General features: G+C 55.8%; 2 protein-coding genes and 2 long non-coding RNA genes across 4 annotated transcripts in view; 2 read left to right on the plus strand and 2 right to left on the minus strand.

The window, feature by feature from the left end:
- The first annotated feature begins 11,156 nt into the window (after nt 1-11,156).
- FAM20C (FAM20C golgi associated secretory pathway kinase) lies at nt 11,157-60,576 on the plus strand. The gene is made up of 10 exons (XM_077907438.1): nt 11,157-12,279; nt 14,128-14,306; nt 23,930-24,008; nt 48,668-48,760; nt 49,715-49,830; nt 56,757-56,937; nt 57,510-57,619; nt 57,772-57,853; nt 58,876-58,935; nt 59,577-60,576. Exons 1-10 carry the CDS (start codon nt 11,681-11,683, stop codon nt 59,824-59,826), a joined length of 1,749 nt encoding a protein of 582 aa, XP_077763564.1. The 5' UTR covers nt 11,157-11,680; the 3' UTR covers nt 59,827-60,576.
- Nucleotides 60,577-74,509: 13,933 nt separating this feature from the next.
- On the plus strand, nt 74,510-76,492 carry FOXL3 (forkhead box L3). Its single transcript, XM_077904941.1, has 3 exons — nt 74,510-74,829; nt 75,218-75,386; nt 75,686-76,492. Exons 1-3 carry the CDS (start codon nt 74,723-74,725, stop codon nt 76,079-76,081), a joined length of 672 nt encoding a protein of 223 aa, XP_077761067.1. The 5' UTR covers nt 74,510-74,722; the 3' UTR covers nt 76,082-76,492.
- Nucleotides 76,493-98,601: 22,109 nt separating this feature from the next.
- On the minus strand, nt 98,602-103,128 carry LOC144319410 (uncharacterized). The gene is made up of 3 exons (XR_013385222.1): nt 102,451-103,128; nt 98,879-100,102; nt 98,602-98,791 (listed from the first exon to the last, which is right to left on the minus strand). It is a non-coding gene; the product is annotated as an uncharacterized LOC144319410 (long non-coding RNA).
- A 31,392-nt stretch (nt 103,129-134,520) lies between these two features.
- LOC144319411 (uncharacterized) overlaps nt 134,521-140,877 on the minus strand; it is a 7,363-nt gene continuing 1,006 nt past the window's right edge. Inside the window, exons 1-3 of the long non-coding RNA XR_013385223.1 lie at nt 138,323-140,877; nt 137,868-138,114; nt 134,521-135,490 (exon numbers count right to left, since the gene is read on the minus strand). The exon at nt 138,323-140,877 is cut by the window's right edge and continues 1,006 nt beyond it. This is a non-coding gene — a long non-coding RNA (uncharacterized LOC144319411). The remainder of the gene's footprint in view (nt 135,491-137,867; nt 138,115-138,322) is intronic.

A 140,877-nucleotide genomic window follows, 5' to 3' on the forward strand; every position in this document is an offset into this window, starting at 1 on the left:
CTGTGCCAGGGCTGTGCCCAGATATAGGGGCACCAACAGCTGCCTTTGCTGCTGTGACTTGACTGGCAGGAAAACAGAGTGGGAAATGAACCTCAGTCAGTGTGGTCCAGGGACCTCGTCAAGGCCAGGCCTGCAGGCTGTGCCCGCTGTACCCGCGCAGGTGCCCAAGGCCACAGGGCATCGCCACGGCCCTATTACCATAAGCAATAATGCAGAGGTGTGATAAAAGCCATCTGTCATTCATAAAAAGGCGACGTCGCCTTTTTGCAAAGCCATAAGCCATCTTGGGGCTCAGCCAAGAAATGGCCCATAAAATCCTGAGTAACGGCCTCAAAGCATACTTTTCAATATAAAGAATATTCTAGGCAGCTGTTTCTAGAACTTATCTGTGTGCAGTATTTTATACCCAAAAAGGATTACCGGCTCAGTGTCTGATGTACCCCTTCAGCAACCCCCTCATAGGCAGCAGTAAAGTGTCTAGAACGTGTTTGATGGTCCTGTGAGCACAGGATCCTGCCCCCTGGGTGACAAGTGGCAGTGCTGTGCTCATGGGCCATGCCCTCTGCCATCAGATGCATCGGCACGCAGGGGCCTGGGGGGACACCCACTGTCTTCAGGATCTCCAAAGTTACCAGGGAGGAAGAGCTCAGCCTGTCCTGAATCTGTTTCTACGGTAACGCAAGACCAGCTGGTTTTGTCTCTGTTGGATGAGGGCAGGCATCCTCTCTGGCCAGGGCTGTAGGGGACCCCTCTGACCACCTGCCCCGGGCAGAACCTGAGGTGTGCAAAGGACAGGGAGCCTCAGGGGAAGAGGCCCCCAGGAACTGCTTGGGGCAGACCTGGGGCTTGCACCCAATAAACAGAGGAGACTTGGAATTTTCGTGATTTGGCTGAGGAGGTTGTCAGCACTGGCTATAGGGGTGGGTCAATGCACTTCTTCACATGCTGCCCCCTACCCCTGGAGAATTGACACCCCCATACCAGGAGGAGTAGCAGCATGGGATTTGTGCTCTAAACCTGGAAATTTGAGGGCTCTGTATAAGAAGTTTTGATGTAATTTAGCCTCTCATTTGAATCTTGCATTTGCCTCCAAATATCAGAACTTATTTGTCTAATATCTATATTTTCATCTCTGCTCAGCAAAGCTGTAGATTCCATTACACATAAAATAATGTTTGATGAATGCCTTTTAATATCACAAGATGCCTCTTCCTAAAATTATTCCCCTCTACCTAGGAAGAGACAGAATGATGTCAATGGAAACTTGGAGATAGAAATGTCTTGCAAGTTTTACTGCTCTGGCTTTCTTCATTCAGGCTAGCAAGCTTTGCTGGGCCTCAGAGTGACGTCCCCAAATGTTGAGACGAGAGGGACTGTCTGGCTGGTAACAGGTTCAATTACTCTGTCCCCTTCCTCCCCCTGACCCTTCCCTCATCAGGGGCCTCAGCCCCAGATGAATCGGGTACTCCCAAGGCAGCACCCCAAGGCCTTGCAGTCTGGATCTGGAGGCATCTGCATTGTAATGTCTGTGTTTACAAGGAAGCGTGCATTTTGCTGCCGGCTGCGAACCACATCTGGGCCAATCCAGCCAACAGCGTCTAGCCAGCCCTGCACCCACAAAAGCTGCACAAGGGCTTCTGGGAGACCAAGCGCTGAGGATGCCCCTAGCTGTCTGCACACTCTGCCCAGGTGCCAGTTACCACCTTCTTCCTTGACCAGGTCCTGCTTCCAGGCCTGCTTGCATGGCCCTGCAGAGGAACCTCCCAAGCTCTCCCAGCAGCAGGGATCTCATACTACCAGCTTCTACAACTCTCTACCCTGTTTTCCATGAGGCCCGAGCCTCTGCTTCCTTGGGGAGGCCTGTGCATGCTTATTAAATGGTGAGTGGCTCCTGCGTAATGGCACTCAGCTGAAAGGCCTTCATTTGGAAAGGAAAGGCAGAAGCAGTCCCCTGTGTCTATTGAGCATTTTCTGTGCTATGCACAGGGCTTAGAGCTCTGGCTCCCCATTAAGACAGGCTGACCCTGCCCTCCCGCATCCTTCCCACAGCCCTGGGAGGACGAAGGGTACCCCAACCACTATTGCTCAGGGCAGAAGCCAGGCTCAGGAATCCGAGCATTGTCACACACTCATGGATGGGATGAGACCACAGCTGGATAGTAACCTGGCTAACAAGACCCAGGGCCCTGCTCCCAGTGACCCACCAAGGCAAAGCAGAGTTGCTCCAAGTGTACGGACTGACTCACGTGGGATAGGAGAACTCTGAGCACCAGTGATGGCATGTAAAAGGCACTAGGCACTTCCAAGGCAGCTTGCCACATACACATCCCTTTCAGAGCAGAGAAACTGAGGCCCCAGAAATGTATCCATATGCTCATCATCACTTTGCCAGTGAGAGATGGACCCGGCTGAACCCAGGTCTGCAGGGCTCCCTGCCCCACCTGGCCCCAGGTGGCCCCAGCCAGCTGTGTCCACAGCCTCCCTCCAACCACCTAGTCCTGCCCCAATGCATACACAGCTATAGGAGACAGTGTGTGACTCTGCAGGCCTTGCTTCCTCATAAAAAGCAGTAACAGGAACTCTGCTTTGTAAGGGTGATTCGCTATGTGGCTGCTCTTGGTGGCTGTTGGCTGGTCCCACCTCCAGGTCCTCTGTCCTTCCAGGGCTTGCATCTGGGGTCCCATCCGGACAGGTGACAGGGCCTGGGCGGGGGGAGCTGCCTCCTTGTTTTCAGAGGCCAGTGTCTGCAGGATAAGGAGTCCTCTTCCACACCTGAGGCCGACTCAGCTATGTGCCCAGGCAAGACCTGGCTCCCTGACAGCAGGAAGAGGCCTGAGGCCCCCTGACTCCTTCCCATTATGCCCTGGGTGCCCAGTCCTGCTGAGGGCTCAGGAAGCAGAGGCTCTGGTCATTTTTTGAAATATTTCAGATTATTGTAATTTGCTGATTTCAAAGTTCAGGGATTGTAAGCAGCTTCTTGGTATGAGTTCCAGGGTGACAAGGTTATGTGGAGCCTTCCGGCAGGGCCTGTCTGGCTTATTCCTCTATCCCTTGAATCCCTAGCAGAGGGCCTGGCACACAGTAGGTGCTCAGCAAACAATGGCAGACTTGAACAGATCTGGGTGATCTGTACTCCCCCTCATCCTCGCCAGACTGAGTGCCCCAGACGCTGGGTGGGTGGTGTGACAAGACACAATGAATATAAGGCAAGTAGGGTCCCAGCCTCCAGAAGAAAGCACCTGTCACTGCAGGAAATAACACTCATCAAGACGGTCCCAAGAAGGTGAAGCTCAAACCGGGGCCTCAGGAGATGAATGAGAGAAGGCAGTGCAAGGTGACCTTAGAAGCAGGGGTCACTTTGGCCAGAGCAGACATCAGCCTGGTCCCAGCCCTATTGAGCCACCAGGGTCTTTCCAACAGACTCAGCCCAGATCTTCAAGCACGTGCTCCTTCTTTCCTGTCTCCAGGGGCTGACAACGTGGACTCTAGGATTCTCCACGGGATCACACATTACCCATAAGCGTCCTACTGGTCACTAAGTGTGGCTCCCATGACCAAAGGGTGACACACCATGAGAATCTTCCAGGACTCAAATGTGTGCTCTTCCACGGAGCTACGGAAAGAGCCCTGGGCCGCAGCCGATGGATAAACTTGGGTCCTAGCTGGGAGGCGCAGCGTTTGCCATATGATTAGGGATTACAGCTGCTTTTTGCTTCATTGACACCAGTTGAGTCGGCTGAGGGCAGTTTGGTTAACTGTCAGTGAGCACATTTTCATATTTGTAACCTGTACCAACCTGATAACTGGTTAAGAACTACATATTGAGTATCTGGACTGTGAGTCACCCTACCCCCGCAATCAAGACTGGTGTGTGCTCCCTGCCTTCTGCCCCATGAATCTCTACATTCGCTCTATTTTCCATCAGGGAAAGTGTGATTATTTTATAAATTCAAGGGCATTGTTTTATCATGTAAGATTATGACTGCAAACCCACTCTCCTCCATGACACAGGTAGAGACACAGGGTATGGCCATGGCCTCTCAAGAATGCCTCGCTGTGTTGAGTTACTTCCTTCTGCAGGCAGTGGTGGGAAGCTTGGGTCTGGCCCTACCTGGCTCAGAGCAGGACACACAGTGAATTTTTTCATCATGCTCCTTCTGAGGTGGATGGAAATAAAGTGATGTGACTAAGTATGTGGCATGGAAATGGAAAGTCAGACCTCACATAAATGATGTCAGGTGGCAACTGGGTATGCAGAACATGGAAGCAGGGTGAGGGGTAACAAGTGAAGGCGTGACGATCTAAAACAAATGAGGGAGCAAGCCCACAGACTTCTGGGCAAAGAGTCCTTCAACAGCTCGTGCAAAGGCCCTGGGGTAGGTACCTGCTTGCCTAGGAAATAGTGGAGAGAGAAATACAGGACAAGTCAGAGAGGTAGGGTGGAGGCAGATCCAGGATGGCCTTGCAGGCCATGGGCAGTGCTTTGGATGGAGAGTAACTGAAGGGCTTTGGGCAGAAAACCAACATGTTTCATTTGTCTTAATAGGATCACTCTGATGCCATCTGCAGTATACAGCAGGGGGTGGGGAGGGCAGGGCAAGGACAGAAGCCAGGAGACCAGGGAAGAGGCTATCCCATCAGTCCAGGCAATCAACGCCAGCTTCAATCAGCCCTGGAGGTAGTAAGAACATGTTTTGAAAACTGCATTAACAGGCTTTATGTCCAAGATGATTCCAAGATATCTTGGCCCAGGCAAATATTTGACCAGGAGGAGTATTGTGGCAGCAGGGGGACTTTGGTCGTGGACATACTGGGTTTGAGATTTTCATCGGTCATCCCAGCGGAGAAAGCCACTAGGGCATGAGTTCTGCAGGGGCAGATGTGGGGCTGCCAGTGCACTGATATTTAGTGGGACTGGAGGAGACACTGGGGTGCATGGAGACAGGGGTCCTGGGCCTGAACTCACATCTCCAAGTGCAGGATCCAGCCATAGGACTGCCCAGTGAGGGCGGCAGACATGCGGTGGGAGGTTGGAGGGGATTGGGATCTGCTCAGTGGTCTGGATCTCAGGGCCAGAGTCGGGGAGATGGGGAGAAAGAGCCGTGGAAGCCCAAGCCCATGGGGGCACGGCCACACATGTGTTTCAGAAGCTCCTCCTAGTTGAGTGGAGGGTTTATAACAAACCTCTGGTGAGTGGATGGAGCAGCAGGTCTGAGAGAGGCAATTTCCGACCCTTCCTGGTTTGCCAAGCTGTTTTAACACTGATAAGTATGGAATTTTACAAAGTGGATTTTCAGCACCTATGAAACAATCACAGGATTTTTCTCCTTCATCTGTGAAGTGAACGAAGCGCTCACTGCTTAGAGATGGGATGGCCTTATCTGGGGTGTCTGAAGTGGCCGGTGACTTCCCATCCTTCTTATCCACTTTGGAGCAGTTTCCATAACATATTAAGTATCTGTTCGTTAAGTGTCTGGTAAAGGTCAGGCAACACAGGCCTGACTTTTAAATAAATAAATAAATAAATATTTGACCATTTTCAACTTCTCCCACAATGATGAGTCTAGCCCCATTTTCTAGGCCTTCCTTTGAAACTTTTTTAAAAAACACGCCTTTTTTTTGTACCTTCAAGCTGGTGCAGGTGGCACCATCTCTTTAGGGACTCTGCAGCCAGTCCCACTCCCGGCCCTGTGCCTCTCTCGGGGGCAGGGGGTGCCCACGTGTGTTCCCTCTGCCCCTTTCCGAGGCCTTACCTCTTACCACCTACCCCCACCTCTTCCATCTCTGAGCGGCCTCCAGCACTGCTCACTTGCTAATGGCTGTGCTTTTGGCTTGCTCTGCATTAATTCATCCCTTCTTTATTTGGGATTTTTAAAGATTGCTCTTCTAGTTTCTTGGAACAAAAAAGCTCAGTTCATGTACGTTTGGTCGTTAGCATGTTGGAGTGAGTGTGGTCATCACCCCAACCTCCCTCTGAGCACCCTTCAGTGGCTGCCTGCGGGTTCAATGGGTGCTGCTCTTACTTGCTTTCATTTTAAAATGAAAAGTGTGCAAATTCTCTTCTGGCTTCCTTCATAAGCCCCAAATTATATATGAGTGTTGTTATTTGTGGTATTTATTTCCAGGTAGAAATATTTTTAAAGGTGAGCTCTTGTTTTTAATAAACTGTGCTGTGTTGAGTGAGCAGACTGCAGATCATGTATGCATATGCTTCTGCATGAATGTATCATATGTACGTACACTCAGTGAACAGACTGCAGATTATCTGCCTTTGCAATTTCTTGACATTTTCCTTATGGTCCACAGATGGTCAGTTTTTATGGCTATTCCATGTATGATATATATAAATCGTGTATTTGAGCAATTCAAGACATACAAAATAAAGTCAAGCTTTTTTATTGTTTTCTTTGTTCATTTTTGGCTTTTTGAACTGTTGCTTTAAATTAGGACAAAGAAACCCTATTTTCCAAAGACCCCCGAGGCTGCGGATGAATGGGCCAGAGGCTCCTCCTGGTCCACTGAATGCTTCCCCACTCCCCCTGCTCCAAGCTGCCTCAGGAGACCCTCAAACCCAGACTGGAGGGACACTGGTCTCAGCTCGCCTTCTCCTGGGGAGGGGGCCATCTCTCCTGGTGGTGGCACATCCCTGTGTAAGCTCTGCTGGCCCATTATCCCATCACCCCTGCCTGACAAGTCCAGTTCCACATTCCCTGATTCCACCAGACAAAAATTAAAACCACACATCCCATGATGTCTGAACACAGGTGCCCAGTGAAGCCCATGTCCTGCTCCTCCTCCCTGCTGCCTGCCCGCCCCCAGCTCCCAGAATAGCCTGTGGCCAAGGCTGGCCTGTGGTAAACAGCCCCAGAAGCTTCCTCAGTGGGTCCTGAATGAGTAATCCCTAGGAAAACATCGAAGGGTATGAGAGGTGTAGGTGCCAGGACCTAGTGGGTGGGTCCCTCTGGGCCTCCCTCTTGCACCCTCCTGGAATGTTCTCTAGTCATTTGGGCAGGAAAACCTGTCATCCTCCCCTGATGGGCCTGGAGCTTCTAGGACAGTCTTTCTCCAGCAGCTCTGTCTCTTCACCTCATTGCACACCCCCCTCCCGCCCTTCGTCCTTGTGGTGGGGGCTCCATGTCACGGTGACCGCCGTACTGACCCGCCCTCCATCCACACCGCCCTCCATCCCTCACACAACCGTCACCATTATGCCTGTCCTACACTGCCGCTCTTCTTGGACCTCACCTCAGTCACCCACAGGAGCCCTGTATCCATGGTGGTTCTCAGCCAGGCCAGCTGTGGCTTCCCACAGCCAGGGGGATGTTCAGGGTGCGAGGCTCACCTCCTCTGTGCTTTAACCAGGACTGAGGACTGACTGGCCGCTGGGGGAATCTGGGCAGACTTCTCGGCTGCCCTAAGCACATTAGAGCAAGCGGCATCTCCTCGTGTTGCCTGTCCCCAGGGATCCAGCCACAAAACCCAAAGACCCAAAGTCCACAGTCCTGGGCCTGTGCCCAGGCCACGTGCTCCCTCTCTGCCTGGAAAACACCTCCCTCCACCAGCCACCGGGGAACTCCATCTGTCCTCTGGCCCAGACCCTGTCATCCCCACTGCTGCAGCCCATCGCTTTCTCCTTGCCCCTGGGAGGCCTCCTGGGCAGATGTCATTGGATGGCACCCTGGGGACTGTACTCTCACTGAGGCATCCTCAGAAACCCAGAGCCCAAGAGTCCAGGCCCTCTAGCTGGTCTAAATGGGAGGTTGGTCCTGCCTTGCCCCCAGCCATCGTCCCATTTCTACACTCCCTCCCGCACAAAGTTCTTCAAAAGTCACGTCTGCCCTATGGTCCCCACCACCCTCTGCTTCACTCAGGACTCCTGCCTGCCTCACCTGGCCCCACCAGGGCCCTGTGGGTAAGACCACCAGCAGGCCGACATGGCTTGGGGTGCTCCTTGTCTGCTTACCAGATGGGTCACCTCCCTCCTGGCCTCAGGGGCAGAGGTCCCAGGGCCCAAGTCTCGGCCCTGCCACCCATTCTTTCCTGATCCTTTGGGCACGACCTATGGCTCTGTGTACACCGGCAACTCACAGTCCAAAATCAGACTCCTCAACCCTAGCACCCAAACCTGGTCTTCCAGGGCCCATCCTGGGGCACTCCCCTTCCTTACCCATGGCAGATTCTTTATTCTACTTTCAAATGTCTGAGCCCAGGACATGGGGAGCCCACCCCACCCGGGTCTGACCTGCCACCTCCCACCTTTACGGCTGTGCTGCTGTTGCCATGTGGGCACAGCCCCAAGCCAGCCTTTCCTGCCCTGAGGCTACCACGTCTGTCTCTATCTTCTGGTGGCTGCTGGCCTCCTGTGGGTTGCCCTAGCCTGCTGTCTCCATCACTCAATTCCAACCTTGAGGAAACTGCCAGACATCATCCCATCCTAGGACCGTGTCACCTTCAGCCCCCCACCCAGACCCCATTCCCACAGACCTCCAAGTTGCTTATTCTTTCATGTGCACATTTCTGACCAAATGTCACTTTCTCAGGGGTTTTCCTTCACCTCAGCCAGAATGTCCAATTCACTCTCTCGGCTGTACCAATTTGATTTTCGACATAATTCTTGTTACCACCTGACTTATTTTACATCGGCTCATTGGAGCTCCAGCCTCCAGAACTGTTCCCTGGTCTCTGACAAGGCCTCATGTCAGTCCCCTGGGGCCCTTCCCAGAGCAGCCCAGCCTGGCCCCCAGGCCTTTGTCCAGAGACCATAAGGCAGAAGCCTGAGGAGCTTCAGGCACTATGTGCATGTGTGCATGTGTGTCTGTGTGCATCTGTCTGTGTATATGTGTGTGTGAATGTGCCTCTCTGTGTGTGTCTGTGTTTGTTTTTTGTGATTTCCACAGATAAATGGATTGAACCAAATCAAATTACTCCTCAGAGCAAAGTATAAAGACACTAGGCATAAAAATTCAGCCAAGGGTTTTCATGGTCCGTCCCCTATAGCATGTGCTCCGTTTTCAAAGGCCATTTCATGTGTGCACCTTAGCTTGCTAACACCTGACCCCAAGTTGGATGGTGGCTTGTGGTCTGCTCTGAGCACCTGCTCTGCACCAGGACAGAGTTGTGAACAAGGCATCATGGAAGGCTCCTACTTAGTGGGGCATGTGCCTTTTAGGGGAGACAGGCCATAAACAAAAACAGAAGATGTTGCCTTCCAATAGTGGTGGGTGTTGTTAGGAAAATAGAATGGTGGGACATTGAGGGAAGGGGGTGAGGATACTTTGAAACCATGTGGTCAGGGAGATAATGCTTCTTCAAGGTGATAGTTGAAATGAACCAAGGACTATGCAAGGGAGCCATCCAGTGGTGAACAGAAGTCCAACTAAGCTCCCCAAAGAATTTAGCAGGGGAGGGGCATGAAAATAAGCTCCCCTCTACATGATGTCTACGGTTCATGGGGTCAGGCCACCCCACAGCCACCCTGAGGACATGGACCAGGGGACCGCTGAAGCAGCCAGAGGCTACAGAATCCCAAGGCCAAGGAAGACGTGTGGAGCTCAGGGTCCTGCTCCCTTCGTGAAAGGGAGCCTCCATCTCAGCGTGGACGCCATCTCCTCGGCCTCTCTGGGTAACCTTGCCCAAAGTGACCTCTTTGGCACACAAATGGCGCCGTCAGTGTGGGAAGGAGGGGGAGCTCCATCTCCAGATCAGATCCACGCTCACACTCTGCCCGTCCAACTTCCATTTCCAGCTCCAGAAGGGCTGAGTGACCTTTTCACTTACTTCACTGACCAGCTGGGCGGGGACTCCTCTTCTTCACCACAAGCAGCTAGTGGGTGCCTACTGCATGTTGGGCCCTGGGCCAGACGCAGAAGTGCTGTGAATGCAGGTAAGGGGAAACTGAAGTCCAGAGAGGGCAGGGAGATGCCCAGGCAGCACCGCAAGTGCACGAGACAGTGGGGGCTCCCCGCCAGGCTCCCCACCAGAGACTGCTTCTCCACAGAGAGGCTGAAAATTCACAGTGCCTTGAGGGCATGGGGCAGACAGCCTGTTTGCTTGGCTGCGGATGTGTTTGGACTGCCTTCCCCGGCCAGGGTCACTTACCCTTCTCACCAGGACTTTAGACATTCACATGAATATTCCCCACTGGGGGCCCAGAAGAGGCCACGTAGAAGTGGCCCGCCCCTGGGTATGGGTGGGTGATTCTGCGCGTAGGAAGCAAACGGCGCACACACACCAGCCAGGGAGGTGCGGCCTCTGCAAACGCCAGGTATCTCTCAGTGCCAGGCGAATCCTTGCACGGGGGCGCCCGCGCCACCAGAGTTAAGGCGCAGGCGTGTCCCCTTGGGGTGGGGTGAGGCCCGGCCGGGCGCAGGGGCAGCTCCGGCATCCCCTCCGGATTTGCTATTGGGCCGAATACCGAGCTCCTCGCGTTTCTTTCGCGGCGGCGCCGGGGCTCCCCCTCCTCCCCGGCCGGCAGCGGGGCGCGCGGGGGCCTCCCGGGGCGGGGGCGGGGGGCACCAGGTCGCCGCCCGGCGGGGAGCTCATCCGGCGGCGCAGACGCCCCGCGGCTCCGGGGAGGGACTTGGCCGGGGCTCTGGCCCTCGGCTCATCTGGGGAGGAGCCGCGCGGCTGCAGCTGGCGGCCGCCGGCCCCGGCAGGCGAGGTCCCGCGAGCGGCGGCCCGGCCCGGGGGCACCCCCGCCCCGCGCCCCCCAGCGCCCGCGCCCGCTCCCCTCCCGCAGGAGCCGGCCCGCTGCGCCCGCGCCCCCCGGCCTTCGTCTCTCGGGTCTCTCCGTCTTCGCTCGGCAGCCGCGGGAAGGAGGCGCCCTCTCCTTCGCGGGCCCGGAGCTGCAGAGGCGGCGCGGGGCGCGGCCGAGGGGAGGAGAAAGAGGGAGCGGAGTCGGCTCGGGTCTGGCCGTGACTCGCGGGGCGGCGTCTCCGCCAATCTGCGGGCGCTGACGCGGGGGGCGGCTCCGCGGCTCTCGGATATCTGCCGGCCCGGGCGCGGGGCGCCGAGAGGCTCCGCCGGGCGGGCGCTGCGCTCGGGGGACGGCCGCTGCACCTGCCTGGGGACTCCCCGGCCGCCCCGCGCGCCCCCCGCCCTGTGCCCGCCCCCGCCCGGTCCCCGCCGTCCTGCGCCCGGCTCCCCCCCCAGGTCCCCGCCTCCGGGCCGCCGCGGGAGGGAGACCAGCCCTGCCCGGAGGAGCCGCCCCCTCTCGGCCGGGCCGGCCCACGGAGCGGCGGAGGGGACTGCGCGGAGCCATCTCACCGCCACCCCCAGGCCGCCGCGCCCTGGCCTAGATGGGCCGCAGCGTCGGGCCCCCGCGCGCCGGATGAGCGCAGAGACCCCAAGCCGGCCGCTGCGTGCGTGCGGCCTCGCCGGGCTGCGCACCCAGCTCCGCGGACGAGGGCCGCTGGGCCCGGCCGCCGAGGGCGCGGCCGCTCCGGGGAGGCGAGGGGGAACGGCCCCCGAGATGGCCCGGCGAGCGGGCTCTTCGGCGGGGGGCGCCCCACACGTGGTGCGCGCCGGGGGACAGCCCTGGAGCTGGTAGCCGGCCGCCGCCAGATGGACCTTGACCTGTGCCTCGGCAGTGCGTTCGTGCCAAGCCAAGACTAGCCGGGGCCGGGCGGAGCGCGCCCCGGGAGGGCTCCCGGAGTCCCAGGCGGCGCTCGCCCGCGCGGCCATGAAGATGATCCTGGTGCGCAGGTTCCGCGTGCTCATCCTGATGGTGTTCCTGGTGGCCTGCGCGCTGCACATCGTGCTGGACTTGCTGCCCAAGCTGGAGCGGCGCGCCGTGCGGCCCTCGGGGGAGCCCGGGTGCTCGTGCGCGCAGCCCGCGGTGGAGGCGGCTGCGCCGGGCTGGGCCAAGGCGCGGGGACGCCCGGGGGAGCCCGCTTCCGCGGCGGGCGACGGGGGCTGGCCCAACAAACACACGCTGCGTATCCTGCAGGACTTTAGCTCCGACCCTTCCTCCAACCTCACGTCCCACTCGCTGGAGAAACTGCCGGCCGCGGCCGACCCGGCCGAAGGCGCCTTGCAGGGGCAGGATCCCGGCCGGCCCCGGCCCCGCGATCCCGCGCACCGGCCACTGCTCCGAGACCCCGGGCCGCGCCGGTCGGTGCCGCCCCCTGGCCCGAGCGGGGACAGCTCTCTCCTGGCGAAGCTGTTCGAACACCCGCTCTACCAGGTGTCCGTTCCACCGCTCACCGAGGACGACGTCCTCTTCAATGTGAACAGTGACATCAGGTTCAACCCCAAGGCGGCCGCTGAGAATCCTGACTGGTGAGTGAGGCCGGAGGCCGCTCAGGGTGGGTGCCTGCAGGCCCGGAACCCTCAAGCAGCCATCAGCCTGTGCTCCCCTTTCCCGCAGATGCCCTTGCACATCCAGGCATTGTTTAAAGAGGCGTAGGGGCTCAGGAACCCCCAGGGGGCATGGACCCCTGTGGCAGAGTCCCCACCCTGGCAAGGAGAGCTCTGTGGGGCGGGGCAGCATGGTGCCTCCTACTCAGGGCAGTGCCTTTGTCTCTGGAGTGACTGCCTCCTTGAGAAGGGCCTCTGGGTGGTTTGGGAGCTGCTCCCTGTGGAGTCAAGGGAGGGTCAGTGCTGACTCTATAGCAGAGCAGTTGCTGGCCTGCAAAGTCCTGGTCACTGGCTCTAGAAACTAAGTCAGGCAATGCATGCCCAAGCTGGCAAGAGACAGAGACTGCCCCTTACCTTTCCCTGGGGAGCTGCTGGCTGCTAAGATTTTAGATTCTCGGCGACATTTCTCTAGTGGACACGTCAGGAAAGTCTGCAAAAGCCTAATGAGCCTTGTAAGCCAGCCGCTGAGAACAAAATTAGCAGAGGGGCGTGCTGGCCCCAATGAGGCATAACAAAAGGGCTCTCCCAGCCGGGGTGCAGACAGCAGCTGCCCTTGGAACGGTGCCAGCTGCGTTGGGTGACAGCTTCATAAAAGGTGAGAAGCATCCTCAGGAGCATCGCTTTAAACTGTCCTGGTTTAAACAGGATCCCCCACCCCCACCCCACGCCCTCCTCGGCCACACAGATCAGAATAAACGGATGCTACAGCCCAGAGTAGTGAAATATTAACTAGCAGCAAGGCCAGAATAAATACCTACCTGCAAAAGGTTACCCAAGGAACTCAGGGGGAAGGCCAGCTTTCCAAAACATCTTATGAAAATCCTTTCTACACTGAAATTTGACCAGGCCCAGGTTTTTCTGTCTAAATACACCAAGGTGCTTGGTGGCCTCTGAGCTTTGTCTGCTGGCCAGGTTCAAGGAAATGCTTAGAAACTTGAGAATCAGAGCAGTGACCTAGGCCTGGGGCTCTTCCTAGGAGAGACAGCCCAGGGCTGGGGGTCAGTGATGTGGCCTCTGGAGGACAGGACCCGGGGCCAGAAGGGCCTCATCCGTAGGTGAATTAGAGTTAAGACAGGTTCCACTTTCCCTCCAGCCCAGCCGCAAATAGGCTCTGTCCTCCCCCAGACTGGCCCCTCAACTCCAGAGATGTGAGGAGGGGCCACGTGGGCGGCAGGTCCTCACTTTGGGCCTCAGCTGGAGTGAGTGCCTGACTCTTTCCTCTCTCCCCACCCAAGACTGCTCTCGTTAAAATCAAATTTAGCTTCTTGCATCATTTCTACGCTTGGTTGTTGGAACCAAAACAGAGCGTCCAGGGAAGGTTTCTGACAGGCGGGGCGTGTCTGTGATGTGCACACAGCTCGTGGTCAAAGATGGCTTGCTTGTCTGCCCCCAGGAAGAAGTGACAGCCTCCCCTACCCCAAGCTGACATAACACTTGTTGGGCTGTTTTCGTGACCCCAGGACAGACGCGGTAGGGCCTGGCACTGATGTTCTGGGCTCAGTCTTGATTTAGTTATAGCTGTCTGGGCGTCTCCCGAGGGTAAGTAAGAATTACAGTTTAGATATGTTATTAGTTAGTAGAACAACAGCCGCGGAAAAAGTACAGGGTGTCCGCAGGGTCCTGTCTGAGCAGAGGCATCTTTGAATAAATCTGCATTTGTTTAGATCCAAAGTTAAAACCTTGGCATTGGCACCAACTCCCTCTTATTCATCCAGATTTTACCACCCTGTTCTTTCCCTGCTGATTCCGGGTCACCTTCATTTTCTGTAGGCCACGTGAAGGCACTGAAAATGAAGAATTCTTGCCCACGGGGGAGGCGGCAGTGGACTCCTACCCCAACTGGCTTAAGTTCCACATCGGCATTAACCGGTACGAGCTCTACTCCAGACACAACCCTGCGATCGAAGCCCTGCTGCGCGACCTGAGTGCTCAGAAGATAACCAGTGTCGGTAGGTGCCCTCACTGTGCTTCTCAATGGGGTAGGGTCTGCTGGGTGGGGGCTGGCTTTCCTGTGGAGGAGAACTGGGAAACCATGGCTCCTTGCTGGAACATTACCTCCTGGAGTGATTTATGAGGGCAGCCTTCTAGAGGGACAAGCTTGCGAGGCCTGTAAAGGAGGGGAGGGATACCTCTGAGCAAGGCCAGTGAGGGAGGCAGAGGTGCTGTCGCGTTCTGCAGGGGCGAGGAAGGAGCAGGCACCCCTGCTGACTGGGGCGCCTCCCTCGGCACAGCAGGAAGACAGCGGGCAGAGCTCAGAGACCCGCTCTGCCCTGCTCCTGCCCCTGCCGTTTCCATGCACAGGGAGTGACCAGGGCTCAGCTCTGCTAGGGTGGAGGCCCATGCGCTTAGTAATTCAGAGGCAATATCACCGAGTACTTTGGGATCTGCTGAATTGGACAAAAAAAGGCATCCAATTACTGATTTCAGGGAAATGTGTCAGCAGCAGTTTCTGAGCACGGAGGTTTGGGGCCATTGTTCTCAGGCCTGTAGGCGATCATTTGTGAAGATCCTCATTAGTCACCGTGGCTTCCAAGAGGCAGTGAGGGATGGGCTGAGGCCCTGGGGTGGAGGGAACAGTCTGGGGGCTTTGCAGGAAGCTGGGCTGAGTTCACACCGCAGGAAGGGGTGGAGGGAGGCCAGTCGGGGTTAAGGCGAGTGTAGGCCCCCACCCTGTGCTGTGGAGCAGACAGTCCGAGACACTGTCTTCTTGGCATTCCCCTAAGCAACGCTGATGCCCTGGGGCTCGGTCCAGCTGCTGACACAGGGGAGTGCAGCTGACAAGTGGGTTTTCCAGAGCTCTTTAAGGACTGTGTTTGGCTCGCTCTGCCCAGTACTGAGGTGTCTGCTGGGCATCTACTTGCTGTGTAGCCTCTCTCTAGCCTGTGATTGCTCACCCTTGGGAAGGGGAGCGAACAGGAAGAAGCTGGTGTTTCCTCTCTTAACTGGCTGCACCTCCCAGACCCCCATCCTGCCTCGGCTTTCCCCGTGAGAAGCTCAGCCTCCCTCCTGCCATGCGTACAACACAGACCATCCCGTGGACAGCCACGGCCAGGGTGCCCCTTTCACTCCTGATAATAGACGAGGCCAGTATCCAGGGCGTTGACTCACTGGTTCATCCACTCAGAAGATTTTCTTGACCATCTCCTGGATGTCAGGCCACTTTCTGGGTAGCGGGTTGAGGATGAACGAACCTCAGCAGGATTGATGCTGCTGACCCAAGACGTCCGGGGGCAAGCAGGACATGAACACACAATGAGGAGGCATGAATGCTTTGAGCACCATTCACATAAAATCTAGGTGACCTCCATCTAGAAGGAGGGCATGGAGCATGTTCCATAAGAAAAGATGTCTGACCCAGGGCTTAAATGAAGTACAGGCACTTGTCGTAGACAGGGATCTGGAGGGCTGGGGCTTCTGGGAAAATGAGAACATATTAAAATTAGAAATGTTTTTAGGGAAGTACAATGTTAAAGGAACCTGCGCTGCTGCTGTCTGTGGCACCTCTCTTTGCCTCAGTCTCCCCATCTGTCAAATGGGCTTGTGGCTACTCAGGTACATTGCATTTGTTCTAATAAGATGATGCATATGACCAAGCTTGTAAATATGAACTAGTTTTTTTTTTTTTTTTTTTTTTGCACTGCGTGCTTGGAGGGTCACCACTCTCAAGTGCAGGGTCTGGGGTGGAGGAAGGGCTTTTGGGATTCAAGGGCTGGCCAAGCTCGCCATATCCCTCAGGGAACAAACAGCCTGCAGCTCTCCCTGGACACCCACTGTGCAGAGGACAGGGCCCAGCAGCTCAGGGAGCAGCTAGAGTGAGAAGACAGACCTCTGGGGCTCACAGGCATGTTGCCCACCCTCAGTGTCCTCCTCTCTCTGTCTCCCCAGGGGCCTGTCTTTGAGGCGCCCCCTACCCACAGTAGTCTGACTGCCCTGGGCAGTGGTGCCTAGGCTGCCTGACCACAGTGGACTGAGCCTGTGCCTGGGGATCCCATCCTGGCGGGATGCTTGGTGGTGTGACTGGGAATGTGTCCTTGCCCATTGTCTCTGGTGGGCTGTCTGTGTTTCTGCCACTCACGCCTGGACTGCCCTGGCCAAGCTGGTCCTGCCCAGTCACCATGTAGGACCTAATTGGTACTGGAAGGTTGACTGATTCATCTGTGTGTGGTGTGAGTCTGGGCAAGTGGATTAACCTCTATGCTCTGGGTTCTCACATGGAACATAAAGATGGTGTAACCTAGTACCTATCATCTCTGGCTTGCAAATCTGAAATCCAAACATAACTTGTTCAGCAAAATCTGACTCAACCTGAACTTATATGGGAGCAAAACCTAAATTGACAAAGCTATTTATAAATCCTTATTTTTCTCACTTGGAGCGAATATTCACATGTTCCTCTGAGGAAATAGGAGTGTGTTTAATTACGGAGTTCTGCCCAGACCCATTTGGGCCGTTACATAATATGTGGGATGTACACATTACCTGCGCCTTTTGTCATCTGAAATTTTTGAAATCTTTGAAATCTATGAGTACTTCTGTCCTCAGAGATTTTGATGACGGGCGTGGACCCGTGAAACCTGTATCATGGGGTTGTTGAGAGACCTCAGCGAGTGAATAAGAGAAAGAGGTCAAAACAGAGCCTAAGCTGTGTCCCTGCCAGTAGGTGTATGTGTGGCACGAGGGTTTCGGGGGCAGGCCAGAGCCTCCTTGACCAGAGCAACCTGTGCCGGACAAGCCAATGGGAGGCCTCAGCCAACACTGGGCCCCACTGTCCCTGCTGGTCTGGTGTCATTGGTCAGAGGCGGACCCTTTGGAAACTGCCTTCCCAGAGAGGTCACAGTGGGTGGCTGCAGTGGGTCCCAGGTGAGTTCATGCTTGTGAAAAAGCCCTGGTCTACAGGGAGCAGCAGGAGAGGGGCTGGCCCTGGGCCAGGCTGCAGGCATCCCTTGGAGATGCACACTCTCTGGGCAGAGTCTGCCCTACATCCAGTTGGATATTTTGACCAAGAACCCAACCTTCTGCTTGAGATAGCAGCCCCTGGCTGGGCCCTTGGCTTAGCAGAGCCAGCTGGGCAGGTTTGGAAATGGAGGCCCTAGCTAGGAGCTATCTGCATGGCTGTGACCCAGAGCAGGATGCAGCCTTTGAAGGCCTGGTGGTGGGGAGCCCAGGGCTGCCTCAGGGTCAGGGTTCAGCAACGCCACCCTCCTGAGCGTGAAATGGGAGAGAGACATTGAAGCCACACTGAGCCACAATGGTGGTGTAGAGAAGAGCCTAAGTTTAAAGAACTGGAGATCCAACCCACTTCTAACACCCCTTCTGCAAGCAGAGAAACAGGCCCTGGGTTGGGGGTGGCTTGCGAATCTCTGCTCCCAGCTCAGAGCTCTGTCCCCTAGCCATCCAGCCATAGTAGTCCCTTTAACCTCCAAGGTGTGCATCCCGCTGTTAGGCGTGAGCCCAGAAACGTTGTTGGAAGGGGGAAAAGTTGCCGCAAGATTCCCAGAGCTTCCTGTCGGAAGGGTTCCATTAACTCTCCCCGTTCAGAACCACTTGATCCACTTCATGAAGCACGTGTGGCCTTCGGTACAGCTGCTGTGGCCGACAGAGATTTATTTATAGCCGGGCTCCTGGCTGCTTGGTAACGGCCATTCACTGCCTTTAAAGAGGCTCGGGACGTTATCTACCTCTATTCAGCTTGAAATCAGGCATGCGGCGCCTTCAGCTCGGGCCGCCGATAATTAAATTGCTATCGTGCACAATTATGGATGCAAAGAATAAATGACACAATTAACTGCTCTGTACTTGGAATCGCTTAAAAAGGAAAAGAAGTCACATAACACGGAGAGGATCCAGGCAGCCTCTGGCTGAAAGACACCCCCGTAGCTCCGTCCAGGTTGGACACAGCTGTGGTCGGTGCGTGAACAAAGGAGAACCGCTCCACGGGACCAAAGTCCCGGGCACTCAATGATCTAGCTAGGATCCAGGACTAATTGGCCGGCTAGCTTCCAGGAATAAAGACTGTCATTGGGGTAGCCCAGGGTGGGCAGCTGCCTGAGGGCCCCCCCGGGGTGGGGGCACCCTGTGTAATTGGTCAGAGGCAGACTCCTTGGGAAGGCAGTTCCAGACCCAGAGACGGCACAGTGGGTGGCTGCAGTGGGTCCCTGTCTCCAGGTGCTGGCTCTCCAATAACCAAAAATGCTCAATTCACTGGAGGCATTTAGGGTCATCCGGGAGGAAGGACGTAGCCCACCCCAGACCATCCGGAAGGACAATCTGGTGCCAGCAGTGCACCAGAGAAGGTGGCAAATAGCTGAGCCCTTCCTCAGCTCTCCTTCCCACTGTCTAGTCCAAGATCAAGAACAAAAATCCACACGAGTGCCTGGGCACCTGCTTTTTCCATCTTGAGCAGGCCACTGGGGGTTCCAGAATCCAACAGGCATGTATTCCGATTGCGTTCGTTCTCATTCCAGGGAGGGTGCTGGTCTCCACCTAGGGCAGCGCTCTACTTTCGAAGTAAATTTAATTATCATAACACAAGTGAGCTGTCTTAAAGAGCTTGGCTACACCGCTGTCTAAGCTGGGGGTGGTGACAGCTCAAACACCCTAGGGGTGCCTGTGAGGGACTAAAGTTTAGTAGAGGTCTGCTAAGCAAGTAGGCAGGAGAACCCCGGCCTCAGAGCCTCTTCCGGTCCCTCACTTGGAGCAGCCCCCTCAGTGCCAGCCCTGGGTGTCCACCAATGACGGACAAGTGAACACACACCACGCTGCTCTCTGAGGGCCCTCATCCTGGATACCCGCAGGCAGGATAAGGGGCTCTGTGTGGCAAGGGATCTAGAGCACTGGTTAGATCCCTGTCCCACCAAGGGTGAGGCATGTGGGATGGGTGGAGAAGAACAGGTGACCTCAGTGCTCCTGGCATCACAGTCCTCAAATCTGAGCCATCCTTGGCCAGGAGCTTCTTTCCTCTCACACTTAAAAATAAGGCAGTGGTTGTGAAAATATTTGGAGTGCTTGCCTGACCATGATCCCTGAAGACAAACATTGATCCCACTTCCAAGACGAGGTGACAGAGGCCAAGGATAGTGACGTCAGAGGGCCCCACTGGTGGCTTGGCAGCGCCTTACCCGTGGGCGTGTTTGTGTGGCCCACGAGTGTCTTAAGAATAGAATTCATTATTTAAAAATCAGGAGGTGGCTAATGAAAATATGACTTGGGGGTTCTTGTTAGAAATAGGGAGCCTGGCAGCATTGACCCTGGTTTCCATGGGGAAACAAATTGATGAGTGGGGGCTGCAGCCAGTGAGTCAGGACCCAGGTCACTTGTCCCTGCAATCACCAAGGTGTGTGACGCAGGAATAGCTGACAGCAGAGCCCAGAGCCCTGCATCTCCCACTACTCACACCTCCTTGGTGTGGCAGTGTTTGGGTTCCCGGCCAGGATGGCACCCCCTTTCCCTTCCCTGCTCTCTCCTCCTCAGGCTGCTCTTCTTGCTTGGTTTACTTGATGCTTCCTTGGAGGATCCTAAGAAATGCAGTTCCCGTTCTAGTTCTTCAGAGGGGAGCTGTGTCTTGGGGAAAGACAGCAAAACCACACAGTGTCCGAGTGTCTTAGTGGTCATGAGATTTATAGCATCCATGAACATTAGAACAAAGTATAGTGTGTCCTGTTAGTTTATATGAATATGTATAATTACTGCGTGTCATTAATCATCACTAATCAGTGCTAATTAATGTATGTTAATGCATAGCTGGGGCATATGGCTCTCGAGGGTTAGCAGGAAGGACAGAGCTGACATCCATGGTCTGAATGGTGGGACGTGCCTGTAGGAGCCGGCTGAGGAGGTGAGAGCCTATATAAGAGGCTCAAAGGAGCCAGGCAACTAGGTAGGTGGCCACCGTGTATTAGTGATTTGGTGACAGTGAGGCCTAGATTTGGGTGGGACCATGGAGATGGAGAGAAGGTGACAAATGGGGCTTCTTTGGGGTGAGTGTCTTCTGGGGACATGGCCACTGGGTGTGTGCCAGTACAGCCCCAGTCTTAACCTGGCCCCGAGTCCATGGTGGGCTCACTGCACCCAGGTGTCCTCAGGGCTGAGGTTGGCCAGGTGTTGACAGGCGTCTGTCCCCCGAGAAACCCGGAAACCTGACCAGGTGAGGGCATGTCCACCACCTCTCACGTGGGGTCCTTGCTGCCCACATGGGCTCCTCTCTGAAGTTTGCCTCTGCTCCACAGCGCCTCCCTACCCTGCACGGCGGACAAGATTCCTCAAGCCTGTGTTCAGGAAGAAACCCCAAACTCACAGCCTCCTTCTGGAGGCCTAGTTAGTGTCCTGGCTTTGCCACCTGGGCCCTCAGATTGGGCTCATTCAGTAGCAGCAGAGCAAAGCCACTCGCTCCATCTGCCTGTCACCCACCCCAGATGAACACTTGGCCTTTGCCGTGACTCGAGGAGTTGGAGTTTGCATGTGGGTTTTTGCAGGGAGACCATCCCCCATTTCCAAGCAGAATTCCAAGTGTCTTCTAGTTTTGGACTCCAGCTTGGCAGAGTGAACGGCGGACCCAGGTGGGAAGGCACACGTCCTTAGACAAGAGGAAGGCAGTGTCCAGGGCAGTTAGCAAAATCCTGGCCTTTCCAGAGTCCTTAGTCACCCGGAGCCTCTAAGGCCCATTAATCTCTAGTTCCGTGCTTGCTCCGCGGAGAGGAGCTGGCAGTGCAGTGGAAAACACGGGGCAACAGTGCATTGAGATTCGCTTCCAGAACAAGAATGACTAAACCGACCAGATTTGCATAATAATTTATTATTCAAGAAAACCAGGATTACAGGCCCTGGAACGAGCTGATGTGCTGTCCCCGATTGGCCCGGGAAGGAATAATTAAATCCGGTGACCCCAGTTATTACATGGAAATGGGGACATCGAATGGGGCTTAATCGGGCCACTAATTTTCTTAATGATCACTTCTGTTTTCATCTTATTAAAAATGTAATAAATGTTCATTGTAGAAATTTAGAAAGCATAGATAAGGGAAAAAAGGAAATTAAAATCATCTGTGGTTCTACTCTTGGGGGTAACCACTGGGCTGTAGCTTCGTATCTGCATCCAGATTTTCCCACCCGCTTACGTACACACCTTCCAAAGAAGGCAGCTCACGGAGCGTAAATGCTTCATAAGCTGCTTTGCTGTGTCATTAGAAATTCTTTGGTACTGTTAAGAGGGCTACAGAGTATTCCCTCACATGAGATTACCCTGCATTGTACTTCTGCCCCCAGGGTTGGGCAGAAAAAGCCTAAAAAGGCTATTTCTAGTGTTTTGGAGTGAAGTGGAATTTATCGCTGGCTTTGTGTTCCTGAAGAGGGTACAGGCTGGAAGGGCATCACCGACAGACCTAAGTCTCACACTGGTTTGGGGGAGCTATGCCTTCAGCTCCACCTCCTGGACCCCAAGACAAGGGCGTGTCCGACTGCAGCCAGGCTGTCCCTGCCACAGCCACAGACTCTCCAGAGGAAGGAATGGCCAAGTGGCTGGGTTGGGTACCCAGGGAGTAGGTCAGAGGCCATGAGAGCCCTTCAAAACACTCAGGGAACTTAGACCTCCTGGTCATTCTTCGCACTCATGGGGCAGTTTGCCATCTTGAATGTGCCATGTGCCCTGTGCCATTCCGGATGCTTCACAAGCATTACCCACTTAATTATGACAGCAGTCTTGCGAGGTAGATGTGATTGTCATCCCCGTGCTGCATGTGGTCAACCTGAGGCATTGTCAGATCAAATAATACATTGCTCTCATTTGTCTTGACCTTCACCATAGCGCCATAAAGAAGGCTGGGCAGGCATCTGCTGAGCTCCATCCAATACAAGGGGGAAACCAAGATTAGGGAGAGTGAAGACTCCCTCTCAGGCGCCTGGACATAGGAAGCTGGGCAGAGACTCCAGCCTCAAGGCTCCTCCATACCAAAGCCCCCCATTATGGCACCCTCTGAGTATGGTGCCCCTCCAGTATGGTGCCTCTCCAGTATGGTGCTCCTCCAATACGGCACCCCTCCAATATGGTGCCCTATAGTATGGTGCTTCTCCAATGACATTCCTCCAATATGGTGCCCTCCAGTATGACACCCTCCAGTATGGTGCCCCTCCAATATGGCACCCCTCAGTCATCTCTACTCATCTGGCCTTGATCTTCACCTCCATGCACATTCCTCCCCATTCATCTACTGCTCCAACTGGAATCCAAGGGTTATCCTAGGTTCCTTTCTCCCCTCCACACCCCACACCTACTCCACTAAATGGTTCCTTGGAGCCTCAGATATTTCTTAAATTTTTCCATTATCCCCATCTCTGTCATCCAAACCACCATTGTCTGCTATGGCTGCCTTGGCCTCCTTCCCCTGGCTTCTACTTTACACCCTTGTAGCCAGCCCTCTACACTGTGGGGGACAGCATTTACCTGGTTCCTGGCTATTCTGCAGCCTAGCACCAACCACTCACCCCATGTTGGAAGGACCCCTCTGAGAGCTGCTGCATACCCAGGCCCCCAACCCACTTCCCTCCTACCCACTGGGATGGGGGGGGCCCCACGCGCTTCCTCGAAGGCTATAAATGTGCCTAGTTCTCTCCTTCTTCAAGGCCTGTGCATTCCTTCTGCCTTCCGTAGTGTGTTCAGGCCAACCTCTACTCCTCCCTCAGAGCAGCTTAGGTGTCACCTCCTCAGAGAGGCCTTCCTAAGGGTTCCCCAGGGCCTTTTGTCCTCTTGTACCAAAGCCTGAAGTCATCTTGCTGTCATGCCATACCAGACACAGACTCTGGTGGGGATACTTTGCCTCTTCCTTGGTCATACCTGTGACAGTAGCACAGCTCGTGCCTGGTGTGGATGCAAGAGGCCCTCCGTGTGGCCTCCTTCACATGGTCTGGGGCTCTTGCCATGCAGAAGGTGGGGTGGGTAAGTGAGCTCAGCTTCTAAGGTGGCCAGAGACCAAACCCAGCCTCTCACCCCCACATCTTGTGGAAACCCCTGAATATTTTCCTTCCTTCAACTCCATCAGCATATAGGAGATCCAGAGTCTGGGGAAGAGCAGGTATTTTCAAAAAATCTTTAAGCTTCTGAGCTGGTGTGGCAGTTGGGAAGCCATAATGATGCTTTTGGAGACTTCTACCCCCATAGTGTCCATGTGGAGCCCCTGAAGCCCTCTGTGATGAGTCAGGTGCTTCTGGCCAAGGGGTCTCCAGGGTCTCCTCAGACTAACCCTGCTCAGACTTGCAATCGAACCCCAGAAACTTATACTGGGCAAGCAGTAATGTGGGGAGGGGTTGGGGGGGGGCGTATAAGTAGGTCATCCAGGTGTCTGGGGAGGGAGACATTGCTGGGATGTACATATACTTGGCCATCCTTTCTAGAAGCCAGTCCCTTTGTGTCTGGGTCAGACTGTCTGAGAGATCCTGCCTCCAGCACCAGCACCTAAATATCAGGTGGGAGTGTGTATCAGCATCAGTGGCCGTTGGAGCAGAGTGGGAGCTGGCCTCACTTGCCCATAGGAGGAGTCTTGGGTAGCAAGTGACTCCATATCTCTTTCCCTCTCCCTTGCAGCCATGAAGTCGGGGGGCACGCAGCTCAAGCTCATCATGACGTTCCAGAATTATGGGCAAGCGCTGTTCAAACCCATGAAGTAAGTGCTGGGGGCTGGTTGGGACTGGGATGCCAGGGGCAGAGACAGGTCTGTACCAGCATGTGCAGCACCAAGTTTCTGGTGGAAAATGCAGTGTTTCCTCCCAGAGGTGTTTTGAGGTGAACTTTGGGTGACTGCTCTGGGCTTTCTCTGCATCAAGGCAAGAAGTTAACGCAGGTGTCCTGCATCCTCACCTCCTCCTCTCCCAGGCCTCCCCAGTCCTCCCCATCCCCACCTTCACCCACTGGCAGATCATTCCTACCCCAGTGAGCATCATAAATGTTTTAAACAAGGAGCCTGAATATGGACACCAAAGAATGCTCCTAGAGGAGGCGGCTTTCGCCTCTCCTGCATGCCTCAGGGATCAGCAGACTGTTTTTCTATAAAGGGCCAGCTGATAGGTATTTTAAGTTTTGTAGGCTATATGGTCTGTGTCTCCATGCCTCAGCTCTGTTATCCTAGCCCAAAGCAGCCAAATGATACGTAAATGAACAGGCATAGCTGTCTGTCAGTAAAGCTTTATTTATAAAACTAGCGGTGGGCTGGATCGAAACCCCCCACCACTGTAGTTTCCTGTTCCATAAAATAGAAACCGTGCTACCAAAATAAATATTAAGGCACTTGTTGGCACATGAAAATTTATGGGAGTGGTAGAAAGGGGTATTTGAAAGCCAGGCCACCGCAAGAAAATTCATGAGGAGCATCCGTGTTTTTGGTGTCCGCTCCGAGGATGCTGGGGCATAGGTATCCCGTGTGGTCCAAGGTCGCTGTGCCATCTCCTGTTAGCCCCACCAAGGCCATTTGTGAACTGACAAGAGAGAGTTCGTTGCACTTAAAGTGTGGGTTGTACCTCCCAGTGCCCACGAGGACCATGCTGGTGGTGGGAGCTCATGGCAAGCTGCCGGGGCTGGGCTCCACCAGAAGGGGCAGTTGCCTGTGCTCGCCAGATCTTGGCCATCTGTCCCGATATCCAGTTTTCAGGATAAGCTAGAAATACAGATATCTTTCTCTGCTAATTTTCAAATTTCAAAAAGGTTGGTAACTAATTAAGAAACATTCCAAATACCTTAGAGACCCAACAAAATACAGCTACTAGTTGGTAACTTGTTACCAAAGGGGTGATTTGGGGCTGCTGGGATAAGGTGCAAATGCCCCACACTAAGGCGTAGTGAAGCTACCCGTGATGCTGTCAGGGGTCTGTGAGTACAGGCCCCTCCTTTCTGGGTCTGTGCAGAAAGGGAATTTTACAGAGCCTTCAGGAGAATCAGTATAGAAAAAGGAGCTGCAGTGGGCTTGGCTGTCTTGGGAAGGTGGCTGGATGCAGGAATGTGGACAATCAGCATGGCTCATATAGCCCCCCCCCCTCCAGAAGGATGACTGGGGCAGGGTCCACACAGCTGGAGGGTATGTAGCCTGGGCAGGGTGTGGGTTCCTCCTGGAACATTCTGGAAGGAATGAGGCCTGGGCAAGCCTGGGCTCCTTGTGGAACATTCTGGAAGGAATTGAGAACTAAGCAGGCATGGGCTCTTCATGGAACATTCTGGAAGGAATGAGGCCTGGGCAGGCCTGGGCTCCTTGTGGAACATTCTGGAAAGAATTGAGGACTAGGCAGGCATGGGCTCCTCATGGAACGTTCTGGAAGAAATGAGGCCTGGGCAGGCATGGGCTCCTCATGGAACATCCTAGGCTCCTTGGGCTTCTTCATGATTTCAGCCCCTCTGTTGAGGAAAATAGTTGAAAGGGTGTGGCCTCTCACAGGGGAGCTGAGGCAGAAGGACTACTTCCGGGTCCCTGATGCCACGAGGATGCTCTTCCCGCCCCTCCGTGGGATTACCTGTGTGAGCACCTGTGGTCGGGATGCCCAGTGTAGGCTCTAACAACAGCAGGAATGGTAACGTTGCCTGAGTGGCTGCCGTGTGCGTCCCTTGGGCCTGGCCCTGTGCCAAGGGTTGCAGGTCTGTTGTTCCGTCAGCCCGCCTCTGGGAGTTACAGGAAGTATTATTACTCCTGCTGCTGTTCTGCCACATAAAGAGGAGGAAGCCGGAGCTTGGAGAAATGGCGTAGATTGCCCTAGGTGGAGCCCAAAGCCCAGGCTACCCGGCCTCCCCGTCTGCCCTCATCTCCCTGACCACCACCACTCCGGCCTCCCCCTCTGCCCAGCTCCCCCTTCCCCCACCGCCCCCTTTTCCCTGGTCTCCCTGACCCCCTCCCCCCTCCCCTCCACCTGCCTTCCCCCCACCACTGCCCCAGCCTCCCCTCCCCTCCCCCTCCTCCCATCTCCCTGACCTCCTCCCCCACCCTCCACCTGCCTCCCCCCCCTCCCCTCCCCCTCCCCTTGGTCTCCCTGACTCCCCCTCTCACCTGCCTTCCCCACCCCACTGCCCCAGTCTCCCTTCCCCCTCCCCCTCCCCCTCCTCCCATCTCCCTGACTTCCTCCCCACCCTCCACCTGCCTCCCCCCTCCTCACCTCCCCCTCCCCTTGGTCTCCCTGACTCCCCCCCCTCCACCTGCCTTCCCCACCCCACTGCCCCAGCCTCCCCTCCCCTCCCCCTCCCCCTCCTCCCATCTCCCTGACCTCCTCCCCCACCCTCCACCTGCCTCCCCCTTCCTCACCTCCCCCTCCCCTTGGTCTCCCTGACTCCCCCCCTCCACCTGCCTTCCCCCCACCACTGCCCCAGCCTCCCCTCCCCTCCCCTCCCCCTCCTCCCATCTCCCTGACCTCCTCCCCTACCCTCCACCTGCCTCCCCCCCTTCACCTCCCCCTCCCCTTGGTCTCCCTGACTCCCCCCCTCCACCTGCCTTCCCCACCCCACTGCCCCAGTCTCCCTTCCCCCTCCCCCTCCTCCCATCTCCCTGACTTCCTCCCCCACCCTCTACCTGCCTCCCCCCTCCTCACCTCCTCCTCCCCTTGGTCTCCCTGACTACCCCCCCCACCTGCCTTCCCCACCCCACTGCCCCAGCCTTCCTCTCTGTCTCCTTACCCCCAGCTGCGGCAGCCATGGTGGGCAGCACCCAAGGTCACGGGAGGAGCTGAGTGTAGAGATCTGGCAGGTAGGACAGCCAGGCTCCTGGGTCCCTGGGAAGCCTACGTGGCTCACCTTTGCCCCTTCTCTCCTAAACTGTCAGTCCCCAGCCCATTTAGAGCAGGAAGGATGCCTGGTCCTGCCTCTCCAGCATCGAAGGCCGAGGCCACTCGTGGACAGTCTGGGGCAGGGCTTGTGCCAGTGCTCGGCAAAGACCAGTGTGACCTGTGGGCTGAATGGGGATGTTGAGGCCAAGTGGTAGCCATGGAAACAGGGTTGAGAGTCTCTAGGCAGTTGGGGAAACTGAGGCCAAGAAGGGCAAACACATGCTCATGGTTGCCAGCTGGACTGCTGGAGGCAGAGCCACGGTGGGTGTTCTGAGGTCAGCTCGTTCCTGGGCAGCCGACGCCCCCCTCCGCCACCCGCCCCGGGCAGAGTGGACACACGTTGAGTCTCTGATGTCCCTCTCGCCTGGTTCTCTTGCTATTTCTGCTGGCTTGGACCCAAGCGCTTCCTCGCACCCAGACCCTCCTCGCTGACCATGTCCTGAGTCTGGCATTGATCGTGGTCCTGTTGCCAGCACCCTGCTCTCCCCTGAGGAACCCCGGGACCCAGGCCCACGACCTGAGGAGGCTGCACACGCCATTCCCGTCCCCAGTGCTGCGGTCTGAACATGGAAACAGCTGTGGTTTATGACCATAGCATTACAAAATTAAAATCCATGATTAATAGTTCTTTTTAAGAAAAACTTTCTTCTATGAGCTCCTAATGGCTTTATGTTATCAGTAGCATATTATGAAGTACTTTTCCTGTTTCTGGACATTCTTGCTTTAGGATTAAGTAAGTAAGCTTTCCGACAGCTTCATCAAGACGTAATTCACCTCTCACACAGTTCGCCCACTTACAGCCTGCGACTCAGTAGCTTTTACTCTATTCACAGAAGGGCATGTCCACCACCACCATCCACGGTAGAACCTTTTGGTGACTCCAGAAGGAACCCTGTGTTGCCATCCCTCCCCGACTCCCCCTGGACCACCACCCATCCATCTTCTGTGTCTGTGGAGTCACGTTCTGGAATTTCATATACATACACTAGGATATGTGTTCTTTGTGACCAGCTTCTTTCACTGCGCATCGCGCGCTCCAGGCTCATCCACGCACGGCGGGCGGCGGTGCCCTACTCCTGTCTGCGGCCAAATGGTACTGCATATGCTGTGGATGGGCCATGTTTTATTTGTATTTCCACCAGTTAATGGGCATTTGGATTATTTCCACTTTGGGGCTGTTACAGATAACACTGCCGTGAACCTTCATGTCCATGTGTTTGCGTGAACCTGTGTTTTCATTTCTTTTGGGTCTAAGCCTAGGACTGGAGTTTCTGGATCTGATAATAACTGAACGTAACTGAGGGGCTGCCAGAGTGTTTCCCACGGGGCACACCGCTTACATTGCACGGCGACCTTGTGCCCTGGCCAGCACCTCTTACTTACTACCTGTCTGATTCTGGCCCCCCTGCTGGTGTGAAGTGGTGTCTCCTTGTGTTTTGTTTTGTTTAAAGACTTATTTATTTATTCATGATAGATGTAGAGAGAGAAAGAGAGAGGCAGAGACACAGGAGGAGGGAGAAGCAGGCTCCATGCCGGGTGCCCGACGTGGGACTCGATCCCGGGACTCCAGGATCGGGCCCTGGGCCAAAGGCAGGCGCAAACCGCTGAGCCACCCAGGGATCCTCTCCTTGTGGTTTTGACCCACGTTTTTCTAATGACTTGTGATGTTAAGTATCTTTTCATGTCCTTGTTGGCCATTTGTGTATCTTCTTTGGGGAAATGCCTCTTCAGATCTGCTATTTTTTGGTTGGCTTGTTTGGTTAGTAGTTGTAAGAGTTCTTTATTTTGCACATGAAGCCCTCATCACATATGTGGGGTCCTTCAAAGCACGAGCTTTTTATTTTGAGGGTCCACTGTGCCTATTTTGGCGTGGTAGTGCCTGTGCTTTTAGTGTAGCATGTAAGTGTTCTGTGAACTAGGTATGCCGTGATGCAGGTGAGGAGAGTGACAGCAGTTTGCAAGTGCTGGCTTGTCCACAGAGCCAGCAGGCCTGGTGGTGGTGTGGCCACAGGCACCACGTTTCTCAAAGGCAACTGTGAGGAGCTGGTGGTTTAGCAATGTGAGGTGGAGACAGTTGGACAGGCCAGAGAGTATGGGCACTTTGCAACAATTCCAAGTTGTTTCTTGAAGAACGGCCATACAGGTAGGTGCATGATGCCAACTGTGAGCACCTCCTGGCAGAAACATGCACAGCCATCCCACAATTGCCCACAGAGCCCTGGGGCCTGGCCTCGTGCCTCGGACCCACACCGTGCAGACCCCACTCTCCTGCTGCTCAGGTGGGATGGAGAGCAGTGTGTGTCTGCTCCTACCATGGCCCCGGGGGTGGGGGCTGAACTCAGAGTTGGTGCTGTGTACGTGTGTACAGAGCAAATGAGGGGGTGGGCGGACAGTGGCAGACATGAGCATGTGGGCAGCCACCCTCACCTCCAGGTGTGACGGGGGGCTGGTGAGTGCATGTTAGGCAGCTGGATAGCTTCTCAGAAGGGACCTCCAGCTGAGGCCTGAGGTTGAGGTCCTAGCACTCCAGACCTGGGGACCCGAGAGCTGGAAGAGGGTGAATGCTGGACTCCCTTCAGGGAGCACCAGTCAGCAAGAAGGTCCATGCCTACTGCTGGCAGAGGGGTGCAAGTGGTGAGTGGGGGAGGGCTTTGTTGGGTGTCAGACGAGGCGGTGGTGTAGACTCAGGGCTAGGGTGAGTGAAGGGTTCTGCCCGGGGGCAGGAGCACCCAGCAGAGAGGTGCATGTGGTGGCCTGGAGCCTTGCAGAGCAAACGTGCCTGCATCAAGTGTCATCTGCTGCTCCCTTGCCTGTGATGTTACAGATGCCCCTTGTCTGCTCTGTCCCTCGGTTTCCTTACATGGCCCCAGGTTGGATTCCATGAGGCTGAGGGTCCCTCCATGTCTTGGGAGGAAAAGGACTTGATGCCCAGCATGGGCTGAGTGCTGGGTTTGGTGGGAGATCCAGGGAGTCACCTACAGTTTCCTCCATAGCGTTAACTCGAGCTCTACAATGATTTCTGGGCACTCTGGGGTTTTGGGTTCTGACTATCCCAGGGAAGGTGACTATTTGATGCTACTGCAGGCAGGCCAGAAAAGGAGTGCAGACACGCTTCTCCTAGGGTCAGCCAGTGCCCGGGAGGCCAGTGTGAGGGTCCCATCATAACCAGCACTACTGGGCTGTCCCTCAGCATCGGAGGCCCTCAGTGAAGTGCACACCAGAGGCTAGAACGCCTCCTGTGCCTATATGCGGTTTGGGATCAAAGTGTCTTCAGAGGCCGTGAGGAAGGGGAAATATCATGACCCATTGGTAGCTTCTCAGGGAAAACTAACTTCAGCAACAGGAATGACATTACTGGGGTTATGATTGCTGGTGCTCTGAGGGCTAGCCTTGCTTGCAAAAAAATAAAAAATAAAGAGAGAGAGAGAGAAACAAGAAAAACCCTGCAAGTCAGGCTCAGTGAAGTCTGGGATGGGTCATTTTGAGGCTGGGTTAATGACTGTCATCCAAGGCTTGGGGAAACCTAAAACCTCGGGAGGAAGGTAGGAAGCTCCCCACGGGAAGCTCACTGTACCTGGCCTGAAGGTGGACAAGGTTGAGGTCTTGGGTGTGGCGCAAGGGTATCACAGATCCCCTGAAGAACCCCATCATGGAGGAACAGACCAAAGTTTAGGGTGGCAGGGGGACATGCCTGAGGGCACCCAGGTCACCCAAGGCCACACAGTCAGGAGGTGAGGCTGGAATAGGCTATGCAGATAACTGACCCCAGCGCAGCTGGGGTGCTACTCAGATCTCAAGGCAGGCGCACCCCAGCCCAGGACCACAACCGTCCCTGATACTGTTAAAATGTAGGTTAACTTCCTAATTCCTCATTGATGATACTTGAATTCTACACTTACATATGCACCCCTGTTTGAGTGTCTGGGGCCAGAAGTATGAACCCAAGGTGTCCGGGCCACGCTCCCTCTCTGGGCTCCAGGGGAGGGTCCTTCCTGCCTTGTCCAGCTCCTGGCTGCGTGGCCTCCTCCATGCGTGCACATCCATGCTCCCCTCCTCCATGAGGACCCCACCCTGCTCCAGCGTGACCTCAACGTAACCATCACCACCTTAGAGTCCCTGCTTCCAAGTAAGGCCACGTTCGTGGGTACCAGGGCTCAGACTTGGACGTACCTTTTGGGGGACAATTCAACCTGTTAGCACCCCCGGGTAAGACACGGCCTGCGTGTTCACCAAAACCTCTTCTCAGCATCAGGGTTGACAAAGGTACTAAAGACTCTTCATCTCTGCTGTTCATCTGTTCACCCTCCAACCCCCCAACCTCCTTCTCTGTGTGTTGAGAGATTAGATTAGGTCAAGAGTAAATATCCTAAGCATTGCTACAATCCAATTCCTGCATGCAGACAGCTTGCCCTGGTCCTTTTTTGTGTGGAACATGCCAGATGCCTTATGCTGAGTGCTGTGCTTGCAAGATGCCGCTACCTGCAGCACATCTGCTCCCCTTACCAAACTGGGTTCCGTTGTATGAGTACATCCCCCATGTTGATGGATGTGCAGCTTGCTTCCAGTTTGGGAATATTATTAATAACGCTACTATGACCACTCTTGTACTTTTGGAGGACCCTGTTTTTGGGAGGTGCAATATGCTCAGAGTGAAGTGCTTGGTCTCAGGGCGGGGTGGTAGTGGGCTATGGTAGGTCCTGCCAAAGTTGTCCAAAGGCTGTATGGTAGTCTGTGCTCCAGCAGCCTAGCATGAGGGTTCCAGGATGGAGCCTTGTGCCTGGGCTGGATGCTGAGGTCTCTGCTGGCCGTGGGGCTGCAGGGGGTCCTCACAGGCCCATGAGAGGTTGTCCACACAGCCTGGAGAGGTCACAGGCAGCAAATGTGCTGATCCCCAGGTCAGGCCTGGGTCCCCACTGCCCTTGCCTAGGTGGGTGGGAGGCTCCCTGCTGTCCTGCTCTAGGCTCCTGCGTCTGAGAGAACTACTGGATGGTGTTGGGGCCCCCCGTACCCACGTATCTTGGTGCAGTGTGGACATGTGTTGGTGGCGATTGTCCCCATGGGGAGAGTGTGCCCCTGCTTCCCCCACCATGTACTTCTCTTCCTCCTCCTCTTTAATGTCTTGACATGGCTGTAGAAGGAACGTGTGTCCCAGGCAGCCATGCTGAGTTTTGACCCTCACACTCAAGAAGGCCATTTCCTCATCTTTGCATGTCCATCAGGGTTTTCCATCTCTGCTCTGGCCTGCATCGGAGCAGGTGACAGGGGATGTTACGTGGCTCGCATCAAGTCGTCTGACCTTTTCAACCACAGAGGTAGGCTTTATTTTTATTGCCAACTCTCCTTTAAGGAGGAGGAAACTGAAGATCCAGAGGGTTTAAATATCAACAGGGAGTGACTAGGTGGCCAGGGCACAAGTCCAGCACCTTGGACACTAGGTCCTGGCCCTTTGAGTGGCAATAGGCTGCTGAGGCAGGGCCGTCTTGGGAGTTGGAGCCTGCCTTGCTGGGACCGGGGTGCCCACAGGGAGGCACTCACTAGGCTATCCTCCCAGCCTGCAGATTTCCGGAACCACCACACATGGTGAAGAGGCCTCAGTACTCTGATTCGTCTCCTGTCTGCTATTTTGCTGTGTTGACGGTGTGCAGGGCAGGGCCTCCAGCCCTGCATGTCCGATCTGCCTTGATTTACCTCTTCTCTGTGGCTGGGGATGCAGCTCGGCCATGTGTTCTGTGCATGCTGCAGACCCTGCAAACTGGCCATCTGCTTTTCTTTCCTCTTACAAAGAACAGAAACGTGTGTGTGGATGTGTTTGTGTCCCAGAGAAGCCATCTGCCAACAGCTGTTTGGGGCTGAGGAATTCCTAGCAGCCAAGACGCATACACAGAGGCAGCTGTAGAAAATGTGCAGGCCGAGACGGTATCTTAAAATGCTCTGACCAAGTGTGGTCCACCAGGCAGAGTGCATGCCGGCAGGAGAGCAGGGCCCCTCCTCATGACCCAGGCCCTGCTCTGGGCTGCAGCCATGTGCCTCCCCAATGAACTGAGGGCCCAAGTGAACCTGGGCCAGCCCATTCCCTTGTGGGATAAGCAGGTTCAGCTGGGAGACTCTTAAACTTAGCATCGACTTTCCCAGGGGCCCTGGGGCCACTCAAGGGGCCACACATTGGAGACCACTTACCTACCATCCGCCCCCCCCCCCCCCATTGACGTTTGGGCTTCCCGCATGACCCGTAGCCCACCAGGGCCCATCTTCCTGTGCTTGTGCTTCCTCTGGGTTGCTGATGCAGGGGCCTACCCCTTGCTGAGGCCCATCCTCTGTGTAATGTGAGGCCTCAGGGGACTCCAAGTTCTGAGAAGAGCAGGGTCTACCCTGGGGCCATCAGGGGGTAGAAATTGTCCCTGTTGCAGCTCTGACACAGACTGGTGGCTGGGAGGTGCCAATTTCCCCCTGCCTCCCCTGGGCTTGCGTGGGCAGAGAGGCTGTGGTGGGCTCTCCATGGTCCCCACGATGCCTGCCCCGTTGGCAGGTTTAACCACAACCTGGGGTTCCAGCTTCTTTGTAAAAGCATGAAACCGTGCACACTGTCTCCCCTTACCACGTTCATGGGGACAAGGACTCAGAGAGGCCCCGTGAAAGCTTGTGTTTGCCCGGTCATCCTGGAGGAAGACACATACAGCCATGGGCTTTAATTCCGTTTTTACCGTGATAGTATTGGGCTGTGGCATGATGTGAGTTTCAGGGGGTTCGACATGTTGATCTGATACATTCACATGGCAACATAGGTCAGCAGGCCTGACCACCCCCTGCAGTGGGAGCAGTTAAGACCTAATTTCTTCCCAAGCCTGAGGGTTAGGATGCAGGTTGGCTGCATCCTACCTACCCAGGACCCACCTATCTATTGGCTGCAAGTTTATGCCTTAAACAGCATCTCTCCAATTTTTATTTTTATTTATTTTTAAAAATTTTTTTAAAGATTTTATTTATTTATTCATGAGAGACACACACAGAGAGGCAGAGACACAGGCAGAGGGCAAAGCAGGCTCCATGCAGGGAGCCTGACATGGGACTTGATCCTAGGACTCTAGGATCAGGCCTTGGGCTGAAGGCGCCGCTAAACCACCCAGGCTGCCCCATCTCTCCAATTTTTAGCATCATTCCACGTTCCTGTTAGTTGAGCCACATAGCTCATGTCCAGACACATAGCTGCAGAGACATAGATGCCACTGTGGTCAGGCTCCTAAACCTCCCTGGGCCTAAGTATACTCTTCTGTGAACTGGGGTCATGTACCAGGGGCACCACGGGACATGCTGGGACACATCATTAAGGCAGCCCAAGTCAGACCCGTAGGCCACAGGAGGATTCAGTACAGACAGTGTAGCTGGGCCCTTTGGTGGTCTTGACCCCGCTGGCCTGGCCTCACTACCTCTGCCAGCTGTTTGCCCAAGGGAGGGCCCCAGCTCAGCCCTGCACACTGGCCTGCCCACTGCCTTCAGTTTGTCCAGTTGGTCCCCATCGAGCCCTGGGAGTGGCCTTTAACACTATTATGTGACCTGTGTAATGTCCCCAGTAAGCACAAGGCCCAGGGACCTCAGAGGAGCCTCAGCCTCCAAACTCCATACCTGGTCTCTCAGGGTGACAGGGGTCTGAGAACACTTCCTATCGGTGGGCATCATGCAGCTGCTGCTCTGACCCCTCCTGGCTCTCCAAGCACAACCCATGTTCAATAGCCAAGGCTCAGCCCAGGCATGGGGCTGGCCACTCCTTCCTCCCAGGGTCCACTGTAAGTCAGTGCTTACTGACTGGCAGGGGTAGGAAAGGTGGGGGTGAGGTCGCTGACAGGAGTCAGCATGGGACCCGGCCCAGCCCGCATCTTACAGATGTGCAAGCCCAGATTGGAACCAGGGGTGACCTCAGAATCACTGAAGGAACAGCATGGCCAGGCTGTGAAGGGAAGAGTCCCCAGTGCTCCCACCCACAGCAACTGGAGAGACAGGCACACAGCACAGCACATGTCCTAGCAGAAAGCCCTTCATCAAGCAGGAGATGCAAACAGTGAACCCACCTGGCAGGGGCAAGGCTGACCCTCCCCAAGCCACAGGTTTCCTCCATGAACACTGCGGTCCTGAGGCCCAGAAGTACACCAGGAGGGCTCTGTGGGTAGTGAGACCCCAGAGGCCTGAGGGTCGACACAGTTGAGGCCGTGTAAACAGCAGATGAGACTCTGACAAGAGGTGATCCTGAGAATGATTCACTGATCCTGTAAGAACCTTCGGTCTTGTCCTGTCCTGTGTTCACTGTGCTGGACTCAGGGCTAAAACAGCTCCTGGAGGGGAAAGCTCAGGCTGGTGTGTGGCACAGACCCAGGCAAGACCACACGACAAGGTCAGACAAGGTGGGAGGGCAGGAAAGAAGGGTTCTTGGCTGCCAGACCACCATGAAGATGACCTTTGGGCCAAGTCTTGTATATATAGGTATATAGGACTTCTTCCTGGAGGCAGGAAGGGTGCTAGGCACATGCCCTACATACTAAGGCTCAGAAAATAAAAAGATTTTGAGGTTCGGTGAGTGAGCAGTTAGGAGTTTCAAGGATTTGTCATTCTGCTGCGAAATAATCCACGTTTTGTCTGCACTGGTACACTGACCCAGGCCCCAAAGGCAAACTGATTGCCCAATAGCCAGTCCCCGGGTGTGGGGCCAGCAGAGGCCTGGCCCGACCAGAGGTGAACAAGGACCCGTTTGTGTCCCTGCTCTGCTCGGGCCAATCTCCAAGCTCACTTCCCACCCTCGTTCTGACTGGCTTCCAGGAGCTCCAGCATCCTCCCTTGTGGGGAGTCGGGCCAGCACCCTTGGTCAGACTTGACCCACTCAACAAGCTGAGCAGCGATGCGGGCCGTGCTGCGGTCCATGTGTTTCTGAGGAAGCTCTTAGGCTAGTGTGGGCAACGGGCAGGAGGCACTGGTGCGGTGTGAACCCAGGGCCGGCCAGGTCCAGGGGGCTGATGGTGAGGAGGCACTGCTGGACATGTCCAAAGCAGTGAGTGGGCTGACACCATCAGCCTCCCACCAGGGCCCTGAATCCTGGAAATCTTTGAGAAGTGGCCTGATTGCCCCCATGCAGGGAGCAGAGGGCCACCGGGGAGTGGCTCCAAACCCCAGTGACCTGAGCACCAGATGGAGGCCAGTCAGATTTCTTCTGACGCTCCACCCTCTGGGAGGCTCTAAAACCCTGGGGCCTGGCCCTAAGCAGGGGTCTCTCCAGCTGGCTGCAGGGGTGAGTGGAGGGGGCTCCAGGGTGGCCATCCAAGGGATGGTGAGTAGCCCAGTGCAAGAGTGTGCATGTGTGCATACGCACATGCAGGTAGGCACACAGGAAGTCAAGACCAGCACTCGTCTCCCCAGCCAAGGTTCAGAGGTTGTGGGACCGGCTCCTCTCTGGCCTGAAGCTGGTTGTTGGCTTAGGGCCACACATGGGCTATGTCTTCTCTTGGAACAGCAACCAGGCTCCCACCCAGACGGGCAGTTTGATGCTGAGAGCTCAGCCAGCAAGCGTCTTGTTGTCAGGGGGTGCCCACTGAACACTCGATCCTTCCAAGTACCTCCCTGCACACACGCAGTTACAGTAACAGGGATCGGGGGTCTAACTGTTATCTGTGCTCTCTTAGACCAGGAGCAACATGGGCAGGTCTTGTGTTACTTTTCCTCAACTCTATGTCTGTAGCACAAGCCACATGGTAGGTGCAAAATAAAATGAGTGTGTGAATGAATGAACGGAAGGACAAAGAACCTGATGGGGTTTAATGTGCATAGCCCACCAGTGAGGGGTGCATGGGGCTCCCCTGGTATCTGGATCACCGGATGGGCCACACATGGTCCCCGCTGGAAGGAGTAGGACCCTACCAGGCTGTCCTGGCCATGGGGGAGTGCATGCACACACAGCAATCAGAGTTGCGGGGACCTGATGCTCTGGATCTGGGGCAGGTGGAGGTCCCTGATATGGGGTATGGACAGGCCCCTCAAGTGACCTGTGGGCAGGCTCCAGGCACAGGTGGGAGCCCTTCTGTTGCGGTGCCAGGTCCCGCTAGGGCCTTTGGCCTGTGTCTCTGGAGCACTCAGCCTGCAAACCTCCCAAGTCTCTGGGAGTGATGAGCAGATGCCACATTTCCTATGGTCATTTACTTGATAGTCCCTCAGCTGCAGGGCACTTGGGTTGTCTCCAGCTTTGTGGGTTATTTTTAGAGTCAGGAAAAAAATGGACCTTCCTAATTGAAAAACAAGTAAGTTACAACCCAAAACAGGCTTTTGGGAGACTCTCCTGGGCCTCCCCAGCCATTGCTGGATAGCACTTGCTAGTGCCACCCTCAGAAGACAACTGTTCACCCTGAGTTCTGCTGCCCCAAGAATAAGTTGGATTTCATCAGCCTGAGAAGAGACAGCAAGAGAAGAAGCCATGGGGACAGAGTGGGGGCTCTCTTGACCTGCAGGGGGCTGTGACCAGGAGCCATATGGAGAGTCCCACCAACCCCGGCTTAGCTCCCCTGGGGTCCCCTGCAAGCATTTTCCCTGGGATCCTAGTGTCCCCATGCATGACTGAGGAGGACACAGTGACCTGCTCTGCCCCTGGCCCACTGAGCCCACCAGGAAGACCGGCATGGCACTGCCCACTCAGAGAATGTGGCACAGGGATCCCTGGGTGGCGCAGCGGTTTGGCGCCTGCCTTTGGCCCAGGGCGCGATCCTGGAGACCCGGGATCGAATCCCACGTCGGGCTCCCGGTGCATGGAGCCTGCTTCTCCCTCTGCCTGTGTCTCTGCCTCTCTCTCTCTCTCTCTGTGACTATCATAAATAAATAAATAAAATATTAAAAAAAAAAAAGAGAGAGAATGTAGCACATCCCTTACAAGAGGGCCTCGAGCTCTTGGGAGCTGGCTCAGATGTCTCAGCACTGTGTTCACAGAGGGGACCCAGAGTCTCAGCACGGAGATCGCTGCCCACGGCCACAGAAGGGCAGAGCTGCTGGACACCAGTGCTGTGGCCCCAAGGGATTGTTGCTCCGTGGCTCTGTGTGTGGCCCTGTGTGGCCCAGCACGGGTGCTCATGCTGGCTCGCCCTTCCATGGTCCCAACACGGCCAGGCCTCCCTAGCTGCTGAGGTCACTGCAGCTTCCCCAAGCGCCCTGCTGCTGTACCGTTAGCCAAGACTGCATTAACTCAGGCTGCCCGCAGAAGCTAACCATCCTCTCCTGCGCTTACTTGGCAGCTGGGAATTCCTTTGCTTAGCAAAATAAAAAGGAAAGGAAATTACAATTCTAAAGCAGTTGCAGAAACCTGGCGGAAGATGAATAAATGGTAAAAACATCATAAAACCTTCAGAGAGCGTGGTTCTGAACCTGCACCTGCTTTGCCCCTGTGGTGCAGATGGAGAAGTGGAAATCCGTGTGGGGAACTCCAGGCAGGACCCATCACCCCACCTCTCAGCCAGGCTCCTGGCTCGCTGCGGCACATGTTTCCTTGGGGGCGTCTGGCAAAGATCCCTTTTGTTTAAAGGGAAGTCATTTCTTCCAAAAATGTTCTCCCAAACAGCAATATCAAGGGTGTCTTTTTGTATTTTTCTGTGGTTATCATGGTCTCTGGGGTGCCTGCCAGTGTGTGGGCCGTCATTCTAATTGTCTTGAAAGAGAGGGAGGATTAAAAGGCGGGTAAGAAAATACGATTTTCATTTTCCTTGTGCTGGGGAAGCAAGTGGAAGCCAGGGACTTCTCTCAAGTCCAGCTGTCTCTTACGCCCCAGAAGGAAATATTGCAGACTTTAGGTCTCCTAAAACAAGCTTGGAGAATGAACTGGAATGTCCCCATCCTCTGGATGAGTTTGTTTTTCTGTTTTTCAGAGCAGTCACTTTGGTGCTGAATATCCACGGTTTAGTGGATCGGGAGTCAGTAGCATCTTGTCTTATTCCCTATAAAAAAAAAAGTGTTGAACCGCAAGGCCTTGCACACCTGTGTTTTCGGGGCTGCTGCTGAAGGTGTATCCATGTCCATGCTAATTTCATTTGTTAAGTCATCCCCGTGAACGCTGAATGAGCTGGCAGGAGGGTATTTAAAACACAGCGGATCTTCAACTTTCGAATGAGTTGTTTTCCTCCTTGACTTGAAATCAAATGGCTTTCTTTACAGTTCCAAATCTTTGAATCATTTTTTTAAAGATTTTATTTATTTATTCATGAAAGACAGAGAGAGAGACAGAGAGAAAGAGAGAGAGAGAGAGAGGCAGAGAGAGAAGCAGGCTCCATGCAGGGAGCCCGACGTGGGGCTTGATCCCGGGTCTCCAGGATCAGGATCTGGGCTGAAGGCGACACTAAACCACTGAGCCACCTGGGCTGCCCACGAATCACTTTAAAAAAATTTTTTTTTATTTGTTAGAGAAAGAGTGGGGGGGAGGGGCAGAGGGAGAAGAAGAGAGAATCCCAAGCGGACTCCTCACTGAGCATGGACCCAACCTGGGGCTTGATTCTACTCCCTGAGATCACAACCCGGGCTGAAATCAAGAGTCGGATGCTCAACTGACTTGAGCAGCCAGCCCCCCACCTTGAATCACTTCTACATTGGTTTTTACTGAGTTGGCCATAAGATGGTTAATTTTTTCACCCAAGCAGGTGTGACTTTCTCCTATGTAGCCTACCTTGAAGAGACCTGTGGGGAGGTCTGGAGGCTCCTTGTGGTCACTTGAATAGTGGCAAGTTACCTACGGTGCTGAAGCCCAGGCAGCCAAGGCTCATAGTATAGCTGATTGGGAGCATGTGCACGTGTGTGCCCAAGTAACATGATGGCAGGAGGAGGACCCATCCACCAGCTATGGTCATGATGAGGCCCATGACCATCAGAGAAATTTTGACAAAAATAGAAGCCAAGTTGGTAGGAAGCCCCACCCCTGGGCACTGCCTTGCCTTGGCGACTCCCATCCCATGGCTTCTGGAGAGAAGGGCTCAGCAGCTAAGCTCAGAAACCTCTCCAGCCTGTGTGATGCCAAGGGTTTCTGTCAAGGGCCGGCTCCTTGAGGGCTAAGGTCCCCTGTGCAGGTCAGGGAGGCCCCAAGAGTCTGTGGCACTTTGGTGGTGGCCACTGGGGCCAGCGTCATGGCTCAGCATGGCAACAACAGGCCAGCTCTGCACCCTTGGACTGGAGGTCACCTCCCCTGTCCTGCACAGCTGAGGTGCCAGTACCATGGAAGGCCCTGAGAGGGTGGCAGGGACAGTGTGCACAGTGGCTGCACGCTACTGGCTCTCAGTGGTTTCCAGAGCTGGTGTGAGCCACAGAAATGAATGTGTCCCACAGGGAAGCAGCAGGCACTGGCCACCACTTGCCAGAACCAAGGCCTTCCTATAGGTGCCGACCTCCTGGGCACACACCATGTCCTCCACCAAGACCAGCTTGCGCCCGCTGGACAGCGCCGCAACTCAGGCCGCATCAGCTGATGGCATGGTCAGGGCCTGGGTGGCCGCCTTGACAGGTTAAAGTCCCGTGAACGTACAGGTCCCTCCCTAGGCCACCTCATCCTGAACTGGAATCTCGACCAACTGTCTCATGTACAGACAGGACCAGAGCCAGGTTCTGAGCAGCACAAGGGCACAGCCCGGCCTGCAGCCCTGCTCGCTCTCCACCTTGGGTGCCCCCCCGCTCCCCCCCGCCAGGCCCCACAGAGGTCAGTCCGCCCGCCTGTCTTCACGCCTGGATTAGCAGTTCTCGTTGTAACCTTCACACCTCCAGATTCTTGTGGAACAGACATGCTTTCCAGGGCTGAGGGTGCGTGAGTGCGTCTTCTGCTCGGCACTCATTATGCAGGGTCTTCCCACCCCATAACGAGTCTGTACCTCGCCCATTCCTCCAGGGTTTTCTGTGGCCGTCAAGTTTATCTGGCATGCACGTGCCGCAGGCGTGGAGAATAGGGAGAGGTCTGGGGGGCATGGATTGGGGTGGTAGCCTGTCCTTTCTGCAGCCACGGAGTCTCCAGAATAACACAGGTCTGATCCAGAGAGTCTAGGTAGATGAACAGGTGCCAGAGGTTTTGAATAGGACAGGCACGTTTTACCAAATAAACAGATTGTCCCACACCTGCATGGGACCAGAATTGGCAGGAAATACTCAGTGGGCCGTAAGGCTAAAAGGTCACGCTGAAGGAGCTGCCAGGAGCGGCCCTTCTCTCCCCTTCTAGAACATGTGCCAGCTGAAAACCTGATATTAAACAGCTTAATATATCTCTTTAATGACAAGGTGGTTGTTTTCTGCTGTGTGAGTGATGGGAAAATTATCCAGGATAGAAAGGCTAATTTTTGCTTCTCTGCCTTCATTTGGTGAGTCAGGGATGTGCTATGTGTTTAGGAGGAAAGGGAAAGCATTTGCCTTATCTGGTGTTTTCCCTGCCTGAGGCTAGCCAGGCCCCCAGCGAATCAGACCCCGGTCCCAGGTGCCGGGACGTGAGGGGATCGCCCTGAATTCAGCCTTGTGTGTCCTTGTAGGAGGGAAGCAGGGGAACCAGGGACGGTGATGGGACTGCCCTGAGGAAGCTACTCACACAATGGTCAGGAGACCAGCTGATTTGCTCCACCGTAGTAGCTGGCCAACACCTGCCTCGGCCTTTCATTAGCAAAGATGGTCAGGGGCCCGAGCATTCCGGGGACAGCGGGAACAGTGGTTAAGTGCAAAGGGCCTGGGGCTCCAACACAGAGACCCCATCAAGTTCAGCCTATTTGAGGCACAATAGGCAGATGGTGAGAAGTGGGATTTGGACCATAGCGGTGGGGGTGGGGGTGGTGCACATCGTGATAATGGGGTCCATTGGAGTGCAGTGGGTGCTCTTAGGGTGAGTGGGAGTGGCAAGAGCAGCATTGCTCATGGTCATCAGGTAGGAGACACTGATGGGTGGTGCTTAGGGACATGCCCTGGATGGGATCCTCTTAGGTGGAGGGTTCCAGAGGGGGCCATCCAGGCAGCTACACTGCACGTCCCCAGCTAGTAAGGGTGTTGGAGAGCACTGGCTCTGTTAGTTCCTACAATAGAGTGAGCAGGGAGCCCGGCACACGGGAGTCCTGGCAGCCTGCTGTGTGCCCCAGCGTGGACACGCGCGTTTCCAGCTGAGTGGAGGTGCAGTGATATCTGCAAACTTGCTTCCCGGCGGTTTCTCTGGGGCCCCTCAAGTGTTCTCTTTCTCTGCTTCTGCCCTGCGGGTTTGGCTAGGAGTGCTTTTCCCCTGATACACAAGAGGTGCATGTGTGGCCCACCTCTCTCTGGGCCTCAGTGTTCCATCTGCACTCAGGGACCTCGGGGGCCCTCAGCTCTGACGAGAAAACAGTTGTGGAACAGCTGTCTGTGCCCCGAGCAGTCCCACAGCTATCCCTGCTCCAGAGCCTGACCTCAGAGTTTGCAGTTGGCTCTGTTCTGGCTCTTGTGTCCCATCCGATCGGCCTCAGCCCCCATGCCTGCCATATGGAACCCACTGACCGGACAGGCATTTGGCTCCCTCACATGGGACTGCATACCTCTGTCCCCCTCTGTAAGGCCATCTGCAAACTGAGCCCTTTCTTTTTTTTTTTTTTTTTTTTTTAAGGAGGGGATTTGTGGCTCTAAAGACTCTTTCTTTGGATTTTTAGTTGCCTTTTGGATTTTATCTCTAGTGCGCACATGTTTTTTTTTTTTAATTTTTTTTATTTATTTATGATAGTCACAGAGAGAGAAAGAGAGAGAGGCAGAGACACAGGCAGAGGGAGAAGCAGGCTCCATGCACCGGGAGCCCGATGTGGGATTCGATCCCGGGTCTCCAGGATCGCGCCCTGGGCCAAAGGCAGGCGCCAAACCGCTGCACTACCCAGGGATCCCAAACTGAGCCCTTTCTAACCGGCGGTGTCCTGGCTGTGGATGGGGACACTTCACAGGCTGTCATGAAGGTGCGGGGAGTGGATCCACATACACAGCTTAGCTCATAGTAAGAGCTGGATACTGCTGGATTTTCTTCCCCCACAGGCTTTAGTAAAAAGCTGCCAATTTCCTCTATTTTTAACCAAGCACAAGTTTTCTGTTTTCCCACAACTTAAAGAACATTGAGATGTGAATAGCGACAGTAGGGACTGGGCGGGGAGGAAGGGAGTGGTCCCACTGCGCTGAGGGCCAGCGGGATGGAGAAATCACAGTTGTTGGGAGCCAGGGCCTTTCTGGGGACTCGGGGACCGTTCCTGCAGCCAGCCCTCTAAGCCGGCACATGGCCTCCCCAAGTCCCCAATGAAGCCTGGCACCTGACCCAGTCCTAGTCCCCAGAGGTGGTTCTGATCCGGCAGGAAAGGCAGACGTGCAGGGCCAGCGGGAGCCATGTGTGACCTTGGTGCTCCCTGGAGAAAGAACCCAGGACCTGCTATTTCTGGCTGTGTGATTCTGCACAGGCTTTTCCCCCTTCCTGACCTTGGATTTCCTTGTCATTAAAATGGGAACAAGGACCAGAGCCCTGAGGGACTCACGTGGTCTGTACTAGATCCTGCCTCTCTGGCTTCTTCAGAGGCACCTTCTCTCAAAATGTTCTGCATCAGTTCTTAAAAGTCTAATAAACGTAGCAGTGATGGCATGACCCAATCTGAGGAAAGAGACCGGATTTCACAACTGTGCCAAGGTTGCTAAATCGCCGTGTCCTCCCCGGTGCTTTCCTGTGCCAAAGGTTCTGTGCCAGTGGCCTGTGCTACTGTGGCCAATTACCAGAAGCTGAGTGGCTTGAGGCAACACGAACGTGTTCTCCTACAGTTTTGGAGGTCTGCAGACTGTGCTACTTCTGAAGGCTCTGGAAGGCCATGTGTTTGCTTGCAGAGAAAGGCAGGAAGCCTCTAGAAGCTGGAAGGTCAGGAAACAGATTCTCTCCCAGTGCCTCTCTCTAAAGCCACCACTGTGGCCTCTTGCGCAGTTAGATCTCCCTCTGCCTCCTTATATGGACTCTTGGGATGACGTTACACCCCAGATGATACAGGATAATCTTCCCATCTCAAGATGCCTAACTTAATCACATCAGCAGGGTTCCTTTTGCCCTTTAAGGAAATTCAGACCATAGATTTCCTAAGAGAGTTCAACATAGTAGTCATTCTCACTTTAGTATAAAAATGCATGATCAGCTCTTACTGTGCTTCCTCCTGAGCTAAGGGAAGTCTCCTCTAAAGGGAGGGAGTTTGGGTGTGGTTGGCTCTGGAGAGGAGGGAAAGAGGGAATGTGGAAGAGTGGGAGGCCCCAAGAGCTGGTCCTGAGCAGCCCCTTGTCAGGGTTTAGCAGGCCTGGACTTCAGGGTGTCAGGATGCTCAGCATTCCCCTGGGGGCTGCCCTCCACTGCCTGTTTCTCATGGCCTGTGGGGCTCAGTGTGGTTGTCCAGCCAGGCAGAGGTACGAGGTTCGGGGGCCTTCCTCGAGAGCAGGACCATAACCTCCCCCAGGGTCCGGGCCCTCTGAGTTCACCGTCTTCCTGCTTTGACCTTGAGTCACTGCTGCCAGGGCCTTTCCCTGAAACCATGTCCTTGGCTGTGCTTGGTGCCTGGTTCCTTAGCTGCTATTTTCCGAGGAAAGTGAGCTGACACTCCTCCGTTGGAGTGGGGCTCCCAAGCTCTGATTGCTCGCTGCGTGGGGGCAGTGACCCCGGGGGGGGGTGGCCAGACCAGGAGCCTCCTCCTGTGCCTGCGCCCCTCGGAGGGGCTGCCGCCCGCCTTGGGCCCTCCCAGTCCCCGGGAGAGGACAGCGACTTGCTGGCACTGTGCTTCCGGGTGCACACTCGTCCCCAGGTGCCTGGGCTCCCCGCCCCTCGTCAGGGCAGGCACAAGCTCCGGGTGCCGAGCCAACCCCGACTGTCTGATAGCATCTTCTTTCCACATTTCCATGCTCTGCGCCCCAGGAAGAAGGCCAGAGCCCTGGGCAGACCACTCCCTTGCCTGGGCCCAGCTTCCGCCACCCACCTGGAGGAAGGAGAGGCCGCCAGGCGACTAGGTTCAACCGTGTCCGGTCTCCTGCCGGGTGCAGTGAGTTCAGAACTTTTCCAAAGTGTTCTCCCCAGATGGCTGAGTGAGCATCAGCATCTGCTCTCCAGTGCCACCAAGGACGTGGCAGGAAGCTGGCAGTCCTCCCCAGAGGGGACCATGCCCAGCTCCTCCCAGCCCAGGGTGAGGTGAGAAATCCCTGTCTCCCCTCCACTGGTGCCCAGAGCCTCCTCCAAAGCCCTGATGCTGTGCCTTGCTCCACAGCCCAGCCCTGAGAAGAGCTCTGGGACCCCCTGATTTTTCCTCTCAGGCGGGGATTAGCTGGTAAGGATGTCCTGCAGGAGGCAAGCTGATGGGTCATGTCGTGTCACCAGACCGTGCAGGTGGGTGGCGGGCACAGCTAGCAAGTGTCTGCTCCCCAGATAGTCAGCAGGAAGAGCCAGCCTGCCCGTCTCGAGTACCCTTACCACTTAGTCCGGGCCTCTTCTTGCCATTCTTCCTGCTTCAAGCCCATTTGTGTGTGTGAGTCTTGGCCACTCTGATGACAGGAGCCAGGGTCAGCTGGCCGCACCCAGAGCCCTGCTCACCTCGTGGGGATAGAGACTCACAGAACTACCCCCATTCCACAGCTGGGGAAACCGAGGGTCCTTCACTGCCACCCACAGGCACTCTGTCTGAAACAAAAGCCTGGGGAGGCCCACCCTGGAGCCCACCGTCCCTGCCACATGCCCTCTCCCCTTTGGGTGTTTCCTGAGTTCCCAGCCCCACCCTTAGCAGGACAGGTTAAGCTAAGCCCCTACCTCAAGTTGCTCACAGCCTACAGGAGCCTTAAGACCATGCCCAGGTCTTTCACACATCTGGAGGCATTGCTCAAGGAGCACACAGGCCCCGGGAGCCCCTCAAGCACCTCAGGGGTAAAGACAGTCGCTGAGCATACAGACAAACAGCATTTCATCACCACTTCTCTGCACTCGGCCTCATTCTGGGGAGGGGCATTTGGAAGCTGAGACAGCCAAGCAGAAGGCCTGTGTGTGCCCTCGGGGTGGGGGGAAGAGCTGTCTCTTTGTGTGGACAGCTTGGGGACAGAGGTCACTGGAAAGCCCTGAGGTGGGAGACAGGAGGGAACCAGGAACTGTCCTGGAACCTGATGACACCACCTCCAGGAAGTGTCTTGGCGCTTCCCAGGTAGCAGGGCTCGGAACCACCTGCTTTCCAGGTGTGCAACCTGATAAGAGGGATGAGCTGGAGTGAGGGTGAGGGAACAAAAGCCAAAGAGTTGGCAAGTAGAAATGCTCACTTGTTAGCATCACAGATAAAGTCGCTGCACATGGTGATGATGGTGGTGGTGATGGTGTTGATGGTGGTGATGGTAGATATTGAAGAAATGAGGGAGGGAAGAGCTCGAGGCTGCAGACCGATTTGCGCCCATTCCCTGTCCCTCCATCAACTCATTTATTTATTGCACACCTGTTCTAAAGCTAGGCACTCCTGCCCCAGGCCCTGCGAACAATGCTCTGATGTAGCAATGCCAAGTTCCTCTGCAGAAGGTGCGTGCCAGCGCAGGCCTGCCGGGTTGCCAAGGAAAGCCTGTAGGGGCTGAGGCTGATCTTGAAAAGGACGGAGGAGGCCAGTATAGGTGGAAAGCCCATCAGAGGCAAAGGTGCAGAGGTGGGGAAGTCCGGGGAGCTGGGTCTGGGAGAGGTGTGGTGATGCTGGAGGCAGCGCCGGGGTGAGGAGAGAGGAGCGCAGAGCTGAAGAGGGAGCCAGGAGGTCTCTGGTGGCAGTAATCCTGGGTTGGGGGTAGGCACCAAGGAGATGGGGTGATGAGGGCCATTTGGGGAGGCTGAGCCTGGCCAGCACCCTGTGGCCACCTGCCCCATACACTCTCATGGCTGCTCCCTCTGCTTCCCTCCTGCCTGGACCCTCAGTGCTCACCCAGGGCTCGCAACCCTAGGTATGCTAATCTGGCTAGAAGGCCTTGGGGCTGAGGGTGCAGGAGCTGAGGCCTGGCCACAGAGCCTGGGGTGGACCTGCCCCTGGCTGCCCTTCTGCTTCTAGGCCAAGAGCAGAGCAGTGGGCAGTGGGATGTGCTTATGCCTGGATTTGTGCCGGTCACTCATCTCTGGCTTGAGCTTGGAGCCTCTTTTGCCACAAGGAAGCCAAACTATCTTCTGTGCCACCACAGGCTCCTTTGCGGGAGGGTGGCTGTGCCAGAGAAAAGGTAACAGACCAGGTCCTACTTCTCTTGGAGATGCTTCTGACACCCTGTCCTGGCGAGGAGTGCTTGCGAGTGTGTATGTGTGTACACATGTGTGCATGTGTGGTCTGTAGCAGGCAGTCAGGACCCTGGCCCCACCATCAGTGACCCTCCCTGGGCTTCAGTGGCCCTCCTGTGAAGACGAGGTCCTTGAGGCCCACCCTCCCTCCCTGGAGGCCCGCCCACACTGAACCTCATCCCACAGAGCCCCGAGAGGCAGCTATGCCCACTGTCCCTTCAGGGTGTAGAACTGGGTATCCCAGAGAGGTCACACACTAGCCAGTGGCAGAGCTGGGCCTGGGGACGTGCTCTCTGTTCCATGGAGGCAGATCTGACAAACGTTCTCCTGCAGACAGGGTCTGGGGGAGCCAGGAGGGGTCTCCCATCTTAGCATGCATGCGTGCAGACCCCAGGTGCATTTACCAGGAAAGGCCTCTGAAAGGAAAAAAACTATTCTGGAGGGGCTTCCTGGAGGTGGTGGCCACAGATAGAGCTGGCCCACCTGGAGGGCAGACAGAAACCACATCAGGCCAGAGGAGCTGCCGGGGTCAAGGGCATGCAAACAGCCCTGGAGAGGCAAAGCCAGAGAGACAGCAGGCAGAGAAGGATCTAGGTAGGCCCACTGTTCCGCTTAGGTGAGGAAAGCAGCACAGAGGACGAGGACTAGGGAGGCCTCAGGCCTCACCCACTAGAGCTGCACCGTCCAGGACAGTGGCCCCTAGCCAGGTGCGCCCACTCACATCCAGATCGGCCAGAATGAGACACATCAGCCGGTGCCTCAGCCACACTAGCACACTGTGTGTCTAGAGCTGCACGTGGCTAGTGATACGTAGAACGTGGTCTTCTCCACAGCATGTTTGGACAGCACCGGCTGGGGCTGGGGCCATACGAAGAAGCCCATCCTGTGGTGCAAATACTTCCTCATTGGCTGATTTGAAGTTCTCAGCAAGAGGTCACTGAAGGTGGCCTTGGGGACATGCATCAACTCATCATATGCTATTTGCACCTGCAAACGCAGGAGAAGTCAGCAGCCAGCCTCGAGAGCAGACAGTAGGATGCCGTGAAATAACTGGGAAGTGATGAGATTTAAATGTTTATTACTTTTTAAATGTAACTTATGTGGTTGTGTGTTTATATATAAGCTGATTTTTAAGGATGACTTTAACAACTGGCTCAGAACATTCTTGGAAGTTTGACAGTCTGTTTTTGCCAGCCGGTAAAAGCCACCTGTACCCTTTCACTGGAGGGTTTTGACGGTGATAAATCCTTTGTTTCATCCCATTTTCTCCAGGCAAACAAGGGAGCAGGAAACACCACCTGACTTCTTTTATTTCTCTGACTATGAGAGGCACAATGCAGAGATCGCTGCCTTCCACCTGGACAGGTGAGCTGTGCCCCAGATCCGTCGCCCGTCTTCTGGGATGGCTCTACTGGGCACAACATGAACTCCTTTTTGGTCTCCGCACTGCCGCCTGCTGCTGGGGAGCTGGGCAGGCGGTAATGGGTGGCCGTGTAGGTGTGCCCTCCAGAGGTTGTCACGGGCCAGCATCCAGGGGGCAGGGGACCCCACCTTGGCCTTCTGGAGCTACCCTGCTTACATGGCAGGGACCTCCAGCTTGGGGTGTAGTCCAGGCCGCAGCTTCACAGTCCTCCAGGCTGGGTAGAAAGCAGAGTCCCCGGGGTCCCCCCAGACTTGCAGATGAGGGTTTTCTTAAGACCCCCGATACACTGAAGTTTGCAAGGCCTGTTTTGTTTTGTATTTTTAAAGATTACAAATCCTGTTTGGCAGCCACAGAAACCCCAAGTCAGATTTTCAACAATTTCAGCTACTGAGCATCCCAAACCCAGCAAAGAGCCCTTCTGTGAAGAGTAGTTGCCACAAAGGCAACAGGGGTCACTCACTTGGGAGGTAGAGCTTGTTTATGACACAAGGCGGCAAATATAGCAGGCAGGGCATGCCTGCAGGAGTGTGTAGGGGGATATAGGACGCCCGGCTCCCCATGCCCAGCCACCTTCCCTCGGAGGGCATCCGGGGGCAGCACATGGGGCTCGTATCTGTGCAAGTGGGTGAGTGCAGTGCAGTTCAGATGGCATTCCGTTAAAAAGTGGCCAAATTAATTTTAATTTATTGAGACCTGAAAGGAGGGTCTGGGCACCTGGCAGGCCTCTGCTAGAAATAAAGTAGTCTCATGGAGCCCATGTCTTCTGGTCGCTGACAGCACCAGGTAGAACTGTGGGCTCCAAGTTGGGCCTAACCCCTTAGGCCCAACGCAGAGAGATGGGTATTCATTCTGCCCCAGCCCGGGCATGAACCCTTTCCCTGTCACTTTCCCGCCAGGATCCTAGATTTCCGCCGGGTGCCCCCCGTGGCTGGCAGGATGGTCAACATGACCAAGGAAATCCGGGATGTGACAAGAGACAAGAAGCTGTGGAGGACCTTCTTCATTTCCCCAGGTAACCAGCTTATGACATGGTAACCACCAGTGTGTACTTACCTTTTTGACGAAGAAGAAGGATTATAAAGAATAGTTGTATAATCCAGCCCGTTGCTTTCATGGGGCCACATGCAGGGCATCCCTTCTGCTGGACAACACAGTTATGTGTTGGGGTGTGTCTACATCGTAATTTTAAAAGGCTGCCAAATGGCCATGTTACCATCCTTAAATCAATCCCCTGGTCTGGGTATAGAGGTTTTTCCTACCATTTGTTTGTTTTCGAAGACAACATGAGTTCATTTTTTTTTTAAGATTTTATTTATTTATTTGTGAGAGACAGAGAGAGAGAGAGGCAGAGACACAAGCAGAGGGAGAAGCAGGCTCCATGCAGGGAGCCTGACGTGGGACCCGATCCCGGGACTCCAGGATCACGCCCTGGGCTGACAGCGGCGCTAAACCTCTGAGCCACCGGGGCTGCCCAAATGAGTTCATTTTTGAAAACTCCCAGCCACTCTGGAGAGTCTTCTCCAGGTGGCCGGGCTAGAGGAACCTCTGTTCTCTGAAATGTCCCCTGGAGTAAGAAACACCCTGGCAAGACCCTCACCCAGTGGCAAGGCCTGGGCTGCCTCCTGGTGCCCTCAAGGGTGGCAGGGGCCTACGTGTACCATGTGCTACAGAGAGAGAGGGGCTGACATTTATGGAAAACTTTAAGACTATATCCTCAATCTCCAGCGCACACCTAAATGTAAGTCACACCCTCCAGAATCATGGGTCCCAGGTGCTGAGTGACAGCAGGTATCCCTGTCCCTGAGAGAACTTGAGCCAGCAGGGCTGCTAGCAGGCTTGCTCAGCCTGAGCGTGGGAAATACCTTCAGTCTCAGGGATCTGTCCCTTGTATGCGGTTCCTGGAGGTGCCAGAGTGTCCAGGGGATGCCAGAGAAGTGGAGCACAGGATGAGCATGGACCTACCCTGGGATAGAGACCCTCCTGGTGGTGAGGGCCTGTCCGTGGGAACGCCGTGGCCACACCGTTAGTTCATGCACATCAGACCCACGTAAGGCCCTTGACTGGCTGTGCCCGGGGGTCCCCGACATCTGGCTTCTGCTGGTGGTTTGGGCTGCATGGTTTCTTAACAGCATTCACAGATTTGCCTGGGGTGAGGCCCACGGCTTAACCAGGCTTCATTTCGGTCATCCGCAACTCAGCACACCCTCACGGGGCTCCTCCTCTCTGACCCCATAACAGGGAAATAGGACAGAAATCTCCTGCCCCTGCTCTCTGTGCCTCAGCGGCTCACCCCGTGACCAGAGACCAAAGGGTGCTTCTCGGTCAGCCTTGTCTAAACCTGCCCTTTCGGTAAATTTCTGTGGACATGTCTCATACATCCTGGGCAGCTTACACACCCAGAGACGGGAGCTCATCGGCTCACTGGGAACTCAGCTCCTGTTTGCACAGCCTGAGCTTCTGGGAAGGTCCTTCTGCAAGGGTGGAAACCTGCGTCCCCAATCTTGGGTTCTAGTGCCCTCTGCTGGAATTACGCCCCCCTCCTCCCCCACCCCAAGACCTCGAGCTGCTCCTTTCCCTCTGCCCACAGCCTACCCCAGGAGCTCTTATTCCCAGCATCTGTGATCGGCCTCCACACCCTCACACGCCACACCCATGCTGCCCCAAGTGCTGACGAGCCTTCCGAGTCCAGGCTGGGTCACACCGCGGGACGCCCAGGCTCTGTGGCTGCTCCTTGTCCGTGGTTTTGTGGTTTTTATTGTAACATTCCTGGTGATGTTGTTCAGTGTTCAAAAATTACAACATACCTGCTTCCCACACCCACCGCCCAGTTTATCACTCACCAGTGTCCCTCTATGTTAGGTGGATGCTCTGTATTTCTGTCCTGGGCTAGTTCTGGGGCTTTCACCACAGAACCCACACCCACCGAGGGACTGACATAGGGTCAGCAGAGATGGGCCAGAATGCCTGTTATTGCCAAGGGCATACTTGGGGGAGTGGCCGTTCAGGCTGGATTGTGTCCCCTCGGCAGAAACTAGCCCATTCCCATGTGGGCAGCCCCCAAGCCCCTCAGACGGGGCTGCGCCTGCCAGTGGGGCCTGCAAGGAGGCTCCCTGGGCCCTGCGTCCTTCCCCTCAGTCATCACACGGTGGGGACGGGACACGTACATCACTGAGCACCTGCTATTGCCAGGCACTGCTGTGTGCCCGCTGTGGGATTCCTCATGTAACTCTCAGGCAGGACCGGGGGGCAGATTGTTTCGTCATCCCCGTTTTTAACCGATTTTATCAAGGTGTGATTGACATGCTCTTTGTAAATAGTGTCACAGTGAGAAGTTGCATGAGTTTTGATAAGCAGAGAACTGGTCCATCCTTCCCGGTCCCATCCTGGCCTATATCCTCCGAGACAACACAATCTGTTATGTATCTCTGAGGGTGACTTCACTGCTTCTGCAGTTTGCACAAGCGGGAGTGGCACACGGTGTGTGCTGTCGTCTGTCTGTCTGTCTGTCTTCTGGCTCGGCAGCACCATTCTGAGATCCATCCGCATGGTCGTGTGGTATCCAGCATGTTGGTTTTTAAGTCAGAGTCCGGTTGCACCAGACGGATGCAGTGCACGTTGTCATGCAGTCATCTGTTGAAGGCACCATCCAGAAGGGACTCAGTAACTTGCCCAAAATGAAGAGAGGAACTACAGTCTGAAGTGTCAAGAGAGGAAAATGCATCAGGATGTTTCCATATTTAGTTTTCTCAGGGCAGAGGGGCCTCCCCTCAGGAGCTGCCGTGCCAGGGCTCTCAAGGAAGGAAGGGGCCGCGGAGCCACAGCATCCAGGGCCCCAGCACTGATGTTCTGCGTGTGGTGGGTGATGGGTTGTGGATTCCTTTCTGTCAACAGAAGCCAGAGTCAGTCCCTCCTCTGAGCAGGCACATTAGGACACGTGCTGCCCACTGTGGTGGTTTGGTGCTCCGTGCACTGCAACTGTCAGCCCTGGCCTGTTCCCAGTGTCCTATGGCGATAGCGAGGATGCCTGCGTTCGGCACCATGATTGCCGGAATCTTCCATGGTGCCACTCAGATGGCTGGATCCCTGTTCCTGGTGTCTGGACCTGATGGGACGCAGCGCCACTCCATCAGCCGGATCTCTTCCCAAAAGCCCTTTGAAGTGTGTGGTTTTCTGTAACGCAGCTGGATGGTGGGAGCCAGCGTCGACCCCATTCTAGAAAACAAAGTCTATTCAGATTCACTTGCACCCCTTCTGCTTTGCATTGCTAGAACCATCCAGTCGCAAAGTAGCCACAGAGGCCAAGCTTCACTTGAGCTTCAGGCACATGTTGGAGAGGTTAATCTTCCTCCCACCTCAGAGGCCCGAGTAGTTCTGCTCTGGGGTGAGTCATGAAAGGGGAAAGTCACAGTCACCAAGAGGGGAGCTTGGCACCAGCTGAGAGCCGGAGGGGCCTGTGGCAGGTACAGGCAACCCTCTGGCCCAGCCCTGCCTGATGCCAGCCTCTGGCAGGAGGACTGATACCCTAGGAGGCGGGCTGAGCTCAAGTACACTGCGGTCCTTCTGTGCGCCAGAGACAGGGCCCTGTCAGTACGGAGGATGGTGTCAGGATGCAGAACTCACAGGAGAGCAGCCAAGTGCCCCCCGCCACATAGCAGTGCAGAGGCAGGACAGGTCAGAACCCAGTGAGCTGAGCCCCACAAATTCCTTATGCTTTTTTGGTAAATTTCTGTGGACACGTCTCATACATCCTGGAAGGTGCCCACATCCATGGGTTTCCATAGGGGAGCCCACCTCCAGGATGAGACACAGAATGTGAGCAGCTGGGAACCCCTCCCAGCCACTCAACCCCCACCCACATCTTTAAAGTGGCTCTTGTTCCTGCCACATGGGCCAGGGGTCTGGGGACCCTGCCCACACACTATGGACACAATGTCCAATTTAAATGCACGTGGAGGGTGAGAGGGGGTCCCAGGCTGGGCCCAGATGTCTTCAGGCCACTCTTATATATATATATATATTTTTTTTTTTTTTATTGGATTTCGATTTGCCAACATACAGTATAACATGTGCTCGTCCCATCAAGTGCCCCCCTCAGCACCCATCACCCAGTCACCCCATCCTCCTGCCCACCTTCCCTTCTACTACTCCTTGTTCATTTCCCAGAGTTAGGAGTCTCTCATGTTTTGTCACCCTCTATAAAATGAGTGGGAAAAATTCAGCCACTCCTGAGTGACGGTAGCTCCCCAGCATTCTAGCCCCACCTGACAGCCACCAACATGTCAGAGCCACCCAGGTTGGACAAGGATAGCAAGCGTCCCATTCTTTGGGACTCACCTTCTTGCCGGGCAGATCCCTGAAATGCTCCTGGTCTCCACCCTCAGGCCTCACAGGTGGGGGGAACGCGTCAGTCCTTGTGCAGAGACCAGCCTGTCTTCCCCCAAGGTGTCAGGTGTTGAGGAGTGGCCTAGAGTGCTGGGGAAGGCAGGTTTTCCTGTGTCTATCTCAGTTGTCATCACGGAGATGAAACAGGCCCCTGCTCCTTCCTTTCCCTCGCCCACTTCTGTCCAAGGGCAGGGGCGAGCTAATGACCGCTCACATGCAGTGGCCCCTGACTTGCTGCTACATATCTGACTTGACCTGGTTACTGTGTTTAACACCCAGCCCCCTGAGCAGGTGCTGCTGGAGCCGTCATTCAGGTGTGGACACTGCAGCCCAGGGCAGAAGCACCCCACCGGGGTTGCACCCCTGGGAAACTTTCCGGGCCTACCCTGGATATCCCTTTAGAAACCAGACTTGCATCTCCGAGGAGGAAAACGCCGTGTGCTCACAACATGCCTTTGTCTCCCAGCGTGAATCCATCTAAAACTAGCTCCGACTCCTAGATTAGCACACCCCAGGGCTCTGGCCAACAGGATCAGAGAAAGACTTTCCTCCTGAAAGTGGAGCCGCTGCCTCGGCTGAGGCTGTTTTGGGTGTTGGTGGGATGCTGACAAACGAGGTCACAGACTGATCTTTCCTGGATCGTCCTCTGTGGCGATCATCCAGCACTGGCTCTGGGGTCACGAGGTCCTGGGAGGAAGAGAGACAGGCGATCCAAGCAGGGACGCGCCGTATGCCAGCAGGGCGCCTTCCCGTCTCCTCTGGGTGGCTGCTCACCGGGCGCGGAGACTCTTCACTTGCAGGAGAGCAGACAAGTGCCCCCCACCACGTAGCAGGGCCTTGCCACGCATGTTTTCATTCCATGAGGAGAGTGAACCTGTGACTGGAAGACCCTGGGAGCCTCGTGAGTGTTGCTTGGGCAGGGTGTGCGGCAGCAGCAGAGGAGACACCTCGTCTGAGAAACTGGCTGTTTGCACCTTTGGGGGCTTGTGCGTGGTGCCTGCCCCTCTGGCTGCCGAGTTACTACACACTCCAGGCTCTGGAGGGTTTCTCCCCCGTACCCACAAAGCAACTGAACTCCGTCGGGAAGCACACATCAGGGACAACTGGTTGGGGTCTCCAGCGACAGCTCACCAAAGCACAGCAGCCAGCGATGCGCGATTTATCAATGACTCGTCTTACTGAGACATGAGTCAGATACTATACAATTGGTCATCTTTTTTTTGGCAACAAAATGACCATGGCACTTTATTCTTTTTCTTTAAATAATGTGCCCATCGTTTGTGCTTAGATTGAGTTAAATTTGCCCTGCTTTATTATTATTTTTTTAATGAAACTCATCATTTTGAAGTGTGCAATTCAGGGGTTTTGAGTACATCCGTGATACAGTGCCACATCACCACTAGTTCCAGAACATTATCCTCACCCCAAAAAGAACCCCATCCCTGTTAGCAGCCCCCCCCCCAGGTCCCCCAGCCGCTGGACCACCACTGTTTTCTGGATGGATCTGCCCATTACAGACACGTCACACACACGGAGCGTGCCAACCTGGGTCCCTCGTGTCTGGCTTCTGTCACGGAGCATCACGCTCTTGTGGCTCATCCACGATGGAGCCTTGTTGTGTCAGCAAGGCTGACACTTTCCCATTGTGGGTAAACAGTGTTCCATTTTATGGATGAGCCACATTTTGTCCACTCGCCTCTGGAGGGACACGCGGGTTGTCTGCATTCGGCCACTGAACTGAGCTGCTGGGACCCTCTCTGTACGACGTGGATGCTCGAGCGTAGAATTGCCACGTCGTGTGGTCATTGTGCGGCAGACTTAGTGAGGAGCTGCCAACCCGGCTCCCAGGGGGGCTACACTACTTGGTGCCCCTCCAGCACCGTGTGTGCCTCCAGCTACTCCACACCCTCAGCAATACTGGTCCATGTCTCTTCCCCCGACCGAACCTAGCCTGGTGGGTAAGAAGCAGTGTCTCACTGGGGTTTCAGCATGCACTCCCCGAATGACCAAAGACATGGAGTATCTTTGTCATGTCCTCGTTGGCCATTTCTATATTTTCTTTGGAGAAAAGTCTGTTGAACTCCTTGGGGGCATTTATTAGTTGGGCTATTTACCCTTTTATTATGGGGTTGTACAAGTTCTCCTGTGCTGAGTGCTAGATCCTTGTCAGGGCTACGAGTTTTGAACATCCTCTCCCACTGTAGAGTGTTTACACTTTCTTCATGGTGAGAGTGCCTTTTTTTTAAGGCACTGAACACTGACTCTAGAATCTCAGTAGATGCCAGTCTGAGATCCGAACGCCGGCTCCCCCAGCTGTGTGGCCTCAGGCAGGTCAGCTCCTGTCTCTGGGCCTCTGTGTCCTGTAGCATGGGTTGCAGCAATTCGTAAGAGCCGGGGTGAGACGGTGGGTGAGCCTGGCCTGCCAGAAGGTGTGCCCGGGGGCCTGGCCCCAGACAGACAGGTGGGGAGGGCTGGCGTGAGGGTGATGCTCCCCCCCGCCCTACTGATGCCCCCCCCGCCCCCGCTCCACTCACCAGTATGTCCGTCTGCCACCAGCCAACAACATCTGCTTCTATGGCGAGTGTTCCTACTACTGCTCCACCGAGCACGCCCTGTGCGGGAAGCCGGACCAGATAGAGGGCTCGCTGGCGGCCTTCCTGCCAGACCTGTCCCTGGCCAAGAGGAAGACATGGAGGAATCCCTGGCGGCGCTCGTACCACAAGCGCAAGAAGGCAGAGTGAGTGTCGGCTGGACAGGCCCTGCACGTGGCCCGCATCCTCCTTACTCTGACATCCCGGGGTCTGAGAGGCTTCTGCCCACTTTGCTCAGAGGGGCCTCAGGCCCGTTGACAGCCACAGGGGTAAGGAGTATCAGGGAGGGGAGGCACACCCCCTGCCTGCCCCCTGCGTGGCTGGCACCTCCCCTTTGTGAGTAGATGGCGGCCAGAATCAGATGCACCCCCGCAGTGGAGCAGACTGGCCTGCTGCAGCCCGAAACACAGCTTGTCCGAGTTTGAACTCCACTCACACTCCCTGCCCTTCTTGTCCCTTGTGCAAAAGGGTGGCCATGGAGGTATCTCTGTGACTGCTGTCCAGGCCCTGTTTCTTAATGGCAACCCTCCAGATGTGGTTTGACCACCTCCCAGCCCCACACTCCTGTTGATGCAGCCTCAGCTGTAGCACTGTTCTGTGGTGACACCTCTTTCCACCCCCGGTCCTCACTGCAGTAATTCTGCTGTGCTGAGCTGGTTGGGGCCTCCCTGTCCACACAGAGGAGGCACCTGGCCTTCTCACACTGGCTTCCCTGCAGGTGGGAAGTGGACCCTGACTACTGTGAGGAGGTGAAGCAGACACCCCCCTATGACAGCAGCCACCGCGTCCTGGACATCATGGACATGACCATTTTTGACTTCCTCATGGGTATGTCGCAGCCCCAGCCTGCACTGGGAGCTCCCACCCTACATGTGACCCTGCTGCGGCCAAACACCTGCTTTGCCCCGTGGCTCTGGCCTTGGGGTCAGACGTGGGCAGTGGGGGACAGCCCTGAGTTTTCGGTCTGCTTCTCTCCACAGGGAACATGGACCGCCATCACTATGAGACTTTTGAGAAGTTTGGCAATGAGACGTTTATCATTCACTTAGACAACGGAAGAGGGTGAGCCTTCTGGACCTGGGAGGACTCGGGCTCCGAGTGCGGGTGGTGGCCGTTCCCTGGGGACGCTTTGTGTGTGATGCAGCTCCTGTCGGCAGGAAAGGCCTGTAGTGTTACTCTTCCTGACCATCAGGGTCACCCTGTGTGCTGAGTCCTGTCATGTCCTCCTGTTACCCTGGGGAAACTGAGTCCCAGAGAGGCTACTTGCCCAGAAGGCACCTTAGTCATCTGGGACTGGCTCACTGGGACAAATGGCTCTCCCTGCCCTACGAAGAGGGCCACTGCTGGCTGGCTTCTGGGCGGGCCTGGGCCACCTAGGAGAGCCCTCTGCCTTATGAGCAGAGGGGTGCATGCGGGGACCTACATTCCTAAGTGGTTAGAGCTGCTGGTCTCCGATGCCTGGACAGTTGTATGTGGGGGCCACAGATTCCCAGCTGTAAAAGACAGCACTGCGGCTGGACCCTGGGCTGCCCCACCCTGGTGCCTTCTCCCCTCAGCCTGCCTCAGGTCCCACATCTACGAGCTGTTGCCCAGTGCAGTGGCCAGAACACCAAGCAGCTCTCAGGGGCCTCTCTCATCCCAAGCCCCACGTGTGCTGCTGGGGACAGCAGAGACCGGGACACACTGCCCAGAGACATACTGCCCAGGGTGCTGGGGACACACACTGGGGACAGACTGCCGGGAACACACTGCCTGGGACACTGGGGACATACTGCCCAGGGTGCTGGGGACACACACTGGGGACAGACTGCTGGGGACACACTGCCCAGGGACACATTACCAGGGGACATATTGCCCGGGGCACTGGGGACACACTGCTAGAGGACATACGCCCAGGGGTGCAGGAGACAGACTGCCAGGGACACACTGCCTGGTTTCCGTGGCCCTGGTGGCCTGGCAGGGCACACACGAGGTGCTGCTCACTGCAGTGCTTGGGGTCCCCCGGGGGATGCGTGTGGGAGGTGGTGCACACAGGAGTCCTGCTGCCCATGGCACCCTCAACAATCCCGCTTTCCCTTGGGCAGGTTTGGAAAATATTCCCATGACGAGCTGTCCATTCTGGTGCCTTTACAGCAGTGCTGCAGGTACGGTGTCCACCCTCTGCCCCCCTAGGGAGCCCCCAGCCTGGCCACAGGCTGGGCAGAGCCCCCCGATCCCTGCCAGCCAAGATACAGAGAAGAGGGGCTCCCCCGAAGCCCCACTCCCACTGCACGGCAGCACACAGGCTGGCACCCCGACACCTGGCGGCAGGAGCTACGGCTCTGCAAAGCTCTTCCTGGCACGCAGCTCATGCCAGCTGTAACGGCCCATCTTACAGATGAGGACAGTGAGGCTCAGACAGCGTCCTGCCCCCAGCGCTCTGTGCCACTCTGCAACCCTCTCTGTGGGGCTCCACCCCCCCCCCACACTCCCCACCCATGCTTCCTTTTACGGTTGATGAAACAGGCCACAGGGCAGGTGTGGAGAGCTGAGCTGGGCACCGTCCCCTGGATGGGTGGGCTGTCCCTCCCCACCCTGTGTCTGCCTGGAGTATTGGGTCCCTGCGCTCACCCCTCGGGTCTCAAGTGGCCACCTGCGCTGCCGGGCAGGACGCTCACCACGGTGCCTCTGAGCAGGTCAGGGACCAACCCGGGACCACCCCACATAGAGCCAACACGGCTCCTCATCCCGGCCTCCCCATACCCAGTTTCTGGGGGTCAGGTACTGACCTCTGTCTACACTGCAGGATCAGGAAGTCCACCTACCTGCGGCTGCAGCTTCTGGCCAAGGAGGAGTACAGGCTGAGTCTGCTGATGGCCGAGTCCCTGCGCAAGGACCGAGTGGCCCCCATCCTGTACAGGCCGCACCTGGAGGCCCTGGACCGGCGGCTGCGCATCGTGCTGCAGGCCATCAGGGACTGCGTGGAGAAGGACGGGCCCCACAGCGTGGTGGAGGATGACCTGGACCCCGAGCACAGAGCGCCCCCCGGCAGGTAGTGACCGAGAGCCGCCAGCCTGCCGTGGAGGAGGGACACGCGCATCTGCACCGTGAATTCGGTGATTTCAGGAACAGACAGGCCACTCCGGGAATTGGGGAACCACGGGAACGTGAGGTCCTTCGGCAGTGGGTCTGACAAGACACGTTGTATTCGCTTTCAAGACCAGAGAAGGTTGGGGAGGGGGCGCTCTGTGCTCACGGACGAGGCGGCCTGGCGGCGGGGGCGACCCACCCTTTTTCTACGGAAAGGAAGCCTTTATTTACTATTTTGTATTTATACATGGTGTCTATGTACATAAATAGTGACACCTATGCAGACCCCAGACCACCTACCAAATGCACACAAGAGGGCCGCGCCCACTGGGGCCGGACTCTCCCCCCAGGTGCACTCACTCTGGACCTAACTTGAAACAAGCCCCCATCTCTCCCTCCTGGGGCCCCAGCCCCATGGCTGAGTCCCGTCTCAGTGCAGAAGGCACCCGGTGTCATCATGGGCTGGTGGACGGACAGACTCCCAGTTTCAGAGTGACGCCAATGACCACGTCTTCCATTTCTCAGAGCCGCCCAGCAGCACCTGGACTTTTCTCGGCGGCTGAGGGTGCTGCTCATCTTCTGACTCTGCTTTGATAGTTGGTGTAAATACGTCACATGGGCTCCTCTGCGGGCCTCGGCAACAGGCTGAATTTTGCAGCATTTTTGTGGAATAGTTTGCAATGTGGTAAAAGTGCAATAAAACTAGAGCAAATGTATGTTGGAGTCTGGGTCCTCATGCCCTGAGCTCCGCTGCCACCCACCCTCCACAGAAGTAAGTCCTGGAACTGGGTGGAGCCAAGGCTCAGCTTTCCAGGCGCTGTGGCTGGCACCGTGGCTGGGAGGAGGGCCTGCAGGCAGGAAGAAGAGGGGGCGAGCCACATGTCCCACTTCTGGTGTGGCAGACAGAGCTGGGTGAGGGTCAGTCCCAGAGGGTAAGCATCATGCCTACACAGCCCTGGCACCTGTGGGCATACTGTGTTTGCCCAGCGGAGCCAGGACATTCAGGGCCTGAATGCTCCCAGGAGCCCTCCTGGAGGCTCCCCCTAAGCCTGTTGTCTGCGTGGGGCGCCGTGTGGGCACAGGATTCTATGACAGGCCAGCCCCAGGGCTTCCAAGAAGAGGACTCCCCTGAGGGCCAACATAAACCCTGGAGCTCAAGAATCCCTGGGAGCAGAGCACGCTGGTGCCTCCTGGGCTCTGCATCCCATTATGCCCCAGCCCCCCTGCAGCCCCTTTTTTGTGCACCAGCACCTTGCAAACCAGCCAACATAAATTATCACTGTCTCTAAAGCAAGATTGCAAGGTCGGCTTTCTTCTCATTTCACAGGTGGGGACACTGAAGCTCAGTGAGGGGCTGACACTCTGCCCAAAAGTCAGGTTAGGTTTCCGGAACGGCCATGCCCTTGGCTCCAGGGCCAGAGGCCTCCCCTCCATCCCTGAATCCCACCTGGAGCTGCACTCAGTGTACGGCAGACCTGCCTGCCACAGAAATACAAAAGAACCTTGACTACAAAGGCAGTGAGTGGGGGGTGTGCTAATGTGGCCCCCAAAGCCAGCTTCTCCGCAGCCCCCCGCTTGGCGCAGGCTTCCCACCCACCACTCACCCAGTGATCCCTGGCCGAGTCATCCCTGCCCCTTCTTGCCAGTAGCTGGCACCTGTGTACCTTGGGCCTTGCCCACCACGCTTCTCCAGTCTTCCGCTGTTCCCCATCCCTGCCCCGGAAAACGCATCCCCCCAGCTCCCAGGCCATCCAGAGAGAATAGAATGCTGCTCTCACAGCCTCTGACCCAGGGGCTCCTTGGCCCCCTTGGTCCACTCACCATCAGTCCAGTAGAACGTGCTGGGCGGCTGTTATATGCAGACCCTGACTCGCCACCAGACAGTGAGGGGGTGACACATGACCAACTCATACGTACACCACAAACTAGACCCCTCCACACAACAGGGACGGGGAAGGGAGAGAGGAAATGGAGACACCAGGCCAGGCCACGTGCAAAGACGTCTCCCAAGTTCCTGGGTGGAGGCCCGACCCCCATTGTGACTGCATTTGGAGATGGGCCGTTAAGTAGGCGATTCAGGTTGAATGGGGTCAAGAGGTGAGGCCCAATGCCCGAAGACTGGCGTCCTTGTAGGAGGACGAAGGAACACTGCAGATCCCTCTCTGCACCTGCAGAGGACAGGCCACATGGGGACAGGCCATGTGGGGACAGGCCGCAGACCTGAGCAGAAACCAGCCCTGCACCTGCTCTTGGGAGTCCAGCTTCCAGACTGCGAGAATAAACATCCACATGCAAGCTGCCCGGCGTGCCTGTGCCACCGTGGGAAACACACATTTGGCCTTTTTCCTCGGGTCCCAACACAGAACCCCCAGGTCCTTTGGAGCTGCCTGAGCAAAGACCGAAAGCAAGCACGTGATTGTCATGCAGATTCAAGCCAGAACCTGCCTCTGTGACCTGTAGTCCTGGGTCATCCTCCGCCACAGCAGGACACACCCCTACATGTGGAGGTGCCCTTTTTCGATGCGAACATCCCACTCTACAGGGTCACTTCCGCTCCGCTTCAGAGCATCTCCTGTGTCTGCTATTTCTCAAAATAACCAGCTCAAAATAATCCTTATGCCAAAGAGGCCCACTTTGGGGTGACATACTCTGCTTCCCTTCAAAAGCCAGGCAGCTTCACGAGGAAACTAGAACATGCAGATGTGTTGAAGGAAGACCAGCTCAGGACGGTGGCGGTGGTCACGAGACCTCAATGTGGCCCTGGGCTCCATTCAGACACAGCTCAGAAAGTGGGGATTCACAGACCAGGGGCAGGAGGCCCCTGAGGAAGTGCAGGGTCTGGGCGACCGGACACCACCTGGGTGTGCAGGATGGGGACCCCCATCAGGCATCAGGAGTGCTCAGGGCTCTCACTCAAGTCACTTAAAAGGATTCTTGCTAACAGTGGCCAATGCAAAGCAGAGCCGGAGGTTCGAAGGCAGACAGCTGGCTGGGAGGAAGGCAGGTCAGGTAGAAAGGAGACCCCTCACTCCCAGCACACACGGAAACACTTCCCAAAGCTGGACGATTGGGATGTGATGGTGGTGATGCTGGAAGCTATGGGGAGGTGGTGATTCCCTCAACAGCCTGGCCAGCCAACCACCCAGCGAGGAGACCTTGGACCCTGGACAAGGACGCAGGCCTGGACGGGAACTGCTGGAGGATGGCACCCAGGGAGAAAGCCAAAGAAGAAGGAAAGTGGGCAGGGGAGTGTCCGTGCCACCCTGGCTTAGCGGGCAGAGCAGGGTGTGGGAGGGCCGTGGCCAGGAAGACACGGAACAGAGGAACTGGCTCTTTCTGCAGAAGAGGGGATGACACAGCCGCAGCCGGTGATGCAAACCTACTGGGAACGGGCAGACAGGAAATGCCTTCCTCCCAGAGGATCAGCAGGGCAGGAGAGGACGTATAATTACAAGAACTCATGACTCAGCACTGTATGGTATTCACAGGCATAATCAACATTCCTTCTCCAAAGAAAGAAAAGGTGGTACAACCGAGTCGGGACTGAGCGGGGAGGGCGCTGTCTGGGAGCTGAGTCCTCTCTTGCAGGCAGAAAGTTGATAGGTGTTAAACTTAAAAACCACTGTCACATCTGTCTGTGAGTTAGAGACACAGAGGAAAGACAGACGCAGATGAGAACACACCCAGGGGAACGTGGGATGTGGTTTCTCAGGGACACGGCGATGGGGACAGGAGGGACGAGGTCTGCGGCTCTGCTCAACACTACCCCAGTGTTACTAAGGCTTCGCAAGGCATGTTCATCAGTTTTTTTGGCACAAACTCGGTATAAAGGGAGGAGGTGAGATCAGAGCCTGGGCTGCAGGCCTGGCCAGGATGCAGGACCAGCCCCCGTGCCCCCGAGAGAAATCCCCACCCGACTACACCCATTTCACAGCTGTCACACTGAGGCCCAGACATGAGAGATGACTTCTGTGAATCTAACACTGCGCATGTGGTGTTCAGGCCTGGCCTCTAGATGCAGGAGACCCCTCTTTCTGTATTCAAAATCAAGCCAGACTGGCCCCCGATGCACCCACAGCTGCGGAGAGAGAACACAGGCCCAACACCCTGACCAGCCTGCGCCCCGGGCTCCCGTGAGACCTCATGGGGTGGAAGATGCCAGAGTGGAGGGAGCCATCCCATCCCGAACAAAGAGAAGGAAAGGACTTTCCTTTTTTTTTTTTTAAATGTATTTTTTATTGGTGTTCAATTTGCCAACATATAGAATAACACTCAGTGCTCATCCCATCAAGTGCCCCCCTCAGTGCCTGTCACCCAATCACCCCCACCCCCCGCCCACTTCCCTTTCCACCACCCCTTCCATTCCACTCCTCTGCTTACCCAGCCCGGAGGGTCCACACACCAGACAGCATCTCTCCAGAGGTGCCTGAGGGCAAATGCAAGGAGAGCTCACACAGAGTCTCCCCTCTGAGGCCTGGAAGCTCATTCTGGAGACTCAGGGGGCAGGCAGGAGTGGGGGCAGCACCCCACCAGGGGCTGCAGGCTCTGTGCTCAGACTACCACCTAAGGTAAAGTAAGTGAAAGAACAAACAAACCAATATATAAGCCCCAGTCCTCGTGGGCACAGGGCGCAAAATGTGTGCAGTGACACTTTGGCAATGCAGGGAGGAGGTGCCCCCGTATCCTAGCCCCTACCCAGAGGACTAAGATGCACAAAGGACACACCCATGCCCCAAGGCTGGGTGATGAGGGCGCCTCATCGACTGCAGCCCCTCCTGGGTGCTCCCCGGGGGGTCCCCAGATGTCACTGCTCTCTGTCACCTGGGAGCAAGCTGGATGCATAGACCCCCGGGCCCAGAGCCCCAGAGGCCAAGCCCCAGGCAGAGGAGGCCTTCGTCAGGCTCCTAGGTAGTCCAGCGCCATGCATCACCCAAGTGGCTTCCACCTGCCGCCCGGGGGCACAGACTCACCCTCCCTCCCACATCCGGACCAGTTTCTGAGGAAAACCCCTCCCCACATCCCCGTACCCCACCCAGAGGGGTGAGCCAAGACAGTCTCGAGCAGCCTCTGCTGGGTGTGGGGTGTGGTTAGTGGTGAAGGGAGATAGACCTCAGACCTCTGTTAGGAGAGCAGCCCCTAGAGCCCCCACATGGGAAGGAGGTCCCCATATGCACAGAGGGGGCCTTTCTTATGCTTCTTGGAGATGGCATTTGAAAGGAAGGGTTCAGAGCTGGCTGGGACCTGCCCACCTGGGAACTGGGAACAGTGTACACTCTGTCTCAGAGCGGGGAGGACGGCTCCTGGCCTGGAAGTTATAACCAGACAAGTGGGATGAAGCCAGGAAAGAAGTCAGCTGCAAGGTGGGGTCGGGAGGGGTACACACTGGTGCCTCGGCCCAGATCAGGCTAGGTTGCTGTGCCCACCGGAGGCCCTCGGTGTGGCCATCCCATGGGTCTCCTCACCACACTGGCTGTTGCAGCCAGATATGTCCTGTGGCCACCATCATTCTGGAAAGGTCCTCCGGGTTGAAGGGGGCCACCAGAAACACTGCCCAAGACTGGCCCACTTGCACCATCTAGAGGAGAGCCCGAGAAAAGCAAGGCCCCGTCCACAAGGCCCACTGACCAGAGCCTGGCCCCAGGAGTCTGTTGGTCCTCAGGACCAGAATCCAGGACCTCAGAAGCAGAAAGGGGCATGGGGACACTCAGCTGCCTGGCAGGTGGGCCCCTCAGCCAGGAAGGCCATCAGCAAGCCCCTGCCAGCTGCTTAAGCACCGACCGGGCCAGCCTGTCCTCCCATGTCCAGGGCTCAGGTGGCCCCAGGCAGAGGGCCCATCAGGCTTGCTCTGCACTGTCCCACCAGGATCGGCACAGCGCCTGCCATTCAAAAACCAACCCTGAATGGATGAGTCATTCTTCAAAGACAATTGAATGGAAACTCTGTGCCCCTGTAAACGTGTACCGACATTCTCAACACAGAAGTCAGGGGCTCATCTGGAGGGCAGTGCAAGCAGTAGAAGTACACCTTCCTGGGGCCACAGGGCCTTTGCACAGTCTCCCAGCCTGGTGTTCTCTGCCCCACACCAACCGTATTGTGTTAATTCCTATCCTGAATGCTGCTCAAATATTCCAGCAGTGGAGAGGAGTTTCCTGGTACTTCAAGGCCATCTCAGTATGTCCTGTCATGGGGACATACTGTCCTGCTCTCTTCCTGAGAGCCTCTGCTTTCTTTCCAGGCTGGAAGCAATGTGAGGACCGGGAATGCTCTCCATTCTCCCCGGCTCCCGAACACTGTGGATGAGCAGCGTTGTGTGGATCAGTCCCCACCGACCTTCCTTCTTGTCTCCTGCGCTGAATTTGTAACGTTTCTCTGAGGCACCTCCCTCTGGCACCCTGAGTGCTGGGACCCGGCTCGCCTGCTCTGCATCCGGGGCCCATCACTGTGGCACTGTAGCACTTGCTATTTCTCTCCATGCTGTCCTCACCACTAGAGTCGAGGGTTCCCAATTCCCATGGTAGCAGCAGCCCCCTGTGGGCCCCCTGTGGTCTACGCCTCCTGGCAATCACAGCCCTGTGAGCCCCCCAGGGGTCACAGAGGACCCTGGGCCTCTGCTTCTCTGTCTCCCAGATCTCCTGTGTGGGGCACTTACCTGCCTTGTTATGAGTGGCTTGCTGGAAAGGCCCATGCGGTGAGGACCGGAGGCCCCCCCAGCCAGCAGCTGGGACCAGGACCAGCTTGGGGAAGGCTGCCTGCAGGGGAAGCCTCCACCCATCAAGCTTTCAGAAGACACAGCCCCAGCTGCCATCCTAGCTGCAGCCTCGTGAGAGAGCCTGAGCTGGAGCCGGTCAGCTCAGCCACATCCAAATTCAACTCTCAGAAACCCTGTGACACAGTGAAGGCTTATTGTGAGTGTAAGCCACTAAGTTTGGAGTGGTTCGTAATGCAGCATCGCTAACAAAATGCATTGTGTCAAGACTTTTACATGATCTGCACAAACCTCTCCATCTGTTCACAGTTGCTGGAAGCTCACTTGTTAGGAGCAGAGGATCACCCTGGCTCCAGTTCAGACATCTTGGCTATCTGTGTTTTTCATGAGCTATTGCATAGGTCCTTGCAATGAGCAAAGCAAGGGACAGTTTGCTCTCCTATACTGTTTGTGCAGACAGACTGCACAATCTGCATTATGCCTGCCGCCCCACAGCCTGCCTCACCTTGAAAGGCAGGTCTTGCTTTTACCAGACCTTGGCTCCACTGTAGGGAGTCCCACCTCCCTTGTGAGCTTCAGTCTTGTGGCTCGAATAGGACTGACCTTGCTTCCGGACACCAGACCTGGCCCTTTCTAGTATGAAAACTGTAATCATCCGGCTGCAATGGTTGAGGGGCAGAGGTGACCCTAGGCAGGCCAGCGGGGAGTGACACAAGGAGATCTCTGTGGGCAGGAGTGAGTGTGAGGCACAGATGGAATGCAAGGGGGGGCAGTTCACTCACCCCGTTTGGGGGCTGGATTTATGTAATTAGCTCTGTTCTTTCTTTGGCTATTTATCTCACTAAAATGTAGGGTTCTGGAAAGAAATTTTTAAATCTCTGTGAATGTTCCATTTTGCTTCTGATTTTAGAGGAGCAATGATTGCTTGCCAAGAAGAAATCCCGAGATACTAATTGCCTCCATTTATATTGGCGGCTGAGAGCACACACTCAACCACAGTGATCAGGAGCTTATGCTAATGCCTATACTGTTGGTTTGGAAAAGGGACATTGATGTGATTTTTATATTTCTTTATTCTGTCCATGCATTACCCATTGACAGTCTGGGAGCAAAAGAACCAAATCTCCCCTCCTGGCTCCAAGAGAGCTCAAGCAAAATCACTTGGAAAAGACCAGGACCCTCCCTTCGTGGGAGCTGCTGCATGCTTGCCAAGTTAGAGAACTTCTCACCAGGTCTGGAATGTGGCACATGCTCTGCCAACGCCAGCTGAGCACGAGCAAGCCGCGAAGGCTTCTGCTCTTTAAAGTTTGGTCGGATTTTTAAGGAAACTCAGCATTAATAAATCTATATAGCACAAATTAGCAGATGATTATCCACATAACGAGGTTCCTGAAATTATTTACATTTAAAACATGACTTATAAGTGAATTCTGATACATTCTATATTCTGTAACATTAAAAATCAAATTCTTAAAGAATATTACAGTTAGCAGTTTTGCGAATGCTTCCCACCTCCCGAAATTGAAATAGCATATTCCAGCATGTGAACGGAGCCTGCTTCTGAACAACTGAATTATAGCTGATTTTTATTTTTATACCTTTCTCTATTTTATAAACTTTCTATAACAAAAGCAACTTTTAATTAAAAATACAGCAGTGTCCAAACAAGTTGTGACTTGGCATTACAGAGAGCTCCTAAAGACCCCCAAGGCCCTCTCTGTCTGTAATGCAGCATCGCTAACAAAATGCATTGTGTCAAGACTTTTACGTGATCTGCACAAACTTCTCCATCTGTTCACAATTGCTGGAAGCTCACTTGTTAGGAGCAGAGGATCACCCTGGCTCCATCCTCTTTCCCTCTGCTTGAATTTGGTGTTTATCAAGACCATAATTCTATTTTTGCCATTTATGAGTGTGTCACAAACAGCACAAGTCACCACTCCACTTGCGACATCCATGAGTGGCCCTGCAAGGCTGCTCTGGGTCTGCTGATGAGGCCCGCTGACTCGCTGATTTAATGGTGGCGTCGGAGAAGCTCCCCACAGTCTGGGCAGCCCGGTGGTCCCCTGCATGGTCCCATTCTCCATCTCCGCCCAGCCACGTGGCCACACATGGGACTATTCCCAAACCGTGTTCTGACACATGCAGCTGCTGTCATCCTCCTGGAGGGTCTGGGTTCAAATCCTTTCCCCACCACCAGCAAGTGGTGTGATGTGGGTGAGAACTTATAAACCAGGAGCAACCAGGAGTGTCTGACTCGGGGGATTGCCCCTGAGAAGGGAATCGGTCAATATACGTAAAAAAGTCTTAGAACATTGCTGGTCTTGTTTGCTGCTGACGTCACCATGTTTAGGAGTATTTCAAGAACATTTTGGCTAAAGATCAGAGAAGTCTGCCTTCTCACTGCCGGGACCTACATTAAGAAGTTAATTTTAAAGTAAGTCAGGGGATCCCTGGGTGGCGCAGCGGTTTAGCGCCTGCCTTTGGCCCAGGGCGCGATCCTGGAGACCCGGGATCGAATCCCACATCAGGCTCCTGGTGCATGGAGCCTGCTTCTCCCTCTGCCTGTGTCTCTGCCTCTCTCTCTCTCTCTCTCTGTGACTATCATAAATAAATTTAAAAAAAATAAAGTAAGTCAGATAAGTGTTTCAGAACCCTAAGAAATCAAAATTCATTAGGGAGGTTTCCTAACTAACCAACAGGTACTTCTATTGAACTGAGTGAACACGTGTGCTTTCTCCACCACCATTGTAAGTGCCATCCTTTCATGCTTCAAATGGTGGCCCGCCCATCCCTGAACCACACTAGCAGAGTTCAGGACAAGAGCTACCAAAATGTGAGTGGGGGTGCGGGACCCAGCCTGAGCTCCCCTCCCTGGGGGACTGTGCGAACTCCCACCCGCCTGTGATTGGCTTCAGCAGCGCATCCTCCTCGCAGGCCCACACACCACACCTGTCGCAGGTCAGCAGGTGCTCAGACCTCAGACCCGCCTGGGGTGTAACTTGTTGCCCTGAAACCTGGGTTCTCTGACCACCAGGAATAGCCATGACGGGACACTTTGGTCTCCTGCCACGGGGCTGCTTATGTTGCTCATCTCGCCATGCTCATGCTCATCTCGGCGCACTCATCTTGACACAGAGCTGCAAGCTGACAGGTGGATGGTGGGTGAAGCCACTAAGTTTGTGACAATTGGTTACATCACAACAAAATGGTGATTATATACATTTGTTACGCTAGCAATACACTGTCCTTATAAAAATTTACATTTGGCAGCCTGGGTGGCTCAGCGGTTTAGCACCGCCTTTGGCCCAGACCATGATCCTGGAGACCCAGGATCGAGTCCCACATCGGGTTCCCTGCATGGAGCCTGCTTCTCCCTCTGCCTGTGTCTCTGCCTCTCTCTCTGTATATTCTCATGAATAAATAAATAAAATCTTTTTAAAAAATTAACATTCGAGATGCGTGGTGGCTCAGTCAGTTAAGCATCTGACTCATGGTTTCTACTTAGGTGGTGATCTCAGGTCTTGATCGAGCCCTGCATCCAGCTCCTCGCTCAGTGCAGTCTGCTTCTCCCTCTGCCCCTCCCCTTACACCACCCCCTGTCCTCTGGAATTAATAAATAAAATCTTTAAAAAAAAAACTCAAAGTCTGTGGCTGGTTCTCTCCCCAAAGGTCACCACTGTTGTTGATGGATGGATGGATTGATTGATTGATTGATTGATTAAAGATTTTATTTACTTATTCATGAGAGACACGCAGAGAGAGGCAGACCCAGGCAGAGGGAGAAGCAGGCTCCATGCAGGGAGCTCGATGTGAGACTCGATCCCAAGACCCCGGGATCATGCCCTGAGACGAACGCAGACGCTCAACCATTGTGCCACGCAGGCACCCCTGTTGTTGATTTAGGGTGCCTCCTTCCACGTCCTTTTTAAAGAGACATGAGAGGCATGATACCCTGACTCTGCCACATACCAGCTCCCCTGGAGTTCATATAGCAGGAACTCAGAGCAGTCCTGGCACACAATAATTGCTCAGAAAATGTTCCTTGTGACTGCTGGGAATTTCTGTGTGTGTCTGGGCCCAAACAAAGTAGGTGGCTATGTTTGATTTAGTTTTTTGTGGGCAGCACCAGACTGAAGGTAGGTTCAGTTCGTTGCTCTGAGGACCTGGCTGTCCTGGGTGCCGGCTTCTGTCTCTTGTCTAGCTCAAGGGGGCAGCTCATCCCCTTGGTGAGTTTCAGAGCAGCTGGCAGGGTCCCGGGAAACTTCTCGCGTGCTGGGTTCCAGGTACAAAAGGAGCTCCCCGGGATCAGCCAGAAGCAGATGTGGACCAGGCCCCCAGACAAGGTCTCAGACCCACAGATTCGGAAGGGTGATCTGGTTTGCCCCCGCAAACACAGACTCCAGCAGAGCCAGCCATCTCGTGGACTGTGTCTACTGATTCTATACAAGAAGCAGGATTCCACCAGGGGTGTTACAGGGCGCATCACGGGGTTTGGGCCAAATTCCCATCCCAAGGAAAGGAGCCCAGATGGCAGCTGGGAGAGAAGGTTGCCTCCATGTCATGTTGTTATGACAGTGAGTGTTTTCCATCAGCCCCTGCAAGTGACACATGGAGAGAGGGCATGGCTTTGGTGATGAGAGCTCTTACGTTAGAAGTGGTTTCAAACTTGGGCTCTGATCTTCACCAGCTGTGGGATGCAGGGCCGGGGATCACTGTCATCTGTTTATCCACCGGCTGGGATGTGGCTTTTCCAAGGGAAGGGACCATTTCCAGGGGATGGGGCGGCGCACACAGATGTGTGAACTGCTGTGGCCCCAGCATAACCCGGCCTCGGGGTGATGGCTCCCTGAGCGGTAAGTCTCCGGGCTACTCCAGCTCAGGGTTCCCCTGCTCTGGAGGCTCAGGTTTGGGGTGGCCCCCGGAGCCAGTCCCCCAAAGCTGTGGAGGGCTGAAGTGAAGTAGCCATGCTGTTTCCTGCTTTTCCACCATCTGTGTGACAGAGGCTTCAAGATCCCCAGAGCACGGGGTCCCCTGGTGCTGGCTGACCTCACTGACGGGGACAGAGGCGGGCCTGGAGCCCTACCAGTCGCCACCACATCTCCTCCCACGCTTTTGCCTGACCAGCGGGAGGACACGCCTCAGAACCTAGGCTCTCCTGAGAAGACAGCGAGAGGCTTGACGTGGAGGGGAGGGGCTGGCGGGGGAGCACGCAAGGACATGGACATCAGGCAGAGAAAACCCCCACTGAGTGGGGCTGATGGGATTCTCTCTTGGGCACAGACTGCTCTGTCTCAAATCTCCCTCCCGCAGCTTGGCATCTCTAGGTCTCCAAGCCCGCTGCAGGATAGTTTAATTAAACTTTTTTATTTTGAGATACTTGTAGATTCCACACAGTTGTAAGAAATAAAACAGAGGGGGGATCCCTGGGTGGCGCAGCGGTTTAGCGCCTGCCTTTGACCCAGGGCGCAATCCTGGAGACCCGGGATCGAATCCCACGTCGGGCTCCCGGTGCATGGAGCCTGCTTCTCCCTCTGCCTGTGTCTCTGCCTCTCTCTCTCTCTCTCTCTCTGTGTGTGTGTGTGTGTGGCTATCATAAATAAATAAAAATTAAAAAAAAAAGAACTTCAAAAAAAAGAAATAAAACAGAGGGGGGGATCCCTGGGTGGCTCAGCGGTTTAGCACCTGCCTTCGGCCCAGGGCATGATCCTGGAGTCCCGGGATCGAGTCCCGCATCGGGGTCCCTGAATGGAGCCTGCTTCTCCCTCTGCCTGTGTCTCTGCCTCTCATTCTCTCTCTCTGTGTGTCTCTCATGAATAAATAAATAAAATCTTAAAAAAAAAAAGAAAGAAAGAAAACAGAGATCCCACATACCCTTTACCCAGCTTCCCCCTATAGTGACATCTTGCAAAACTCTAACACATAATCTCACGACCAAGACCTTGACACTGACACAGTCAGGACATGCAGAGCAAGGCAAGGCCACAAGGGCCCTTGTGCATGGTCCCATGACGCCTCCACTTCCATCCTGCGCACACCTCCTCTTAACCCCTGGAAACCACTAATCTGTTCCTCATGTTATCATTTTGTCTTTTCAAGGGTGTCCTATAAATGGCAGTGTGTTCTATGTAACCCTTTGAGGCTGGCTTCTGTGCTTACATAGTTGGGGATCCATCTAGGCTGCTGCTGGACTAGTGGTTATTCACCTAGCATAGCTGAGGTGTCCCGTGGTGTAGAGGGGACCAACACCTATGTAACCGTCTCCCCGTGTAAGGACATTTAGGCGAGTTTCAGTTTGGGAATGTGAGCACAGGTGTTTGCATGAATTTACCTTTCCAATTCTCAGGGATAAATGCCCCAGAGTGTGATTTCTGGTTAACACTGTGGTCACATGTTTAGTTTTTAAAGAAAGTGCCAAAATGTTTTCAAGGGGGACTGTACCACTTATGTTCCCACAGTCCAGCGAGCATAACTGACATCTGACAGAGAACAGCAGAGTCAGTGAATGTCTCTGAGCCCCACTGTGCTTCCGACCCTCCACAGAAGCCAGCCATAGCACCCCTGCAGAAGGGGCGACTGCACAGCCTCCCCCGGGGAGCTGGCAGGGGCGCTGCCCCCTTCTTCACCATGGGCTGTGTGCAGCATCAAGCCCTCATGCAGCCAACTGGCTGGACTGAACACAGGTCATTTCTGAGCAAAGGGTCCTGCTTCGAAGGGAGAATTTTCTGGAGAAAGACTATCCAGGCTTCCAGGCCTTAGGCAGATTCACACATATGGGTCAGTTCAAAATTCTGCAGAGTTGGGGCACCCAGGTGGCTCAGTCAATGAAGTGTCTGCCTTTGGTTTACGTCATGATCCTGGTGTCCTGGGATCAAGTCCCACATCAGGCTCCCTGCTCAGTGGGGAGGCTGTTTCTCCCTCTCCTCCCTGCTTCTGCACTCTCTCTCTCTCTCTCTCTCGCTATCTCTCTCTCTCTCTCTCAAATAAATAAATAAAATCTTAAAAAAAATAAAAACAGTTCTGTGGAATTGTTCATGGAAATGCCTTTGGTAGTACATCCACCGTGAAACAAACTCCCCCCTCACCACTACCACCCCACGCCTGGCAAGATCCCACCTCATTCTTTTTCCTAAAATTCCCATACCTTATCTTCTCTCCTGCATGCATCTACCCATACAAGGAATCACAGCCTTGGAGCTAGAAGGGACCAGGAAAGTGTGGCTCAGCTCTTGAGCCTGCCCCCAGGACCGAAAGCTCTGTGCTCCAGGCACTCAGGGGCTTCCTTACAGAGCAAGCTCCTGAGCCCCTTGCTGGGACCCCTGGAAGAGACACCCTTCTGGGCAACAAGAGACAGTGCCTCTGGGATGCAGGGCCTTGGAGGAAATGCTGGCCGCTTTGTCTCTGACTCGGCTCTGATCCGGTGCTCCAGGCAGGGACAGGCCAGCTGGGCCCAGACTACCCTGCCCGGATCCTGCCGCTCAGGGGCAGGAGGTGGGGCCCAGCCTGGTGGTGGAGGAGGTGACAGCCCTGGCCCTGTCTGTGGCCTGGCTCATGATTCTGTTCTGGCAACCCAAGAGTCCACTCTGGGATCCCGTGCCCGGGAAAAACCTAGTGACTCCCTGGCACCGAGGGCGCACAGACCGGTGAGCTCTGAGGAGACATCCGCCAGTGCAGGGAGCCCCCGAGGAGCCCTAGCTCTGGCTTGCGGGTGGAGGGGGGGGATGGTGGGAGGGATACCCAGCAACTCTGCCTGGAAATCTGGGGCCCGCGCAGGGAGCAGAGAGCACGGCGGCGCGCACGGGGCGGGAGCGGGAGGCGGGGTGGCGCCCCGCCCGTCGGACCACCCAGCGCGCGGGTCCCTCCTCCTCGGTCCGCCGCCGGTCAGCGGGTCACTGAGAGCCCCGCTTGCTTCCCTCGGCCGCTTTACCGGTGGCTGGGGCCTCCCCCGCGCTGGGATTGGATGCGAGACAACTGGGTGGGCGCGGGCGGGGGACCCCAGAAACCCAGGCTCCCAGCTCGGGCGTAGAGCAGCCCGCAGTGCAGACGCTGCCGGCCCGAGCCTGGGAGGACTTCAGCACAGACCTGGCGGGCTGGCGGGCGGCGCGGAGGAGGTGGCAGCGACGCGGAGGCCCCCCGCAGGCACCCGGTGCGCCAAGATGTTTGACAGCTCGCAGTATCCCTACAATTGCTTCAACTACGACGCCGACGACTACCCAGCCGGCAGCTCCGACGAGGAGAAGCGGCTCACCCGGCCCGCGTACAGGTGCCCGCGGGGTCGGTGGTAGGAGCCTGGGGGCCTGCGAGGATCCTGCTCCAGGAGCCTCCCGGAGGAGGGTGGGCTTTCTTCTCCGGAGCGGGGGGCGGTGGGTACCCTGGGAAGGGACCCGTTCCTCCTTTCTCCGCATGTCTCTCCACCCCCTTGAGGAGACTCCCAAGTGTGAAGATGTGCTCCTTGGGTCTGGGCAGAAACGGGGAGCGGGGACCTCCGGGGTGCACCTCCCACACCCCCCGGAGCCCTGGGGGCGAGGGAGCGCGCTTCTGGAGGGCCGGCCTCTGGGCAGGGAAGGGCTGCCCGGAGGGGACTCCAGACCCCCAAGTCGTGAGTGGTCCCCTCCACCGCCCCGCGTGGCCCGACGCGCCCCTATTTGCAGCTACATCGCGCTGATCGCCATGGCCATTCAGCAGAGCCCCTCGGGCAGGGTGACGCTGTCCGGCATCTACGACTTCATCATGCGCAAGTTCCCCTACTACCGAGCCAACCAGCGCGCGTGGCAAAACTCCATCCGCCACAACCTGTCCCTCAATAGCTGCTTCGTCAAGGTGAGCTCCCCACTGCCATCCCGCTCCCCGAAGGGCCCGCGACCGTCCCAAGCTTGGGGGCTCCTGGGCCAAATCAGCCCCATAGGGGGCGGGGCCAGATCTTGCAGCAGCAGCTGTTGGAAAGTTCATTTTTAGCAAATGGGGTGCCTCCAGTTTGCTCCCTGAGCAACGCCACCCACCGCAAGGACAGGGACCTATCCAGGGCCTGCCCCGGAGCCCTCGGAGAGCGCGCAGACCGGGAGGGGTGGGCGGGAGCGCCCAGAAAGCCAGCCCCTCGCGGAGCCCCTCCCTGCGCACAGGTGCCTCGGACCGAGGGCCACGAGAAAGGCAAGGGCAACTACTGGACGTTCGCAGGCGGCTGCGAGTCGCTGCTGGACCTCTTCGAGAACGGCAACTACCGGCGGCGCAGGCGGCGCAGGGGCCCCAAGCGGGAAGGGGCCGGGGAGGCGCGCGCGGGGGGCAACGAGGGGCCTCCGGGGTCGCAGGAGCCAGCCCCCCGCCCCCGCCAGCCCCCGGCCCCCGCCAGCCCAGCCGCTCCGGGGAAGGAGGAGCCCAGGGGCATCAAGTTCAGCATTGACTACATCCTGTCCTCCCCAGACCCGTTTCCTGGGCTCAAGTGTCCCCTGGGCCTGCAGGACGGCAGGAACCCCCGGCTGGAGGCCCAGCAAATGAACCTCCACGTTTGGACAATATGAGACGGGGCTGGCACCCGGGCAGCCCCGGGTCTTCCCAGGTGATTTCAGCCCCACTTCCAGCCAGAGGCAAGGTTTTGCCACAGACTAACTTGCACAGCCTCTTGCTCCAAGCTGAAGACCCCCCGGGGGCCGGAGAGACAGGAACTCCAGTCTTCTGGCTTCCTCCTTCAGAAAAGTTCCCTTGCAAGAAGACTCACGGGGTCCTGCTCGCCTGAAGCGTTTGCTCCAGAGCTCCTGAAGAGTCCTACTCTGAGGAGTACGAAGACAGGTTCAGGGCCACCTCCATCTGAGGATTTGCTGCTTAGACAGCCACGGCCTGGAAGGTGCCCACGCACTGGGCATACAGTTAGCCGGGCGGGTGGGCTTCTTCCCTGGAGCTGAAAGTGATGCTAATAAAATGCAAACAGTGAAGTCAGATACTAGTTGATCCCATGAATGTCGCCCCAAGGTTTTTGACCGTGGCCCTGGTGCAGATGATGTGATCAGAAGTGTAAGTGCATCTCATGCTGTGGACAGAATAGTTCGTAATTGCATAAGAAATCTCGTGCGCTCTTCTATCCAGGAGAGAAGGCAGAAAGAAGGGAAGAGCGGGGGGGGGGGGGGGGGATTCAAATTTGGGCCAACATGGGGCAAAGGACACTTTTCTTGCTTCTTCTGAGCAGGCAGTAAGCTTCTATTTGGGCACGTTCCACCCAGCTGGTTTTCTGAGGAAGCAGACACTCCATAGCAGGCGGTTGATAGATCCCTGCTACGCTGTGAGGTGTACGATTAGGGAGTGCACAATTACAAGCATTGGAGGTGGGTTCACTCCATTTGAAATGTAAATGATTTAATTACTGTGTGGAGACGGGTGTTTTAAAAAACACAATTATGCACAGTGAAACTATTTGACCAACCTTATCATTTTTCACCAGCCCATTTTTGCAGAGTTAATTGCTTTCCATGACTTAATTTGAACATTAGTATGGATTACACCTAATCTGATCCACTAGGTGACAATGATTGGCTAATTGTGTAAACAACAAAAACACACCCAAGGAGGCTGACTGTCTCGACTGGGAATTACATGGTTGTGCTTTATCAGACTCTGAAAAACCCCAGGCCGGTAAAGGCAGGCAGGAGACCAGGACAGAAAGAGCCATCTCAGAGACCCACTTAGACTGGCTTGCTTCTGATTCAGACACCCTGATATTTCATCAAACTACAGCACTGTTACTCATCCGCCTCGGGTTGATGTGACTGTTTTGAGAAAGGGGAGAAGGCTGTCACAAATGTTGTGAAGTGCCTCGTCCCCGAGTCCAGAGATGAGCCCTGGTGGTGATGTGCCCACTGCCTGTCTGTCAGCACTCTCTTGGTCCATCCAGGTCCCGCCAGCGGGGCAGCCTGTTGGCCTCATGGAAGGAGGGGAGCCCTGCCTCCCTCAAGCAGCCCTCCCGAAAGCAGGACTAAGCCTGCAATACAGAGGACATGTCTCCTTCGAAAATGCCAGCTACCAGAACTCTTTGCTGGGAAAGCATTCAACATTGGTGGGCCCTCGCTGCCCACAAGACCTGGTGCTGAGCCCGGGACAGGGGTTGTCTCCACGGCTGGCACACCAGCCCTGATGGCTGGTTGCATGATTTCTCATTCCCATTTTATAGATGGGGGACCCGCATGCAGGTGAACCCAGGCCCCAGACCCAAGCATGTGGCTTTGGGGCTGGGCTGCTCACACTTCCTCCAGGCTGTGGCTCGTGCAGGCTCAGAGTGGTCGTGTACACGGATGTGTGTATGTGCATCGTAGGTGTGATGTCTGTCTGCGTTCCTATTATTTATATCCCTTTGCCAGTTGTCCTAAAAGCATTGTTTTAAATGATAGTAGATATGACATAGGTGATGCAATGCAGGTGGTACTTATTATACATAAGTAGATGGCATACAAAGTATCTGAAGATATATTTTTCTGCTACCTGTCAAGCAAATAAAATTTGCATTTTATCTTTCGGGTTTTAGCCGTGTCCCAATGTTTTGTTCTGGTGAGCAAAGCCAGTGGGACGGAACATTCCTCTGTCCTAAATAGAACAATTTTGGAAGCCCCGGCCTTGGAGGGGGAGAGGAGGTCTGGTGACCTGACATGTTGTTAGCAGGTCCTCCCATTGCACACGGGCCGGGGCAGGTGCTCACTGGCTGCCAGCGAGCAAAGGGGAGGCGCCAGGCAGGCAAGGTCTGTGCACTATGAGGTAGAACATTTGTTTTGCAAAGGATATCAATCATGTTTTTAAAAGCGAAGGGACATTTTCAATTTGCCAGTGTGTGATATCCCGCGACTCCGGCAGGTCTTCCAGTCTTTCAAGTGAGTGGCATTTAATACCAAACAACATCGCAGGGGTGAGGGCCGGCTCTGACCTATTCAAATACCGCCACCACACAGACCGCCCGGCGCACGTATAATTAAATACTTTATGCCTCTCTTGCAAATCCGCTGATTGATCACCGATATGTACATTACCACCACATTACCCCCGAGCAGATGTCTGCCACACAGTTACGGATCACCGGGTTTCCATTAACAAAGTTGGGAGGCGCTGCTGTGCAGGGGTTCAGGGGAGCTGTATGCAAACCACCATGGTGCGGCGCCGAGTTCCGGGCTCGGTGGCATCCGGGCCGAGCTCTTCCTCACCGACTCCAGGGAGGATGTCTGTCCTCACAGCAGCCGGCCGGGCCGGGGCCCTCCACCGCAGCCAGAGACAAAAGGCGACCACATCTGGATGGACGCGAGAGAGCACCCGGGTGGGAGCACGAGCAGGTCCGTGGGTACAAAATGGTCTCGGAGGGTGCTCTTCCCCATGCCCGCCTTGAAGTCCAGCATCGCTGCGTCTCCCCAGAGAGGCCTCCTTCGCTGACAGTGCCCTCCATACCAAGCCATCCTTTGGAACCTTGGTCTGCCCCTCCTTTCTCTTCAGATTCCTTCCTTCCCTGATTGAGTGGCTCCCGGTCTGTGTGCTCATTCAATGAACATCCGTGAGCCCCATGCTAGGTGCTGGGGTGCAATTATGGACCAGCCTGTATTCCCACAGTGTGCATGGAGCCCTCACACAGCCAGGAGGCCGGGAAGTAAGCCTGCGCCCAGGGAACTGAGAGACAAGTCAGGGTACAGCAGTTAGCTCAGACAGGGTGGCTGGGCAGGGCCCTCCAGGGGGCCACGTTCAAGCTGAGGCCCTAAAGATGGCCAGGCGGAAAGGGCATTCCAGGTGGAGAGTAGTAAGCCGAGCCCCTGAGGTAGGACGGAGTGGCCGTGGGGGCTTGCAGAAGGCCAGTGTGGCTGGAAGGATGCACAGGTAGGGGGAATGCTCTCCCAGCCTCCAAGTCCAAGACAAACACCCATGTCTTTAGCCTTTGAAGTTTGAAGTCCATCTTCTGCATTTGCCTCCGTTTGTCACTCTTCTTTCTGATACACAGACCTGCTGACAGACAATCACTTGCCAAGTTCTGGGCACTTGCGTCGGTTAATGTGGCCTCCGTACAGTTCACTTACTAGAGCAGACACAAGAGACATATCTCCTGCTCTGGTCCTCAAGCCTCTCTTCCTGACCTGTCCCATCCTGTACTCATGAAACCAAGACACAGGTCCTGGCTGGGTGGGTGATCCAATGAAGATAGTGTACAGAGTGGGGGACAGGTCTTCTAGAGTTCCCGTTGGCACCAGCTCTCCTTGGCATCTTCTAGGCCTCAATCAGCTGCCCCAGAATGACCTTGGGGGTCTTCAGACCCATGGTCCTAGGAGCAGCGTCAGGCTGGGAGCCTTGCAGGTGCATGTCCTCGCATAGGCCATCTGCCCTCCTGAGCCCTGGGTTCTTCATGTGTAGCATGGGGGGCTTAGCTGAGACGGACCGTGTCTCTCATCTCATGTCTCCCCCCACCCCCACCCGTCCCGATCCTCTGCTCCGCCCACACCCAGTGACAGAGGCAGGGAGGGACTGGGCCATGACCGGCCCCATGGAAACCAGCTCCCCCAAGCCGGGCAAGTCCTCTGGGCGCCTCCCTTCCTGGAAGCAGCCCCCAGGGCTCCTGCTCCTTCCCTGGGACCTCACGTCTGCCCCGGCCACTGCCAGCTCCCTGCCTCCCTGCAGGCAGGCAGGGATGGGGCCACCTGGAGCCTCCAGAGTGGGAGGGGTGGCCCCGGGGGGCTCTCCTTCTCCCACATGGGTGGCTTCCTCAGTAAATCTACTCTGGCCTCCCACTCCAGGGTTGGCACCATCCCCCTCTCTGCCTCACCCCTCCACGGTGAAGTGAGGCCCATGGTGCTGAGCTGGGTACAGGGCCAGAGAGGAGCCTCCTGCTCCTGCCACCCCAGGGTCTGGGCTCCCTCTGAAATTCCTTTGGTTCCAACCCCCCAGGATAGACCCTCGGCTGTGTGGGTGCAGCTCCAGCAAAGGCGAGATTATCTAGTTGCTGAGGACCCTGGGACCTTCTGCAGAAACATTCCAAGAAATCAAACAGGCCTGTTTCTCACCAAAAGTATAAAACTAAAAATAAGCATTGCAGGGCCTGCAATGGGTGGGGATCTGCCTTGGGAAAGGGCCCGCACCCCAGATGCCCAGCCATCTTTACCACCCCTCCTGGTCACACCTCGCCCTTCTGTGGTGGGTTATTCAGAGTTTCCCATCCTGGCCTCCAAGCTGGCTCTGTTGAAACTTCTGTCCTGGACACGTGAGCAGATTTGGAGCAGATCTAAGAAGTCCAATCCAGGACAGATAGAAGTCCAGCCATGGCCTAAGCAGACTTGGGGCCTCTTAGGGGAGTCCACCTGTGTATCTTAGTTGTGAATGCAGAACAAGGAGACTGCCCACCACAGCAAGTGGGGGAAGGACCCATGGGGGTGGAGATGCGTGGGCCTGTGGGCCTGGCCTTCCAGGGGAAATAGGGGATGGGCACTCTCAGCTCTCATTCCTGGTGCCCAGGGTCAGGGGCTGCCCTAGAACCTGGACTGGGTGAGGGGACCCTGATAGTGGAGGGAGACCACTTACCCGAGGCAGGGGAGGCTGACACTAAGGGGCCTCCCGTCGGAAGTGAGACCAGTGCTTTACATGAAGACCATGGACTCAGTCGGGCAGGTGTCCGAGGGGACAGCTCTCCTGGACAGCACTGGGATGGAGAGGGTGCTCATCTGAGGAAGTGCGGCTGAAGGCAATGCCAAGGAGGAAAGTCCTCAAGGGTTTGGTGACCAGGCCGAGGCTCTACGACAACCACTTGCAGAGGGTGTCTGCCCAGGGTATGCGTGAGGACGGGAAAGGACCTCTGGGTGTGAGACCCTGGTGGGGAGGGCGGGGGCGCTTTAGCTCCCAGTCAGGCAGGCAGCCGCACACTCCTGCAGGGAAGTACCCAGTCATATTGCACGCCCAGGAGTTCCTCTGAGGAGACAGGGCAAAAGGGCATCCCATCCTTCACAGGAAGCTATGCTCACCCCACAGACCACAGCCTGGCAGGCAGGGGTCCAGCCCAGATGGCCACCCAGGTAACAGAGGTGGCAGGGTGCCAGGTCCTGTTCTGAGGATGCTCAGGCCATATTAAGTGCCTCACCATTTCATGGGTGAGGCAGAGAGAGGCGTGCAGTGGGGTTTGAGCACAGGGGTCTGACCACACATGTCAGCAGTTTGTCTTAGAGGGCCCCAAGGTCCCTGGCCAGGCAGCAGTGTGACAGCCAAAGGTGACTTTGGGAGATGAGAGAGGGCAGGGCCAGGGTCCAGGGTCCCCACCCTCCCTGGGTACTGGCCCCCCACCTACCTCTTCTGGATGCCCCTCCAGCTCCATGCCCTAGAGAGGAGGATAATGTAGTGACAGCCAAGAAGAAGGGGGATCATGCCCCTCCCAGAGCACCTGCTGCCCACTACGCAGCTTAGAGCAGGGACGGGGCAGGTGTACAGCTCCATTTCACAGGGGAGAACACTGAGGTTCAGAGAGCCCTCGTGGGAGCATCTGGGAGCAGAGGCAGGCCCGCGGTCCATCCTCTACTAGCCAGATGCCCGGGATGCCAGGCTGAGGGCAGAATAACACCTTCTAGGCTGGAGCTTACATGGAATCAGACTCCAGGACCTACGCCCCCACCATCCCTGAGCTACAGCCACCGTTCAACAGTGGGACTGTTGAGCTGGGAACCCAGATTCGGGACTGCGAGCTGGGCGTGGACCCATGCCTTCTACAGGAGGGGGTGCGGGAACCGCCACCCCCTTCTCCACGGGGATGAGCCTGTTGTGTGGCCCCGGCGGCAAATACTCCAGGAGGATTCCAGGAAGGCCACAAGCTATCTATCACCTGTAACTTGATTTTGCATTCGGCCAAGTTAGCAATCCATAAACATTTGCAAAATTAATGTTTTCATCCCATTAAAAATACCAAGCGCATCTTAGCAGGTGGGCCTCACCCATGCGCTTGCCGTTCTAGAGAAACTGGCTCCTGGAACGGAAGGCGCTGCTTGTCAGGCCACGCCGCGATCGACTGCAAATTAACAGCCCCGTGTGCTCTTGTGAGGCCGCGTTTCTCCAGCTTTAGGCCACTTCAGACCTGGTCCACATGCATGTGAGCTCGCTCAACCAAGACAACAGAATTAGATTTATAATGAAGCACAGTCACGCAGCCACGCAGCTTCTGAAGAAAAGGAAATTGAGTGGGAACATTTGAACTGATTTAACTTCACTCTGCAACGTGTTGGTATGCACACCGCGGGGAGGCTGCTGCCCTTCCCGCTAACCCCTGCTCCTTCCGTCCAGGTCCCCGTCCTCACGTGGCCTGTCAGGTGCTCCGACAGCCATTGCACAGCCCCACACTCACCGCGCACACACCCTGGGCCCCAGGTCCTCGCAAGCCCAGGACTCCCTCACCTCGGTGGCCTAGCCTCACCCTCCAGACTTGCTCAGCTTCTAGGTTTGAGAGACACCATGGTATTTGTACCTGAGTTTGCAGCCAGAGGAAGAGAGTTGGACCAGGTCTCTGTCAAATGATTCACGGGAACTATCCAGTTGTAGAGAGTGAGCATATCACACCCATTCCCGACATTCGTTGTGTCACCGCCTCCATCCCTCGGAGTGTGTCTGTGGTGGGTGAGCCGCTGGCCCCAGGTGTGGGAGCCTCGTGCAGTGCTCAGCCAACGTGGATGAACTTAGAGCCGGGGCCCCCTGATGGCTCCTTATTACAGGCCACAGATGCAATTGGCCACCAGCGGTTGGAACGCTGGAGGACAGGGTACAGGGAGCTCTGCTCCCCAGCAAGAAAGTGGGGCACCGGGTGGCTCGTTGGGGCCACGCAAAGTCTGCCTGCCTGGCAGGCAGCAGAGCCAGGGCCCATCTCCACACACAGGAAAGGAAATACAGGTGCATTTGGGGTGACAGTGCAGCCCATGGTCTCCCTCAATGTCACAGGTACAGGCTGAGGGCACCTGCGTGGCAGGGATTCTGGGCATCCATGCAAAGCCACTTTTGTCTACACCAGCCAGGCAGGAACAGTAAGACAAGAGCCAGAACCACTCAGACCTGGACCAGTTCTATTGATGGGAAATTCTGGTGCCGGGTGAGGGTGGTGACCCACAGGGGGCCTGGCCTCCCCTGTATTGTCCATACCTGAGAGCAATTTAGTAATGCAGACGTGCCCTGAGGCCAAGAGAAGGAAGAGGATCTTTCTTTGGTGGCCTCTGACAGCCTCATCTTATCCTGGGAGGTGTGGGCAGAGCTCACCCTGATCTGACAAAGGGGGACCCTGAGGCTCAGAGGGAGACCACGGCTTGCAGCCATCATCGCCACGTGTAAACTGGTCCCTCAGATTTCCACCCAGCCATCATGCACGCCCACCTTCACGCACGCACACACTCACGTGCGCTTGCACACGCACACGGCATGTGAAATGCACACTCTCGTGTCATTCACCCACAGGCTTGGGGAGGAGATGGGCGTCTCCCTGGGCGCTGCTGGCCAGATCTACTTGCCGCGGTCACGCCTGCATGCCCTGGCACGTGTAGCTCCCTCTCCTACGATGCCTTTTCCATCTTCACAGCCTCATAAAAACCTATTTGGCTTTCAAGTCATGGTGCAAAATTCCCTCCTCTGTCCAGGCCCCTGGCGCTCACGGGCAGAACAGAGCTATTTGGGCACAAGCTCAGATGGTAGCGATAGGACAGCCAGCCTCTAACGGGGACCTGCATCTTCTCTTGTGACACAGAGGAGAAAGTGGAGCCTCGGAGGGATGTGCCAGGGCCGTGTGGCTCAGGGCGGGTCAGGGGGCTCTCAAGGTCCCTGGCATCGCCCACCCCAGAGGGGCAAGGACATGATGGAGCAGAGGGGGCAGGAGCTCTCCGGGCTCCTGGGGTCACCCCACCCCCTGGAGTCATCTGACTTCCTGGCAATCCTGCATTTGGCAGGCGCCTTGGTAAGTGCATCTCGGACATGTCCTTGTCTCCGGAGGAGTCTTGGGCCTACAGAGCAGGATGTTCCAGACACGAAGACGAGCAGGCCACATGTGTGTGCAGTTTCTGAAAAGCTGGGAGCAATTTTTCCCTACTGTTTTCTGTTTAGATTAACTGACTTGGCCGGATGTTGTCCAGGAAACTGACTAGTGTGTCTCACATCAGCCCAGAGAGGGGGGCAGGCAAACCTCCAGCTCCCTCGTCACAAAGGGTTGACATTGCCCCCCTGGAGGCGGTGGCCTGGGCTGGCGTGGGGGGCCGAGCCAGACCTGGCCTGAGGAGCCCAGCATCCCGAGGTGGACATATCTACCTCACATGTGGGCTGGGCCTGGCTGGGTTGCTGGGGATGCCTGCTCCCCATCTGCAGCTGCTCCCATCAGGGCCAGCACTCAGGGCCCCCATGGTCCAGTGCTAGAGCAGAGGGACCCTCCCAGGCACTCTCCACGGCACTTGAAGCAAAAACGATGGGGCGAGCAATTGGTCTTCATTCTACAGATGAGGAACCAAGGTCTAGAGAAGGGATGGGCCTCCGAGGCTCCATGTCCCCCACCAGCAGCCCTCCGAGGGCCTCACATCGCAGTCCATGGGACGAGGGGTGGCTGGATGTGTCTGTAGGCCTCGACAGTGCTTCTGGGCTGTCCCAGGTTGGCTCCTTCTGGGTCTGCCTCTCTGGCTCCCATTCTTCCTGTCTCTGGAGCTTTGCCCCCAATACCTGGACTTCACCCAAAGGAGCAGACCAAGGGGCACGGGACCTTCCCCGAGCAGAGTGTCACTGGTGGGGAGGGTGGGAGGGAGTCAACGCTGGGGTAACCAGCCCCTCGCCCAGAGGAACCCCCACCTGCAACCGAAGAGTGTCCTGCCTGGAGGATCACCCCTGAGAATCAACGTCCTCACCATGTTCCCGTTGGGACAGACCCTCCCATCTATGGCCACCTGGCACACCCCTCATCCTTGAACGATCCAGATCTCCCCAGTCAGATGACTCCTTCCCTTTGGTCACAGACATTGGTGCAGGGAGGGTCACATGACCCTGAATCAACTGAATAAACCCCAGCCCCAGGGCCTCCGCTGAAACAGTGGGAAAAGAACAGTTTCTGGCTGGTGCAATGTGAATCTGGGGCTGTATGTGGACATCTTGCCATTGCCTAAGAAAAGCCTGTTGGAGGAGAATAAATAGAACAGCCAGAAGCAGAGCCAAAAGGTGGGGAGAGACAGATTCTTGACAACATAACTCCTAGATCCAGCCATACCTGAAGTCATTACTTTCCAGTTATCTATGCCAATAATATTCTATTATTGGACTCAAAGTAGTTTGGCTTGTAATTCTTAACACTCCCAACTGAAGGGACTTTTTTTTATACAAAAGTGTTTTGGTACTTGCTCCACAATGGAGAATAAATGCTTTCACCCAAGAAATATACCCCTAATGGTGGAATTATAACCAGTGAGACAGACATAGCAGCTTAAAGACCTTCATGCTCAAGCACAATGTGGAAACCTGGTCTACAGGTCATTGAGTCTGAATCCCCTAGGAAAGAAATGCAAATTCTCCAACAAGTTCTGAATTGATACAACTGAGGAGGGCTCTGGAATCTGCATTCTCATAAACTTTCTGATGCATAAGAGTTTGGGAGCTGTGGTCCTGGTCTCTGTTGCTGGAACAGTTGCAAGAGGGCATACCTTCTGGTAATCAAGACCCCTGTGCTGCCCGTCTGCCTGCTCAGTGCTGGAGGCTTGGTCTCAGGCTCACAGCACTGGGGAGGGGTGCAAACAACTCTGCAACATCTCTGTCCCAGAGAGGGCAGGACACAAGCCTGCAGCGGAGGCCAGGACCATTCTGACCCTGGCAGCCAGCTGGGAGGTGCAGGGCAGGGATGGGGGTGCCCAGAGGAATGGCCACACCAGCCACCAGTGAGGCTCAGAGCTGGCATAGAAAGGGCATGCTGGGCAGGCACAGCAGTGGGGGGCACTGGGCACTGCGTCTCCTGCATCCCCACACAGGGGCAGCTGTCCAACCATCAGGGCTGGGTGTGGAGACCCTCGGCTCAGCCTCCTGCCCCTCCAGCCCCATCTCAGTTGAGGCAGTACCAACTGTCCAGTGGTCTTGAAGCTGCACTCACTGCCACCCTCCCCACCCCCTGCCAGTCTCCCTGGAGTCACCTCTGAGGCATGCGCTGCACCGATTCTGGCTCAGGCCACATGTGCAGGACCAGCGGCAGACCCCCAGCCTGGCAGGTGTGATGCCCAGCCCTGTCTGTCCTGGTGCTCTGGACCTCTGGCAGCAGAAGGGGCTTCTCCTTCCATCAGTTCACCCATGTGACATTCCCCACGTGAGTGTGAACATGCAGTGTGCAGAGGGCCCATGTGTGCATTTCTACCAGTTTATGCCTGTGAGCTCCGTGTGAAGTGGGTACTTGCAAGTGTGCACTGTGCGTGTGTATGCATGTGTAACCATGCAGGTTTTGCTGGTGTCTGTGTGCATGTGCACACGAGTGTGCAGAGTGTGGGTTCTTGGTTGTGTCGGTGAGGGCGTGACACCATGCACTTAGAGCCACACTCTAAGGGACAGGTGGCTGTGGGAGGGTGGGGCAGGCACGCGTGGGGGTCTCTGGGACCTCACACCCCCTCACTCCCAGCTGCACAGTCACACGGGTCATATGGGTCTGTCACCAATCTCACATATGGGTCTGTCACCAATCTTAGCAGCCTCTCCAATCCTTTCTGTGCCAAGACATGAGTGTGTGGTGGCACCTGTGAGGGCCCAGTCTCGTGGGAATGTCCCCTCCCAGGGCAGGTGGCGGCTGGGGACGCGCCCAAGGTCTCGGCCGTGAGCCCGTCTCACGGAGCCGCTCAGCGCTGAGAAGCGCTCCCAGAGCCGCCACCACGCAGCCCAGCCGAGGCGAGCAATCAGTGCACCGCGCCGCTGCATGTAAAGGTTAGTACATAAATCAAGGGAAATGTCAAATGCCTTTTTACACTGATTGAGATGTAATTTGGGGCGGGGCCAGGCCGGTCACTCGCGCTCAGGGAACCGGGAAGAAATCATGTCCATAATCACCTCGAGATTGATGGCCGCTCGCCCTGGTCGGAAGCCTCTGCGGCCTTCCAGGACGGAGGGAGTGTGGCTAGTGTGGGTCCTGTGTCTGTGGTGCTGACCAGAGCCCAGGACATGTCACAGACATGGGCCGGGCCCTGAGGACTTTCCCAAGACAAGGCACAACCTGGCATCATCCCTGAGGAGCCGGGGACACAAGGCCCAGCCCAGGCCTCTGACTGCCCAGATCGGGCCCAGGATCCGAGCCGCCGTGAGGGGTGGGGGGCTCCAGCCTCACAGGTGTGATGAGCTGCAGGTGCACCTTTTATAGAATATTGTCTTCAAGTGAGGTGATGATGTGTGTGCATTAAATGTATCATCAAATGGAAGCATTAAAAATACTCTTAAAGATCACAGCCCAGTTTGACCAGTTGTTCCATTAAAAGAACTAATTCCTCGTGTTTTCACATCCTGTGATGCAGTAAATAAAAGAGGCGCTCCCCCATCCGCAACCCCCCCCCACCCATGCTGCCTGGAGAGAGTCTCCAGGCCCTGCTCCTGGACCTGGAACAGCTTCCCAGGCTGAGCCTGGGCCCCAACTTTCTGCCGTCCGCTAAGGAACCAAAGGTCACCTTCCCTTTGCAGCCCAGTGGCCTCTTGTGTTGCTCTGAGACTCAGTGCTCAGGCTGCTTCTCTGAAGAAGCCTTCCTGGCTGCCCCCACCCCCATCCAGGCTGGGCTGCAAGATTCCCAAGGGCTCCCACCACCTGCCCCGTGTTCCTGACTTTCCTCCTGTGGGGATCATGGCACTTCCTGGAGCAGCCCTGGTGTCCCCAGAATGGGTTCCACTAGCCCCTTCATTCCTCTTGGAAAGGAGCCTGCCTGCCCACAGGGCCCCAGGGTTCGAGGACGAACCTCGAATGCTGTCTGTCCCCGCATCCCCACCATGGCCCCTGAACCTGTTAATCATATAACGTGCAAGCGTGACTTTAGATTTCAGACTCACCTCGTGGCCTCACCCAAAATAACAATGACAGTAGCAGTGGCCTGCTCCCCACGGTGCTGCCCGTGGGCTACACTCTGTAACAGGCACTTTGCCTGTATTCACTCATTTAATTGTCCCAACAACCCTATGTGGTTGGTGCCACATCTCCCCATGTTACAAATGAGCAATCCAAAGCACAGAGAGGTTGAGTCACTTGCCCAAGGTCACACAGCCTGCAAATTGGCGAGGCAAGCAATGAGACACAGGCGTTCCAGCTCCAGAGTCCTTGCCTTTATGCTTCCTTCCCAAAGAGTGGCAGATTGAAATTTTACAAAAGGGCCAGGACCTTATGGTAAGCCTCGGCTTGAGGTGGAAACATAGCTCGGTTAGCACACTACTAGGACGGAGGTCCATGCCGGCGGAAGGGCGGTGGTACTGGACAGAGACGCACGCAGAGCAGCACCGACACGCCAACCAGGGGCAAAGTGAGTGTCGGCAGCAAAGCAGCGCTCACAGCGTTGCATGGAGAATCCCTGCAAGGGGACAGCTCTGAGGGGGTGGGAGGCACAGGCTCCCAGATTGCAGCAAGGTGGGGAAGTAGCCACAGACGACAGCAAGCCCAAAATCTATTATAAGGGCACCCGGGGGGCTCCGTGGATGAAGCGTCTGCCTTCGGCTCAGGTCATGATCTTAGGGTCCTGGGATCGAGTCCCACGTCTGGCTCACTGCTCAGCGGGAAGTCTGCTTCTCCCTCTCCCTTTGCCCCTCCTCCCCATTCATGCTCTCTCTCTCTCTCTCTCTCTCTCTCTCTTTCTCTCTCAAATAAGTAACATCTTTTAAAATTTTTTTAATTTAAAAAATTTAAAAATAAAAGAAGAATCTATTTGCAATTGCCAGAGTAGCCGTAATGAAGAATAGTGAAGGAATATAACCAACAAGTTAACAGAAAGACAAAGTTAATTAAGCATTTGATTCACTCAAAAGAAATCAAGAAAGTGAGGAAAAGCAGGAACGAATGGCAGACGGGCAATTGAGAATCGGGCAGTGAGATCGTAGACATAAATCACGGTAAATGCCAACGGAGCAAGAGAGGGTTGCGGACCGACGCGCGCTCAGCTCACGACAAGGATGCAGGGGGGCAAGGGCAGAAGCGGGGCTAAGCCCTGACTGCACGGGGTGCAGGACGTGGGTGTCACTATAGGAAGGTCATGCTGGGTGGGCATGGAAACGACATTTCCGGAGGTGCAGAGGGCCGCTCAGAGTGACAGACCAGCACGCGGCCAAACCCCGGGAGGGAAAGCACACAAATCCACATGTTGAGCTGAGACTGGAAGCCGTCACTTTGGACAGCTGAGGTGGTGCAGACGGAGCCTGAGAATCGCCGGCTGCCTTTCAGGCGGGCTCCCCGCGCCACCGTGACCAGGACAGGGGCGCCGGCCACCGGGGTGGGTGACCAAGCCAGGAGAGCAACTAACAGGCACACGACTAGGAACAGAAGGGACAGACCACACGGCGGCTTACGTAGAACACCCAAAGGAGCCTGCAGACAATTGCGTTTGAGCAGTTGTTTTTGCACAGACCAGCAGCAATGTCCTGTACAACTGTGTTGCACACGCAGGAGCCTCTAACGGAGACAGAGAATTCTGTGTTGGGAACACAGACATTCTCGAGAGAAGCTGGGAAGGACCCGCGTAAGGGGAGAGAGCACGTCCCCTGCTCAGGATGGGAAGACCCAATACTGAAAACTAATCTACAGATTCAACCCATGCCCATAGAAACATTCGCAGGCTGTTCTTTTTGTTGTTTTGTAAAGTGACAATTCTAAAATTAACATGGAAGGAAATGCAGTGTCCAGAAAACCCAGAGCCATCTCCGATGAGAACAAAGCTGATGGAGCACCTGGGTGGCTCAGTGGTTGAGCGTCTGCCTTCGGCCCAGGGCGTGATCCTGGGTCCCGGGATCGAGTCCACATTGGGCTTCCCGTAGGGAGCCTGCTTCTCCCTCTGCCTGTGTCTCTGCCTTTTTCTGTGTCTCTTGTGAATAAATACATTTTTTAAATCTTTAAAAAAAAAAAAAAAAAAGCTGAGGACCAGCGCTGGTGACCCCGGGAACTACGGGGCAGTCCCTGTGAGCACTAGCGGGTGGGGGCGGCATAGCGGGAGCTCAGACGAGGCTGACCCCACACACGAGGAGCTCTCACACACGAAAAGAGCAGGGCAGCCAATATCAGAGGGAAGTGTCTGTCCAGCGAGCCCGGGCGGAGAGGCTGCGGTTCAGGAACATGTAGGTGAACATCTTCCCTCCCTCCCGTGCGTGTCCTCGTGTCCTTGTGTCCTCGTGGAGCAGCCCTTGGAGGTGGGAGGTGGCCTCACTCAGCCAGCTGCGTAGGGCGGCCTCGCCTGGGGCTGCGCAGTCCTGCTACCCACGGGGCTCTCGATGCAAACGCTCTTTACTCTGGCTGTTTCCTGATTTGCTCAGGATCCTGGTGGAGGAGAGAGAGTTTCTTATTGAGGGCCCCTAAGAAAGCTCACCACGCCCTCATCCCCGTTTCCTTCGGAGATCACCACCTTTCCCCTCTGGCTTGGCTGGGTGATGCCGTGGGCCACGGGGAGCCCAGCCCCTGGGATCCCCTAGTTTGTCATTTTCCCATCTCCCGGAAGCAGCTTGCCACACATTATGCTGGATCTGTCCCTCCCACACTCGAGAGTGGGTCCAGCGAGGGGAAGGTACTGGGGAGCTGGCGATGTGTGGGATTAAGGCGTGCCCTACAGTCTGAGCAGAGGCCGGCATCCAGGGGGCAGAAGGCAGAACAGCAAGGAAGAACACCACAGTTCCCACCTTCCCTCGGCTCGGCCAACAGCTGCTTGCAGAAGTTGTGTTTCCACCCGCGTGGCCTCTCAACTACGGCAGACACGCCCCGCCCTTAAGTGCTGAGTGCTCCTTAGGCAGCGGCAGGGACTTTGCCTGGGCTCCGGGTCACCCCTGCATCCCCGCCACTTGGGGCTCACGGCACCACGTGACTAGCTTCTGGCTGAAAGGCCAGGACAGAGCTGTGAGTGCATCTTCCAGATCAGATCTTTAAACCGGAGGAAGGAACATGCTCTCTCCCGCAACCCCATTCCACTGCCCACTGGCTCCACCAAGCAGCCAGACAGACGTCCAGCTACAGGACGGGGGTCTGAGGACGCACAGCCAGTCCTGGAGCACCACCTGGGCTTCTGTAACAGGCACTTGCCTCCAGGGTAGGGGTGCCGCCCCCACCCGCTTGTGCTCACAGGGACTGCCCCGTAGTTCCCAGGGTCACCAGCGTTGGTCCTCAGCTTTTTTCTTTAAAAAAAAAAAATTTTTTTTAATGTATTTATTCACAAGAGACACAGAAAGAGGCAGAAACACAGGCAGAGGGAGAAGCAACCTCCATGTGGAGAGCCCGATGTGGGACTCGATCCCAGGTCTCCAGGATCACACCTTGGGCCGAAGGCAGATGCTCAACCACTGAGCCACCCAGGTGCTCCATCAGCTTTGTTCAACTGCTACACCCCAATTTCTCTGGCATAAACCCTTCCCGACGCACATCGGGGAGGACTGCTCCCACGGGAGGATGGACAGTCGTCCCCAGGCCTGGAGCACAGGCTTCTAAGCAGCCCCACACCCACCCCTCCAAATCTTATAAGTTGATCAAGAGACCTGAACTGGGCTCGGTCACCTACATGGCACAGCTGTGACCACCACCACATCCGTGTCAAGGCCACGTCCTCGGGGCAGCTCCGGGAGCCAGGGTAGTGAGCGAACCTGCATTCCCAGGAAGGAGGGGGCAAGAAGCCTGGAGTGCCCGCCCGGATCCAGCTCACAGGCCTACTGGCAGTCACATCGATTTGACTGCGTTCCCAGGACACTTCAGGTTCCTCTCGGCACCGTGCAGAACGCAGGCAGTGGGACGAGCTGAGGAAGGGAAATGTTGCTGTTTCTGTCCCCGCCGAGCACCCGGGGCCTCTCAGTATGGCAGGATAGGGCGGGAGGTGCGGGTGCAACCACAACACAGAGTCATCATGGACCCAGAGTCACACTGCCGAGGACAGAACCCAAGCCTGGGAGCAGAGGGAGCACATCAGATGGTGGCGGGGGATCCATGAACTTGAGCAGAGAGGGGACACAGCCTCCCTCCATGCTTCCTTCCTCGGCAGCCGAGTGCAGCCCTGTGGGGTGGACTGCCCTCTTTCATGCTCTGTGTTCCCTCTGGTGCGCCGGGGCTGGTGACACCTCCAGGATGGGCTTGGCAGAGTCCAGATACAACATTAATGCTCCCAGGACGCCTGGGTGGCTCAGTGGTTGAGAGTCTGCCTTTGGCTCAGAGCATGATCTGAGGATCCAGAATCGAGTCCCGCATCGGGCTCCCTGTGAGGAGCCTGCTTCTCGCTCTGCCTGTGTCTCTGCCTCTCTCTGTGTGTCTCTCATGAATAAAATAAATTTAAAAACAAAACATTAATGATCACAACTGGGAGGTAATGCCCATTGTGTGCACTGCACAAAGGCAAGGATCCTGGCTAACACCTGACAACACACAGGACAGCTTCCCCTCCAAGGCACTATCTGACTCCAAATGTTGATAAGGCCGAGGATGGGACCCTGATGCAGGCTGCACGGCGCTGTTTGACCTTTATGTATTAGGCCTCTGATCCTCAACATGGGCTTGAGACTGAACTAGAAGTAGAGACATTACCCGACAGTGTTGAACTTGAAGGCGCATGAGACCTTATAAGGCTACTGAGTATAGTTACACAGGTTGTGCACTGCACAAACAGGAAGTTGCACTCATGTTGTACACATTATACACTTATACGCTCGTCTATTTATTATGATGGTTTTCTGGGAGGTGACAGTAAATACCTACTTCTAACAACATCAACATGTGCTAAAATCTTCCAGGAGATGTAAGTAAAGTGCCTTAGAGAAGAGATTCCTTCTCCTAATCACACATAGGAGCCACATAGGCTCATGACCCTGAGACTCTGGGTTAGCCCGTTAGGGAGAAGATGAGTGCATTTTACTCTGTACTAGGAATAATTGGATTATGTGAGCTGAGAGCACAAAACGGTTGCCTGGAAGTTTAGATTCCTTCGTTAATGTTGGAAAGCACAAGATAGGCTCCATATGCAGACTTGGATCAATCTCCTTGCACTTGCAAGATTGCCTGCGTATGTGATTCCTGACTCCATAGTAGATGTAAAAACAGTGTCTCCGGGTACCTCTATGGCTAGGGGCATGTGGCCGAGGCTTCCGCTTCTCTGGGACACTGGCTCAATAGGCAGATTGGATCTGTACGTGGCCGATGTGAGTGGATAACGGGCACAGGGGAGGCTGTGTTCTGGGGAGCATAGGGCAAGGAGCCCAGCTCTTTGGGACAGATGCGACTGAACCTCTTCTGGGTTACCCTGTGCCACGTTCTTCGCCAAAGACGGGGCCGCCCTCCCCTGGAAGACCTCACGAATGTATCTGTATTTGTGTTGACACAAGGCCATGGGCGTGGGCTGACCAGTGTTGGGAGTGGGACCAGGGATGTCAGGCAGCTGGTGGTCAACTACGCTGTCCCTCGCATCAAAGAATCCTCCTTCTCAAACGCCAGCGTGCTCCATGGAGAGACCCTGCCCCAAAGCCGTTGGGCCTCACCCGAGAAGCCCCGCAGCACGCTGGGCTCAGCTTCCGTCAGTGCACCTGCGGAGCTGGGGCCCAATGTTCACTGACAAGGGTGTTCTCTGCTGAAACTGAGCCAGAGGAGGTGTCCTGTTTGCAGCTAAGTATCAGGACTGATCCACGTTCCACCTTTCGTCTCACTCAGGAGCGCCTGGATAGTTTCCAGATGTTGGCCGTCTTCTCCACTGACAGTCCATTCCTGCATCTCAGACTTTCCTCTTGGGGTCGCTTCTCTCCTTCCTGACTTATACCTTCCAGTTCTTTCTGTCAAGGGTACTTCCTCAGTCTGCAGATGTCTTCTTCCTTCTCTCCTCCATCCTTCCTCCTTGTGTCCTCCCTCCCTCCTCCCTCCTCCCCCTTCCCCCTTCTCCCTTCTCTCTCTTCCCTTCCTCCTTCCACCCTTCCCCCTCCCTCCTCCCTTCCCCCTCCTCCTCCCCTCTCCTTACCTCCTCCCTCCTCCCTCCTGTTCCTATTTCAAGAAGAGGGCATTCCATCTTTCATTGCTCAATGTGATAACAGCCATGGGTTTTGTAAACAAATTCTTTATCAGGTCAAAGAAATTCACTTCTATCCCTAGTTTGCCAAGAGTTTGTATTGGGAATGGATGTTAGATTTTGCCAAGTTCTTCCCCCGCACTTACTGAGATAATGACACGGCTGCTCTTTGCTGCTTTGTTAATATGGTCAACTACATTGATTGATTTGCAAACATTATATCACCCCTGCATTCCCGGGATAAGCTCATTGGCCATGATCTATTTTTCTTTTCATACATGTCGGAACCAATTTTATAGAATTTTATTTAGACTTTTTATCTCTGTCTATGAGGGATATTGGTCTGTAGTTTTCCTCTCATGACTTTGGATCACAGCCTGGGGGCTCCTCAAAAAGGCAGGCATAGACTTACCCTGTGACCCAGCAATTCCACTTCTAGGTATGTGCCCAAAAATATAGAAACAGGGACTGAGCAGACACCTTTACACACACACACACACACACACACACACGGCAGCATTGCTCGCAAGAGTCAAAAAGTGCAAATAACCCACATGCCTGCTGGCGAGTGAACGGATGAACAAAATGTGGCATACCCATGCAGTGAAATATTATTCAGCCATAAAAAGTGATGCACCTGCTACCACACGGATGAGTCTGGAGAACATGGCAAGTGAAAGAAGCCCATCCCCCTAGGTCCTGTGTTGTAGGATTCCGCTCGCATGCAGTTCCTCAGCAAACATGTACAGACAGCACATCCATAGTTGCCAAGGCAAGGAGGGAGGAGGGAGTTGGGAGTGACTGCTCATGGCAGAGGGGTTTCTCTTCGAAGTGATGAAAATGTTCTGAAATTAGACATGCTGCTCAGCGGTGTGAATATACTAAAAACCACTGAATGGTACTAGTTAAAATAGTGAATTTTGTGCTACATGGATTATACCTCAGTTTTTTAAGTCACACACACAAGCCTAATGTCGGTGAAAGCCCTGCTCAACCCCTCACCACCATAGAAACTGGGAGCACGTCGCTCTCCAAGCTTTCTCTTCCTTATGCTTGAAATGGGGGCAATAACCCTGACTCACAGGTGGTTGTGCCAATCAAGTCAGATAAGGCATGGAACGCCCTGGACTATTGTGCTAAATAATGAGATAATGCATGCAATGTCACCATTTACAAAACGTCACCTGGCCCTGTTCCCACCACACCTGTGGGTGATTTGGGCCTGACACCTGGGAATCAGCCTTCACCCATAGCACCTCCTCCGGCTCTACCCTCAGCCTTGTCCCCCTGAGCCTTGAAGGCAGCACGTGTCCCCACCTGCTTCCTGCTGGCTCCAGCCAGAGAGGGACTTCTGGATCACATCATGCCCACCCCTTTCCCTGCCACCCCCTGGGTCCCCACCAGGCTTCTCACGCACCTAGAATAAGTCCATGTCTTTGACACGCCCCACAGGGCCTGGGGATTTGCTTCCCTTCACCCCACTTTATCCTCCATGCTCCCTGCCTTTCCCGCATTCACTGGGCTCCAGCGATGGCCTCCCAGTTGCTCCTGCCCCAGGGCCTTGGGACCACTGTCTCCTGGCCTGGAATGGTCTCCACTCCTTGTCCTCACATCTGTCCAAGTCAGCAGCGCACCACTCACTGACCTCTCCCTTGGATTGCTCTGCAACTGTGCTTCCCGCTACAGGACACAATGATATGTCATACTCTGGGGTCATGGTGCGTTAACTCTATTACAGAGTTTGGCATTTGTCTCCTTCTTTATTCGCTTTCCACTCTAGAAAAGAGGCTCCATCTACAAACCAGAGCTTTGTTTGGGGGTCTCTTAGGCCCTAGAACAGTGACTGGTATGCAGCAGGACCTGAACATCCTCACGAGAGAAGCACTACCACAGCCTCAGTTTCCCTAGCGGTAAAGTGAGGAGAGCAGCTCATGAATGCACTACAGGTAGCACCACACCACAGGGAGCAACTGTACTCGTCGGGGACCCAAGCTGAGTCCAGAAGAGTGGACAGCTTCCCTTTCATCCCCACCCTACGCCCATCACTGCGGCCTAGAAGCTCCTCTGCGGGGTTGGCCTTCCAGGAACGCAGGGCACCTGCAGGTCCCACAGGTGAGAGCCAGAGGGTGCACGTCCGCACCGCGACACCAGGTGGCAGCAGAGCGACAGCGATGGGCCGGGCCGCGGAGCCTGGAGTTGGCAGCGGCCGGAGCAAGCGCACACGGTGGCGATCTGGCCCCGCCCCGCGGCCCAGGCCCCGCCCCGCCCCGCCCCCTCCGCGCCCAGGCCCCGCCCCCTCCCCACCCCGACTGGAAGGACTCAGGTTTGGGGTGCAGTCTTCCAGGGGGTCGTCCTGAAAAAGAACGTGTGCCGTGGGTGATGGAGCTGGGGGTGGGGCGGCGGGACGGCTCTGCCTGTGGAGCCGACTTCACTGCCAGGCCTTTCTAAGCCTCTGAGTTCATGGAATCATTTCCACCACCCACCCACCCCCCAGCCCCCCCAACCCCCCCTCCCCCCAACCCTCCCCCCCAACCTTCCCCCCCCCCGCCCCTCCCCCCCCAAGGAGACACGGACAGGGAAATGCCAGATGTCTCCTTGGAACATGTGCGGCCCAGAGAAACCAAGTAGAGGGTGGGCTGAGTCATCCTGGCCACGCCGGGGCCCTGCTGTGATCTGGCCCCTAACCAACAGCCCCGGGGACACACCATTGGTACCTTCCCACCTTCCCACACCTGCTCAGCTCCAGCATCACCTGAGACAGGTGAGCACTGATCCCAGGTCCAGGTGGGTTCTGACCCTCAGCCCAGGTGGGCTCTGACCCCAGGCTCAGGTGAGCTCTGTACCCTGGCCCAGGTGGGCTCTGACCCTAGGCCAAGGTGGGCTCTCTGATCCCAGGCCCAGGTGGGCTCTGACCTGGGGCTTAGATGAGCTCTGCCCCCCAGCCCAGTGAGCTTTCTGACCCTCAGCCCAGGTGGGCTTCCTGGCCCAGCTAAGCTCTTCCCCACTTCCTGTGATCTGGTGGGGTGCATCCAGAGGACAGCTGTCCAATGGGACTCACAGTGGGACCCACCTGAGAGGCAGGCACAGAAGTTGGACCCAAGTATCCAGGTCCTGTTTGGCGGTATGTTCCCTTTCTCCCGTCCATCCCCAAATACTCTTTTAGGGTCTCTGAGCAAACTTAAAGGCTAGTCTCTGGATTTACTCCTCATCAGGCTAAGAAAGGGTCTTGCTCTTAGCTGTGGCCAGGAGGGACCCCTGAACTGTCACCCTTGAGGGGGACTCTAGGGAGGTCTGTCAAACTGCTACCTTCAGGCACCCTCCTGAGGGAGTCATGGAGTTTGGAAATCCACATGCTGATTCTAACCTGTCCCCCTAGTGTTTTGTACTAAAATAAACACAGATGTCCTCTGGCATAGAATTCAGATTTTCCATTAAATTCTATTTTGAAAGCAGGAATGTTGAAGAAATTCTGAATCTGGGTAGGGCTGATCCAGGTCAAGGGCCTACTTTGAGTATCCTCTGGTTTTAAAGGTATGTCCATAGAAATGTCCAAGAACATCCATGGAAAGCCAGCATCAGCCACTAACACCCTAGTAAGAGTGAGAGTGAATTCCCTGAGTGAGAGTCTGGAGGTGCAGCAGCACCTGTATGAGCAGGATACCCACCGCTGCAGGGGGCAGGGGGGCAGGGCTATCACACAGCAACCCTGGGTGCTGGGGAGGCCCCGTGGGAGAGGCGCTCAGCGGGGAAAGGCAGGGCAGCCCGTCCTCCGGCTTAGCCTCTCCATCTTCCCTGGAGCCCTGCCCACCCCAGACCCCTGGACCACACCTCGGATGACCAGATCCAAGTCCAAATCATGACTGTCACACAAGTATAAAATGTATCAAAGATTTTATTGATCTCATTAATCAATGAGGAAACCAGTAGCTTGTTAGAACTAGCTGGCGGGAGAATTCAAAACGCCACATTAAGTAGATTAGGAAGGCAGGTCTCCCCGCAGGGCAGCGATCGATCACATTCGCCAAACAAAACTCACTTCATTTGTAGGACTGTCCATCAGTGTTCTGCAGAACAGCTCACCTGAAAGATGGGGAGCGCCCGGCAGGGTGTGCTAGATGGGGCCCCTGCAGAGCCTCTGGGGGGGGTGCTCCTGCTGGGACCACTCACTTGCTCCCTCCTTTCAGACGCAGCAGGTCTGAGAGCCCAGCCGTGGGCTCCCCGGAGCCAGGGTCCCCACCGGGCTGGCCCCACAGCCTCCAGGACCGGAGCCTGGGCTATCTGGATGCTCAGTGCCCCCTCCCTGGGAGCAGCTGCCTTCCTGGACTTGCAGGACAGGCCTGAGTTCAAATCCTGCTGCCATCTGCTGGCTTGTGATCTTGAAAGCTGCCTGTTGTGTGCAAGGTCTCCGCGTCTACAAGGAGGAATTGCGGGAGTGCTGGGTCCAGGAGAGGCACACAGCTGAGGGTCAGTTGGGTTGGGGGGAGTGTCAGCTTCAGGCCCCTCCCCCCTTAAGCCCCTACCACCCGCTGCCTCTGGGGCTTCATGCCCGGCTCCCTGCCAGAGCGTGCTACTCCTCCCCAGACGAGCCAGGAGACACTGGCCTGCACAGATCTCTGTCTGTCCTGCCCCCAAGGCATTTGACTAGAAATAAAACCCAGATGCCTTGCTGCAGCTGCAGGCTTTGCTCCATCTGGCCCTGCAGTTCTCCACCTCCACTCAGCATCCTGCCTCCCTCCCCACCCCCAATACCCACAGCCCGGACGCTTGGGTCCTAGCTGCCCACAGCCCCTCTTCCCTGCAGGGTGAGATTCACTGATGTCCATCACATCTTCCTCTCTCCTGGCCACAGTCAGGGCAGTTCCCTATGGGGACCACTGACACAAACACATTTTCTTTCCCCGGGGAGGGTGCTATTTGGATGTGAAGTCTGGAACTGGAGCAGCCACTTTGTGCCCATGAGAGAGAACTGGATTTGGAAGAAGGCCAACTATGCTGAAGACAGGCAGAGATGGAAAGAAATTGAGGCCTTGACTGCATCTTTGAGCCACTGGACCAAACGGACCCGGGAACCTGCCCTGCCTCAGGAGCTTCAGCACAGTCAGCCAGTGGCCCTCCCTAGGTTAAGGCACTTAGGTCTGGCGCTTCCTTTCTTGCAGCCTGGTGCTTCCTAAGGCACTTCCTTCCCCTCGCCTGCAGCTGGAGCAGGGCTCCATCTTTATTCCAATTTTTCAGGATGCTCTGGGCATCAGGTGGCTATCTGACTGGTGTGTCCTGTACCAGCCCGCGGGCACTTTGAGCCAAGCTCCCAAACAGGTCTTGTTCTGGGGCAGTTCAGACCAAGTGAGCACTGGTTCCTGTTGGGGAATCCGATGTGGCTGCTGTCATGTCGCTCTGGAAAGGATGAAGCAGATGGGCACAGAGGTCAATGACACAGGGGTCCCCACTGGCTTTGGAGTCCTGGGAGGTATTACCAACCCTCCAGAATATACAGACTGAAACATCCACCCCTTGGGAGGAGGCGAGGAACCTCCTGGCCTACTGTAGCCCCAGGACCCCTGACTCCATGTCAGTGGTTGGTGCAAGCTCAGCCGCCCACGAGTGCTGGGCACCCTGGCTGGTGTCCTGTGTTCTCAAATACCCTGAAATGCACTTCATAATTCTGGAAGCTTCAGCTGGTCTGTAATTATAAGTAGCCCTTACTAAAAGGCCCCATAACCTCCCCTATCAAACAAGATTAATCAGTAACAAGCTGTAATGTTATGAGGTCATTTCCCAACACACAGTAACTCCGGGGCAACCCTATCTGATTGGCCAATGTGTAAAGCCTCGACTCTCCCGCATTTATCTGTGTGCCGTGAGCCTTACGCGAGATGTTTGCCTGTAGTTGGATTATACGTGGGTGTTGTTTTGCTGCGTTATCTCGGCTGACCTGGCAGGTGTATCTTATGGGGCATGCGCCACGCATACGGTCCTCTTGTTCAGGCCCAGACCATGAGAAAAGGCATGGTTCCCTTAAAGCGGAGGAACTCACACTGACAACGTCCGTGGGGTCCTGACTGGTCTGCTGTGGTCACCCGCATCACTCTCTATGGTGTGGCCAGTGTCAGTCCTCGTGACATCACCCAAATCTCATCATTCACTGAGGTCTGATATTTTCTTTCAGTGTGTCTCGCTGCACTTGTCCTGGGCCAGCCCACAAGGCTTGCACCCTGCATCCTTGCTGGCCTGCACACCAGGCCCTCGCTCCACCCCAATGGCCCACTTGCACGGCCATGTGTCGTGGCAGGTCATGTCCCTCTGAGACGAGCACAACAGCATGTCCATCCCATGGCTCCTCCTACAGGAGGAAGATGGACCCAGTTTCCAGCCCTGGACTCTGGGCAGGGCTACTGATGGCCTGGTCCTCCAGGGAGGGTGCTGGCAGCCCTGAGCTGCCATGTTGGTGTGTGGGTACACAATGCCGCTATGATGTAAGGACACCCACACCGGCCTACACGGAAGGCCATTTGTAGAAGCCCCAAGGTGACAGAGAGAGAGAAAGGCCTGCCCGGCCCAGCTGGGCAGCTGCCCCGCAGAAGCCGCAACTGAGCCAGAACCCCCCAGCTGAGCCCTTCCTGAAGTCCTCCAGTACAGAATCTGTGAGAGAGTGTGAAAGGACCGTTGTTGCTTTGAGCCATGGAGCTGTGGAGTGCTTTCTTACACAGCTTCACATGCCTCTTGGCTCACCCCAAATGCCCGGTGCAGTGCCTGGCATTCAAATGGCCCAGGCTCCAGTGCTGTGACCTGCAAGCTGACTGGCCGAGTGGGTGGACAAACAGGAGATCATGGCAGACAAGGAGCAGGCTCAGCAGTGGGTCACACACCTGATGAATGTAGGGAATGTTGGCCCATGAGAGCCTCGGGGACCCTAGGGAGGGAGGAAGTGATGGCCTACAGGGTCTGGGGTCCCTGTTCTGAGGGCTGAGGAAAGGGGACTCTCAGCACCGGATGAGAGGGAGGCCAGAGCCTGGTCAAGCCCAGTCCCTAGCGCCCAACCCATGCATCTCTCCTGGCAAGTGGCACAGACCAGCTCCTCCAACCAGACAGCTTTGACATGGGCAGCAGCACAGCCACCTCGGAAGCAAAGACGTCAAGCCCAGAGAGGAGAACAGTCAGGCCCCACGGCTGCTACATGTCAGAGCCAGCAAGGGATCATTTGGCTGCATTCACCTCAATCTTGCTCTTCCGTCTTGTTAAATAAGCACATTTATTTTAAGAGAGAGAGAGAGAGCTTGCGTGCATGCAGCGTTGGGGGGAGGGGGGTGGCTGAGGGAGAGAGAGAATCTCCAGCAGACTCCACACCCAGCACAGAGCCCAACGCGGGGCTGGATCCCACAGCCCTGAGATCATGACCTGAGCTGAAACCAGGAGTCAGACGCTTAACTGAACGGAGCCACCAGGTGCCCCAAGAAACTCATGTCTTTAAAAGATGTATTACTTTATTTGAGAGAGAGAGCACAAACGTGGCAAGGGTGGTGGTGCAGACAGAGAATCCCAAGCAGACTCCAGACTAAGCATAAAATTCGATGGTGGGGGGAGGGAGGCGGGGGGGGGGGGGGCAGGGCTCCATCTCAGGACCCTGGGATCACAACCTGAGCCAAAATCAAGAGTTGGATGCTGAACCAACAGAGCCCCCCAGGTGCCCCAAGAAACACCTGTTAAAGCGGGTTGCTTTCTGTAGAAAGTAACAAGACCCCCACCTGACCTCCGTGAGTCCTCCCAGCCAGTTTCAGAGGTGTGCAGGTTCCAAGTAGATGACCTGGCTGTTCAGCAGATCTTCCAGGACCCCTCGCGTATGAGCTGGTGGCAGTCCCACCAGCTTCTCACTGCCCACACAGACGGCTGGGCCAGAACATGAGGCTGGTGGGACAGCTGAGCCCTGAGGCCCGCTGCTCACCGGGAGCCAGGTGCACAGCAGGTGCCAGACGGTCCCAGCCAGGTGTCCTCACCATGGGTCCAGGGCCCAGGTGGGGACACAGGTACTGCTTTGTAGTTACCTGGCCCTTTATGGGGACAAGAGGGCAATTCACCCTCTAAAATGGTTTCTGGCATTCTATTTCTTGTATCACATGCACACACATTTCTCTATATATGCACGTATACATACATATACCTCTCTCTCCATATACATACATGTCTTTATGACCTCATGTGAGGTCATGAATGTCATGAAATATTCCAAAATATCACTTGGAAAGCTGCCCGGAATCCCGTCGAATGGATGGCATAGCGAATTTGCCAATCGCCTACTCTGAGACAGGCGGTAGGCCCGCTCACAGTGCTCTCCTGGGACGAACGCCCAGAGCGGGACTTGCTTGTGAGGCTGTGGTGTGTGTTGTCCAGTTGTTCTCTAGAAAAGTTATCTGAGAAAAAAAAAAAAAAAAAAAGAAAAGTTATCTGAAGAAGAGCACAAAAATACTCAGTCTCCCGCGGAATGGGTGCTCTAGTTGCATTTTCTCTCACTCTGGAATTTATCACTCAGAGAAATCTTTCCACTTTGGTGGGCAAATAAAGTGCCATGTTTCAGGCATGGGTGAGAAGGGCACTTTTCATGTTCTCATGTGTATTCCTCTGTTGTGCAGAGACGGCCTATTTGTGCCCAGTGCCCAGGTTCCTGCTGGGCACCAATCCCGCCCCATCCAGCCTGGTGCTCCCTGGGCGGCCTATACCAAGCACATTCCACCTATGACAACAAGGTCCTGACCCTTTGCCTGGCACCACCCACCAGCTGCCAACCGATGTGTACTTCTGTGTCCTTTTTCAATAGATTCTGCATGATTCACAAGGACTCAATCTTCTATCCCTGTATCTCCTCAGCACCCAGTGAAGCCTCTTCACTCAGAAAATATTTTAAACCCTAGGTAGGTGCCCAGTAAACATTTGTTGTTTGCCCAGTTGGTTGGGTTGACTTTATTTAGCATTGCCAAGAGTGCTGGGCTCAATAACCAAACAGAGAGATCACACAGCATATTTTAGCAGCAGCAAAACAGCAAATTCCTAGGAATAAACATAACAAAAAATTGCAGGATATACATAAAGAAGATATTAAGATGCTACAACCAAAGTCAAAAGATAGTCAACCAACTGGGGAAAAGATATCAATAATTATAAAATAAACCATGAGCTAATCTCCAAAATATGTAAAGAGCTCCTACAAAACAATAAGATAAAGTCTTGCAACCTAATTGAAACATGTGAAGAGAATAAGCGTAAGCAACTGACTTGTTAAAAAAGAATTTTAAAGATTTTTATTTATTTATTGAGACACACACACAGAGAGAGACAGAGACACAGGCAGAGGGAGAAGCAGGCTCCACGCTGGGAGCCCAACATGGGACTCGATCTCGGGTCTCCAGGATCACACCCCTGGCTGCAGGCGGCACAACCACTGCACCACTGGGGCTGCCCAGCAACTGACTTTTTAACATATCGGGGGATGTTCAGTCATACTCACAGCCAGGGAAATGCCAGTTAAAACTAAGGGAGATTTCACATTATTATCCAGATTGGGAAAAAGTAAAGTGCTGGACAATCTTCCATATTTGCAAACTCGTGGGTACCCTTGTACCCTGCTGATGGAAGCTCAAGTTAGCACAACCACATGGTCCATAAGTGTCACTGTCAATAAGAGATTCTGACACCCCCACCCCCCCGCCCAGCAATTTACTTATCCTGTGTGTAGAGTTGCACACAGGTAGATGGTTTCCCTACAGAGTCATGCACTGCATTATTATTTGTGATGACCAAAAAGCCCTTTAATAGGAAATTATTAAATAAATCATACAGGGCCCATAAAATAAATAGTCGTTAAGCGTAATGAAGACTCGGATTTGGGCTTTGGTTAGCCAGGTGGGAGAAAGCACCTGCCGGCATGCAGCAGAGCACCGGCACAGCCAGGGCGTGAGGCCCAGGACATCACAGAGAAAGGAGGCCCCAGACTCAGCACTTCTCCCACGAAGCAGCTGCCTGGTGCTGTGAGCGGAGATGCTGAGGGAGGCCAGCAAGACACACAGCAGGTCAGCAGGGCTTTCACTGCCATGAGAGGAGGAAGGCGACAGCAGGGTTGGGGCCCCTCACACAGCCAGGCACTTGGGAGCAGGATCCTGGCGAGAAGACTTGTTCTGAATAGAACAGGTGTGGTGTTGGGGAACTGAATCAGTAAATCTCGGGGTGGGGTTCCCTGGTGTGCATGCAAGCACCTGTGGCATGCGCACCCTCAACTCCACGTTTATGTGTCCGAGGCTGGACACTCACCTGCAAGCCCCACAGACATAGGGGTAAGTACACTCAGAACAAACCTCCTGCACACACACCTGCTCCTCACCAGCCACTGCCCTCTGGCCCAGCCTGCACACCTCCCCTCTTGGCTGAACCTGTCTAGGCCCCTCAGCATCAGGGTCCCCCCCCACCCCAGCACTCACAGAAGCAGAAGTCAAAACCCAGCTTCCTCAGGGTGCACATGGTCAGCCTCCCACTTCTTCTGTATAAACATTTTATTTTAGGGGCTCAGTGGTTGAACGTCTACCTTTAGCTCAGGTCGTGATCCTGGGGTCCTGGGATCGAGTCCTGTATCGGGCTCCCCTGCAGGGAGCCTACTTCTCCCTCTGCCTGTGTCTCTGCCTTTCTCTGGGCCTCTCATGAATAAATAAATAAAACCTTTTTAAAAATTTATTTTAGAACATTTTTAGGTTGACAGAAAAGCCGTGCACACAGTGCCAAGAGTGCCCAGACCCCAGCACCCCTTCTCTCCTGTTACTACTGTCTTTGGGGCATGTGGTGCGTGCCAGTTACTGACCGGCGTTGACAGGTGTCACTGGTTGGAGCCCACACTTCACTTGCATTTCTTTGGTTCTCCCACTGGGCTCCTTGCTCTTTCCAAGCCCACCAGAGTTTTGAACCATGTGACTATATTACCTGTTAATTAAATTATTCCATTTCTCTTTTAAGCATGTCCCAGTCCCAGGCTGGCCCATGAGTGGACCTGGGCCCACGGCCCACGAGTCCAAGGACCTCTGGCAGAAAACACCAAGGCCAGGTCTGGCTGACACAGGTGGGCCCTGTGGAGGGGGGGGTGGGGGGAGAAGGGGGTGCGGGGCAAGGACCCTGAAGCGCAGAGATCGCGCTGGGCCCGGCCTGAGTTCCTCCAGTGGGTGAGGGAGGACAAGGTTCGGGGCGAGGAGCAGCGGGTGTTTCTTCCCAGCTGCCTAGAGCTCGGGTCGGTGGCGGATGACTGACAGGGTTGCCTCCTGACCTCGGGGACCAATGCCTGCCACAGCTTGCAGGGCTGCTTTCCAGGAGAAATGCTATCTGAAGTGTGAAATCAGCCATTCCCGGGGTATGAAGTCACTGCTGGGGTTGGGCAAGGAGGGGGCCCCAGGCTCACCCCGAGCCCTGACCTGGAACGGTCACTTCCCAGGGAAAGTGTGGCCGTCCTGCAGGTGCCAGGGCACCCCGGGGCAGGAAGGAAGCAGTGGGCTCTCCCAAGCACCCTCACCAAGCCCCGAGCCGCCACAGATGGAACAGTACAGGGCCCAGCCCCAGGTGCTTACCCAGCCCTGCACCCTCCCAGGCGGCTGGCGGGTGCACTTTGACCTCTGTCTCCTTTTGCAGCCAAAGCACCTGCAAACCCACATCGGCCAGCAGGGGCGCCTTTGTCTGTCTCCTCCAAAGGGGCCGCAGTGCCAGTCCCTGTCTTGGTTTGAGGGCTAAGTTGGTAGGAGAATTTTCTCCAAAGGGGTCCTGAGGATGGCCTGGGATCTCCCCAGCACAACAGCCGTGGGCTCCGAGCTTCACCAGGGACACTCCGTCTGTGCTTGCCTCCGGGGAGTACAAGGACCCCCAGGAAGGAAAGGGTGCGTCCCGGCAGCCCCTCCCCTGCGGCTGCCCACACCCCCCAAGGTGGAGCCACGTAGGGTGGGCCCCCGGAGGGCCTGGGGCCCTGACTGCCCCCTCCTGCAGCCACCAGCCCTCTGAAAGGCCTTTTCATCCCTGTGTGGACAACACCACTGGCCGCATCAAAGAACTTCTATGGAAAGTCATATTTTTCCCCAAACCAGAAAAGTTCAGGCTCAGAACACAAACATTCAGCTCATTATTTAGAAATAACAAGTCCTCTGGGTCCTGGTATCAGATCAAAGCTCAGAAATTAAATTCTCCAAAAGAGGAGGCGGCCTGGGATCAGCAGATTTGTGTTTGCTTATTTTTTTTCATTCAGCAGCTAAAAAAAGGGAATCGAAATCTGCCTAGCGGTTTGGAAGTCTGGCCGGGGTTTGAGAGCCGAGGAGACAGTGTGCTCTGGAGGCTCCTGGGCGTGGAGGCTGAAAATATTTGGTTGACATGACAATGGAGACAACTTGGCAGTATCTCAAGAGCAGGTCTGCAGGAGGAAGCCGGTCTCACTCCCCCCCTCATTCACACACACATGCAGACAGACGCACACACACACGTCTACTAGGACATCTGTACCCTGGAATCCACACGGGAGCGCACAGGGAACATGCGTGTGGGCACACACACAGAGCGCACACACCCGTGAGAGACATCGGGAGGTGCCACTCTGCACTCTCCCCTCAAGAGCCCAGAGCCTGGCACAGCAGGAAAGTGTGTCCCTGAAACCCAGGGAAGACCCAGGGCATGTGCCCCAGGGTCGGCAGCCCCAGCGCGACAGCCCGAGGCCTCGAAGGCCAGACAAACTGCAGACCTGGGGCGGGGCCCCCACTCTTCTTTCCCTGCACTTCTGGGGGTCCCAGGCCCTCTGGCCCCACGGCCCCCACGACACCAGGTGGCACAGGTCACTGGAGGAAGGCACAGAGGGCACTGAGCCACCCTCACAGTGACCATGTGTCACTGCTCACTGCATATCTCCAGGGGTCTCTCTCCACTCGGGCGGGCCTCCACCACCCGTCCCCAGACCCTCACCCTTACGTGGCCAGACTGAGCCCCACACACAGCCCTGCCCTCTCCCCTGGTCTGCTTTGCCAGCCATGACCCAGCACCAGCTCATCTCAGCCTGCAGGGAGGGCACCAGGGCCCGGACGGTCCATCCATCTCAGTAGGGAAGCCAGGTGCCCAGTAGCATCACTGAGCCCTGAGTTACACCAGCCCTGAAGCCCACAGCAGCTCCCACCTTCCAGGCTCAAGAACCCATACCCCCCTTTACTACTTCAGGTGGTTTAAGATGGGCTTCCTCTTACCTGTAAATCCCTGCAGGCTGGGCCAGCCCTCCCTGTCTGTCGTGAAATAGGCATCTGCCTCCAAAGGCTATCAGGGCGACTTCCCCTGCTCACTGCCACCAGTGGTGGCCAGTAAGGACAATCCCTCAGGCCCAGCATGCTGCCCCTCCTCAGTATTTCCAGGTGCCCCCCTCCCATCCTTCCTGCCATGTGGCCTTCGCCTGTCCCAGCCCTCCCCCTGCCCCACTTATGATGCACCTGGGGCCTGCCCAGACAACCCAGGACAGTCCACCTGAGATCAAAGCCCCCACTGTCATATATTTCCCTGTCACATCTCCAGTTTCCAATAATTAAGATGTGGACGTCTTAGGGGTTTTTTGCGGGGGGCACACTTTCTAGCCTACCACCTATACCAGTAACCCTAATCATGTGTGTACACACAGCAACACGACCAGCACACACAGAAACAGGCATGTTCCCTTCACCTAGGTTCCCTAAAAGCAGAGCCTGAGACAAGGATTTGGGTGTGGGTGGTTTGTTTGGGAGGAGATCTCCAGCAGCAGGAGTGGGAGGGTGTAGCTGAGAGCTGGACCCTTCACCAGAGGATACTTCCCTGGTCCCTGGCCCACCTGCCCCGGGACCCTCTGAGAGACCATGAGGCTGGAGTATTGATCTATCATCCAGTCCCTTTGCTTGTCAGTTGAGGGTCACTCCTGATACATTATGGTGCCAGCTGTCCGAGTCCACAGACAGAGGCTTAAAGCAAGTACACAGAGGCAGAGGCCTCTGGGGCCAGACATGCTCATGACACCCGTATGGGCCCATGGGTGCTGCTGGGTGAGCCCTTGAGCCCCACAGCATCCCGTGTCAGGAGCTGGTCCCAGAGCAGGACGCACCAGCACACCCCAGGGCAGATGCTCATCCCCACGAGGAGGGCTTGTGGGCGTGGACTTAGGGCACACTTGCACAGAATGGGGCTGATGGCCTTGAACTTTCTCCCAGAATTCCCAGCTGTAAGTTTAGCACCAAACACCAAATAGAAATGGGAAACAGCTATAAATGCTGAAATGTGATGTTTTTTTCCTCAAAAAAGTGATAAAAATAGTATCATAGGTGAGTTCGTTTTCTAGGCAATGTTATTTTAGGCAACATGTATTAACGGCACGAGAATGAGTGCAAATGAAGCACCTAGGTGCCAGAGCTGATGTGAGGGTGCTGGCCTGGCCACACAGGCCAGGGAGACCCGAAGCCAGCCAGGGCCCTTCCTCCTGGACTCCCTCTGGACACGCTGTCCTGCAGGAGGTCCAATGTGCCAATGAGCACAGCAGGGCACGGAACCCACACCCTCCGAAGCCACCCTTCTGGGCCCTGACGCCCTCACACAGCCACATGCTGAGGGAACCTCGAGCCCCTTTCACAGATGAGCAAACAGAGGCCTGGGAGGAACACACCTGTGCCACGTTCCTGGGGGTGGGAGACATGGGTCTGTCTCATTCACTGCACACCTTCCCGGGTCTTGGGAGCACAGGGCTCAGTGTAGACCCACCCCAAGCCCTGTTGTCTGGTGGTGAGGGAGACCGTGAGCCATCTCCAGAGTGTCTACTGGCTGCCCGGGGTCCTAAGGACAAGGTGTGGGGTGGCGTTCCCTTGGGGTCCTGGGTTCTCCTGGCTGGGACTGAGCACATCTGGGTTCTGTGCTGCCTATGGCCTGTGTGTGACCTGGAGCAAACCCTTGCCCCCCCCTCCCCTGCCTCAGTTTACCCCACTGCAAAAGAGGCTGGGAGGGCTGCTCAGCTGGGAGCTGTGTCCTGGGAAGGTGAGTATAAAGTACTCAGTAATGACCACTATTACTGCCACCAGCATAAGCTCTCAGCCCCCAGGCACTGTCCAGTCACCTCGGTGACCTCCTGAGCCCACAGTTTGCCCCCTTTGTTCTGTATGTCTTTTGGAAAAACCGAGCTTCTGGTAGGATTTCCTTCTCAAGGACATCCCCAGACCAAATGGGACCCCTCTGACCCCTTGCCCTGCATACTCTGAGCTCCTGAGGGCAAAGGTTGCCCTGCTTTCTCCCTGTTTGTCCCGGCACAGGCCCAGCAAACAGGTGCTCAGACAGTGTTGGTTGGCCACGTAGATGGCCAGCAGGCGCTCCCTCCTCCCAGCCCCCCACCCCAGCCCCCTGCGCGGCCTCTCCAACCCAGAGCTCCGAACTGGTGGGAGAGCTGTGCCGCCCACCCAGGGAGCCCCCATCCCACAGGAGCCTGGCCATGGCCCTGAGACTGCCTCTGGCTAAACTCTCCAAGTCCTCCCCCAGCAGAGACCTCGGACCCCATATCAGCTTTGCTTTGGGGTCCCCCATATCAGAGCCTACAAGGCTGATGCAGGGGATTTGGGGGCCTGGTGTGAGAATGAGGTGGGGATCGTGGGTATCAGGTAATCCACTGATGTGCAGGTTCTGGCCACGGGAACCGGGGCCTCCCCTTGCTGCTGACCCGAGGACCTGGGGCACATCCTTCCACATCGTCCTCGGAACGACGGAGTTTGGGATATGAGTCCTGGACTTCAGTCTGTTGATAGTCGGAGGGCCGCTCTGCAGGAGGTGGACACCAGAGAGGGCCCCTGTGCCGAGAAGCCAGGACGTACAGGTGCCTGACCAGCACCTGCCGGAGGGCGGGAGGGCGGAGGGGCTTCTGGGGGGTGGGACCCCGCAGGGGCCGCTGAAGCAACAGCTCCCACCAGTGGAGAAGCAGTGCGGTCTGCCCCCTTTCCTGAGGCCTAGTGAAGGTGAGGAGTCCCCAGCACACTCCGGGGCAGGGCCTGTGAAGATCCTGGGCTTGAAATGGGACACGTGGGTCCTATGCAGATGCGGGATCTTGGCCGTCCAGCCTGCACGGCCGTGACAAATGAACAGCTGTGGTGTGGAAGCCCCCGGCTGCGGTGCTCTGACACGGCCACCGAGGGAGGTGCTGGACGGAGGTGGATTTGTGGGCCTTCCTCTGAAGGGTTCGGGGAACACCGGGCTCACTTGCTGAAACAGCGCCGCCCGCAGGGACGACAAGGGCCGCAGGGTCACGGCAGGGGCCTGCTTGGCTGCCAGACTTCAGGTCATTGGGCCTCCACGGTCCCTGCACTGTGCTGTCCCCTCCCGGAGCCCTTCCCACCCCGGAGGGGAGACAGGCATCTCCTCCCCTCGGGCTCTGCAGAGACCCAAAAGCCCTTAACTTGAAGGCCGTGTTTTCTGCAGCCTGGCACTCAGGGTGGGGCATCACCATTGCAGGAGCTCGGGGACGCCTAGGCCTCCTGAATCAGAAGCTATGTCAGGACAGGACCCTTGGCGGCCCGGGCACATGTCACAGTAGAGAATCACTGGCCGGTACAGCCAGACAAATGGAAGACCTGGCCCTGGCTGTGGTCACCTGGACAGGGCGGGGCCGGGCGTGAGAACGACAGCCACTCCCAGCCATGGAGCCCCAGCAGGCCTGGCCTCAGGCCCAGGGTCCTGGCACAGCCCTCCAGGCTCTGGAAATACGGGGGTCTGCGCTTACTCACTCTGGTGACATCCCACCTTCTTTGACCATCACTCGTTTTCTTTCTAAAAACTTCTCGCTGCCCGACAGAAGCCGCGTCCAGCAGGGGTGAGCACCATAAACCAGGTCGCACATGGAACACGTCCGAGGCCACCTCTGCGCCCTGTCCCCCGCCTGCCCCTCCTTGACCAGTGGGGAAAGCAAGCCTGGCAGGGGTGCGAGCCTGTCCCTGGCCCCAGCTGTGGAGCAGCTGAGCTCACTGGGAACCAGGCTGTGGCCTGAATGCTCCCTTGTCTCCGGGCCCTCGTCAATAGCCTCCATAACCGCCCAGCGTCCTATTGACTCAAGATAAGTTCCGGGAGGCCCAGAGCAGCTCTGTCTGGCCCTGTGTCCGCTGGCCAAGGCCGGGACCCAGCTCCGCACACACCCTGGCCAGCCGCAGGCTTCACCCTTATCCGTGGGGCCCTACCCCAGAGCCCTGCGGGCAATCACACCTATCAGCTTGGCTTGGCAGTGCCAGTGTGTAAAGACCGTCCCGTGTCCTCACGGCTCTACAGAAACAGCTGCTGGAGGTGACATCACCGCTCCTCGCAGGGAGCACTTAGGTCTCCCGACTTCTATCAATATTTACGTTTCCAGTTCCACGGAGGATCTAATCAGACTTCTGATGACACCTGCCATGTTTCTGGCCCACGGTGCTCCTGGCTGGGGGCTGGGGGGCACTTCAGAGCATATCCTTGTCAGGGCCTGGCTAGCTGACAGGCAGGGCTTCGGGGGTGCCAGGCGAGGGTTAGAGGACGAGGTGCAGGAGCGGGAATGGATAGGGTTCCCTCCCGGCCCCAGACCCCGATGGGAACAGAGGGCATATCCCCTCCATCTGTTGCCCCAAACTTCATCACTCATGCCCAATGAGCAGGCCCCACACTCAGGTTCATCTGACAAAGAAAGGGGTGGAGAAGCTCTTTCCAGAAAATAGTTTTTAGAACAAAAGGCACTTTGCAGTCCAGCCCCCAGGGAGCAAACCCAGTACTCGTCAGGCCCACAGCCTCGAGGTCTCCTGGGGAGGGGCCTGGGACTATCAGGGCTGGGGCTGTGCTGTGGGGATGCCACGGGGGCCTTCGTGCTCCCCGCCCGCCCGCCTGCCACCACTTTTGAATCCATGTGGTTGAGGGCTCACCCACTCTGCTTCAGGCACCTGCACCCTTAAACTGGCAGCAGAACCCAGCAAGGCAGCCGCCTGCAGAATGGCCCCAACAGACCCTCATGCCTCTGGAGCTTTGGTTCTTGAGAGATGCAAGTCCTGACTGTGCATTGTGACCCCTCAACCTGCCCCAGAGGGCCCCAGAACCTCGAGAGATTTCCCAGCAGCGTCTGGGGTTTTATTGACACGCCAGAGCAGGAGATAAACCCCACCTAATGTCAGAACAAATACGAGGCTGAAACCTGAGAGGCCTGGGAGAGATAAGGCAGGCATCCGCCCCCGGCTGTGAGGTGAGCAGGGGAGGGAAAGGCTGTGCCCCCAGCCACCCCCACCCCCACCCACGAGAAGCAGGGAGCCATTTCTGGTGGGTCCAGGGCAAGGCCCAGCTCCAGGGACTCAGACAGACCCCATCCCTGCCCAGTCTGGCAAGGGACACATTTACCAGGTGACCACACAGCTGGTGGATGGTGACACAGGGCGCAGTGGGCCCTCCCTGGTTGGTGGCAGGGCTCTGGGTCTCGCACAGGCCAGGAGGAAATGGAGACAGGTCACTCTGGCTCTGATCCCATCTTCAGCAACCTGAATGGAGGTCGAAAGGGGCCCCATCCCCAAGCCCCTGTGCCGCCTCGTAATTATCTTGGGGTCTGTGTGGAGAGGGAGGAAGATGTCGCCCCCAACACCACCCCTAGGGTGACACTGGTGGAGCTTTCAGAATTCCAGGAGGTGTGCACCCTGGGCTGCCCCCAACCCCTGGCAGAGAGGAGCCCCCCGGGGCCTGAGGCCTCACAGTAGGTGCAAGGCAAAGCTGGGTGAAGCCCATCAGCTGCCATGGGCAGACCTGGGGTCCAGTCCTCCCTGCCACCATCTCCAGGCTAGACCCAAAGAAGCCCAGTGATCAGAGAGGGGCAAGCTTGGGTCCTTCCCTAGAAAGCTGGGGGAAGAGCTCCAGGTTGCCCAGGAAGGGAGAGAGGCCGCGGTGTAGGGAGAGGGACACCAACAGGTGACCACTGCCTGAACTGCTCAGAAACATGAGGGCAGGTAACCTCCTCTGACAGGCTGGGAGTCTGCAGCCCAGAGGCCCTGAGGGGAAGAGTGGAGAGCCCTGGGGGCAGCTGACAGGAGGCCCCGGCCAGACTGACCCTGCCAGGCTCGTCATTTCTCTACTTTACATCAGTTGGATTACATTATTTTAGTAAGTTGACTATATTTTATGCCAACAAAGTGGTTGTTTTAGATGAAATGAACAAATTCCTAGGGTAAAATGGCTTACAGGGCTGGTACAGAGAAAGCTTAGGGCACATTGATTAGGATTTGGACACCTGTGCGATCCCAAACAAGGACTGAAGCCAGAGAGCAGGTCCCTCTGACCCCAGAGGCCTGGCTTTTCGCTAAAAGAGAGACGCATTCCGTGACCGAGGGAGAGCTTAGCTGGCCCTGGACGGGGCGTGTGAGCATGCACGTGTCTGCAAGATGTGTGTGCGCATGTGTGTGCACACACGTGTATGAGTCTGTTGTGCATGCCTCGCAGGGGTTGTGCACACATGAGAGCATGTGTGTGCGCCTCCGTGTGTCCTTATGTGTGTGCATGTACACACATATGCACACAGAATGAAGATGCCCAATGACATTTGAATAAACAAGGTTACCCTAATCTCACCTTCATTGACCAATGTCCAACCAAAAAGTATTCTCCAGAGCAAACCATTAATCCAATATAATTAATCCTGGCTCAGTTGTCTAACCTTGAAATTGGTTTTCATTTCCCTGGAATTATACTCATAGCAATCATTTCAGCTTCACAGCAAAATTGTGATTTCTTCATTGTTCTTTGTTCCTATCTGGTTTTGGGACTATGACTTCTCATACAGGATCTTTGGGGGCAGGGGACCCATGTAAATCCCAGTGGGGGACAAGCCAGTGTGTCTCCCCTTCTTGCCCACTTCCCTAACTTTGCAGACACAATGTCTACTGTTTCTTGATCACAATTCTCTCTCAACCTAGAGTCCAAAGCAAAATTTACCATGGACAGTTTAGTTCGATGATTTCTACCATTGTTACTTTTTTAAGAGATTGTATGAAAAAGTGATTGTTTCTGGCTTTTTTTCTTTCTTGTTGTTTGGTCTTGTTTTTGTTTTTTTAGCAAACCTAGGAGAAAGTTGCAAGCAGAGTTGCAGGAGTGAGGACAGGAGTGTGCAAGGGAGAAGGGGGCAGGGAAGTGTAGGGGCACAGATGGTCCTGAAGGAGAAGCAGATATGATGGCCTCCTGCTCCAAGAGTGGGTCAGCACATTTTCTGTGTCAAATGGCAGTGTCACAGTTAGTTGACACTATGAGGCCAACCTCCACACTGTCTGGAGGCCACCTTATGGAACCGAGGGTTTGGGGATGTGGGACCCAGACACCAGGGTGAGTCACATGGATACTAGTCCTCACAGAGGGGGCTCAGAGCGCCACAGGGGTTCATAGAGAGGCCGCTGTGAGCACAACTGGCGCCAGTGCTAGGTGGCCTCAGGGAGACTCAGATCCTGAGGGGTTCAGACCTCCTTGACCTTTGTCCTCTGTGTTACCTGGAACAAATCTCTCACCTGCTTTGAGCCCAGGCTCCTCCCTGCATCATGGCAATGCACATTCTGAGGCATCAGATGCAGAAGTGTTTGGAAACTGCAAACGTGAGTTTTCACTGTCGTGCCCCTCATGGCACTCGCAGCACCTGGCAAGCCCACTGCAGAACTCAGCCAAGAAAAGAGCTTTCACAGGCCGCAAGCAGGGCCTTCAGTGGCTTCTCCCTCAGACCATCAGTCCACAGGGCCACCACCATGTGGCCTGGACATCATTGGATATCTCATCCCACCTCCTCCCTGTACCTGGCCAGGTAGGTGGCTGGTGACTCCTTCTGGGCCTTTGGTTCCTCATGATGACCTGGGGCCCCCATATAGGAAGCCAGTGCCAACCTCGTGTCCACGACCTCTGAGAGCTCCGATCAGGGTCGGAGCAAGTCCTACATAGGAGGGGGGTGGAGACCCTCAGAGGCCCCTTACCCGTGCGCCCCAGGAGGGCAGGTCTGGGAGAGGGCTCCTGCTCCTGCTCCTCTGTGTTCTGTGCTCCTGTTTACACTTCATCTGAATTAATTACAAGAGGGAAGGCTAATGTCTTCAACTCTCTCCCCCTCATGTGCTTGCAAACAGCTCAGTGGCCTGTGGAAGGAGGCTGAGCAGTGGAGAGCTGGGTCTGCACCTGGAGCCCTCCCGGTCCTGGAGGGTGGGCTCCCCGTTGCTCATCTCTGCTGTGCCAGCTTCAAAGCCCTTTCTCCAGTGCAGCAACTTGGGTTGTAAACCAATCAGCAAAGGATCAAAGAACCAGGGTCCTGGGGAGCCCCAAACGGCCTCCACTGTGTAGGGTAGAGGAATGCCCTCTAGACCCCCTGGGCTGTGGACTCAGCTCTGAGCTGGTCTGGCCAGACATCTGCAGACCTGGGTTTAGTGACATCCTTGCAATGAAGGGGAGCTAGGAGCACAATGGGATGGAGAGGCTTAGAGCACGGCCCCAGGACAGAAGGGTCCGGAGCACTCTCATTTGAGGCCACACAGGAGTACTCCAAAAAGTAAAGAGTCAAGAGTCAGGGTCAGGGTCTCCAGGACTGGAGGAAGGCAGTGAAGGAAGTAGCTCGGGGGGGCCATTCCTCTGCCCTCTGTTCTCTGCCCTGAACCCTCTGTTCTCTGCTTCCTGCTCTCTGTGCTCTGTGCTGCTGCTGGTCATGGGCCCTGTTTCCAAGGAATCTGGGAGATTCTGAATTGCACAAAGGCAAACAGGGACGGAAGAAGGAGCCAGGGGCATCTGGCTGATGGTCCAGATGCTCATGATTCAGGACTGCAGGCACAGCGCCCACAGGGAAAGCCCTCAGGACAAGCACCAGACACTGACAAGCTCCCGGACATTCCTCCCAGGCTGATGCGAGTTGCCAGGGAACAGATGCCAGGAGGGAGTGTAATGCACATTCAGTCGCCACAGGATGTACCTCTCTGATGTGCCCGAGACTGGCACAGTGCCCCCAGCTCACTAGACCCCTGCAGGCCCAGAGAAGGATGACCGGGGACATGCAGGGGCAGTCTGGGCACTGGCGATGGAGGCCTAAGGTGTGTCCCTGCCCCTTCACTTGAGCAGGATGGTCTTGGGCAAGTTTCACATCACCTTCCCTGGACAGTGGAGGCCACATAGTACCCATCTCAATGATTCACAGGAGATGATCCAGGTAAGATCATTGGTCCTAAGGTTTGCACACAGTAGCTGCTTAATAAGTGCAGGTCTTGACTAGGGCTTCTGTCTTTAGGAAGCATGACTACATATTGCACATGTACCTCTGAGTGTGCAGTTAAGTCTGGCTGGGAAAAATCTTGAGCCCCCCCCCCCCCACTTCTCTGGAGAACGGCAGGTTCTGAGGTCTGTAAGATGCTCCAGAAAAGGTGGCAGTGCTCCACATGGCACAGCCACTGCCTACCGCCCCCCCCCCCCGCCCCCGCCCCACCTCAGGGTTGTCCCAACCCTTCAGGCAGCAGCTGTTCTGATTCCTTCTTTGAAGCGCTGCTCTGGACCCAAGGCAGAGCCATGTGGGTCTCAGAGTCCTCACAGTCCCTGCAGCTTCTTCTGTAATTCAGGTCATCTCCATTCTGGTGATCATGCCTGGGCCAGGATCATCACCACCACCACCACCACCACCAACATCACCACCATCATCATCGCTGTCACCATCACCACCATCACCACCATCACCACCACCACCACCATCACCACCATCATCATCACTGTCACCATCATCACCATCACCACCATCACTACTTCTCTATCTCTCGGTCTTTTCCTGAGACACTGATATGTAAATTCCTCACCCTTTTTTAGCTTAAAAGCTCATTTTTGTCAACTGCAGATTTAACTGGGTGGGGCTCAGGGGAGTTTCTATCCTCTCCGCCAGAATTGGCTTAGACAGACTTCAGATCCCTGGCTATTCCCATATGTGAAATATCCAAGGAGCCTTACACCCTCAATCTCATTTAAACCTCACTGTAACCTTGGTAGGTGGGCATTGTTTTAGTATTCCATTTTATGGAGGGGGAAACCAAGGCTCGGAAAGTTGATGTGTCCAAGGTCGCACTGGTACCCAATGGTAGAACCAGGGCCTGAGCTCATCTTCTAACCTCAAAATGCTTGCAAATCTGTTTTTGCCCAATGAGTGACCCCTGACACCCTGGTTCCCTATTCCTCTCACGATGCCCTTGGCCTCCTGCTCAGAGCACTGCAGCTGTCCCCACAGCTGAAATAAATGAAGAGAAGAGAACAAGGCTTCTGACTTCCTCCGTGCTGGGCACCTGACCCCTTACAACTATTCTGGAGAAATGGTGGGCCAGCGTGGGCTCATTGAAGTTCAGGGAACGGAGGGGCGGTGAAGGCTCCTTTCTCTCTCCTCTCCGAAGGCCTTCCTCATGGGGTCCTGAGCCACGCCTGACCCAGGAAGCTCTTCTGGGGGTGGGCAGAGAGAGGGGAGAGCCCCATGGGCCTGGTTAGGACTTGCCACATTGTGGGAAACAAACTGTCTAACTGGCAGGTAGAGGACATTCTCCCAAATCCAGTTTCATCCCTTTCCAACCACCGATATCCCTGATGTGGTCATAGTTCAAGCCAGATGCTATTTACACCCCTGCCTATCCTGTGTGGACCCCATCCTCACTCCCTCTCCCTCCCCTGGGCATCGGAGGTCTCCTCCAGCCCATCACATGCCCACTGCCTCCAGCCCACCCACCCTAGCCCCAGGGACGTCCCTTGCTTGGAGACAGGACCACAGAGAAGCAGAAAGTGCCAAAAACCCAGCCCTGCTCCAGGCAAAGCCATTCTAGAGACACAGTCCCTCCTGCTCTTTCCAAGGAAGGGAGAACACTTGATTCCCCTCCAGGCCGGTTTACCTGCTTCTGGGAATAAGAAATGCCTTACGAACAGAGGCCTTCCTGTGGGATCTGGAGCAGAGAACAAAGGAAAACTAAGCAAAAATGGTTTTGGCATGAGGCACTGGTAACTCCCTTTCTCCCTTTCCATAAAAACCTTCTGCCAAAGTCGTTGCCAATCTTTGTGATAGCCAGACCCCAGGGGGCCCCCAGTGATCCAGCCACTTGGCACTCACTCCTATATGTGGCCGTTCCCATAATGAACACGAGGAGGTGACAGCATGTGACACCCATGGCAGGTTTGTAGGTCTCTGTGGAAGCAGCCCCTCCAAGAGGAAGCAATGTCCCAGCCACATGATGGAGCCACGTGGGAAGTGACCCTCTGGCCCCGGTCAAGACTCGAGAGCCACCCTGAATCAGACTGCCCAGCTCTCAAACTCCCAATCCATGGAGGCCATGAGACAGGGACGAGGTCACTGTCCTTGTAAGCCTCCAAGTTTGGGGATGACTTGTTACACGGCCACACATTATCAATACGCTTTCCAACATTTTTGAAGCTTGATTGTGGAGCTTTGTCGGGGGCAGTGCAGGGCAAGTTGGGGGCCTTGGAGACCAAGCAAGAGCCCTGGCCTGAGAGGCCCTTCTTGTCACTCAGGCTGTGAAACCAACACCATAGACCCTCAAGTCCTGGCAGCCCGACCTCTCCAAATAAGGTCCTTGGGGGGCGTTTCTGGCGAGGCCGCTCTTCCCAGCTTGGAGACGGCCCCCTCCCCGCCGCCGTGGGCTTGTGGCCTTTCCTAGGTGTGAGCGTGGAGAAAGAGCTCTCCCCCTTTTCTTTTTTTTTTTTTAAGATTTTATTTATTTATTCATGAGAGACACAGAGAGAGAGAGAGGGAGGGAGAGGGAGAGAGAATGAGAGAGAGAGAGGCAGAGACACAGGCAGAGGAAGGGAGAAGCAGACTCCATGCAGGGAGCCCAACATAGGACTCAATCCTGGGACTCCAGGGAGGCGCTAAACCGCTGAGCCACCCGGGCTGCCACCCCTCTTCTTATGAGGACACTGTCCTATTGTATCAGGGACCCACCTGCATGACCCCATCGAACCTTAATTACCTCCTAAAAGTCCAATCTCCAAACATGTCACATTGGGGTTAGTGCTGCAGCCTATGAACAGGTGGACACTTCTGACCACAGCAGACTCCTTCCTTCTGAGTCCTGCCCTTTGGGAGCCCCTTTGCATGTGACCTCAGGGGCAGGGCAGGTCCAGCCCAGCGCTGGGCCCCTTGTTCTTCAAGGTCTCGGCTCCCACGGGGGCTCCCTTGTGCCTTCCTGAGCCACCTGTTGTGGGAAATCTGGCTCTGGAAAGGCTTTCTGAAGGGGGGCCTCGGGTGCTGACCTCCAACCACATCCCAAGGAACCTCTGGGATCCAGGGTCCCATGTTGTCCGTCTGCCTCCGTGGACCAGTCACCTCAACCTGACCCCACCTATGGGGAGAGAAGGTAGACAGCAGATGCTCTTGTCAGATGCGCTCAGCCCTGCAGGGGGCATAGGACAGAGTCTGACCTCCTCCTACAGATGGAGACACTGAGGCCCAGACGACCATGGGATCGGCCAGGGGTTATCCAGCGGTCCTGCCTCAGACCAGTGCTCCTCAAAAAGGCTAATTGCTCAAAGACGCCTAAAAGCTCTTTTTTTTTCTCCTAAAGTTGAACACTTTGCTGTCATGGATGGAACGTCAGAAAGCATCACACACACTGCTGATCCCAGGCTGTCGCTCCCTGGGCCCCGCCAGCCAGCTGTGAACAGACTCCCTGGTCCAGGTCCCCGACCAGAAGGTTCCCAGCAGGTACAGAGTGGCCAGTGGAGCCCAAGACCGCTGGGCAGCCAGTCTACTCCACAATTCAGTCCAAAGCCCAGGTGGTTGTATTTCCTGGCACATTTGGGGTCAATGGGGGTGCTCTCGTCCCTGGAGGCCCCGGGAAGGTGTGGGCACGCTGGAGTGGCCAGGGTTTGCTTACCCCGCAGGCCCAGCAGGGCACCCCCGGCTCCTCTGGCGACTATTTACTCAGACCCTGACCACTTGCAAACGGGATCTGAGGTGGACGGCTTGCTGTGTGCAGCAGCCAAAGTCAATGGAAAATCCTGTCCGGGGAGGAAGGGAGGGATGCGGGACGTTTGACCTGCGGAGCGAGGCTCCGGAAGCAGGTGCACGGGAGTGGGGGCGCTGAGGAAGGCGCAGCCTGATCCCAGCCCCAGGGGAACCCGTCCGTTCTGTCTTCAGGTCCAATGCCCTCCCCTCCCACTCCCTGCCCGGACCATGTGTGGGTCACCGTCTGGCCCCCGCATGCTTTCACCGGGGGGCAGTCTAACCGTGCCCTCCCTCCTGGTGCTGGTGGCTGCGCCCTGTGGATTCCCACACGTCCTTCCCGCACTGGGAGGGCACATCTGGGCCACGTCCAGGTTCCTGCTCCGTAAATAGCTGCCCCGACATCCCCACGGAGCCCCCGAGGACACCGCACAGGACTTTCCCCGACGCAGCTGAGCGGGCTGCAGGCTCAGCCCCCCACGCCGGCGCCAGGTGCCTGGGCCCGGCGGCGTGAGGGTCCCGTGGCCTCGCCAGCCCTTGGTATGGTCAGACTTTTCAAACTTTTGCCAACCTGCCGGGTGAGTAATGATCTCTCATTGTGACTCTAACTTGCTTTTCCTGATTACTAACGAGGTCTGATCCTATCTGGGTTTCCTCTGTGGTGAAGTCACTGGCCCGTTTTTACAGCGAGGTGCTTTGTCCCATTGATGCCTTTTAAAGTTTGTTTTTCATATTCTGGACCTTCCATTTCTGGTTGTACGTGTGGCAGATCCCTCCCACCTCCTGGTTCGTGTCTTCTCTCCTTTTATGGTGACTTTTTATGAAATGGAATTTCTTAATTGTAATTAGACTGTATCCATCTTTGCCTTTATGACTATCATTTTGCAAATTGTTTAAAAGTTATAAAAGTGTCCCCCATCTTCTATCCTAAAACTGCTATCGTTTTGTTTTACATTTAGCATTTAATTACACAGACGTGTGAACCTGATGCACACGTTGCACTTCCTATGTGTGGAGACCCGTCCTGGAGACCCAGACCCATGGATCGAGACACCATCCTTCCCACTGTGCCTCCTGCTTCGTGTTAAGAACGATGTCTGCTCGCAGAGCAGCACCTTCGTCGTGTCACCCTTGTGCCTCCCTGACCACAGCTATTGCTCCGTCTGAAACTAGCTATCCCGCTTTGTTCTGGCTACTGTTAGCATGGCGTGTTTCCCTCCATTCATTTACTTTTCATCTACGTGTGTCTTTACATTTAAAGTGGGTTCCTTGGGGACACCTGGGTGGCTCAGCAGTTGAGCATCTGCCTTTGGCACAGGTCTTGATCCCCCGGGTCCCGGAATCAAGTCCCACATCAGGCTCTGTGCATGGAACCTACTTCTTCCTCTGCCTATATCTCTGTCTCTCTCTCTGTGTCTCTCATGAATAAAGAAAAAAAAATTTTTAAGTGGATTCTGTGTGGACAGTGTCTAGGGTGTCTTGTTTCCTGATCCACTCCAACCGTCTGTCCTCCACAGGAGTGTGGGGACCACTGATGTTCTGAGGGGAGATGCACACACTTGGGTCACATCCATCCCTTGCTCTGTGTTCCTCTTTTTGTCTTCCGCTCCTTTTCTTGGTCTTGTGGTTTTAATTGGCCATTTTACATGGTTTCATTTTGTATCCTTTCTTAGCATATTGCTTACACTTCTTTTTTTTTCTTCACTTTTTTTTATTTGTTACCCTGAAGTTTGCAACATACATCGACAGCTAATCCAAGTGTGCCAGCTGCCCTCACAAGTTCCGGGATGTTTGCCGCCATCCACCAACAAAGACGCAGTTTAGACTGTGATTATGAAGTGCACAGATGCAGGTGGGAACGGAGCCTTCTGGACAGCACCGGCCTTCTGGTTCCTAAGCTCCGGGTCTCATTGATCTCACTACTTGGGGCCTTCTTGGGCATCTCAAAGATGTTCTTTTAGTCAATCTCCTTGATAAAAGTCTTACACATCTTTTGCCTTTTCTATATTTCTATATGCCCTTGTAAATGATGTGTTTCTGAATGCACTTTGTTGCTGGCATACAGAGAAGCAGCTGGTTTTTTTTTTAAGTGACTTTTTTTTTTTTAAGATTTTACTTATTTAACAGAGAGAGAGAGAGCAAGCATGAGCAGGGGGAGGAGCACAGGGAGAAGGAGAAGCAGACTCCCGGCTGAGCAGGGAGCCCGATATGGGACTCAGTCCCAGGACCCTGAGACCATGACCTGAGCTGAAAGCAGACGCTTCACCAATGGAACTACCCAGGCATCCCAAATCACCTGGTTTTATATATTAATTTTGTGTCCAGGAAACTTCCCACGAGTCTTGCTAATTCTGACTTCTCTGAATGCTCTTCAGCTCCTACTACACACATATCCTCTGAAGATACTGAAAGCTTCATTGCTTCTTTTCCAATCCTTATACCTTGTCTTCATTTTTCTCACCTCATGGCTTTGCCTAGCACCCCCAGAGCAATGCTGAGTGAAATCCTTCTTTGTCCCCAGTCTTGAGCAAAGCTGTCAAGTGCGGTGCTCACGGGGGTTTGTACACCATTGATCAGGCTCAGGACTTGCCTCTATTCCCTGGTGAGGCATCTTCAAGAATGGATATTGGAATTCATCAAAAATTTCTCCTTGCCTATCGACATGACCTAGGATTTCCCCCTCGAATTTGTTGAGCGTGGTCACCTTACTCTGTCCCTTTTCTGCACTGAGGGCTCCGGGCCGAGGTCTCAGGGCCTGTCATTTCCCTTGCTGTGTTCTCAAGTGTCTATTTGCTTTCTCGAGTGCATCAGATAGGATTCTTTTTCCGCTGTACCCTGGAAGACTCAAGAGTGGATTAGGTTGTTTCTTGAACATATTGGCAGAAATCATCCCTGAAGGCATTTGAACCTGGAACTTTCTGAATAAGAATATTTTAGTTTTACATATCTAAAAGGAATAGATGAAGACTCTAATACATTGCTGGTAAGAGTGCGACTTGATGTAAGCACTGTGGACAAGCTGGCGATTTCCACTGAGGCTGAACAGCCACATTCCCAGGTGGGCACCCCCAGGGACCTGGGCATGGGCATCTCCTGAGAAGTGTGGATGACAGTTGCGTCTGTGTTATCTGTGCTAGCTGAGAACTGGAGACCACCCCAACATCCATGTACAGAGCAGTGGGCCACCGAGCTGTGCTTGATCCATCCCACGGAATAGTGCACTCCCGTGAAGAAGCAAGTACAAATTCACACAAGAGTGGTGTCCCAGGCATCGTGTTGAGTGAAAGAAGCCAGGCCCTGAGGCGCATACGCCATGTGATTTCACTTACATGCGGCTTCAGAACAAGCAAAAGTCACTGAGGAGAGAGAGGCCCATGGGGCCAGGCCCAGCGTGCAGCCAGGAGGTGCTATCCTCACCTTAGCACCAGCCTGGAGGCAGCATGCTGGCTGGGGAGACAGACATCCAAAACTTGCTGTGTCCTGTGCAATTTGACCATCTGTACACTTAAAGTTAGCGCGTTTCACAGCGTCCGCTGTGTGTGTTATAGGCCAATACAAAGGACATAAATACATGTGATATTATATTTTTAAACATGAACAACAGAGAAGAGAAAAATCTCATCGCCGGTTCTGAGCTGCCCTGTCTAGAGGCTTGTCCTCCGGGAGCTGGAACAGGAGGCCACGGGCGCTCGGCTGCTCTGTATGCTCTTTCCCTTGATAGATCACGGGCACCGCTTCTTCTTTCTGCGTTATAATTCCAACATGGGCTCATACATATGATTGTTCAGGGGGCTTTTTGCTGACAAGTGGCCCTGCACCCCAAAACCTGATATGGAAGACCTGATCCCACCTCCTCCATCACCATTCCGGGAGCCATAAACCCACTTTGTAGATCGGGCAACCAAGCCCTCAAACCTGCCAGGCCAAGGAGCCAACGGGGCACCCGTCCTCTGCTCCTTCTTTTCATAAAGCGCCCTCTCCTGACCTTTGATTCTCCCCTTACCGGGATCTCAGCACTTTTCATCACCCATTCACCTATGTCATCGCATAATTAAAATGCTAATTCCTTACCATAGTTATTGCAAATCATGTGCCTTTTACTTCAGACAGGAGTGTTGGGCAAACAAATCTTTAAATGTCCTTTTAGATAAACGTGTATCTGGATCGTGAAGACTTGTGATTCACACTCACTCTTGAGTGGCCGTCCCCACCTTTGCCTCGGCTTGCTGCCTCTGTGGCCGAGCAGACTGAGCATCCTTGACACTGGACCCCGGCTGTGAAATGGGCATGAGCTGCCTGCCCTGGCTGCCAGGTTTCAGAAAAAAAAGTGAGATTGGGCATGGAAAGCCATGCTTCCCAGAGGCTGGGCCAGAGCCACGCCAGCCCTCCACAGCGGGACATGAGTCACACCACGAGCATCAGAAGCACCTGTAGGCTCATTAGAGCCTAGACATTTGCATTTCCCATGGGTTCTGGGGATGCTGCTGCTGAGGACCACGCTGAGGTCCCAAGATGAGACCCAACAGTGACTTACCCACGACCTGCCAGGGCCTCGGGGAAGGAGGACTGGGCTTAGGCTGACAGGAGAAGCACTAGACACTGCGCTCAGGCCTGAAGGGCTGGAAAGGCCTGGAGGGATGCCATGTGCAGGGGTGATGGCCAGAAACTCTGGGTGCTGGCGTACTGGCCAGCCACATGGACACTGCAGGGTGGTGGGACCCCCGATCAGGCCTGGTACGTGGATGAGGTGTGGTGGGCGGGCAGGGGGAGTCTTGCTGGCTGTCACTATCACCACATCTTCTGTGGCCTCCTGTCACTCAGACAGGGGGAGGCAGGGGGTCTGAGGACCTTAGCCCACCTGGAAGGGGCTAACCACTGGGCGCCCAGCCTCCCTGGCCAACAGATGAGTTCCCTGAGGACCTGAATGTCTGGTGAGGTTAAAATTGGTCCTTGTACACCTGCAAATATAAGAAATCCTCTGCGGGACGGTTATTAGACAGCTTGGTGGGTCTCGGGGGGGAAAGGTGCATTGCAGATCCTCTCATGGACCAGGCAGGGAAACAGATCCAGTGAGGTAAGGGCCTGCCCAGGCATGGAGTAGGGCCCACAGGTCTGAACCAGGGCTGGAAGTCTCTGATTGCTGAGAAGAGAAGGTCACAGGCTGACCCCATGTGAGAGGCTGCATATTCTGTGGCCTCAGGGCTCAGAATGGGGTCTCTCCAGCTTGGTTCCAAGCCCACTGAGCCAGCATGAGCGGGGGGGCCCCAGGACCACCTGGGCCGGCTGAATCAGAACCCTGCAGCTAGGAACTTGCCCTGAGGATCCTGCAGGACATTTTACGGACACCTATTTTGAGACCAGGTCCTACAGTGGTCTTGTTTCTCCGTGTGCCCACCAGACCTTCATCTAGTCTGCCAGCTGGCCACCTGAGACTGGCAGTGTCCCTCCAGTAGCTGGCACCCTGGACGTCACCAAGAGGGTGGGAAGACAAGGACAGATTCCTCTGTCAGTCTCGAGCATTGGGGTGACCCACAAGGGCATCACAACCTGCAGCATCTCTTCAGTGTCCCTCGGTGCTGGGGTGTCAGAGCAAGTGTCCCAAACCTGTGGCTCGGTGCAGAAATTCTCCCCAGACTGCATTTCGGTCCTGGACCAACCGGTCCTGAATTCCACCCAGGAGCTAAGCGACTGGTTGTGTTTTATTTGGCTGAGACACTGTTTCCGAATCCACAGGCACTGCTCCCCCTACAGAAACTCTGAACCTAGATTCGTGCTCCCCAGGGAGGACCCCAGCAAGATTCCCCCAAATCCCCCTCCTGCATATTTTGGCAACAACTGGTTCTCCTCCAGATACTCGTGTCTGCTGGTCAGAACCGTCTTATTGCCCCAAACCTGTTGAGCCTGAAGTGAGGAAGCGCGCAGGAAGGGGGCCCAGGAGCAGGCGGGTCCGGGGGTGGGGGGAGGACAGCAGGACATTCCTGGACAGGAGGAGACACAGGCTGCAGCCGCGAGTCCCGGATGTGGCTCGGGGCACATGCCCGGTCTTGCAGACACAGGCAGCCCCGCCTGGTGCTGACAGCCCGGCCCCTGGGGCGGCCTCTGCAGGCTGCAGGTGGCCTATCAGAGGTGGGAGATTGATCGCATTCCTGGGGACCCAGCCCGCGCCCGCGTGCCAGTCCCCAGAGCAGAAACCGTGCGCCCCAGTCAGCGGTGGCTCGGCCCCCAGGCGGGTGACGGGGTGAGCCCAGCACCCGGCCTCGCTTGGGCCACAGGGAGATAAGACACCTACACAAACAAGGAGACAAAGGCGGCTCTCACGGCCGCACCAGCTGCGCGCCAAGCCCTCAGCGGGCACTTTATGGCGCATTATCTCCTCTGTGCCCCACTACAGCCTTGCCAGGTGGGAATTTCGCTCCCATTAAACAGATAAGGACACAGGGTTCCGAGAGGCGAGGGGGTGGCCAAGGTCACCCAGGTTATAAAGCGGCTGGGCCTGGATGCAGCCCAGGCCCACCTGGACACTGAGCCCACCCCCCTTTAATGGGATGTCCTAAATAGACTCTTTGTTCTCCAGAGGACGGGTGGAAAAGCGTCGGTTCCAGGGAAGGAGCAGGGGCAGGACCCAAGTGGTGGCGTCTCCCCACTCCTCACTCACACACACTGGGGGTGAGACGAGGTGCTCCTTACACTCACACAATCACACTCACTCATACATTCACACAAAGGTGAGACAGGGCCCTCTTCACACACACACACACACACACACACAGGGAGTGGTATGGGGCCCTTCTCACACTCACACTCATACTCACAGACACACACACACACACACACCACACACACACAGCAGTGACATGGGGCTGGCTGGGGCCACCCCAGGAGAAGATGGGAATGGCTGGAGGCTGCATGAAGGACACACGGGGGGCCGGGGGTGGTGCCACCAGGTGTCGGAGCCATAGAGGTGACGAGGGTCACAAGACAGCAGGTGGGGTGAGCCTATGTGAGCACTCCAACTGTGCGTCCCTGTGACTATCCCTGACCCAGCAGGACTTGGGAGGTTTGTTCAGAGCCCCCAGGTCTGGGATGCCAGGCATAGTTGAGAGCAAGGAAGCCTCAGGACAGAAGGGGAATTCTGAGGGTGGGTGAGTGAGGAGCGCTGGCAGGAGTGTGGGGGGGGGGCGGGTGGTCTTCCCGAAAACAGACCACCCGGGAGGACTTGGCCTCGGGGTTTCCTGGCAAAATGGCCTGGCCTGATCACCCCACTGAGGCACGCCAGTCAGCAGGCTACAGCAAGAAACGCAGACCTAGACAGAGAGAAGCTGCCTGCAGGGCAAGACGGGGGTGGGGCCGTGTATCCAAAGAGAGAGCAGTGCCGAAGCCCCCCAGATGTGGAGCGACGCTGTTGCAGCCGTGACACAGCGCTGGGCTCCCGGAAAGGAACCCAGAGAACAAAGAGCAGCTCTTGCAAATAAAAAAATTCAATAGTAAAACAGATCCTGGATGACAAAGTTGAAGAAATCTTCTAGAAATAGAGCCATAGGACAAAATGATACAAAATTAGAGACAAAAGAGTTTTTAAACTGTGGGTGACGAGGTTGGAGGCCCAATATCCAAATAGGGCTTTAGAAAAGAGAATAGAGAACACAGAGGGAAGGAAATCATTACAGGAATGATTCAGGAGAACTCCCGGACCTGCCGGACACGCTGGGGACAGGAGGACGCCGCAGGGGCTCGCGGTTCCCGGGCCAGGCCCCGTTGTAGGAGCGCTAAGTTAGTGGTTCCAAGCTTTTCGACAATATGAGAAGATTCAAGACGGATGAGGTGTCCAGAATTTTGAAGGAAATTATTTCCACCTGGGATTCAATAGCCAGCCAACCCCTCACTGGTGCGAGATGCAGACAAGAGACCTGATCTGGTTCTTGTCCTTCCAGACGTGTTGTACACTGACATTCTCACACACTCAGCAACAGGCGTGCTTTTCACAAATGAGCTGACATTATTAGGGGACGGTTCTGCAACCTTTTTTAAATTCAAGACTATGTCATTGACAGCATTCTTTGTTCATTCTTTTTGCCAGCTATGTAGTGCTCCTTCCTACGGATTACCAGGACTTACTTCGCCACTCCCTGTTGGTGGGCTTGTTCTGTGCCAGTATTTTTCACTTTTGCCAGTACTTGAAGGGCTCGCCCAGGAACAGCAGCCCCGGGACACTTGTAAGGGCATCTTGGCAAGACAGGTGCCCACACAGTCATAGACGCCATGAGGATGGACAGACACGGCCCTCCAGCCCCAGGGCGGTGTGAGAAGTCCATCTACCTGCATCCTTGTCCACCTGAGTGCCAGGAGGAATGTGGATTTGGGGAGGTGCTGGATGACCCGCCCACCCTCTCTTCCTTTCTGAAAGACCCAGCCAATCCACAAAGGCAGGGAGGCCCTCTGGTCAGTGAGGGAACAGCCCACCGGTGGGACGCTTGCAGAGCAGGCAACTTAGCGAAATCATCTCTTGGGCTGGGCCTGGAAGCAGGCAGCCCCGGTGGTGGTTCTGCCAGAAGCAAGCCCTGGGCTGCCACAGGGGACGCAGTGGACGGCGAGTGCCCAGCAGCTGCAGCGTGCCCGGCACCCTCCCAGCCCCACTGGTGCCACTGTCCTTCATTTCAGGAATGACAGGCGATGTCTTGCCCAGGCCACACTCACAGCTAATGCCAGGCCTGGATTTGAACCCAGGTGAAGCCTGTCTCCAATGCCCACCATCACGTTCCTGGGCCTGGAAATCGGGCAGCCATCCCCGCGCTGATGGAGCAGCCAGCTATGTCGAGAAAGGAGGACCAGCAGCCTCACTGCCCTCACTGCATGGCTCAGTTTCCCCCTGTGGTCTGGAGCCGCCAACCAACACCACTCTGGAGATTACCGAGAGGGAGGAGTGGGGGACCTCCCTGCCTGCAGGCCGGTGGGGGGCTGGCTAGAGAATCCTGAGCTTGGGGCTCACTGTAGCTCTGTCACTGGTCCCATTCCCTCCCCAAGGCTGCTCTCTCTTCCGCAGGGAACATGGTCCACTCTGATTCCCGAGGAGAATGTCTCGGGACCAAGTCTGTTCCTGGGAGGCAGGATGCTGCTGGAATTGCTAGACGCATGTGGGTTTGAGGGTAACCGTCACCCAGTGTATGTGCGTGTGAGTGTGTGCACGTATGTGCACATCATTCAGCTCACCCGGTCCCTCCAAGGAGCCCTGACATGCAACTTATACCAATAACATTCCCCAGACAGATGCATCTGGCTGGAAAGTAAAGCTGAGCAGCCAGTGAAGGGACCGGCCCGTGTGCCCCTCCACAATGGAGCAGAAAATCTTTGCATTGAAAAGACAGACATTTTTCTTCTTGTCCAGAGACTTCACCTACCCAGCGTTTCTCTTTTGAGAACTCTTGCTGAGAGAAGGGTTGTGAATTCTAGAGAAAGAGAGGGGAGGGAGGGGCTCGCCACATCCAATTCTAGTCCAACTTCTCTTAAAAAACAGGCCCGTCGGGAAGATACTCTGTCTCAGGCCCCTCGAGCCCAGCCCCCAACCCCAGCATGGGGTTCCTGCCACGGTGGCCCTCCCTCCGGGTCCGAAGCACCCACACTGGCAGGCGTCATTCTGCAAGCCCCTGCCCCTCCCCGTCGTGGGCACACAAGGAGCCTCCCAGTCCAGAGAACTGGCTTTCCACCCATCCTCGTCCTCCCAGATTCGCAGATGGTCCATCTTCTCAGGGATGCTCCTGTGAGCCCAGCTGGGGTTCTAGGGAGTTGTTTTCCAGAACAGCACAGCAGGAGCTGTCTGACAGGTGTTCCTGCCTTGAGAGAAGCAAACTCAGAAAACCCAAACCGTGAGAGAAGCCTGAAGCCTGAGGGCATGTGACTCTCCAGCGAGCCTGATGGGCACCATGGGTGTCCCTGGGCTGATGGCTGGCCCACCTGTCAACCCCACCCACTCTGAGATTCAGAGGCCTGTGGGTGCCAGCCCCAGAGAATGCAGGGCAGGTTGCCCCTCCATCTGCATCTCTTCTGGGGGGTGGGGTGGGGCAGAGTGCCTGGAGCACCCAGCTTCCAACCTGGCTCCCCTTCCTCCTCAGCCAGGGGCTTCACCGGGGGCCCCAGAGAGCCCACCAGCATTCCTGCTCCTGCAAGCCCTCCTCAGCTCAACAAACCACCCAGCCTGGGCCCCCATCAGCTTTGTAATGGTTAACCTGAGTAATAAAAACAGGCGATAATGCGGTTTTTGATTCCTTATCAGCATCTCCAAGGGCTGTGAAGGCTGTGAATACCCCACTCTGGGCCCGACCACCCTTTCATGTGCAGCCAAGCGGCTCAAAGGAGAGAAAGCGCTCCCAGACCAAATGCCGTTGCTGGTGCAAATTCTGCAGTAAAAACAGAGTAGGAAATTCCTAATCTGCTTGCTTCGTGTGTGACAAGCGGTCCCGCTGGGGACAGCAGCTGGGTGTGCCCTGTCCCTTCATCTGAGGCCTCCCTGCCTTTCTCAGAGCGAGAAAAGACCACAGTGCCTGGAGGACTTTTGTGCTTTGCCACCAGCCAGCCAGGCTTTACTGTGGGGACCAGAAACTCTTAGGGGTTGCATTTGGCACCATGAACACTCAGGCAGCAGCCTGTCCATGCATCAGACCCTTGGGGCCTCTGTCCCCACATCACAGCTCCCCCAGGCCACTCTGCAACTGTGCGCACAAGCATGCCTGGACGCAGGGGACAGAGAGGCCCCGACTGATGTCCACCTGTGCGGGGCAGCCAGGACTCCTCCAGAAGTCAAAGGCCATTCTCTTGGGCCCTCGGGTCTGGGATCTGCTCTCCCCATTTGCTGAGTCTTCACAGCTGGGGTGCATCTCACCCTCCGTTCCTGAGAAAGCATTCAGATTGTGTTCTCAAGCGCAGTAATTGTGAATATACTTTATCAAAAAAAAAAAAAAATTCCAGAAAAATAGTTCCAGCTGGTGCTTTTTGAAGTTTCAGGGCCCTGGGCTCTGTGATGGGATGAGGCCAGATGCAGGAGTGGTGGCAACAGTAGGACAGTGCATGCATGAATGGGCGGATTCTCCCAGGGGCACCCTGTTTGAGGCCTGGGGTCCTCGGGGCTCCTTCTGTCTCTCCTAGAGCCTGGTTCTGGGCTGCTCACACAGGGGCTGCCCTGACTCCTCCTGCCCCAGCCCCGGGGCTGCCGCACTGACCCTCCTGTCCTGGGAGACCGGGACCCTGTTCTGAGTCTTGCTTTGGGTCATGGCTCCCTCCCACTCACATTTCCCACCTGTACCCACATTGAGCTTCTTAATGATGCTTTGCTGGCTAGCAGAGACCAGATGGGATTCACTCACTCACTCATTCACCTGTCTACCTCTTCGAAGGGTGTCTGCACTGGGTGCTTGCGACCCACCGGTAGATAGGGACACAGATCCCACCCCTGCAGGACTCATAGTCTACTGGTCTAGGAAGGTATGGAAGCAAATTGTCCTGACTCAGGGTTCAGGCTTCTATCTCATTCCCTATCCCCAAATGCTGAGTTTGGCCAGAGGGGCAGGTGGCAGGCTGACACTCCCCTGGGAAGGGATGGGGGGATCCTCCAGCAGGTGCAGCTCTCAGGCCCTGCATGTGCAGTGAGGGGGTTGGACACACCTGTTCCAATTCCATTGGCCCTCATGTCTAGGTCTCTAGATTTATTGTGCCAACCAGAGTTGCTTGTTTCAGGGACACAAGGACTGCGTGCCTTGTTCCCCTTGGAATGCACAAGTGATTGGTGAATATATGGGGTATATAGAAGGTGTGTAACCCCTGCCACCTGATTGCTGGGTCCACCCTCCATATGGCCCATCATCAGATGAGCCCACAGCAGCCTGTCCTGGCTCCCTCTGGCTGGAGGAGACTGGAGTGTGCCTGCAAAGCGACCCCAGGGTACCAAATCTACAGGGAGGCCCACAGAGGCAGGAATCCCACAGATGGACCCTGCCTGAGTCTGCACTAGACATGAACCAGGCCACTGGTCTCCCCAAGCGCTTCTAGTATCCTAGGGGCTTGGAGGAATGAGACCACCCAGCTCTCCCTGCACAGCCTCCAGGACGGAGCCCGGCTGAGACAGGCACTCTGCCCAGCAGCCAGGCTCCTGCCGTCCAGCCACTACCCACCAGCTGGACAATCCTAGGTGGGCGAGCAGAACCTGCCTGCTTTACGGATGGTGAGACATGAGGAAGGCGCCAGGGCATGCAACCCCTGAAAAGTACTTAAAGCTAAAAAAAAACCCATCTCCATGAAGATGATGGGATGTCTTGGGTTAAGATGTGAAAGTTCACTTGAAGTTCACTGAGGCTTTCAGTGCCCGTGCCATGAAATCGCTTCCTGGGGCCGTGAGAAAACTGTGGCCGAGCAGAGACCCAAAGGCCATGGTGAGGAACAGCTTCCCGGGCTCGGAACTCCGGGTAGGCCCAGCCAGGAGGGGAGCAGGAGTGGTCTCTCTGAAGATGCAGGAGGCCTGGGACCCAACAGGGAGGGGGCAGGCCGTCAGCCTCCAAGAGGCATTATGGGAGGGGCCAGGGGGACAGTTCTGACTCGTCTCACCTCCCTTTCCTGGGCCCACACAGTCAGCTCTGACATCTCCCCCTGGTCCCTCCTGCCTGCTGACGTGAGTCCAAAGGTCTTCCTTTGCAGGATGGTAAGGAGCTGACTGGGCAGAGAGGAGGGAGGCCTACGGGCGTGGGAACCCTGGAGCGTGGACCCGAGGGAGAGTACACGCGGTCAGAACTGATAGGAGATGAGGGGCGATTTGCAGAGGGTGGTGGGGACGCCCAGCCGCCAGAGGCAGGAGAGCCCCAGAAGGGGAACTTCTCGGCTCTGGAAAGCCCCCAGGCATTGGGGGGGGGGGTGTCTCTGCAGGCTGCTGGTGCAAGCCCCAGAGAGGCAGGCTGCCCTGGCTGGTGACTGGCGGCTTCTCGGGAAGAGGTTTTCCTTTCTTCCAGCTGGAAAGGAAAGATGAGGGAAGTGGGTGGGTGGCAGCTGTGGGGCAGGGAGGCATGGGGTGGGGGCCCCTGCGGGCTGGGCTCAGGCATCCAGGAGGAAGGAAGGAAGGCTTCAGGCAGGCGGCCACTTGTTGGAGTTGAGGGCGGCTGCTCAGCCAGGCATGAACCACCCGAGTTAGGACACGCCAGCCACAGCAGCCTCTGCCACCACCTCCCACTCACAGCCGGCTCTCTCCTGACATGTCCCAGGAATTCCTGGCTGCACATCTGCTCTCACTGCTGCAGGTTGGGGTGGGGGGTGTGCCTGGGAGAAGGGGTCCTTATGGTCTCATGTCTGCTCTGTGACCAGTCCAGTGTTGGACTGTAGGGACAGAGGGAGTCATCTTCAGCTTGGAGAGCCTGGGACACAAGGCTTGGTCCCAAGGGAACAACCAAACAACAGAAGGAGATGGGGCATGTGCCAACTCTCCCAGCAAGAGTGGAAGGCTCACAGAGCCTAGGAAGAGGGCCTGTGTGAATGCTGGCAAGTCCCTTCCCCTGTCTCAGCTTCCTTGCCTGAGCAATAGCCTATCACAAGGCTCATCTCATCAGCAACATTAGGTATAGATGCTTTCTATAGGCTGTGTGGATGGGTGGATGGATGGATGGATGGATGGATGGATGGATGAATGGATGGATGGATGGATGGATGGATGGATGGATGGATGAATGGATGGATGGATGGATGGATGGATGGATGAGTGGGTGGGTGGATGAGTGGATGGATGGGTGGATAATGGATAGATGAGTGGATTGGTGGGTGGATGGATGGATGATTGGATGGATGGATGTTGGTACAGCAGAACTTCAGAAAATGTGGAGACAAACACAATTGGAAACTTTCATTTAGTTCAGTAGTAGTTGCTGTGTTCTTACATTGTGTCAATCTCTATGCAAAGCATCAGGGGAGATTCTACATGAAAAGTAGAAGACAGAGGGGAATTTGGGGTTGAGCACAGAATTTTCTGCTAATAATTATAATGCATGTACTCACTTGATACTGGAGACAGCCCTGACAAAGAAGGTCCTTATCCTCCTAATACTGTGGCAAACTAATGGTCAGTGATGTCTTTGGCCCTGAAGAGATGAGGCTACGGTGCACACAGGGCAGGCTCCACAGTGGGGAAGGTGAGCAGCAGTCAGGTCAGTGTCCTCTCGCCTGGCCAAGGATGCCTTGTGAGTGGCCTCTGAGGGTCTGGCTCTACCCCAGCACCTGGCCTAGCCGACTTTTGTTTCACTTTGTATCCCCTCGATGCTGGGCTACATGTCGGCTCACAGTGCCACTCACTGGATGACAGGGACCCTCTCCCATTATCATAGGGAACTGGTAGTTTGAGGTCAGGTCACTGATGATGCTGGTGGACAGCGTCTGGAAGCAGCTTAGAGCACCACCCCTCACGTGAGGAGTCCCCAGGCCTCACAGAGGACCCCTGCCTCCATCTAGGCACGCAGCTCCTCCTCCAGCTCCCACTGCTCCCACATGTCTCAGCCTCCGATGAGACCCTGACCTTCTATCAACTCAACTAACGAGATTCCTCAAGTTTCTGAGTCCCAGTCCTGTGACAGGGAGAGGTTCTGATTGTCCAGGTCACCACTAGATCCCTGCTTGTACTGGTGACAGGGCTTCAGGCAGCCTCTGGATGGGGGAGTCTCTGCTGGGCTGTCTTTCCCAGATCGGGCATGGCCAAAGTGGAGTCCCAGAGCTGGAACCCAGGGCCCATGGCACCAGGGCTGTGGGCAGAGATGGCTTCGTGGCTGACACATCCACGGCATCCTGCACGTGTTTAGAGTAGAACGAGGTACCTGCCAAGATGGATAATTTTATGTGTCAACTTGACCGGCCATGAGGGGCCCAGACATTTGGTAAGCATCACTCTGGACATGTCTATGAGGGTGTTTCTGGATGATGTAAACATTTGAATTGGTGGACTGAGTCAGGCAGATGGCCCTCCCCAGTGTGGCTGGGGTGGTCCATCCACTGTGGGCCTGGATAGGACAGAAGGTCCCCCAGGAACCTAGAGATTCTGCTTCTCTGGGGAGCCCTCACTAATGTGTCTCCCTTCTGGAATCTCAGGGGTAGCTGCCCCCTTCCATGGCTTCCTCCTCTGTCAGGGGGAGTAAGGGTGTGGGTCCAGAGTCAGCTGGGTAACTCTCATCTGGACTCAGGATCACAAACTACAACTGACCCGCAGCTCTTATGGTTAAAAACAAAAAACCGAAATGCATCACCCAGTGTCAAAAAGACCCACTGGCTTCATCTTGCACCTTGCTGCTCACTGTGTCTCCGACCATGTCCCTCCAGCTTCTCAGATATGTCAGCACCCTCCAGCCCCGGTGGACAGGCACGTGGGAATCCCTGCCCAGAATGGCACTGCCCAAGACTGGCAGCTGCTAGCCACACGCACCTATTGAAAGTTAATTAAAAATCAGTGAAACTAGGGCAGCCCAGGTGGCTCAGCGGTTTAGTGCCTGCCTTCAGCCCAGAGTGTGATCCTGGAGACCCAGGATCAAGTCCCACGTCAGGCTCCCTGCATGGAGCCTGCTTCTCCCTCTGCCTGTGTCTCTGCCTCTCTCTCTCTCTCTCTCTCTCTCTGATAAATAAATAAAATCTTTAAAAAATAAATCAAAATCAGTGAAACTAGAAGGCCAGTTTCCAGAGCTCCAGGTCAGGTTTGGTGGTGGCTGCAGTGCCCAGGGCTGCGGGACACTAGAGCATCATGAGCAACTCTGGCCTAGCCCACGCCCCCACGCCCCTAACCCAACCACTCTGGCCTGGCTAACACCGCGCCCTCTTCACTAGGCCCAGCAGTGGCCCCAAGGAACCTATGTCCCCATCTTGCTCCCAGTACTTTATTCGGTTGGGGTCAGATGCCCCCCAGCCCAGGCACACTGTGGGTGTGGGCACTGCCCCTGTCTGCTCCAGGGCCCAATCTGTGTCTGCAGCGTGGATGCAGGAACACAGCCTCGCAGGCGGCTTCATGCCAAGACCAGGTTGACAGAACCACATCGATTTCAGATTAAATCCTGTTGTGTCGAGAGTGTGACCAGTTGCAAGGCTGGCAGTGTCTGTTGCTGCTTGCTAGAGTAGGACCAAGAGGCTCCCTGGCTCTGCCCCAAGAGGGACTCTGCGTCCCAAGCTTAGCCAAGTCCGGGGCTTTTAATCTCTGAAGGAAAAGTCCTTGCAAACTAATCTTCCGAACGCCCAAGTGGAGCCACTTGCAGGCTGGGAGCAGAAGGCCTGGGTCTGAGGGAGGCTCAGTTTCCTTCTCTGAATACAGGGTGAGACTGCCAGTCCCTGTTCCCAGGGCAGAGAAAGCTCGGGGCTCCCTGTGCACATGGGCGGGGGGAGGGGGGAGGACCTCATTGTCATCGGCTCCACATCAGGAAAAGGAATCAGCACTAATGGTCCCGGGCTCCAGGGCTGCCCCACACCCTGCTTCTGGGGAAAGACAATGGGACAGGGCAGGGGCAGGGGATGGACGCCAGAAGGGTGGAGGCCCCGTCAGAGGAGCTGAAGGATCCCAGTAGGCAGCCCGGCCCTTGGTCGGGTGAAGCCGGCCATCCCAGGGCCAGGACCCTTGACACCGAGGGGCGTGGGGACGGGAGATGAGGGGCTTCTGCTGCCAGGGCCAGGGCGGGACGGCCTTCTTGAAAGGGGCAGGAAACAGATGGCGCAACCAGGATGGTCTATCGGGCCTTCTGGGAGCAGGGAAGGGCCAGGAGGAGGGACGAGGCCCCTGCCTGTGCGGGCACGATGCTGGTGGGGCTCAGAGCCAGGTCCCCCATCAAAGGAGAGACTCGGGGCCATCTCTGACCCACCCGCCCACTGGTGCTATGGTCACCCTGGATAAAGGGAATGAGGCCACTAACAGGTGCAGAAGGGGCCAGAGGCTCAGAGTGGCAGGGCCTCCTGTGATGTCCTGGTTCGGTGGAGATTGTGGGTGTGTGGCCTTCTGTCCACGTCCACACAGCCAGGGGAAGTCTCGGCCTCCACCCTCAGCAGGGGAAGTGGGACAGGGGCTCCAGGCTGGGGCTCAGCACAGCTAGAAGAAGGCTCTCGGCCCCTTCTCCCATCACGAGGGCACCTGCTGTGGGCAGTGTCCAGCAGAACATAAAAAGCTCATCCCAAAACTCCCACCTCCCCACTCGTCAGCTCTGTGATGTTGAGCAAGTCACTCACCTTCTCTGAGCCTCAGTTGTCCACTTCTCTAGGAGGAAGTCCAGCCCCTGTGCGAGTCCCTGGCTCCTGGCTAAGCAGGCCTGTCCCCTGGGTCTTAGAGGGGACAGCCAGTAGGACCACAGACAAATGGAGGACACCTTGCAGGCTCTGGTCCCCCAACAATGGTCACTGCCTCAGGCCCCCTCCACAGCGTCTGGACACTGCAAACTGGAATTCAGAGGAGACGGCCTCCTGGAAGCCCACCATGCTGGGCAAGAGAGGACCGCAAAGCTGTGGCCACCCACACACCTCCCTGATGGTGACTGTCCTCTCTCAGGCTCCGGGACACAGGGCTGGGGTGGGGACGGGGCACATGGGTCCCCCCAGGACCTCAGCATGGGCAGACCCGTGCTGCGAACACTCCCCGCTCAGTCTGTCTGGGGTGCTCAGAGGGAGGACGCCCGACCCAGACACACCTGTCCGGAGCCGCCAGGAGGAAGGTAGGAAGGCATCTGGATGAGACATCTGCCCAGTCCCATGCTGGCACCTCCACTGGCTTGTCTGAGCTGGCCCCTCCCCGTCTGTGAAACAGGTGTAATGGCCATCCCTGGGAAAGGGGGTGCCCACAGGTGGTCAGCCCTCTGGCCGGGGCCCCACAGCTTCTGCAAGCACGCATTGAACTTGAGTTTCCCAGTCTATAAAGTTGGGGTAAATGACCCACCCAAGACACAGCACCATTTCACAGCAAACTGCAGAGTAGGGTGAGAGCCCGGGCTCCTGGAGAGACAGCCTCGTCCCTGGGCCCACTTTGTCCCGGCCTGTGGCTGTGGCCGAGGGCAGAGGATGTGGAGGCCAGGCTGTGACCCTGTGGGGGACATCACCCTGCTGGCTGGCAGCTCAGGCTCCGCCGTCTACCTGCCCACCCCTCCCTCTGGTCACGGACACTAGACTGAGATAAGCGTCGTCAGAAGCTGTGGGTCACAGTATAAGTCACAGCACCTCAGGACCTGAGGGAGGTGTTGGGTAAGGATGTGCCCCGACAGGCCAGCCTCTGAGGAAGCTTCTGGCCAAGCTGGATGCTGGCTCACAGCCTCTCCTTCCTCAGGGGCTGCTGCAGGTGAGCACTGGTGCCCCCAGGCCTCCATCCCCACCCACATCCTCCTGGGTGCACTGGAGCCTGCCTTGAGAGCAGGGCTGGCATCCATGTGACATAGGAAGGCTACATTGTGCCCTGAGTCCCGGATGGTTGTAACAACAGAAATGCATCTGGAGGCCGAAGTCCCAGATGGAGGCCAAGTTCCCCTGGAGGCACGGAGGGAAGAGAGTTGCTCCTGGCCACTGCCCTTGCCCCTCCCCACCCTTGTGCATGGCCCTCAGTCCTTGGGGTTCCTGGTCTGTGGACACATCCCCCCAACCCTGACCTCTTCCTCCATCACACAGCGGTCTCCCTGCATATGTGTCCATGACTAAATCCCCCTTTTGTAAGGATACAGTCACTGGATTAGGGCCTGCCCCACTGCAGCATGACCTCGTCTTAACTAATTACATCTGCAATGACCTTATTTCCAAATAAGGCCACATCTGGCCGGCACAGCTGCTTTGGGGAGGGGGAGTGGCTTCTGTTTCCCAGGATCCTCAATCCCGAGGAGAACCGAGACTCCAGAGCAGGCTCTTAGTCTGACTTTCCCGGAAAAGAGATCTCATGGCAAAGCCCATGAGCTCAAGCTTTATTGTGGGCAGAGTCCCAGGGCAGCAAGACCAAGAAGCAGGAGGAGAGGCAGGTGGCTAGTTCCTGAGTGAGAAGCAGCTTCCCCAGAGAACAGCGGATTAGGATTATCAGCCCCGTTGGGCCCCTGGTCTCCCCTGAGGACAGACAGGGAGGAACTCACCTGTGGTTCCCTGCCTCCCGGGCCCACTGGCAACATGGCTCACAGGGTATGAGGCTCCATAGCCCTGCAGGTTGCCCCCCGGCCCCTCTGAGCAGACCTGGGGAGGCAGGGGCACAAGGTCCCAGGAAGGGAGCACAGGCAGGAAGGAAGGGGGCACCCACGCAGAGCCCATCCCAGCATCTGACCACACGCACCATGTTTGAACCTCCAGCTCCCATGTGGACCCTCCAGGCTCCTCCCAGCACCCCCTGGCACCACTCACTGAGCTGAACAAAGGTTCCCCTGGGCACCAGGAGCCCAGCCCAGCTCTGTCATCCGCCTCAGATGTGCCCTCTCTCATGGAGAGGTGGGGGGTGCCACAGCTCCCACCCCTGGATGCTTCCTGTGGGACTTGCAAGTCACCTGAGGACAAGGTATGGAGATACCAAATAGATGGCTTCTAGGGACCAACTGTCGGGCCCCCTAGGCCTGCCATGCTTTGCAGATCTGGAACATTCGTGAATGTTCTCGCCTCAGAAGAGCTAGAGGTGTAAGGACCCCAACAGGGGAGGACACTAAGGCAGAGCAAAGGGACCTACCAGGGCCTCACTTCAAGAAGGACATCGGGAGACATCCGGCCCCAGCCACACGGCAGAGGCTCATCGCCTCCAGCTCCTCCTCACTAAGCCCAGCTGCAAACCCAGGCAATAACAGAGACAAGGAGGCAAGAGTTCCAAATGTGTCCTGGGTGGGGGGGTCAGGAGCCCCAGGACTGGAGAGGTGGCACAGGGAGGGTGCCTTACACAACCTCCCGCCACGACCCCCGGAACACATGAGGACCAAGGACTGGCACCTCCTGATGCCTAGCCAGCGGGAAGGGGTCATATCACCATCCCTGGAGCCCAGCACCCCCCACCCCAGAAATCTCCCTGGTCCCCTAGGCAGACCCTCTCCCACCAGGTAACACTAGGTAGCCCCAGCAAGGGGATCCTCACATCAAAAACAACTCTAGCCCCTCCTGGCCCAGAGCCTCAACGGGGCCTGGGGAAGCCCCCTACGCTTAGGGGGATCCACAGGGGATGCCCCAGGGCACCAGGTAAACCAGGTAAACCTGAAAAATGCCACAAAGTTTCTGGAAACTAAGACATCACTGAGGCCACAGT

Source organism: Canis aureus, chromosome 8 (genome assembly GCF_053574225.1).
Source record: "Canis aureus isolate CA01 chromosome 8, VMU_Caureus_v.1.0, whole genome shotgun sequence".
In the NCBI taxonomy this organism is placed as follows: Eukaryota; Metazoa; Chordata; class Mammalia; order Carnivora; family Canidae; genus Canis; species Canis aureus.

Bases quoted from the DNA above. Each gene is read 5' to 3' on its own strand.
- FAM20C (XM_077907438.1), top strand. From the start codon at position 11,681: ATGAAGATGATCCTGGTGCGCAGGTTCCGCGTGCTCATCCTGATGGTG. The intron at 56,938-57,509 runs GTGAGTGTCGGC...GCTTCCCTGCAG, and splicing joins CACAAGCGCAAGAAGGCAGA to GTGGGAAGTGGACCCTGACT. The intron at 57,620-57,771 runs GTATGTCGCAGC...TTCTCTCCACAG, and splicing joins CATTTTTGACTTCCTCATGG to GGAACATGGACCGCCATCAC.
- FOXL3 (XM_077904941.1), top strand. From the start codon at position 74,723: ATGTTTGACAGCTCGCAGTATCCCTACAATTGCTTCAACTACGACGCC. The intron at 74,830-75,217 runs GTGCCCGCGGGG...CCCTATTTGCAG, and splicing joins CTCACCCGGCCCGCGTACAG to CTACATCGCGCTGATCGCCA. The intron at 75,387-75,685 runs GTGAGCTCCCCA...CCCTGCGCACAG, and splicing joins TCAATAGCTGCTTCGTCAAG to GTGCCTCGGACCGAGGGCCA.